Source organism: Eretmochelys imbricata, chromosome 10 (assembly GCF_965152235.1).
Source record: "Eretmochelys imbricata isolate rEreImb1 chromosome 10, rEreImb1.hap1, whole genome shotgun sequence".
Classification (NCBI taxonomy): Eukaryota; Metazoa; Chordata; order Testudines; family Cheloniidae; genus Eretmochelys; species Eretmochelys imbricata.
This window is the reverse complement of record NC_135581.1, coordinates 50959934-51094062: the sequence shown is the minus strand read 5'-3', so window position 1 is coordinate 51094062 and position 134129 is coordinate 50959934. Positions and strand designations below refer to the sequence as shown.

The following is a 134129-nucleotide window of genomic DNA, read 5'->3' as shown; positions in this document are numbered from 1 at the left end:
GTGTGAGAGTAGCTCTGCACCACTAGGTGTCGCCCGACAATCCATTTATCTTCCGCAGGAGGCTAGCAAGAGAGGCTGGCTGGGTTGCTCCAGTCCATCAGGGACAGGACCCCAGTGTGGATTTTTATTGCGGGGAAATGTATTGCTGCCATGCGCTGGGTTCAGCTAAAAGCCAAGGGAAATACAGGAACAAGGTGTAATGAGGAACATGAGGGGCTGCAGGCAACATGCTGAGCGTGCCAGTAAGAACAATAACCCGAGGTAAAAAAAACCCCATGGCCATGTTATTGTAAGTGGAATGGGCTTCCGGACAAACTACAACTAGCTTTTCTGAGACGGCCGTTGAACAATGACGCCCCTGGACGCTCCAGCAGCATGGCATTTTCCTTTCCCCCACCCCCCTCCCACCACACACACACACACACACACACACACACACACACATACACCCACACTCTATCAGAGACCATAATCCAGCCTGCTTCAAATCAATCTTAATAACTGAATGAAGACTGTATAGAGACAATGTGGGTGAGGCATTATTTTGTATTGGACCAACTTCTGATGGAGAGGGTGACAGGCTTTCCAGTTTCTCCCTGAAGAAGCGCTCTGTGTAAGCTGAAAAGCCTGTCTCTCTAACCAACAGAAGTTGATCCAATAAAAAATATTAATCTAATATCCTGGAACCTACACAGCTAGACCACCACTGCATACAATAATTTGCATAGACAGGCAGCAAGGCCTAGTGGTTTGAACAAGGCACCAGGGCTGACCCTAGACCACATGGCGCCCCCTCCATTTGTTAAACTTTTGGATACCTTACTTTTGTTGCATTTATAGCCCATTTCACGACTTTGATGCATGATTTGCATGCATGATTTATCCCTTTCACATAAGACAATAAATTTGCATGCAAATCATGCATCAAAGTCATTAAACAAAAACCCCGAGCCCAATGCCCCTGAAGCCTAGCACCAAAGGCAGTTGCCTGGGTTGCCTGCCCCTAAATCTGGCCCTGCAAGGCACTAAGGGAACCAAGGTATCTGAAGTCAGTCTCCCCCCACTCAGGTACAAATCCCAGTTTATCCCTGGTTCAGGGTGTGACCTGTGGCACATCACCTATGCTCATACAACATTTGGCAGCCAGGAAAGCTATCAGGGCTGCTCTAATCTGCTCTGGAAGGGGAAGGCATTGCCCCGTGTGCTCACCCCCCAATGTTGGGGAAAGCATGTTGCATCCCCTACTGCCTCTGAGCACAGTACCAGCACAGCACAGAGAAAATCAGGGCCTTGGTGGATAGCGAACAGAATTTCTCTGTCTGGTGGCCTTATGTGAAATCCTGGTCAATCCTTAATGGACACCAGTTCATAGAAAAAAGGCATCACAACCACTGGCAGTGACAGCAGAAGCCAAGGACTGAATTCATTATGGAGGCTGAACCCTTCTCTCACCCTTGCAGAATTCCCTCCAGGTCATGGTTGAAATACACTGGTTAGGCAGTGGGGAGCAGGTTGCACACATACTTCCTTTACTACATTTATTTTATTGGTCAATATAAAACCTCAGTCTCCAAGGCTATTAATCCAGCACCTTTACCCAGCACTGCAATTCACTAAACTATATTTAACAGATAGCAGTGAGAGCACATTGCATATCATGACGTCTGACTTCATGGGCCCAATATTAACAATGTTCCTGACCCAGACCCCTCCTAGAGCTCTTCCCCTCCCTGTGGAGACCCATTTACCCATGCCCAACAGCTGGGCTGGGTGCTGGAAATAAGATTTGCCTTGGTATATAGCAACTGGAAATGGGAAACTATCTATAATAGTAGTATTGAAAGTAAATGTATCAAATCTGTAGTAAACAAGCTCTGGGAGCTACTGAACCATATGATGTTCCAAGGCAGACAATTAATTCAGATCATAATGAGTAGGAATACAAGATTAGATTCACTGGAATACAGTATCAGTCTATTACGGTGCTCTAAAGCATATAAGACATTACAGCATTTTTACAAGTTAATGGTTTGAGTTTAGCAGATGGCAATGCATTTGCCAAAACTTATTAATGAGAGAACGAAACAACAGTGGCAGACATCTGAATTTTAATACTGAAAACATAGCAGTCTTATGATCAACAATATATAGTTGGGTTGTTTGAAAATATTAAAGGAAGAAGCTAGAATAACATGACCTGTTCCCTGACCTAATGTAAGTGCTGAGTTAAGTGCTGCTGCTATCTGGCATGTGATAAAGACCCACTAGAAGATCAGAGGGTTGAACCTGCTGCACCTGGTATATAGCCAAACTGACCTTTATTTTTCTGACTGAAAATTATTTTTATTTCTTCAAGGTGCAATGAGATCAAGTCCTCCTTCTGTCCCAAAAAAATCACCAGGATCAACAATAAATGGCAAGAACAAAGATTGTAAAATACATTGTCGGGGAGGCCTAGCTTTAAGCCACATCAGTAAATTGAAGTTGTGGGTGCTCAGCATTTTTTAAAAGCAGGCCCTAAGAGACTCTAGCTGCCTCAAGTTGGGCAACCAAAAATTAAGGCACCTAAATTTGGTGGATACTTCTGAAAATCTGGGTCAGTTTAATCTGAATCTCTGTACCTCAGGTTTCCCCTTCTATAAAATGGGGAAAATGATACTTACCTTATAAATATCTTTGAGAACTATGGATGAAAGCGCTAAGTATCTCCAAGTATACCTGTTAACCTCATATCTAAACATCCTGGTTGAAGTATTAGCAAGAAAAGTGTCTGTTAATTAGATAGTGTTTTATGGAGGCCGGGAAGAATTTGTTAGTAGGTGCCGCTTGCCAAATGATAATGTCTGTTCTCTACCTGGTCTCATTCAGAGGTCTCAGAGTAACAGCCGTGTTAGTCTGTATTCGCAAAAAGAAAAGGAGTACTTGTGGCACCTTAGAGACTAACCAATTTATTTGAGCATAAGCTTTCGTGAGCTACAGCTCACTTCATTGGATGTGTGTATTCAGAGGTCTGTATTATGCTTGTAAACTAGTGGGCATTTCTCACATATGTTTGGAAAAGTTGTAAAACTGGCTCTGGTTGAGAATTATATTTTGAGGATAAATAGCAACCAATATAGCCAACTCTGACCTTCTATAACAGTTTGTGAAAGGAGATCCAGGAGAGGAAGTAACTAGGAGGACAGCCATTTTAGATTTGATTCTGATCAACAGGGAGGAACTGGTAGCAAATCTGAAGGTGGAAGACAATTTGGGTGAACTGATCATAAAATGTTAGATTTCATGATTGTAAGGAAGGGAAGGAGTGAGAGCAGCAGAATAAGGAAAATGGATTTCAAAAAGTCAGACTTCAACAAACTCAGAGAGCTGGCAGTTTCTCAAGGAGATAATATTAAAGGCATAACTGCAAACTATCTTGATGTGAAGGAAAGATAGGACAAATAGTAAGTGACCAATATGGCTCCATCAGAAGCTCTTTTATAACCTGAAAGTCGAAAGGGAATCCAACAAAAAATGGAAACAAGGACAAATTGCCAAGGAAGACTACAAAAGAATAGCACAAGTGGGTAGGAACAAAATCAGAATGGCTACCTCGCAAGGGACATAAAAGGTAGTTAAGAGGAATAAATACGTTAGGAGAAGAGGAAAAAAAAGGAAAGTGTAGGTCCTCTACTTAGCAGGGAAGGAGAGCTAATAACTGATGACATCAAGAAAGCTGAGGTGTTTAATGCCTATTTTGTTTCAGCTTTCACTAATAACATTAACAGTGACTAGATACTCAAGACAATGAATATCAACAACAGGGGGAAGGAATTCAAGCCAAAATAGGGAAAGAACAGGTTAAAGACTATTTAGATAACTTTGATGTATTCAAGTTGGCAGGGCCTGATGGAATTCATCCTAGAGTACTTCCTTAATTAGCTAAAAACAATCTCAGAACCACCAGCAGTTATCTTTGAGAACTTTGGAAGGTGGATGAGGTCTCAGAAGACTGGCGAAGAGCAAACATAATACCTATCTTTCAAAAGGGTAGGAAAGAGGACCCTTTCAATTATCAACCAGTCATCTTAACTTCAATACCTGGAAAGATACTGGAACAAATTATTAATAAATCTGTAGGCATCTGGAATAGAATAGAGCTATGAAGAATAGCCAGTATGGATTTGTCAAGAACAAATCATACCAAACCAACCTAATTTCCTTCCTTTACAGGGTTACTGGCCTAATGAATAGGGAGGAAGCGGTAAATGTTATATATCTTGTTTTTGACAGTCCCACATGGCATTCTTATACACAAATCATGGAAATGTGGTCTAGATGAAATTACTATAAGGTGGGTACACAACTGATTGAAAGACAGTACTTAAAGAGTAGTTATCAATAATTCACTGTCAAACAGGGAGGGTAGATCCTGTGTGGGCCCATCCTGGCTCTAGTACTATTCAATATTTTCATTAATGACTTGGATAATGGAGTAGGCTTATAAAATCTGCAGATGACACCAAGATGGGAGGGCTTTGGAGGACAGGATTAGAATTCAAAACAACATTGAGAAATTGGAGAATTGGTCTGAACTCAACAAGATGAAATTCAATAAAGACAAGTGCAAAGTACTTCACTTAGGAAGGAAAAATCAAATGTACAACTAGAAAATGGGGAATTAATGGCTAGGTAGTAGTACTGCTGAAAATGATCTGGGGATTATAGTGGATCACAAATGCAATACAAGTCAACCATGTGATGCAGCTGCAAAAAAGGCTGATATCATTCTCGGTGTATTAATAGGAGTGTTGATTGTAAATCACAGCAGGTAATTGACTTTTGTTTCATTTTTCCCCAAAAAGGTTAGTAATGATTATATATCTAACATAGTGAATGCCAGTGAAAATGAGGCTAAAATAGGATCTGAGGCTAAAATAGGGAAAGAACAAGTTAACATTTAGACAAGTTCATAGGCGCCAACTCCGTGGGTGCTCTGCGGCTGGAGCACCCATGGGGGAAAAATTGGTGGGTGCTCTGCCTGCATCGGCAGCCAAGCTCCCCACCCCGCCTCAGCTCATCTCACCTCTGCCTCCTCCCCTGAGTGCGCCACATCCCCGCTTCTCCTCCCAGCGCTTGCCACCACAAAACAGCTTGTTTCACGGTGTAACAAGCTGTGAGAGGGAGGGGGGAGGAGTGGGAACACAGCATGCTCAGGGGAGGAGGCAGGGAAGAGGCAGGGCTGGGGTGGGGATTTGGGGAAGGAGTCCAATAGGGTCAGGGGGCGGGGACTTTGGGGAAGGGGCTGGAATGGAGGTGGGAGGGGGCAGGGCAGGGGTGGATTCAGGGCCGGAGCAGCCGGGGGGAGGTCGAGCACCCACCAGCGCCAGCAGATGTCAGCACCTATGGACAAGTTAGATGTCTTTAAGTCAGCAGGGCCTGATGAAATACATCCTAGAATACTCAAGGAGCTGACTGAGGAGATATTATCTTTGAAAACTCATGGAAGATGGGAGAGATTCCAGAGTACTGGAAGAGGGTAAATATAGTGTCAATCTATAAAAAAGGGGAATAAGGACAACCTGGGGAATTGCAGATCAGTCAGCTTAACTTCAGTACCCGGAAAGATAATGGAGCAAATAATCAAGCAATCATTTTGCAAACACTTTTAGAAGATAATAAGGTGAGAAGTAACAGTCAGCATGGATTTGTCAAGAATCAACCATGTCAAACCAACTTAATGGCTTTCTCTGACAGGGTAACAAGCCTTGTGGTTGGGAATGGTATATCTTGACTTTAGTAAGGCTTTTGATACTGTCTCCCATGATCTTCTCATAAAAAAATTAGGGAAATACAGCTTCGATGGAGCGACTATAAAGTGGATGCACAACCGATTGGAAAACTATTTCCAGAGAGTAGTTATCAGTGGTTAATAGTCAAGCTGGAATGGCATATTGAGTGGAGCCCCGCAGGAATCGGTTCTGGTCTAGTTCTGTGCAATATCTTCATCAATGATTTAGATAATGACAGAGTAAACGTATAAAGTTTGCAGATGATACCAAACTGGGAGGGGTTGCAAGTGCTTTGGAGGATAGAATTAAAATTCACCATGATATGGAAAAACTGAAGAAATTGTCTGAAGTAAACAGGAAGAAATTCAATAAGGACAATTGCAAAGTACTCCACTTAGGAAGGAACAATCAGTTGCACACATACAAAATGGGAAATGACTGTCTAGGAAGGAGTATTGCAAAAAGGGATCTGAGAGTTACAGTGGATCACAAGCTAAATGAGAGTCAACAGTGTAACACTGTTGCAAAAAAAGTGAACATAATTCTGGAATGTATTAGCAGGAGTGTTGTAAGCAGGACATAAGAAGTAAGTCTTCCACTTTTCTCAGCTGGAATATTGTGTCCGGTTCTGGGCACCACATTTCAGGAAAGGTGTGGACAAATTGGAGAAAATCCAGGGAAGAGCAACAAAAATGATTAAAGGTCTAAAAACATGACCAATGAGGAAAGGTTAAAAAAACAGTATGTTTAGTTTTGAGAAAAGATGACTGAGGGGGAACTTGATAACAGTCTTCAAATATGTTAAGGGCTGTTATAAAGAGGACAAAGATCAATTGTTCTCCAGGTCCACTGAAAGTAGGACAAGAAGTAATGGGCTTAATCTGCAGCAAGGGAGATTTAGGTTAGATAACAGGAAAAAACTTTTAAACTAGATGGGTAGTTAAACTCTGGAACAGGCTTCCAAGAGAGGCTGTGGAATCTCCACCTTCGGAAGTTTTTAAAAACAGGTTGGACAAACACTTGTCAGGGTTGCTCTAGGTTTACTTGGTACTGTCACATCAGAGGGCTGAACTTGATGTCTTCTTGAGATCCCTTCCAGTCCTATATATCTGATTCTGTGATCAAGGTCTTTTTAGCTGAGAAAAGGAACTGGCCAAAGCTGCCTTGTCTCCTCTGCTATCTATAGTGGTTTAATTATTATTTCTTGATTCTTAAATAGCACGTTTTGTAATTATCATAGTGCCGTGTGGAATGACAGATTAAGTATTGGTACATACATGGATCACTTTATCTACTAAAGAAATGCATCCATCTCTAAGGTGTAACATAGCAGCTTTTATACTATCAGCAACACTGACACAGCAGCCTTAGATACAGAAAGTGAAGAAGACCATTGCATCTAGTTAAAGCAAAGGAATTTGTGCCAGAACACAGGCAGAATGTAACAATCCAGACTGAAATTTGTTCAGGATACTAGGTCTTACATGCTCATGTTACAAGAAGTGCAATAGGATCCTAAATGGCCAAGATTTTGCTTAGATGTACAACTCAAAAGATGGCAGCCATTAGCAGCAAAAGGCCACCTTGGAGGGATTTTTCTTAGGGTTTTCTGTAGCCCCATCACCACTATAATTATGTGCTTTTGGATATTGGTCCAATTTGGGCTCAGCAAGAAGAATGCAACCCATTGAATCAACAACTTCACTTTCTGAAGAACCTTGGTGGGTTCCCATTTATCTACTAAATAGCCTGATCCTTCTTAGTCTGTAAGATCTAACAAGACAGCAACCTGAGACATTATGACTATGCCTAATTAGGGGCTTGCCCCTTAAAATAAAACAATGTCTCCAGGATTAATAATGGAACAAATTGTCACAAATTGGAATGTCCATTATGAAAAATGTATATATTTGTAGACAAGCTGGTTATTTGCTGCAATAATGATATATATATAGTTATTTGCTGAAATATATCCAGCAAATCCTAGCCCTTTTTGAAGAGCAGATTTTTTATTTTTACCAATTTGTTCTCATACAGATCATGTACTGCTTTTGCAGTGCAAGTTTGAAACCTTAATTACGGGAACTTCATGATTTCCTTTTAGGTTACAAAGATATTTTAGGCTATAACTATAGTCTTTGGGTCAATAGGTACAGCAGCCAATGATGGCCATTTAAGGTAGGACTGAGGTCCCAGTCCAGCAGATACTTATGCATATGCTTAACTTAGTATAAATTGTCTTATTGACTGTAGAGGGACTATACTCACATGCTTAAAACTAAAGAATGTTTTAAAGCTATCCTAAATACATGAGATCCTGTACCACTGAAATGGATGGGAGTTTGCTATTGATTTCAGTGACAGCAGTGTAGCTAGCATTGAGATGGCTTGTGTTAGACAGAAATCCTCAAACAAGACACGTATTTCAAGCTGTCTGCCTATGCAGAAGATCAGACGAGATTTAAAGGGACAATTCCATCCCCAGTGCAACTACAAGGAAGTAACTGGAATTACACCAGGGACAGACTGGACCCAGTGTCTTTTAATCTTGTGATTACTTGGGCTGAGAGGATTATTATAGTTAAAATAGTGATGTCCTCACTTGCTCACTTCTTACCTGGATTAATATGCCTGATTCATGTTTTTAAAAGCTTAGGACAATTAGCAGCTATAGTAAGCATTATCATCAGAAGAAGGAAACTACAGGAGATATTTACTGCTCCAATTTCTCCCCAGTATAGGGGCAACGTTAGTACATAGCCAAATGACTGATAAATGATCTGGGAGGCTACTGAGGACTTTGCAGCCAAACACGGAAATAAGATGTGAGATGTTCCATTGTCTGTGCATTTAAGGAGAGAAAGGATCTAATCCTGCTCCCCTTGAAGTCAATGGGAGTGCTTGCCTTTGACTCCAGTGGGATCAACATAAAGTTATAATGGAAGTTTGAGAATCCTAGCAAAAAACTAATGCCATGGATTCTCATTCTCCATTGTGCTGAATAGCGTGTATATAATCCACTGGTCTGTGTGTGTTACCCGTCCCTCTCTGTGCCCGTTGCACCACAGAAGGTGTATCATGTAACACACACTGACCAGTGGTTACCTATGGCATTCAAATACAGTGCACCAGAAGAGGTAGCAAAAGCTCACAGATGGCTTTTTTGCCATAGACAGGTTCCCCTTAGTGGTAGCTCGTTAGCTACAGAAGTCACTGGCTGAATCCCTGGTGTATCAGCCAGAATGGTAACAGGCATGTAAGTGGGGGGCTTGTCCAGTATTTAAACTGCTCTGGACCTCAGGTGCTTGGCACAAGCTTCCTCAGACATGAGTAAGTATGGAGCTCACTAGTCAGTGTGGTTTAGGTATCATATCCCGTTGATTATTCAGAGAGGAGGAAGGGTAACACATACTGACCAGTGGATTACATATACAGATCAGTTTCCTATTCTACATGACAGGTATATTCCTATCTGCTACTGGGCAGCACTTAAGGCTTGTGTACACGACAAGTGATAGAGACTCTTTGGAGCCCTCATGCACTCCCATTCCAATTTCCATAATAAAGTAAAATATTGGCATAGAAGCCAGGATAAAAGGACTCCAAGGGAAGCTAGGCCCCAGGGGAATTCCCTGCAAACCCAAGGAAACTTGATAGAGAACACCTGAATCCTTTGGTTTACAGTACACTGTCACAAAGGGCTTCCAAAGGGATGTCAGGCTCTAAGGAATGGGGTTAACTCTCTGTATTTTTGCAGGAAGTTTAAGGAGACCTTCTTGTGATGGGTTTGCTCACAGAGACCCCCTTGGGACTGACACTTGATGTGCTGAAATTACCTCTGAGCCCATTTTCCCTGCCAGCCTGGGACTTCCAGAACCTTGTCTTGTTGAGCCAGACACTCTAGTCTGCTGCAACACAGACCCAGGGTCTGGTCCACACCCCCAAAGCTGCAGACTTAACTGAAAACAGCTCAGCAGTTTACCTGTCTCCAGCACCCAATTCCCAATGGAATCCAAATCCCAAATAAATTCGTTTTATTGTGTATAAAGCTTACACAGGGTAAACTCATAAATTGTCCACTCTCTATAACACTGATAAAGAGATATGCACAGCTGTTTGCTCCCTCAGGTATTAATCACTTACTCTGGGTTTATTAATAAATAAAAGTGATTTTATTAAGTATAAAAAGTAGGATTTACGTGGTTTCAAGTAATAACAGACAAAAAGTAAGTCACCAAGAAAAATAAAACAAAACACGCCAGTCTAAGCCTAATGCATTAAGAAACTGATTAGAGGTAATATCTCACCGTCAAAGATGTTCCAATAAGCTTTTCTCACAGACTAGACTCCTTCCTAGTCTGGGCCCAATCCTTTCCCCTGGTACAGTCCTTGTAAGTTCCAGCAGACATCTCAGGTGGGAAGCAGGGGTGTTCTCATGACTGGCAGTCCCTTTTGTCCTGCTCCACCCCCATTTATAGCTTTGGCACAAGGCGGGAATCTTGTCTCTCTGGGTCCCCACCCCTCCTTCTAAATGGAAAAGTACCAGATTTAGGATGGATTCCAGGGATATGAACTTGTCTTCTAAGGGTGCAAAGAATGTGGTCCTTGAATCAAGTACAGAACTGGCAAAAGGGGTGCAATTCTATTGACTTCAGTGCAGTTGCCCCACATACAGCAGGCATGAATTTGGTCCTTAGGTGAAGGATGTTCCAATAGTTCTCTGCCTTCAAATGAAATGCTTCCTGGGGTTAATTCATGAAAGTTAGAGAAATTGTATCTCTAGGGCTTCTTTCCCCAGTCTGAAGAGTCTCTTCATGTATGCAATAATAAAATAATAATATGTAGATAATTATTTAAACAAAAGAACACACAAATCACAGAAGTGGTGAGGTCCTATTGTATTAGCCATCTCTTCTCAAGTATCCTATAATACTGCCACCTGTTTCATCACTGCATAGTTATTTTGCTACATTAACTGGGTAGGTTTTACAGACTTTGGCATAAGGCACAAACTTCTTATCACTCCCTCTGTCTGTATGTACCTAAGAGTGCTTTAATTGGTCATTTGGACTATTATGCAACATTTATCTCTATTTGTAATATGAGATACTACATGAAATCAACACACTTTTATGTACATAAGGCTGAGGCTGCATAGTGTTATCAATACATGTCTTTCATCACACACTTTATTTCAGTTTACTATCTTTAAAACATTTGTCAAGTAAATTTAAACTATCTAGCAAGGTAAAGTTTATCAACTACAATCAAACTTGGAAAGTGCCTTCAGCAAACATAACTGAAAAGAATGGGTACATACAATAATCAACTCACTAACATTTATACTGCAGAGTACAGAGCATTAGTCATCTGTTTTAAAAGTTTCACTCATTCATTCAGGGAACAGAAAATATACTACTTGTCTACACACATACCGTGAATAGCAGATAACTAAAGTTAATAGCAAGTAATTCATGTTCTCTGATTGTACGGTGCCTACAATTGAGTCCTGCACCATGATCAGCGCTCCTAGATGATACCACAATACAATTAATAAATAATAGTAAAATAATTTAAGCAAGCAGTTACAAATAACCTAGAATTTGAAAATTATTCATCCAAACTATTCAGTAAATACTAACAAATTCTGATGACAGTTGCAAAAGTTAGGATCTGTTTGTGATTGATTTGCAAATCCATCAAACTCTGGCAAACCTTGATGCTCTTCAGTCTCACTCGTGTTACATTATAGTTGGTCTTTTAACAGCCTGTATAAGACAAAGCCATGCTGGGGTGCACTGGCTTGTGGGTACTGGAGGGAACACACTGAGCAGTGCCTTTTGCTACACCTTTAGAAAAGGTGTAGCCATTTACAATTTGAGTTAATTGCATATATCATGCACCCCTAGCTAGAGCTAAAACTTGAGGTTCTTTTTCATAGTCTAAGGCCTTGTCCTCACTAAAGAAAAAAAAATGTTTTTAAATTGAATTAGCTAATCTGGTAAAATTAGCAAGGACAAGACAGTTTGTAGTTTTCACACAAGTTAGCAGGTCAACCATAGGCTCCCTCATAGTCTTTATAACTTGATCTACTACTAACTTGTCTAAACAAACTGCCTTATCTTCAGTAAGATTTTCCAACCTGTTAGCTAATTCAAGGTAAGATCACATCTTTGTTCCTAGTGAAAATGCACCCCTTCAGCTTTAATTCCTTAATAACCATGTGCATAGTTTAACCTGGTCCCTTCTATTACACTATATTAACATAAAATTGCAGGTTACAACAACAGCTTTTCCATCTTCAATTATGCTGATGTATTCTCAGTTTTCTCACAAGCTTAGTTTTATCATGCAATTTTCCCTGACAAACACATAAAAGAAAAAACCAGGAGAAGGAAAAATAAGGCTTCCTTTTCATGGTAAGAGATACCATGAGATACCATGATTGGACAAAGTCTCTTTCTCTCTCTCTCTCCTGGCAACAGAAATCAGTAGAAGTGTCAGATGAGCAGGCGAAGTCAAACCCAGGTGCATCTAAGCTATGTTGTTAAATGTGAAAACCTCAGAACCTGGGGTACTATAGGATATAGGGCCATTAGACCCACTATTCCATGAATTTCTCTCCCATCCTTCTCTTCCTTGCTGAATTAGCTCTTCCATTTAAGGTTTCACCCTGGTGACAAATTCTGTTAGGTGGCCCCCCGAAAGAATAGTTTTGATTGAGAGAGACATTTTGTATATTTACCCTGTCTCTACTTTACCACAGGAGAAACAGATCACAGACAAGTTTGATATTCTTTGATGAACACATGGCATTGGGGTGATAACATGAAACATTACAGTTCAGCTAGGGATGACTCTCCACTGACGCACTGTCCACTAGCACAATTTACAGGGCAGCTAGAAGACCTGAAATATGTACAGTATATCTGGTAATGATTACGGGATTTAAGAACTAAATTACACTTCTCATACTATGAAGCAGGGGTTCTCAAACTTCATTGCACCGCAACCCCCTTCTGTCAATAAAAATTACTACACAACCCCAAGGGGGTGGGGGGGACTGAAGCCTGAGCCCACCCTAATTCCCTCCGCCCTGTGGGGAGTGGGGCAAAGCCAAAGCCCCACCAGGCCAGGTGGAGGGTCCAAAGCTGAAGCCCAAGGACTTCAGCCCAAGGCAAGGGGCCTGTAACCTGAGCCCCACTACACAGGGCTGAAGCCCTTGGGCTTTGGCCCCAGGCGGTGGAACTCGGGCTTCAGCACCGGGCCGCAGCAAGTCTAAGCCAGCCTTGGCGACCCCATTAAAATGGGATCGTGACCCACTTTGGGTGCCTGACCCACATTTTGAAAACTGCTGCTATAAAGGACGCTACTAGTAAGAATGCATAAACAAAAAAATTCTGGAGAGACAAAGCAAGATCTAGTGGATGCACTGAAGAAAAATAGTGTTCTCTCTTTTTAAAAAGCTGAAAAGGAACAGATGGCATTTTACTATGTATTAATGCACAGTAAGGAGAAAGAATAAAAGGAGACATAGGTGTGAGCTTTGTCTGGTGATTAAAAGAAGACTGGAGTGGAAGAGGGGACACCCAAAACCCTATTCTTCCATTACAGCATCCACTCCAATCTTACTAAAGTCATACTGACTTACTGAAGTCAATGGGAACTACTTGTATCCTGTGGCAGAGGAGAATAGGGTCCTTAGGTTCTATTCCTGTCTGTCTATGTGACATTGGGGAAATTCAGTTAACCTCTTTAGGCCTCAGTTTACCTAGTTGTCACTTCTCTATGCTGCTATTTGCCTAGCAGTAATTTTGGGATAATGTTTATCTCCCACAAACAGCTTTTGTGGGGCTTAATTTATTAAAGTTTATAAAGTGATTAGGAGTGTCTCAGAAGGTGCTACAGAACAGCAAAGCATTATTATTATTTTTGTACAATACATTATACAATGTCAAAGTTTGCTTGCATTCATTAAATTATATCATAAAGTAATTTTAGAAACGGTGTGTGCACAATCAGAAGCATTATTATCAAGGATCTTTCAGTCTTCTAGGATTTAGATACCAAAACAGACTTTTATGACTGCATCACACAGTTGTGGAGCGATTTTCTTGGAGAAAACTGAAAAAAAGGACAGCAAAATTTGTAAGTGAGCAGAAACAGAGGATAAGTGAAACAAGAATCTTCCCAGCAACTACTGGGGGGTTTGCCATTGATCTCAGTGGAGCCAGGACTTCTCCATGAATGATTTATTTGAGCATAAGCTTTCGTGAGCTACAGCTCACTTCATCGGATGCATACTGTGGAAACTGCAGAAGACATTATATACACAGAGACCATGAAACAATACCTCCTCCCACCCCACTCTCCTGCTGGTAACAGCTTATCTAAAGTGATCACTCTCCTTACAGTGTGTATGATAATCAAGTTGGGCCATTTCCAGCACAAATCCAGGTTTTCTCACCCTCCGCCCCCCCCACACAAACTCACTCTTCTGCTGGTAATAGCCCATCCAAACTGACCACTCTCCTTACAATGTGTATGATAATCAAGTTGGGCCATTTCCAGCATAAATCCAGGTTTTCTCATCCTCCGCCCCCCCCACTCACAAACTCACTCTCCTGCTGGTAATAGCCCATCCAAAGTGACCACTCTCCTTACAATGTGTATGAAAATCAAGGTGGGCCATTTCCAGCACAAATCCAGGTTTTCTCACCCTCCCCCCCCAAAAACACACACACACAAACTCACTCTCCTGCTGGTAATAGCTTATCCAAAGTGACCACTCTCCCTACAATGTGCGTGATAATCAACGTGGGCCATTTCCAGCACAAATCCAGGTTCTCTCATACCCCCCCCCCACACACACTCACTCTCCTGCTGGTAATAGCTCATCCAAACTGACCACGCTCCTTACAATGTGCATGATAATCAAGGTGGGCCATTTCCAGCATAAATCCAAGTTTAACCAGAACATCTGGGGGGGAGGGGGAGAGGAAAAAACAAGGGGAAATAGGCTACCTTGCATAATGACTTAGCCACTCCCAGTCTCTATTTAAGCCTAAATTAATAGTATCCAATTTGCAAATGAATTCCAATTCAGTAGTTTCTCACTGGAGTCTGGATTTGAAGTTTTTTTGTTTTAAGATAGCGACCTTCATGTCTGTAATTGCGTGACCAGAGAGACTGAAGTGCTAATAAACAATGGTCACATAAACACCACCCTATACTGGAAACCTACTGACCGCTATTCCTACCTACATGCCTCCAGCTTTCACCCTGACCACACCACACAGTTCATCGTCTACAGCCAAGTTCTGCGATACAACCGCATTTGCTCCAACCCCTCAGCCAGAGACAAATACCTACAAGATCTCTATCAAGCATTCTTACAACTACAATACCCACCTGCGGAAGTGAAGAAACAGATTGATAGAGCCAGAAGAGTTCCCAGAAGTCACCTACTACAGGACAGGCCTAACAAAGAAAATAACAGAACGCCACTAGCCGTCACCTTCAGTCCCCAAATAAAACCCCTCCAATGCATTATTAAGGATCTACAACCTATCCTGAAGGATGACCCAACACTCTCACAAACCTTGGGAGACAGGCCAGTCCTTGCCTACAGACAGCCCCCCAACCTGAAGCAAATACTCACCAACAACCACATACCACACAACAGAACCACTAACCCAGGAACCTATCCTTGCAACAAAGCCCGTTGCCAACTGTGCCCACATATCTATTCAGGGGACACCATCACAGGGCCTAATAACATCAGCCACGCTATCAGAGGCTCATTCACCTGCACATCCACCAATGTGATATATGCCATCATGTGCCAGCAGTGCCCCTCTGCCATGTACATTGGTCAAACTGGACAGTCTCTACGTAAAAGAATAAATGGACACAAATCAGATGTCAAGAATTATAACATTCATAAACCAGTCGGAGAACACTTTAATCTCTCTGGTCACGCAAAAAGAAAAGGAGTACTTGAAGGTTGCTATCTTAAAACAAAAAAACTTCAAATCCAGACTCCAGCGAGAAACTGCTGAATTGGAATTCATTTGCAAATTGGATACTATTAATTAATGCTGGAAATGGCCCACCTTGATTTTCATACACATTGAAAGGAGAGTGGTCACTTTGGATAAGCTATTACCAGCAGGAGAGTGAGTTTGTGTGTGTGTGGGGGGGGGGGGGGGCGCGGAGGGTGAGAAAACCTGGATTTGTGCTGGAAATGGCCCAACTTGATTATCATACACATTGTAAGGAGAGTGATCACTTTAGATAAGCTATTACCAGCAGGAGAGTGGGGTGGGAGGAGGTATTGTTTCATGGTCTCTGTGTATATAATGTCTTCTGCAGTTTCCACAGTATGCATCCGATGAAGTGAGCTGTAGCTCACGAAAGCTTATGCTCAAATAAATTGGTTCGTCTCTAAGGTGCCACAAGTACTCCTTTTCTTTTTGCGAATACAGACTAACACGGCTGTTACTCTGAAACTTCTCCCTGAATGTTTACGGTGAAAATTAAACTCATTGGAGAGGGGAAAAAATACTATCTAAAATGAGATGCAGAGACACACTTATGCTACAAATGGCACACAAAAAGCAGGCTTTAAATACACATGATCCCAGAAAACAAACTCAAAAATATGTAAAAGAAATGCTAAAATATCAAGGAATGCTTCACAGAACTGAATCCTGGTTAAAGGTACAGAAGGAGAATCTGAAAGAAAAAAATCTTGCACTGACATTGTCTTTTGAAAATCCTTGCGATATAGTCCTTATATAGCTATTGTAAATAACGGATGAATGAGACTACGAAAGGTACTACACAAGCAATGCAAAAATCATCACTTCTAAAACAAAGACATAAGATAACTGACTGAATCCACAAAAGAAACTGAAGAAAATAAGCAGCTTCTCACTCTGCCCTACATTGATAAAGGCAACAGCCATACATGCTTCTCGCACACTACCATTACAATGTGCTTCAACATTGATTGGAGAAACCATGTCAAAGAGTGAAAGGCTAATTCGAGCTCCATTCAGATACTTGACCTTTCTGATGAGACTGCTACCAAAGGTTAAAATTGTGATGGCTATGTCTGAAAGTGGAGACCTTTCCACTGGAAATTGTACTGCAACCTTCAAATCCATTTCACATAGGCAGGGTGCTTACCAAACAGGCATCACATGAGAACAACTTTCTGTGACTACTGATCTAGGCTGCATTTAAACCAGTGACCTGCAGGTGAAAGACCCTGTTCCATTACCAATCCCCTGAGCCCTGCTTAAATCAAAAAGAAAGAAGCCAAAATTCAGAAATTTAATCCCAGAAAACTCTCCTGAATTATGTAAGTGTTTTACTATTGTAGTACTTAACATACTTGTATAAGGAGATCCAGGTCTCCCACTCCCAACCAATGATACAAAAGTAATGAAACTTTATTTTGCTGTTTGAAATTTAGAAATTCACTGAAAGCAATCAGCACAAGAATTTTATAGGAATAGCATGATGCCTCTTTACATGTACTAGGGAACAGGGTAAAAAAGGTCCTAATTCACCAAAGTCAGGGTGTGACATTCCTCAGGGTGCAATCTGAACTGCTAGACTGCTGTGTCCCCTGAGCTCTCCAACCTGTGATGCCTTTTACTCTGCTCTGCTGGTTAACAGCAACCGCTCCAGGTTCTGCTCACACCCAGCCACTAGCATCTGAAATCACTCTAGCTGAACACATGAATGCTATGCCCAGCCATCCATAAATTATATACAAGGTGACATGTGTATATTCTCAGTCCCAACCTTGTCCCCCAGAAATGTGCGCCTTGTACTGTCCAGTGCACTACTGAACAATGCAAGCTCATAATAAGTCTGTTATTTCAACAAAGGAAAATTATATGTACCAGCTTTGTTGACCTGAATAAAGATTCCCAAACACTTCAGCCAAAACAATCTTAGATTTTTATTTAGATATTATCTAATATTTGTATTAGATAAAACAATAAAACAAGTTTATTAGTTAGAGAAAGAGACTCTAGTGATTACAAGCGATAAGGCATAAAAGTTAGCATTTGTTACAAAAGAAATAAAAGGATAAACACACAAACTAATTCCCAAACTTAACCATGGCTAAGAGATTTAAATGCAAAAAAGGAGTTTTTTGCCCTAAAAGCTTACAGCAGTCTGTACTGGCTGGGAAACCTTCAGGCAAGGACCACTCCCCAAGTTCAATGATGCTTCTTTTGTCTTTCAAGCGATCTTGCTGCCGTGACTAGAGATGGAGGGGAAGAGGTGAGGATTACCTCCCACCTGAGTGCAAATAGTCTCCCATGTACATGAGGTTTGAAGAATTTCTGGGATGAAATGTAAATTCTTTGTTATACCTTCCCTCCCACCCCCCACTGGTGGATGACCAGTTAAGCAGGTAATGGCTCTTTAACACCTTGCTGGCATGCTAGTTTGTCTTTGTCTCTAAGAAAATAGTTTGTGGGTGTTACCCAGAATTACAGCATATTTCAGTAATAATCATAGCAAAATCTCATAATTTGACATACAGTGATATTACACACATTTCAGCAGGATAATAATATTCAGCAGATAATGAGTTTTCAAATACCACCTCACAATGCATACTTTGTACACAATATATAATAACTATATAAAAATGGTGAACATAGCGTACAGGGTGTCACACAAGAATGTAGCCTATCAAGAAACAGCAGCTAGTGAGGAAAAATCCCAATGTACCAAACTTCTCAGATGTGGCCAGTTCATGGTTCTGTTAGAGGGAGGCTTGCCAATAATTTCAGTCAGACTAGGATCTGACGCATAGTCTGAGTTTAAGTTAGCAGTAACCAGCTACCATAGTGAAAAAGAATATATTACAGATTCAGAACTAAAATCACGGGCCAAATATTTATTCACAATTTTAGAAACCATTATGGATTTTAAGGCCATAAGGGGCCATGATGATCATCTAGTCTGAGCTCCTGCATAACAGAGGCCATAGAATTTCACTCAGTAATTCTTATATTAAATATCTAGAAACATCTTGCTTCTCTCAGTATTCTCTCTCCTGACTGGTTGCTTTGTTTGCTTCTTCCACTCTCTACAAAGGGTTTTATTTTCTAGCTGTCTTCCACATCTGGAACTGTCTCTGACCCAAAGTCTCCCTTTCCTCCTTGCAATCCATCCATAAAATTCACTTCTCTTTTAAAGCTTTCTTATGTTAATCTACTTATTGATGTCTCCTTGTGTTGTTTCCCTGCCTCCTTGTCTTTTACAAGGTTTATAAAGCACTATGTACACTTTAAGGTGCTCTATAAATAATAAATTAATGATTGATGTAAAGCAGGGGTGGGCAAACTTTTTGGCCTGAGGACCACACTGGGGTTCCGAAACTGTAAGATGAGCCAGGTAGGGAAGGCTGTGCTTCCCCAAACAGCCTGGCCCCGCCCCCATCCGCCCCCTCCCACTTCCCGCCCCCCTCAGAACCTTCAACCCATCCAACCCCCTCTGCTCCTTGTCCCCTGACCGGCCATCCTGGGACCCCCGCCCCTAACCGCCCCCCCGAGGCTCCACCCCCATTGTCATGGAGTCCCTGGGCGATGCTCTGGAACTGCTCCCTATGAAGCCGGTCAGGACTCTGGGGAAGTCGCCTTTCTGTGAGCAGCCTGTCTGCAGGACACACAGCTCACCCAGCTTCCACCTTCCTGGGTCTGACCTCGGAGCATTCAGCATCCTCTGCCCCTCCGTGCGCTTCCCACAGCGAGTCCGCCCAGGGGGGCTCCTGGGGAAGCCAGAGGGTCCTGCACCCCAACTTCGCAGTCAGACGTGACTCTCAGCCAGACAGTAAAACAGAGGTTTATTAAATGACAGGAACATGGTCTAAAACAGAGCTTGCAGGTGCAGAGAACGGGACCTCTCGGCTGGGTCCATTTTGTGGGGCAGTGAGTCAGATAACCACATCTGCACTTCACTCCATGTCCCAGCCAGCCCCAAACTGAAACTCCCTCCAGCCCCTCCTCCTCTGTGCTTTGTTCCTTTCCCCGGGCCAGGAGGTCACCTGATTCCTTTGTTCTCCAACCCTTCAGCTCTCACCTTGCAGGGGGGATGGGCCCAGGCCATCAGTTGCCAGGAAACAGGGTGTCGGCCATTCTCTGTGTCCAGACCCCTGCACACATCTGCCCTGTAGGGCTCTGCAATGATCATACACCCTTACCCCATCCCCTAGATACTTAAGAACTGCATAGGGGAAACTGAGGCACCCCCACAATATTCGGAGGAAACATTAAGAACAGTCCCACTTCGTCACACCCATCCAACCACCCCATCCCCCAACTCTCCGACCCCTATGCACACCCCAGCCCCCTGACAGGCACCCAGGACTCCCACACCTATCCAACCCCCCTGTTCCCCATCCCCTGACAGTACCCCCGAACCTCTGCCCCATCCAACCACCCCCTGCTCCCTGTCCCCTAAGTGCCCCCCGGGACTCTCTGCCCCTTATCCAACCCCCACGCTCCCTGCCCCCTTACCACGCTGCTCAGAGCAGCAGGAGCTCGCAGCTCCACCCCCTGGCCGGAGCCAGCCACGCTGCAGTGCTGCCCAGCAGGAGCAGCAGGCTAGAGCACTGGCAGGGCTGCGAGCTGAGGCGGAATGGGAGGGGGATGGGGGGGAGGGGCCGGGGGCTAGTCTCCCCTGCCAGGAGCTCAAGGGCAGGGCAGGACAGTCCCACGGGCCGGATGTGGCCCGTGGACCATAGTTTGCCCACCTCTGATGTAAAGTATGCAAACAAAATAAGCTAGGCAACCTCCCACTAGGAAGATTTCAGACTGAATCTGCTGTGGAAAATGCTTCATTGCTACAGCATGTGCTACATAGTGGGTATAAGATCCCAGGCTTCATCCTGCTTAGTGGCCATATACAGCAACTAACTTTCCAGTCATATGGCACTGTGTACTCTATATATCTAAGGAGAGAACCAAGTCCTTACTGGGTGTCACGTACGAAAAAAAAATCTAATGGTTATGAAAAGGAAGTCTAGCTACATTTGTTATTCTCCTTATACGGATGGAAAATATTTACTACGTAAACTCTACTGCAGTTTCAATGATTTGGAACTTGTATATTGGCCTTATATGCTAAACAGATATCGAGTAAGTAGAATGGTAGATTTTGTGCCAAGCTTTTTGGCTTTCACAGTAATTCTCATCTGACCTAATAAAATTCACTACATTATCCTGGAAGATGTGGGCTGTGACTGCACTTCATTAAGCCTAATTCAACCACAATATTTAATGCAAAATGTAACATTATGTTTTGTCCCTAGGGCCAAACACTGTCTTGTGCAAAATATTCTTTAAAAAATTACAGATAAAGTCAATGGTTGTCCAAAGCAGACTGAATTTGTTAGAATCATAAATTCCCCAGCTAATGATGCCCTGAATGCAATGGTCATTAGAAGACACTATAGCTGTCTCTCCACTGGGATTTTTTTTCCCCAGGGAAACTCCTTCCACTGTTGCACAGCACTGCCATTGGTGTGGCAACACCAATGCCAGCAAGTGTGGGAGTGCAAGGGCATATGAGCTGCTGGAGCTTTTACCACTATGTTGTTTAGCCCTGCTCAGAACAGATATGCTGTTTTACACTAGAACTCCTGCTGTTGATGCCATTGCAAGAGCTCCCCAACAAGAGCTGCCAACATAATAAGGCCTTATGGTCAATTCTGCTCCTAGTAAAATGCATCGTTGTCAAAAAAACAATTGGATGCACACTGAAAATAATAAAATTAACATGTAAAAGCCTGTTTTATTAGCAGGAAACTATTTGGATCCCTACCGCTGCTCTGCATCTGAGAGAGAGTAGCAACTGGCTTTCTTTCCCCATGAAGGCGGGTGAAACCACAACGATATGTTTGAAGACAGAACCTCTTCTGGGAGTGTGAATGAATAGAAAAAACACAAATAGCCCTACTTCTTGCAGGGATCAGCAAATTTAGGACAGAACTTCAAGGCCGATTCCTTAAGCACATGTAGGATGGGGTGGGGGAAAAAAGAATTAAAAATGCTGATAGTCTTCCCTAGAGTGACCAGATGTCCCGGTTTTACAGGGACAGGCCCATTTTTTGGGACTTTTTCTTATATAGGCGCCTATTACGCTCCCACCCCTGTCCCATTTTTTCCACAGTTACTATCTAGTCACCCTAGTCTTGCCAAGCCCAAGCATTTAAAAATCATGAATTGGACCCCAAAAATATGAGATTTTTAAAAAATAATACATTTTAGGTTCTTTTTGTTTGCTTGCTGGTTTTTGAGCATTTAGGATGCATTCTGATAATGTTTTCAGGCTTTTCTCTCAACCTTTGGGGCTAAATACATTAAATGAAGGCTGAGATTCTCACATAGTCACATGGCTCCAGGACTTGGGGCTTTGAGAAAATAACCAAATATCATGAAGTCTTGATAAAATTCCAAGCAGTGTGAACATTATTAGATCAGGGACTATGTTACGCATTGTTTATACACATTGTAAAAATTGGCCCCTGGCCCAAATAGCTTACAGGTGCGAAGGGACCTTGACCTGGCTGTAGAATCAGGGTGGGGGGATGGATCCTGGTCTCACCCTGATCCCCGCACCAGGGCAGGGCCTCTTCACACAGCTGTTCATGTTCCAAGTGGTGGATCCCAGGCTCGGTTCCTTGCCAGGGGTCAATGTGGGGTGGACCAGGAGGCAGGCAGGGGCTCCTAATCGTTACATGTTGTCCATACAGTACCACCCCATTTTTCCTGCTAGCTGGCAGGAAAGCTAACTCCCTACAAGCAGCTGAATTTGCCCAATGCAGTGATTCTTTCAACAACAGCAAGGCAGAAGGTGGAATCCCCCCTCCTGACTCCCCACTGTCTGAAAAAAAACCCCACATCATTAGACTAATTTAACAATTTCCATACAGTCTGTCAAATGGTGATTTAAACAGAGCCTTATCCATGGTTAAACCCTAGCTCAGGGCCTTTCACAGGGACCATGTGCAAGGCTGAGTAGTGCTGCTATCTGATATGCCCAACAACCACCATTCAAACCCCAAGTTAGGCCCCTTAATATTGAGAGTGTCTTAAAAATTATGAAGTTTAAAAAATACATTTGGATTGTTTTTGTGTGCTGTCTGGATTGGGACCCTGTAGGACTTGTGTTTTCAAACTTTTCTCACACCCAGGAAGGCTTGAAACTCACTTTTTTGTTGTTTTAAATGAAAGCGGAGATTTTGTGGTAATGAGCTGACTCCAGGAGACAAAGACCAGCTGTTGTAAGGCTTGCAATAAAGTCACAGCAGATGGCAACGCAGCAAATCCCTGAGCCTGGCCCTGGTCTCTCACAGCCCATAGCAGTCCGGCACCGCCTGGGCCCGCTCCGTGCCCCTGCGGGCTCCGCTCCAAGAGGCAGAGGCTCTCTGACTGTAGCTGCACCTTGCGCGGGGCGGAGGAGGTCGTGGGTGCTACTTGACAAAGCTCCCTGCGCAGAGCCCCCGCGGCGGTTGCTGCGGGCTAGGGCCGCCATTCTCCACGGCCAGGCCGCTGAACGTCTCTTGCCCACCCCGTGCGAACCGGCTGCTGCTGATGCGGGAGAAGACCCTGCGCTCCCACCCCTGGTTACCCCCACGGCCGCCTCACGAGTGCCTCCGGAGCCCTGTCCCCTCAGCCCCCAGCCTCGCTCTGGGCCCCTCGCCCTGCCTAGGCGATGCGGGGTGGGGTGGGACTGATGCCCTGGGTCAGGGGAGAGCAGGCCCAGCAGTCCTGCCCCGAGCCCTTATTTCTTTGTACTGCGGCGGCTGAGGCCAGGGGGCCCGGGTGCGCAGGAATGGCGGGAATACCCAACCTCCCCCGGCTCTGCGAGAGGCGTTGGCCGGAGAGGCCGCAGGCAGCGTCACTAGCCCAACCCGAGCATCATCCATTGTCTGACTGACAGCCTCGCTCTAGGCAGGCGGAGTTGCGCTGGGCGGGTCAAGTGGCGGCTGGTGGGCGTGTCCTCCGGGGCGGGGGCGGTGCTCTTGCGCGTGCCGGTTCTGGCCCCTGGCTGCGGGAGCGAGCGGGAGAGGGGCCGGGTCTGTCAGCGCAGCCGGAGAACGGAGTAGGAGTCGCCATGGCCGCTACCGCATGGATGCCCACGGTAAGCGGGTCCCCTGTGCTTGCCCTTGCCGGGGTCTGGCCCTTCCCCCCCCGTGGGGGCTGGGATCCCGGGGAGGGACCCCCGCCCTATTGCGTCCCGATGCTCCCCTGGCTGCTGCCGGGCGCGGGGGGCCTTGTCCGGGTGTCGGGGGGCGCGGCCCAGTGCCCGCGCTGCGTTGCTCCTCCGCCCGCTGCCCCCAGGTGTCCGCAGTTGGGGGAACCGGGCCCCAGGCCTGCTCGTGCCCTTGACTCCTTGGTGCAGGGAGCTGGGAAGCCGCAGGCCCGGCGGATGGGAGGGGGAAACGGGCCTGGCTGCTCAGTGGGGTGCACGGTTCTGAGGAGTCAAATGCCACTGCCCTTGGTTCAGTCTAGGCAGACCCTGTTTAGTGCCTTTGAATCCCCTCGCCGCTCCTCTGGATGGAGGGAGCTAGGACAGTGGTGACCTTTCCTTCCTGTCCTGTAACGCCTCCCCCTGAGGACAGAGGGAGCCAGGCAACTACCCCGGCTACTTGCTTCCCCACAACTGCAGATCTTAAAATAGCCAACTTATTATTGTAATTTCATAATTATTTTAGCACTGGGAAGAACATTCTTACTTTCCTGTTGAGCTGGACTTGCTTTCCTTTCGCCTCCTGTTTGTATCTTACAGTACTTACATTTGTAAGACATTTGTTCTCAAGTTACTGACATTAGTATTTTCCATTCTTTATCTACTACATGCCAAGGTCCTATTCTGTACTCTTTGTGTCCATTAGCTAATGGTTTTCTGAGAGGCTGCCACACTTGGATTGTGTGGGGTTTCTTGAGCATGGTGGTGTTGTCCATGGACACACACTTGGTTCTTACCAAGGTTAAATGTTTTGAAGGCTCCTGTACTTAGGAAAATTGCACATTCTGATTATTTCTTGTAAATGTGCATCCATTGGTGTTTGCACATAACAGAGCAGTAAAATCCTTATTCTTCAAACTAGCAGCAATGCAAATAGAGTTCACCTTACCCCTGCTGTCCCTCATATTTTAGCAATAAAACAGGAGATAATTAACTTTTCCTGAAGCTCAGTAATGTGCATTTTTGAATGCATTTACTGTTACTTGTGTTTTTGAATAAGCTACTAACAACTTGCTCCCATATACTCCTTTTATTTAATATTTTATAGTTAGACTAAAAATGGATCCTAATGATAGGATCACCTTCACAATGAATTAATGGTATCTCTTTCATTCTGGAGTCTGGAAAAAATAAGCTTCTTAATACTTTGTATTTATATTCTAACTAGCAGTCCTCTGCACTCGTGTCCACCAACACTTTGTTTTTTGAAAATGGTAGTTATTCTGGAAGCTGTTCCACAGACATGGTCAATTGTGTTGGATAAACAAGAATAAAATTCTTCTGCTCTGCTTGAAAGATGCCTAGCTTATACTTAATAGCATCCACTTACTGTCCACGACATAGTGAACAATACTTTTCAGTATTTTCCAGCGAACAATAAACTTTTACTTTCAGACCTGCACTCGACATAGCATATGCCAAATCATTGAAAAATTCAACCTCTTTGAGCCCTCTGTTAAATTTTTACTAATTTGGACAAAAACAGTTTTGATTCATTGAAACCTAATTAAGGCCATAACAGAGCAATCTGATCATCTAGTCAAAGGCCCTACATAACACAGGCTATAGAATTTCAGTGTTTGAATCCTATATCAAGGTCATAACTTCCAGTAAACACAGGTCTGATTCCCAGTCCCCTGTTCCAACCACTATACTACACTAGCGGTCTGTAATACAGTTCCCTGTCTATAATTTTCACTTGTCTCCAGAGTTATCCCTTGGTACCACAGGCAAGAACTATGCCATGAAGACCCCCAGGTGTTTATGTAGCTAAGCCAGTTCACCTTTTCTGTTGTGTCTGCTTCTCTCTCAAGTGTGTAGCTTGTTATGATATGCAGCGCTTGCTGTTATGACATTGTACGTTTCATGTTCAGTTACAGGTCAGAATGAATCTTAGCTGTAATTAACTTTTCTACAGCATTCATTACAATATCCTAGATGAGAACTACATAATTTCTAATCATCTTGCCTACACTCTGTCCTCCTTGTCATACAGTTATGTTAATGCCAACTCCGCATAAGTGTCAAAGACCTATGGTGGGAGGTTACAGTAGTAAGTTTCAGGTGAAATGTGTCTGACTGTCCTTTATCCAGCCCTTCCAACTGGTACTTACTTCAGTATGACATGATGTATCTATAGTTTAGTCTGCCCATGTACAACTTTTTACTGTATATGTTAGAATGGGTTATAATAAACTAGTTGGTTTTCAAACTAAAAGTATCTCTTTAGTATACACCCTTCTTAAGAATTGTCTAAATATCATTGCATCAGGTACTTTACTAGTAATATCACCACATTTAAAACAGACTAGTAGTTAAAATTCCACCATATTCATGAATGCAATCCAGATATGAAAATGCCAAGAGTGGTATTTTAACAGAAGGTAAATCTGCCATGGGCTTCAATGGTAGTAAGACCAATGCTGAGTGCTTTTGAAAATCCTATCCCAGGTATTTAAGTGCCATGAAAGCTGCTACTAATCAAATCTTGCAGCAAAATCCTTGGGGTAAATTTTCAATACTTGTAAAGACAGTGTTTTCATATTTCATGACTTGTTCTGTTTGTCACAAATTTGCTGTAAGTTTCTGTGCAGCTTTATATCAGCTCTCCATGTTCAGCTTCTTGTCTTATTGTGTCCTTGTACTTTCCTGTCTGTATCCATCTGTTGTCTCTTTGGGGCAGGGATCATCTTTTTATTCTGTGTGTGCACAGTACCTAGCACAATGGGGTCTTGGTACTTAACTGGAGCTATTGGGTAATACAGCCATAAACATAAAAAAGTTAGTCAACCATTAGCCATATAACTGGACCCAAAGATGCAATAATTTTAAAGTGTAATATCTGAGTGTGTTCCCTTCATTTCCATGGCTTTCATGGACTGTGCCTCTACAAATTTTTGTTCCTATAATAAAACATTTCTTTCTCACCACTTATTGGACACAAGGACAAATATTTAACGGAGACTCCAAAGTTCTCTTATTTTAGACTTCAAAATCCACATAGTGTTTGTGGTGGAATTTACTCTTTTCCTAACATTCAGTCAATATATTACAAGCTCATTGTCAAAATTCATAAAGAATGGAAGAAATATTTGTTGGTAGCAGAGTGTACATTTAAAACTCTTGAAAGTACAAGACAGAATAATTAAAATGTTTGCAAACTGAAAGTTTTGGTCATCTGAAGAAAATATTTATATACTAAATGTATGACAACTAATGTTAGCAAAGATATTCCTAGTATAAAATGTGACCTGAAATAAGTGTACTATAAAATGCAAACCTGCTGCAGTATTAGAAATTAATATTGTCTTGCTTTCTGTTCACACACTAAAATATCTTTAAAAACAACGAGGAGTCCTTGTGGCATTTAGGGACTAACACATTTATTTGGGCATACGCTTTTGTGGGCTATAACCCACTTCATCAGATGTATGGAGTGGAAAATACAATAAGCAGGGATAAATATACAGCACATGAAAAGATGGAAGTTGCCTTACCAAGTGGGGGGTCAGTGCTAATTAGGGGAATTCAATGAGGGTAGATGTGGCTTATTCCCAACAGTTGACAAGGTGTGAATATCAACAGAGGGAAAATTATTTTTTGTAGTGATCCAGCCACTCCCTGTCTTTATTCAGGCTTAATTTGATGGTGTCAAGTTTGCAAATTAATTCCAGTTCTGCAGTTTTATGTGCTGTATATTTATCCCTGCTTACTGTATTTTCCACTCCATGCATCTGATGAAGTGGGTTATAGCCCACGAAAGCTTATGCCCAGATACATTTGTTAGTCTCTAAGGTACCACAAGGACTCCTCGTTGTTTTTACTGATACAGACTAACATGGCTACCACTCTGAAATAACTTTGTTTTTACAGGTATCTCGGTTGCTGGGAGTTTTCAAAAACCAAAAACAGGTGACCAGATGTTTTAGTAGTGCTGTGAGTATAATAGTATTTTTTTTTCTTTTGAGAAGTTTCTCAATAAAAGTACAGGGCAACTTACTGAATAAGATAGGGTTGCTATATTACCTGTCCACACACTTTTAAAGATAAGCTGCAAGTACAATGGCCATATGCTATTATGCCATGTTGGATTTCTATTGACTAACTTTAGCACCAATATCTTTTGACAATTTCACATTCAAAAGAATCATATATTCTTAGACAAATAATTTGAATAACTGCTTATGAAAAATTATAGCAATTGCATGGAAAAAATCACATAATTGGGTCACATTAATAGGATAGTGATGGCTTAGAAATCAACCCATCTGAAACTGCTACAGAAACTTCAATGGCAACGTTGTTGAGAAGCTTCTAAGCATCTTTTTATTTTGCAAACTTTTCTATAAGCAGTAGACTTACTTGCTGTTTAGCAAATGTCTTGTAGCTTTATTCAAGTCTATACCTATGAAGTCTTTAAAGAATTCTGTAAACACTTTTATACCAGTATTAACACTGACATTTTAAAACTGCTGCTTTTAGAATATCTAGACACCTGTCCTTTTGAAGTCCCTCTGTAATGCTTCATTTTAGCTTACAATATGATTGTGTGATTTTTCTCTTGAGCTTGTTTTTGTAAGTGATTTGTTTATATTTGGGTTTCTTACCCTCTGTGTGTATGTACAAAATGCACACAAGCATGCTCTTGAAGCCTCATTTAAAGAGGGTTTTGAAGAATGCTCTGACTGATGTATGTATCAAGGCTACGCCTACTCTTTTATGGGTGGTGTGCATTTCAGGAGAGAATGGCTTTTAATGCTATCATTATAGCTCTGCACTGTGAGTTATAAAACATTTGGGAAAAAGAGAAACCAAGAAGTTGCCCATGGCTTGTATATTAGTGAAATAATTAAGAATGGGTGTTGCACCTCAGGCTCCAGGTACACTAGAGTTAGCATTTCAAACTTAATGCAGGATCTTACATCCTACTTTTGAGTGTACTATAGCCACACATTGCAATGTAACCAATTATATCAGTGGGGGAGAAAGAAAACACAAGCATAACAGCTGAGCAGTCAGCCTAAGTGTCAGAGGACATGGCAATTCTTGAAGACATTCAAATAATTATGTATTTAACATTTCTGATGAGCCTTATAAATAGCAGTCCCCACATCCCCATTAGTTTGTTTCCTTTCTCTGAATCTCCACTTTCTCTTTTCTTTATAGATAACCTTAATGACTGTTTCATTCAAAAGAAATTCAGATACTCAGCATTTCAATGTATATTTTGTATCTTGTGTGGCCAATTGTGAAACATCTTTTGTGTTTTCACAGTGATCCTAATCAGGGCTTTTTCAGATAACATTGTATCTGGGGCTGCTTTTATTGATATCAAAAGACTCCTATGGATGTTGGTCTGAAAACTAAACGCCTATTTCTAAGATTCAAAATGAATAGTAAAAGTAAACCTGGAGTAGCAGTTCTTAGATCTTTAAACCAAGTTTGATCATGTACTTCCCTAGACACCTGATGAGTCCAAGCTGTGCAGTCAGTTTCCTCTGCTTCAGGGATGACATCAGAAACAAAGTGCTGGGGAAACTCAGCAGAAGTTATGGTGGAAAAATAACTTCATTTTGCTAAAAATAAGTTAGCCAAATAAGTGAAGCTTTTTTAAAATGAATGTTGGACTTCACAAAATTAAGAAAATAACCTTCAAACAAAATCTTCTCTAGGAATAAGTTAGCATGACTGGAGCCTGTTGTAGTGTAGGATAGGTCCTAGTATACATGACATAACTGGATAATGCTGTGTCCTGTACAAAGTGCCAGGAAGAAATAAATACCTGTATTGTACTGGGGAGGAATGTGAATAGCAAGGCTGCTTTTCAATTAGGTTAGCCACTTCTTCTGTATTTCAGAAAGACTGAGGCACCAGGTGGATTCTTTGGAACACTATGCAAGCTGTTTGTCTGGGAAACAGACTTCCTGCTTGCACTCCTCTTTAGTGCAGTGCCTTCTTTAAAGTGACTTTGGGAATTGAGTGATTGTTTTCTGTTCTAGCAACTAGCTTGATTTTCACCAAAACACTTGTAAATGCTCTGATGAATGCAATGTTCCTGAGGTCTACTATCTGACTTCTTGCATAGGTACAGACAGTAACTTTAATCCCAGGAGATGGCATAGGACCGGAGATTTCTGCTGCTGTTATGAAGATTTTTGATGCTGCTAAAGTAAGCAATTCATTTGCCTTGTTAGTCATGTACATTACAACTTGAAGTGAGTGTTTGCATAGGGATTTTACTTGTGACTTCTGTTTAAGTTTGTGGGGGTTCCACTTTGGAATTTTTCACCGAATTGTCAAGTGTCTGGGTTGTATCTCTAGCCAGAAAAAGAAAAAATACTGAAGCTCTGTATATAACATAACGGAGTGGTTAGGGTTGCAGTATCAGGACAGAGCCTGTACTTCTTGGGCAAAGGAATGGGAAGCTCACAGCAAATACTGTGTTTTTAATTCTTAGAAATTTAAGCTACAGTATTTTGTGTGAAATAATTATCTAATTGAGTAAATATGTAGCAACTGATCGAAAGGTGTTTTTTTGTCCACTTTGATTTGTGGATACAAGTAAAAGAAAAACGTACATTAAAAACATTGGCTTGTTCTTAGCAATGTATCTGAAATTAATCCACTATTGCTTTAAACTAGGGCTATCAATTAATTGCAGTTAAGTCATGCGATTAACTCAAAAAAATTAACTGTGATTAAAAAAATTAATCGCGATTAATCACACTGTTAAAACAATAGAATACCAACTGAAATTTATTACATATCTTGGATGTTTTTCTACATTTTCAAATATCTATTTCAATTACAACACAGAATACAAAGTATACAGTGCTCACTTTATATTTATTACAAATATTTGCACTGTAAAAATAAAGAAATAGTATTTTTCAATTCATCTCATACACGTATTGTTGTGCAGTTTCTTTATCATGAAAGTGCAACTTACAAATGTAGGTTTGTTACATAACTGCACTCAAAAACAAAACAATGTAAAACTTCAGGGCTTACAAGTCCACTCAGTCCTACTCCTTGTTCAGCCAATTGCTAAGAGAGATAAGTTTGTTTATATTTACAAGAGATAATGCTGCCCACTTAATTACAATGCCACCTGAAAGTGAGAACAGGCATTTGCATGGCACTGTTGTAGCTGATATTGCAAGATATTTATGTGCCAGATGTGCTAAAGAATCATATGCCTCTTCATGCTTTGGCCATTGTTCCAGAGGGCATGCTTCCATGCTGATGACACTTGTTTTAAAAAAAATAAAATAAAATGCATTAATTAAACTTGTGACTGAACTCCTTGAGAGAGAATTGTATGTCTCCTGCTCTGATTTACCCACATTCTGCCATATATTTCATGTTATAGCAGTCTTGGATGATGACCCAGCACATGTTCGTTTTAAGAACAATTTCACTGCAAATTTGACAAAATGCAAAGAAGACACCAATGTAAAATTTCTAAAGATAGCTACAGCACTCAACCCAAGATTTAAGAATCTGAAGTGCCTTCCAAAATCTGAGAGGGATGAGGTGTGGAGCATGCTTTCTGAAGTCTTAAAAGAGCAACACTCTGATGTGGAAAGTACAGAACCCAAACCACCAAAAAACAAAATAAACGTTCTGCTGGTGGCATCTGACTCATGGTTATGAAAATGAACATGCATTGGTCTACACTCCTTTGAATGGTTATCAAGCAGAACCAGTCATCAACATGGACGCATGTCCCCCGGAAATGGTGGTTGAAGCATGAAGGCACATATGAATCTTTAGTGCATATAGCATGTAAATATCTTGCGACACTAGGTACAATAGTGCCATGTAAACACCTGTTCTCACTTTCAGGTAACATTGTAAACAAGAAGCAGGCAGCATTATCTTCTGCAAATGTAAACACACCTGTTTGAGCAATTGGCTGAACAAGAAGTAGGACTGATTGGACTTGCAGGCGCTAAAGTTTTACAGTGTTTTATTTTTGAATGCAGGGGTTTTTTTGTACATAATTTTACATTTGTAAGTTCAACTTTCATGATAAAGAGACTGCACTACAGTATTTGTATGAGGTGAATTGAAAAATACAATTTGTTTTTTACAGTACAAATATTTGTAATCAAAAATAAAGTGAGCACTGTACACTTTGTATTCTGTGTTGTAATTGAAATAAATATATTTGAAAATGTAGAAAACATCCAAAAATCTTTAAATAAATGGTATTCTATTATTAACAGAGCGATTAATTGCGATTAATTTTTTTTAATTGCTTGACAGCCCTACTTTAAAACTATTTTCCTTTGCAATATGGAAACCTAACATGTCCAAAGATTGATATAGTACATATGCAGAGAACTTACTCAGAATTTAAGAGAAGATGCATACAAAATCAAAATGTACCTCTTCTGAAATAACCTTGGTAAGTTAAAATGGTTTCCCATCATTGGTACCAAAAAGGAGTTTATCCTTAAAATTCTTCTTCCCACTACAAGATAGCTTTTTCCACAGTTGGCTTAGATTAACTACTTTTAATTATAGGGGGTATAACTTTATATTAAAGAGCTCATGCATAGTTCAGTTTTGAGAGGCAGGGAATAGACTTATCACTGTTGTATTTAACACCTGAGAGAGATGGAAAGGGAATGTTTAGTTTGGATTACTCCTGATAGGAAATCAACTCATTCAAGATTAAAAAAAAGCATGTTAACATTTACTGGAAATTCTCTAATTTGTTCAGTTTCAAAGATGGTGGTTATTTAAGGAGCATAGAATACAGTTATACTCTTCTTCTCTTACACTCCTTCCTGAAAAAAATTAACATGTGGCAACCTTTCGTAACAGGGAGATTCCCTAGGTAAATGAAAAATTAAGACACTGGTGATGAGTGGGACTGACTGGAACATTCACAGCATTCTATTTCGGCATGCAGCCCAGTCAAATCTGTTCCTGTCTGTTAAACAGGATCAACAAGAGCTCTTAATTACAAAGTTGAATTTTAAAAGTCTTTTAAAATTCATTTTGTATTTCTTGAAAATAACATGAGATAGATCACCATACGGAAACCACAAGCTTGAAAGTGTAGATAGCATAGTGCAAGTAGTTCTAATTATATAAGTCTGGAAAAATATTATAGTAGGCATCTCATAGTGCCTTAGTAGTTAGTTACATTCTCCTTTAAAGAGTTAGGCATGTGAAAACAGGAGGTTATAAACAGTTCTCTGGGCTGAAATATCCTATGCTTGTCAGCTCTGAGATAAATTACTTTGGGAGGTTTGAGCAAAATCAAATCCAAAGGGATTTTGCTGAAACCTCCCAAAGTAATTATATGCACACACACGCTTACAAAATTCCTAATTCAGAAGATAATGTGGAACAAATGTGTTTAGGCTCCTATTCAGTGGGAAGAGAGAAATGTTACAGCTATCCAGGGACCAGGAGGAAGGTGGATGATTCCTCTAGATGCCAAAGAATCCATGGATAAAAACAAGATGGGACTGAAAGGTACTGCAGAGGTTAATGTTGAGCTATTAAAAGCAACTGTTGCTTGTATTGTGTGTGTGTGTGTGTGTGTGGGGGGGTGTTCTTGGAAGTATGTGTGGCGATGTAAAAGACAAAGTACTCTACACCGTACTAGAATGGCTAATTCTAGGGTACAAACTGCATGACAGCAGTCATATGAAACTTCAAAGCATGACCTTTATTTCAACTTTTAGTGTAGCTTTCTCATTTAATGAGTGGACATTCCTAGCCAGAATCAGCCAGTGTGTAGGTAAGTATCCTTGGAGTTTCCCTGTGTGAGACCTACCCACACCATTTCATAAATGGCATTGCATTTCAGTGAATGAATATAGCAATTGGGGTGTGTTGAAGGGTTGACTCACTGGTGGCATTACCCTTCGTGACTGGGCATAGTGTACCAGGCTTTCTTCCTCTGGTGCCCCCTGCCAACAGCTGCTCCAACTCGAGTGGTCTGCCGCTTCTCATGACTTAGTCCTGTGACCAGGTCACTTATAGTGCACCTTCCAGAGGAACAGTCCAACAAACAAAAGTCCAGTGTCCTTCCATCAGGTCTTTCTCCCCCCAGCTCTGGGCCCTGAGGTCCTTACGCTCATCTCAGGGTTTCAAAAGTCCATATTCCCTTAAGGGGGCTTGACACCACCTTCTCTTGCAGCTGGCAGGGGAACCCAGGTCCTCGTACACAAACTTTGGGTTCCAGCTCAGGGACTGTTTAGTGAGCAGGCAAGGTCTGTCAGTTCTGACCTGCCACCTCCCTGGGTTTCTTTCTACCTCAACCTGTCAACAGCCCCTTCCTGGGCCCCTTGGTACCTGTATTTGTCTCAGGTGCCACACCTTTTCCATCTCCCTAAGCTCCATGACCTTGCAAGGTGCACCTTTTTTTAGGGCCATGGCTCATAGGGGTCCCTCGCTTGGAGTCCCCCAACAAATCTCAACTGAAAAAATAAATGTAAGCCAACTTTTGCCCTCCTCGAGCTTGACCTTTTTATTCAGTTTTCCCTGTACTCCATTCCCCAGTTAAATGCCTCCCAGGGGTCTGTTCTGGGAAATCTAGTCCCTGCCTTTTTATCAGAGTTGCTCCACCCTAGTGGCTGCACCATGTCTCTCCTTGTCCTTTACCAGATGTTCTTAGGAGAGGATCCCAAGACCATCTGTTCCCCCAGGTCTCCTCTTCCCTCTACTGCCCTGAAGTCCTTCCCTGGCCCATCAGACCTCTCTATATCTCCGAGACGGATTTCTAAGTTCTGACCTGTAGCCCTCTTCTGTTCTGGTCTTCCTCTTTATATTAACCATTCAGCTCTTTCCCATCTGGGACTCATCTTCCATTGAACCTGACCCACCCTGCAGGTACATTAATTAAGCCCTCTTTGGTTAATGCTTTTAGTCTCAGTGGAGGTATACCCCCCCCCCCTTACAGGGTGACATTTTGTGAAAGCCCAAACAAAGGCGCATGCCACATGTCAGTCAGAGCTCTGTGGACGCCCGAAAGCTTGTCTCTCTCCCCACCAAAAGTTGGTCCACTAAAAGATGTTACCTTGCCCACCTCTTCAGTCTTTAGTGTCAGACTTTTCATGGGTTCACTAGGAGGACTATTAGAGATGGGAATATTATTATTAATAGAACCCTGAACTGGAGCCCATATCTAAAACAGCACAAACCGGTTCCCCTGCTGCTGGAATACTTCGTAGCCAGAATGTGATTCCTTCTTATTCTCATTGAGTAACACCTTACTCCCCAAGTAGTCCTATTGAATTCAGTGAGAATGCTTGTGGTGTTACTCAACATGAATAGAGGGGTCACAAATTGGCTCTTAAACAGTAGAATAACTTCACTCTTTAATGGTCTACAGGGAGAGTTCTTCACCCTTTCAGCTCTAGTCAACACAAGACCCTAACAAGGGAACCCAGGTCTCCCATGAGACTGTGCCTAGACCTATCTCCGATGGTTGTAGTGAATTTAAACTCTAAATTGGTGCTTTTCTCTCACTCATTCCTGTTGTATATTATAGGACCTTTAAAAACACCCATAGCTGCTGGGCACCCTTCGATGAATCTGCTGTTGCGTAAAACCTTTGATCTTTATGCAAATATTCGTCCCTGTGTCTCGATTGAAGGATACAAAACACCTTACACAGATGTAAATATTGTCACAATTCGAGAGAACACAGAAGGAGAATACAGTGGAATTGAGCATGTGGTATGTTATTGGGAAACAGTTAATTTTCTGGCAGGGTTTTCTTTTCTCTGCAAATTGCAAACTTGTATGTCAAAATTAGGAAATTTGTTTTTTTTTAAATTAACTCTGATTCAGAATTTATTTTTAATGTGAAATGCCTTGTGTACAGTGCTTTTCAGATACTTGCCCATCAGAATTATATGATGCTGTTCCAAATCTCCACACTATCAACTCCTGCTTTATAAATCAGCTTAAGTTTTAACTTGTGATAACTGTCTGTTTTTCAGATTGTTGATGGTGTTGTACAGAGTATCAAACTCATCACAGAAGAAGCAAGCAAACGTATTGCTGAATTTGCTTTCGAGTACGCCAGAAACAATCATAGAAGCTATGTTACTGCAGTGCACAAAGCAAACATTATGTATGTTGACATCATAAAGTAACAAACTCTTACGAATGGATTTAAAAACTATGGATTTTGCGGTTTTCAAGATGCAAAGTAACTTGTGAAATCTCCCTCTGATGTGTAACACTCATTAATGCTAGTGGGGAAAACCATAAGCAACATGGGGAAAATTGACCCAGTGTTGGTGGGGCTGCATTAGTTACATACTCAAATCACTGACAAGTTAGTATACTCCTTCTCTCTGTACTCTTACCTATTTTAATAGTAAACTTAAGAATAAAAAACACTAAAAGTGAAACTTGCACATATAGGCCTGGTCTACACTTAAAAATTAGATCAACCTAGCTATGTTGCTCACGGCTGTGAAAAATTTCACCCTGTGCAACGTAGTTAGGCCAGCCTAACCCCCAGTAGAGGACGTGGTTAAGTTCACAGCAGAATTCTTCCATTGTCATAGCTACCACCTCTTGGAGAGGTGGATTACCTACTGCAATGGAAAAACCCCTTCCATAGGAAGCATCTGGGCTACAGTGGCACAACTACAATGTTGTAGACTGTGACTTTCACCCAAGGATTTCAAAGCACTTCACAATAAGCCTCAGAATTGAGCCACAGTATGTATGGAATTGCATGACACTTCTTTGCCTGTTTTTATATACTCAGGCTTTAATTACAAAAGTGTCACTTTTGTTGGTCTTAGTAGTGCATACCATAGATAGATATTAAAGTGTTCTGGTCAAAAAACACTTGCATAGTACAAAATGTGCTTGTTGGGAGGATGTACTTTTCCAGATCTGATTTCTGGTTTACTTTGTCAGTCTCACTTCTGTCTTTAATGCAATTGACAAGTGCAGTTTAACTCACTGAGGTGTCAGTTCAGATCAGTTTTGTGGGTTCTGACAACCTAGCTCTCATTCTGTAAAGTAAGCATTGAGAAGTTCGATGTATATATTAAAATAAAACAAACCTTTGCTGTCCAAAGATAAGGACAAAGACTTTGCTCTGAACATATGGTAAATTGTAAGAAGGTTTTTAATGCAATGAAATCAGAAAAGTTAATGTATGAAGTAATTTTTTGCTCTATTGCTAAATTGGACTTTTAGGGCCAGATCTTGGCTTCTGGTGAGGCTGGTTTGTCATGACATAAAACAGCCTTATAGCTGCTTTAATCAGGCAGCTGGGAATTCCCCCCCCTTGTGAGGGGAATCCCCAAGTGGTCTAAGGCTGGCAGAGCCAATTCTGCGCCATCCTTTTCATACATGCACGTTGGGGGAGTGTTGGATGCAGGAGTGGGCCATGGTCAAACATACTTCTCTCTGGCAATTTCCTGCCCCTGGGGGGCCATTACAGGCCAGCCCAAATTAGAAATTGCCCTAATTTGCTCCAACAGTTGAATCAGCTCTTGGCTGATCCCACAAACCAGGAGGTGAAAAGCCACCTTTGGGTTCCCCAGTGTATCTCCAGTGAGAATCTGGCCTATATTTTTCTATTTGTTTGTTTCCAGAGGTGCATCCATACTTACCTTGATGCAGTTGCTTTTTAAAACTTGTTTACTCAGCCATGCTCTGTAACATTCTTCTCTTTGTCTAATTGCAGGCGAATGTCCGATGGGCTTTTTCTGAGAAAATGCAGGGAAGCTGCAGAAAACTATAAAGATATTAAATTTAATGAAATGTACCTTGATACTGTGTGTCTGAATGTGAGTACCTAATCTATTATATCCAGCTTTTTATAGTTATAAAACATGACCTTAAAATTAAAACAGTTTTCTTCCTAGATGGTACAGGATCCATCACAGTTTGATGTGCTTGTTATGCCGAACCTGTACGGTGACATCCTGAGGTAAGCAGAAGTGAGCTGGTTATAATTTAACCCTTAAAATACCATCACTTTCAAGATTACCATTCAGATTAAATGTTAGGCAAGTGAGTGTCTGTTTTCAGCATCCAGAAGGTTAAAACATAACCCTTTCAGATTCTCAATCCTAGAAAAAAAAAAAAAGCCGCAATTGAGAACCAAACACAGAATATCTTAGTATCGAGGGAGCTGTATGATGAGGCTGTACTTCATGGCATCAGAAGGGATGGTGTTTGTCCATATACCATGTAAATGTGATTCAGATATAAAAATGGAAGGATGTGTGTGAAATGAACATCTGTAAAATACTTACTAAGGTACCTTCAGTTACTGTTTCTCAGACAACTTTGTTTTTGAGGAATATTGTCAGTAGCACTCTGCCGTCAAAACAATTAATTTGACTTGTGAAGTCAACTGCCAGACCCATTTGCCATAAAACATTTACTTAATTGAATTTGATGCTGTTCTAATCACGTAGCAAAAACTAGTGTCTTTAATCTGGAGTCTTAAATGTGTGTGCATATAACTAAGAATTTGGTCCTTGCTTCTCTTGTATCATCCAGGAAATCCTAAAATGTTGTTTCTTATTTTGATTCAGGCCAAACTTTAAAAGAGTACCTTTCTACGGTTCTGGATGTTAGAATGTATTTTTAATATGTGATCCTAGTACAAACAAATAACTGCAGTCACCCCAAAACCAGGAAGGTGGTGGAGAGGGAGGAAACCCACTCCAGTTACAGCCCGCCGTGCACACTCCCACCCCAGAAGCCTTGGAAAAGAGAGAGGTTTAGTACAGAATAGCTTGCTTCCAGTTGTGGGTGGAATATGTACTCATTTGCATGCACTTTAGAACTACAGATTTTCTATACTACAACTGACATACAGTAAAGTGCAAAACACTGAATGGAGGATTTTAAACTCCTTACCAATCATTAGATAAGATAAATAAATGAAAATTATTTTAAAAACAATGTGTGTATGTAAAATACATGGAGATAAAATCCTAGGATTGCAGGGATTTCTCAGATTGTTGCTATTTGAGTTGCATGTGGCTTCATAGCCTTGTATTGGTTCTCTTCTAAAAGGTTAAGAAAGGAGTCTCATGGGCTCAGATTCACACAGGTGTTTAGGCTCCTAACTTCCATTGAAATCAATGGAAGTCAGAAGCCTATATACCGTTGTGGTTGTGGGCCATGATGTCTTGATTGTTGGGTGGCTGTTGCCTCCGGAAGAACAGAAATACCCACACAGGTGGCAGTAGCCCGATTTCTCGGAATTGGTATCAGGTTTTAAACTAAGGGTCCCTCCATGGATCCTAGTACTGCTCTGACTGTAGTTTTGCTTTAGCTGTGTAGATGAATGAATTCCTTAATTTACAATGTTTGTTACAGGCATTTTTGCATTTTAAATAGGTTTAATTCTTTTTGTGGCTCTTGGCGTCCCCCTGCAATGACGAAGTGGCTTTTGGCTGTTGCAGTTGAGTAAATCTGGTATAAATACCATTGTGAACTAATTCATTGTAGAATCATCTTTCACATTCTGTACAGATAATAGGGAAAAGACCACTTAGCTCAACAAGCAGCTCTCCTTTTGGTACCCAGAAGCACACCATTCTTCCTTTGCTACTGTATTCCCTAATCACCTTCTGGTTGAACAAAATATAGAGCTCAAACTAACTATGTGCTTTAACAGCTGGTAGTGTTTTCTCTGTAGTTGCTGTTGAAAGTTCTGCCTGATAGCTCCGCTTATTTTCCTGATGTTTAGCTGGCATCCTAGTTTGATTCTCCTCCACATTGTTGCTTATGTTCTTTTTACCTAGTATAGATTTCCCCGCCAATTTGAGTTCTAATGACAGTTCCTTAAAACATTTTACATTTGTGCTCAGTTTTGATAAAGGAGAGTTTCTTCATAAAGGTAGGTGGCCCCAACACACTCCCTTCCCTGTAAACTGCCTCTCTGCTCCTATGGCTTTTTGAAAGTGCCTTATGACATACTGCCCAAAATGTTCTACTCTCTGAACAGATATTGGATGACATTCCCTACCTTGAAGTGTGTAATGCCCAAAGTGACAAACAAAGGATGGAGGAGGGGGATACAAAATACAAGCAAAACTATTCCCTTTATTTTAAATTTAAAAAACGGTTATATAGACTGGTTTTAGAATAGCAGCCATGTTAGTCTGTATCCGCAAAAAGAAAAGGAGTACTTGTGGCACCTTAGAGACTAACAAATTTATTTGAGCATAAGCTTTTGTGAGCTACAGCTTGCTTCATCGGATGCATTCCCCACTTCCTGTTTGTTCAGCATTTATTGGGTGGCTGATTTCTTGTAGGCATTGGTATAAAAGTGGGTTTTGAATAGTTTTCTAAATATCAACATTTGATGATGCTTGTTTAATGTCTTCCCCTTTCAGGAAGGTGTTTTATGGGCACTTGTTGGCTTAGTCCTTGCTCATATTGATCTTGGAGGTAATCCCGCTAAAGTCAGATTTTTTGTGTTGCTTTCTTTAATTCTTTCACAGATCATGTAGGCTGTTCGGTAATGAAGTAGCAAAGCAATCTTGTGTCACTTAACACCTGTTTCCTTCAGTTTTGCATAATAGTTGTTAGTAATTCAGATTTCTTGTGAGCAAAGTTCTGGCCTCATTATAGGCAGCTCTTATAGGAAATATCTGTAATTTCTTGGGGAAAATGTTGGATTATACATTGAAGGACCTCCAAATAATTACATAAAACCCCTCAACTGATATTTCTCTGATTTTTTTTTTTTTTTTTTTATTTGTATTGGTATCATGGAGGGGGGTTGGGTACCTTTTTTATTGTGCTGATTGGCTGTCCAAACTTTCTTCTGCTGTATGCAAGTTTATAGTATTTTCCACCTTGCCTTATGATTTTGGTAAGCTCGATCCTGGAATTTGAAGTTCCCCTGTCATTTTTCTCATTAAACTGTTTTTGTTGGTCTAGTAGTCCTGCTCATCTTCAAACACGCTGCTGTAGTATAGCTAACTTATTACATGTTCTTTTTGCCACAGGGTTAAACACATTAACCGCTGGCTGTGTTGGCAGCTAAATTTTGTTTTATTAATATGGAATAAACTATTACAATAATCTCTTTATACCTTTTTGGTAGGAGGTTGTACCTTTGTAACTTATATGAAGAATTTTTTCTTCCAGTGACTTGTGTGCTGGATTGATTGGGGGCCTTGGAGTAACACCAAGCGGAAACATTGGAGCTAATGGAATCGCAATCTTTGAATCTGTAAGATCTGTTTTGCAAGAGGAAATTTTAATAACTAACTTTGCCTAGAAAGCTAAAGCTACAAGATATCCTGTAGCCATTACTGAAATACATTCTCTGCAAAATGTCTGACTGCTTTAATTGTGAAGCTTACTTAAATTCTGCATAAAAGGAAATGTTACTTTTAAAATGATTAGTTATTTCAATTGGCTTTTAACAGTCAAGGAAATAACGCAGTCAGTGCAGTGTTTTAAACGAAGATTTCAAATTTAAGAGTTTCACAGTAATCGTAATATTTATTAACCTATTTTAGAAAGGATCTTGAATAATTTTTAGTTGTCAGGGACATCATCTTTTAGGATATCCATGTCCTCTGGATTTTTAGGGGAAAGACTTTGAAAAGTACAGAGGAGTTAGGTGTCCAATTCCCATTTGCTCGCACTGGGAATTGGAAACCAGAATTAATTCCCCTTTCTTGATCTTTGAAACTCTTTCCCCACCCCCACCTTAAACTATTATGGTTTTGTATACTTATTGGATGAATACGCTTTGTTCAAAAGAATTAATATAGTAAGTTATTTCAAATTTAACTCAGATTAATTTTTCAATTGTCTAAATTACTTTAGATAACAAAACAGACACTAGATGCTTGATATATTGACTTCATAATATAGATAATTTCATTTTTATCTGTAGGTTCATGGAACAGCACCAGACATTGCAGGAAAAGATTTAGCAAATCCAACTGCCCTTCTTCTGAGTGCTGTGATGATGCTGCGTCACATGGGACTGCACGAATATGCCACAAAAATCGAGACTGCATGTTTTGAAACAATTAAAGCTAGAAAGGTATTCTCAGGGTTTACAGACAAAGTATTGACCTTATCACTTTTCATACCTCTACAATAATTAATATAGAACACCAAAGCCTAACCTGCAGATTATGAGGAGGATGCAGAGGCTCACTGTCTCAGCAGGAGTGGGCACACTGCCTTGGGAAATGCTGGGGGACTTGTAGATTCAGCTCTCTGAAAAGAGCACTAGCACCCCCTGAGTGTGTCTCCACCCTCATGTTGGGACAGACTCTGCTTATGAAGTCCTAGAGCTGAGATTGGGCCTGGCTCCTGTATGCACAACGGAGGAGTCTGCTTAGTTGGCCCCCATGGAATCTAAATTTTAAAATACAAAATTCTTTCTGTGTGTATATTTGGTGCTCAAGAAGGTGAAAGAACTGATTTTCCTATCTCTGGTTGAATCTAGTGTCTGTATGTCTTGTAAAGGCTTCATCACATAACTTTCCCAAAACATTTCGTTCCTGACCTATACCACCTTTGTTCCCATTCTGGACTCAGGTCTTTTCTAAACGTCTTCCCTGCAACCTCATTGACTTGGTGGGGTTACATGGGTGTAAACGAGGCCAGAATTGGACACACAAGCTAGATTTTGCTCAGTTGTGTGCATGGTTTCTCTTATGCAGTTAGTATCTAAGATTTGGAGGCCACCAAATAGATTTTCACTTGTAACTTGAGTAAAATTTGAATTCATGTTTCCAGAAGTTGAGCCTTACCAACTCTCTTCACTGCTATCTTGGCTTTCATCTTTTTAAAATGTAGGTGGGTGGATTCTAAAGATTGTGCTTTAAAAAAGGAACATTACTTAGCCACACTGGTGAAATTCTTTGGTCCAGGAGCATGGGAGGGTGCTTTGTAATTCCTCATAAGTGGATTTTTATGCAAATATTGAACAAGATAAAATGAACATCTTTTCATTTTATAACTGACCTATTTGTGGTGGCTGCTACTGTACATAGACACTTAAAAATCCAATTTAAATTACAAGTAAATACGAAGTGCTTCTGAAAAGCTCCAGATATACTGTCTGGAGTGGAAGTCCTTTATCTGTAGATCAGTAACACAGTGGTTGACAGAACAAGTATTAGTTTGCTACTGGCTCACTATGTGATGGATATCTCTGCTCACAATGCAGAGAACTCATCTTTCATTTAAAAATTGTATAGTGAAAATGACAAAAGACAAAACACAAATTATAAATTGTCATCTCTTATGCCTGCATGTCCTTCCATACACACTCTTAAGATCTTGCTGTATGTCTGAGACATTAGTCTCTATCATGCAAATTGCCCCATTATCATGCCTTATCAAAGGGGCCAGATAATGCTATTATCCCATATTTTGCCATCACAAGAGTAGTAAGACTAAAAATTTGAACATATGTCCATTGTACCTATTCAGCAGCTTTTCCCATCATTTAACTTTTTGCATTCTTCCCCTCCCCAATTATAGATCTTGCTCCTTGTAAGTTGGCTTGGCCATCCCTCCGAGTCTGCCTCTGAGGAAGACCACACCTCCATGCAGTCTGGTCTGCTACAGTACTCTCAAAAATAAGGAAAGGGGGAATTAGTGGTACTCAGTAGGCCACAGCCTTCAAGCAGGACAGGGCCACAAGCAGTCTGGGCTCTGGCCTGCAGTCAGACAGAGCTGTAGCACCAAGCACAGTCTATGGGGCTCAGACAGGGGCGAGCCTGAGGAGCGCCAGCCTCCTGGCTTAAGGAGAGGGAGTACTGCCCACCCCAGGGGTAGGGAGACGCGGTTCTGCCCAGCTGCACCGCATCCCAGCCCAGAGTCAGTGGGGAATCCACCCGAAACATGCTCACCGTGCTTCTAGCAGTACCGCTGCCAGACAATAGTCTGGTTCCCCACGGCTGCTTCCTACTCTCACCCTTGGTAGTAGCTCCTCAGCATCGGGTGTGGCAGGGCTCTCTGGAAGCTTGTGCACGTCCTCAGAGTAGCAGCAATTCTCCTTAGCATCCCACTCCAGCAGCAAGGAAGAAGTGTCTGTCTCTCTCAGCAGTTCCTTCTCAACTGAGTTGCTAAACTAGCTTTTTATACTTCCTCTTCCTGTCCCGCCCCTCTGCTTCCGACGTATGGGGTGTGGCCCTCCTGGTTCCACCCACCAGGCGGCTTGCTGCATTCCCTCCACATCCGCGTCTGAGGGAAGCTACGCCTCCTTGCCTCCTCAAGGACTATTAACATGCTAAGTTTCAACTTCTATATTTATGCTGCTGTTGTGTGGTTGTTATTTATAAATAAATAAAATCCTCCAGAAGTTTCATTGTGTAAGAATTACTCATCTTTGCCCTAAACCTAAGCATAAAAAACTTCAGCTCCCAAAAAAACTTCAGAAAGCTAACTCCTGGAAATATGAAGTTATAATAGTTGGGAGCTGTTTTACTGTGCAGCTAGGAAACCAAAGGACTTACAACAGTTTTAGCTAAATATGTTTTGGCAGTAATTCCAGCTAAATTATGAATAAAGATAAAATCACTAATCATAGAACCACAGGGTTAGAAGGAACGGCAAGGGTCATCTAGTCTAACCCCCTGCTAAGGTGCAGGATTTGTTGTGTCTAAACCATCCAAGACAGATGGCTATCCAGCATAATGATGGTGCTAAAGTCTTAACATGTGATAACCTACTACTGTGATGAAAACTTGCTGTTTGAATTTGCCTTCTGTACATGCTGCAATTTGCAAGCTCATTTCTATTAAAATTGTTGCAGTACAGAGAACCTTGGACAGTTAACATTGTTCCCTTGCATACATAATACCACATACTCTGTGTTCAGAATGTAAAATTAATTTAGAAGCTGCAATACTCAGATTACATTTTTTTAATTAAAATGTCTATTTTTTTCTCTCTCAGGTCCTAACAAAAGATTTGGGAGGGAATGCCAAGTGTTCGGACTACACAGCAGAGATCTGTCGCAGAGTACAGGATATTGACTAAAGTTTCCTCATATCACTAATGTTGCAATCACTCCAAATGGACACATTACAAATACATTATATAGTCATCTGCAATTCGTATACATTTGGTTTGCCTAACCCGAGAGAGAGCAAAGTTTTTAGATGGGGCCATTTTGTTAATAAATTTAGCCCAAATGGATACAAATAACGTTTGTGCCTGCTTTCAGTGGACTTTTTCCAAGTGCTTTGTTTTATTTATTACTCGTCTCTGGTGACATTTTTTTGTATAAGTGGATTCCTTTATTGTATCACTTGGAATTGTTTACCATTTTACATTTCAATTAAGTGGTTTTTACTTCTCAAAAGACTTGCTGTAAATATCAAGATGACTGAATTATCATGATTATAAAAGCACCTTTTAAAGAAAGCTTAAAATCTATTTTATTGGTCTTAGAATGGAATAAAATAGGCTTTTCAGCCTTAAAATAGCACAAGAAGACACTTTTGTAAACAAACGGGTATGAAACTTACTAGGAATGTTATATCAAAAGCAATGAAGAGACACTTTCAGGTGCTGTGATGTTCCAAGAAAAACAAAGTTCTCTAAATGCATGAATAAAGACTTAAAACCCTACAGATATTTAATCTCTCTTAAAATATGTTTCTGTATAAAAATCAAGGCATCAAAACAGATGTGAGAAATAATGCTAGTAAAGTAAAATCTTACAAACCTATGTATCCAAATATTCTTGTAAGGTGGCTCTGAGAGGAAGACTCTTATTTTACAATAGAGTTCTCCTAATGAGTAGATGATAAAATTCCTTGAATTCCATTCTATAGTGTCAGGCAGAAATATAAATTTTCTGTAGCTTTGTACTACAGTTTTTCTGTTATACTTTGTTTTTATGTATTGCATTGTCTGTTCTGATGTTTAAATGTACTGATTAGTAACTTCCTCAAATTCTGAATGTAACCGACGAGATAACAAGGGATTGCTACAGAGCTTGAAACTGAGTATCCTCTTGTACAATGATCTATAATTTTGGTTCTGTTGCTTAATATTTCTGGAACTTATAATCTGTCTTCACTATATGGGTGGATATGAGGTTTCTAAGCCTAGCAAAGACCATGAAGTTAAGTCCTCTTCTCATCTCCATATAGTGATATAATGGACACACGTGACAGATACTGACCTAAATGTCTTAGAATACTCCATCCCTACAACCTTTAACATACATATAAATCAAATTTCCTGGTTATGGTTCTGATCTGTACCCCAACTGTATTCAGCTTAATTCTGTCTATAGGTCCTATGCCACTAATTTCACTTATTTCCTTATTCAGTGTGGTGGTTTCAAAACCGAGCAATGCAAAGTCACTTCATTTTCCCCTGCAAAATAAGCATCCCAGCTTTTGTTATACTTCTGCTATCCTATGGCAGGGATAGGGACAAAGATTTTTTTTTCCTTGTGTATTCATAACTGCTTCTAGTGATAAAGGTAATTTTTCTTCTCTTGGATGTACCACAGCAGAGGTTGAGCTTGATTTGAATGTGCATGGTGAGGTTGCTATTCTCTTGATTCATTTGTATTATGCTAAGTAAGCAACTGAGTTACGTTTACGCACAAAGTGAGAAAATAAAGACTTCCCAAAGTCATACCATTTGTTGTGTTTTTTATAAGCCTAGGCTGCTGACTTGTTTAATGCTTTGAGTAGATACATCTTATTGCAAATATCAGTTATGTATAGTGGAGGTACAGTTGAGCATGTTTTCTTACTTGCTGTAACATGATTTTCAGTAAAGGACAAACTTTTTGTAGAACTTCCACTTCATATGGTGCTATCTTCCATTTGATAAGGACCAGATATCAAAATCAGGCTCTTTAAGCAATTTGGTTTGGTGGGGAGGAGGTGGTGTACCACAGGTTTGTAAAGATCTAATATATAAATAAGATTTCAAACTCTTAACAAGCGCGTGTTTAAAGCAAATGTTGTTGTTGGGACATAGTAGCCAAACACACACACCTCAAAATCCTAGCAGTAAGCATTTTGCAAAGTGCTGCAAATAGATGGAAAACTTCAAGATGACTGGTATTACAGTTAGTTTTCCGGCTTGTTATCAGCACAGGATTGATTGATTTAAATCACTGATTTTAATTGTTTTGCGTTAGTACTTCAGTTATAAGAAAGGGTGATTCTTGTTGGTAACCATTAAAACAACCATTCGCAATTAAATAGAACCTTTTACTCTAAACTTCCTTCTTTTTGCTAAGCAGGAGGATACACTAGCTGTACACTTAAGCAATTACATAGTTTAATTTAGTCAGATTTTTAAATTTTTACTTGTAATTTGTGTCAAGATTTATTTAGATGGAAATCCAAATTCAATTAAATGCACAAACAGCATTTACATTTTTTTTATTAAACTACATTATGTGCTGGGTACAAACTTTTTCTCTCGTCAAAACATGTTTTGCATTTAAAATGAACTGATTTATTAAACAAAGGAGGTATCTGTAATTAGTGAATTGAACTGATTGTTTCTAGTCACTATGCCCATGAAGATTTTAGTACTAGTAAAGCTCATCCTCTTACAGCTAGTTGTTAGTCAGATTGGAAGAGGAAAACAAGCTCTTCTTTTTTTCCAACTTCCAACTGGTTTCTTAACTTTGAATGAACTAGTCATTGAACTGAACTAGCTGAATAAACAGAAATGAAGAAAATACTCCCTCTACACCTGCAGAAAAGATTACTGCTGTCAAAAGCTGGTTGAGTATTTTAACAAATTAGTTCCAAGTGCATAGTCAGAAATTCCCACCAATTCAATGCTTTGATTGTCTTTAAAACTCAACAGCAAATGTACTGCTTTATTTTTAATTTAAATGATTAATAGATAAGTTTAGGCTTTTAGAGGCTGTCACTTTAAATTTAATTTTAAATAGTTTTGTTTAAATAAACCTGCATTTAAATATTTTTTTAAAATCATGACTTTTATCCACTCTGAATCAGGGCCCCTGCATTGAGTGAGACATCCTTTGACCTGGTCTAGATTTTGATCTTGAGCTGTTATTTCTGTTCATGCCCACCAACTCATCACTTGACTCTTTGGGAAATGCTAAACTGAAGTGTCTTTCAGCATGAACCAAAGATTGAAAAAATCTTCATTGTCTTTTTTTGGGATGGTCAATCCAGAACTCACTTGACAAGCTACAAGGCTGGAAAGAGGAATTAATTAGGCCACAATATGTAGCATTTCTTTTGGTACAAGATTATTTAGATGCTCTTCACTGAAAACATTATAGAGCTGTTGATGTTTTAATTTCAGTTAGGGCTCAATGGCTATTGATACTATGAGGATGTAACAGTTTCATTAAACAGTGCCACTTGATTAGTTATGTCTACCAAACATTTGAATTATAATCAATTTAGCCTATTACAGAACTATAAAAACTGTAAGGAAATATCCATCAGGGTGTTGCTTAGTCTTCTCTTATTCTTTTACCCCCCCCCCCATAAGAATACGAGCTACATCCTTACAATAAACAGTTAAACCCACATTAGTATGTCATTAAGTTTAACTCATTTAAGACCAAAAGTAAAATATTCACGACGGGCAATATAAATACTTATCTGTAGCAAGAAATTTTATTACTTTGCAGGCTGAATTACAACTAGATCTTTATATGGATGTTTCTCTTCTAATGCCTGTTGCATAGGGTGCAAAACAAATGGTAGGTGTGCTAGCCTAAAAAATTAAATCCTCAAATGCATTTGTTGGGAGCTGTTTCCGGCAACACAGAGTTGGTGAATTTGTTTTGCTTCATGGGAAACTTGCAGACAATACTTGGCACGAAGACTAGCTTTATTCTTTGTAAAATGAATCAATTTCATCTTTGTATTTTTCAAGCACAGCAAGTCGTTTTAATTTCATCGTAGGACCTAAAACAAAAAACATATCACCAAAAAACAAACCAAAGTTGATTACAAGAGGAGAGAGAAATTACAGCAAAGTTTCCTAGCTGGAGGGTCAACAAGCCCTAGTACATCATTCCTGCAAAGGGACTGACTAGTAGATGTTCCTGTTGCTTCAATGGCTGATCTCCCACAGGAACTGTAGAACAGCTGGGGCAGAAACAAAGTAGTTCAGTCCAAATGATTTGTGGACAAAGCAATGTCAGGCTTCATGACCAGAGGTAACAAAATAGCTACTGCCCAGTTTAGTAATACTTTAAGAGAACTAATCAAGCTTTCTCCCTTAATGTCCTTAGTTAAAGAGCCCTCTCTTATGGCAGGTCTACACTATTGCTTAAGTCAATCTAACTTGCGTTCCTCGGGGTGTGAGAAACACACACACACCCCAAGCAATGAAAGTAACAGCAACCTAAGTGTTGTTCACACCAGCGCTATGTTGGCAGGAGACGCTCTCCCACTGACATAGCTTCTGCCTCTCCTGGAGGTGGATAATTATGCCGATAGGTGAGAATTCTCATCGGCATAGAGCACCTTCACCAGACACACTACAGCAATGCAGTTACACCGATATAGCACTTCTGGTGTAGACCTGCCCTTAGCAGGGTTGTGTCTACTTGTTACAAGAGCCCTGGACTTGACATAACCTGCAGCCACCTGTGCACTTAGCCACCATGGGCTGGAAGCGAGGACCCCACATCGCGAGAAAGAATTTGGCCTTGCTTAGGCAGACAAAAGCATCTGCTCAGCTGTAGTATTAAAGGATAGCTGATCTTGGTCTGGGTGCCTGCCTGTACGTTTTTTTGCTAGAGTTGCTTTACTGATAAGAAGAAATTGAGATTTCTTTGCTGTTGCTAGGGAAATGGTCAGCCCATTAGGGGTTATTTTGAGTTATGCTTTGTTTTGAATTACGTATAAAAGAATTTAGTTAGTGTGTGTACTTTGGAGTAGTTCTTCTGAGAGGATTTCTATGAGCTTGCAGTCTGACAGCTATCTCCCCAGCGCGTAGGAGGAAGGCCAGCCACCAGAAACCTGCTGCTGTCACTGGATACTGCCTCAGACTTCGGGTAACTCTATTCCGGGGTGCTCTAAGTTATTTCTATTTTAGATGTGTGCTTTGTACTCAATAAAAACAAGGATTTTTGGGTAGAAGCACTCATGTATACCAATCATTTATCAGAGGGAGGTGCTGTTTCCCCCCCAATTTGTTTCCTGATATCACCTGGAAAACAGAGATTAGTTACCATAGGTTTGGGTTTAAATAACCTAGAGTAACATACTCACAAGGTCCTCCCAAAAATTGCATCTTACTTTCTGTGAGGTTGTGTTTTGCTTACTTTTCTCTCTATCCCCTCTCCCCCAATTTCATGTGATATGCACTAAAGACAAAATCATTATAATACTGAACGGAGCAAGGAATGTAATAACTCAGCATTACTGTAGCCAGGGCTCAAATAGGAGTTGGGAGATATATGCTTACTCCACTCACGGAGACTATAGGGGATAACTGAGTCAGAATGGATGGAGAGAAGACACTAAGTATGCCCTCAGCTACACTAGTCAGCAGGGTGGAAGGAAGCAGATGCAGCCATAGAGGATACTGCTACCAAAAAAGGATCCACTCTCACACACATGGATGCATGCTAAGAGTATAATTGGTGTAGCTAATCATTTGATGGTATCAGTACAGAGCCTTGAAGGAGAAGCTTAATTTCAACCTGAGACAGAATGAGTCAAGAAGCTATTGGAGGGATTTAAGTCAGTGGGATGAGATGTAGTAGACAGGGAAGGTAACTATAGCTATGGTGTGGATGGATTTGAGTGGAAAGAAATAAGTCATCAGGGCTGTAGAAATGCACGCACTGTTTCCCAAACAACTGCAACAACCTCCAGTAGGTCCTAGTAGATGGGCCCCACAATTCATTTATGCCCAAGACACTTTATTTTAAAAAAATCAGCTTCTTGGAAAAAAGTCATATCTATCTACTTGGTAAACATGAACCCCATTCCTATAAAGGACACCCCATTGTTATAACCCTATAAGGTTAGAGGAAGGACGACATGCTGTCTGCATTATTAAAGAAATAGAATGTAATGGATACCACACTGTTATTTTTCAGACATCTCAGTTCAGCCACAAACTAGAATACAGAATTTTTCCGTTCTGAAATAATGTTGTGAATGAAGGAATCAAGGCCTCAAACTTTTCATCCAGTAGCACAGTTCAAATTCACTTGATCGGAAATCATTCTGGTATTGAACAACTGGCATGTGACTTTGGCACTTTTGAAAATTTTACCGCTAGACAGTATTATCCAAGATGCTGCTCAAGGCTAAGATTATAACCTGGAAGAAACTAACACTGACAGAAACAGGCCCCCCACATGTATATTAACCTCCCACCTTTGACATGGTCCCTTTCTTCCTTTACTAGATCTTCTGTGTATTTGGCAACAGTGTAAATCTTTCATACAATATGTGACACATGGCCAGAAAGGGTAAGCATCCTGCAGGATAAATGACCCAAATTCAACCTTTAGAGACATGTTAGAAAAGTATGTAAATGGTAATTAGGGCCATTGTATGTCACATAGGCTAGAACTTTGAAATGTAAACCTGTATTATTAGCAATTAGAGGTGATACTAATTGTATGTGTGTACTTATATCTTGTTTGAGGTTAACATGTAACCAAACGGTTCCTGTCTATGCTGTATTCTGTTAATTCAGAGATCAAAAGGAGACCTTAACATTTAAATGAACTGTAAAAATAATAATATTACTGTATTCATCTCTCTGTGAATGTTGGAAAACAGGCAATTGCTTTATGTTAATCCATGTAGCTAATTACCGGTGATGCTTAGGAAATAGGTCTACTTCAAAGTCTCTCTGATTGCCTATTGTTCGCTTAAGGACTCCATGCTGTAAAGAGAAGGCCTGAAACTGTATAAAGATGTCTTGGGTCCTGATAATTTTTATCTCAGATCTGCTTGATGCTTTATGTGGGGAAGCTTGAGTCATAAGTCATCTCCAGTCCTGCCTGGATCACCCTGAATATGAACATTGGACTAATTCTGAACTACAACGCTCACCATCTCTACTATAAAACTGATCTCAGAATGGTACTCATGTCTGCATGTATACTGATCTTTTAACCAATATGTTCTTTTTTAATAGATTTTAGTTTAGTTAATAAGGATTGGCTGTAAGCGTGTCCTTACACGCTTACTGGAATATTCATTAATCTGGGAAGTAATGTGTCTGATCTTTTGGGATTGGTAGAATTTTCTTATATGATGAATAAGATTTTCAGTAATCCTCATCATATTTGACTTGGATGTCTGGGGGGAGGCTGAGTTACTTTAAGGGAACTGTATCATTGGCTTCTGGGTAATCAGTGAGGTATTATAGAAGCTGTTTTGTGCTGACTTGGTAAATCTAAGTATTGGAATATCCACCAGCTTTGGGGATTGCCTGCCCCATTCTTTGCAGTTTGCCTGAATTGAGTTACCTCAGGGTGGCTCCCCTGGGATCCCGGGCACACAATACATCTTTAAATACCTACAGGGGTCCGCATAAATATTCTGTATTCCATTAGTTAGAAGTTAAAGTTAGTGAAGCAAGAAACTAGAAAATCTTTCACCAACATATATTTATTTATTTAATTATTGCTCATAATTTTCCCTCCCCACAAAAGACAGGCCTTGGCTGCCAAATGACCTTGATTTCCTGGTTAATTTTTAAGCAAGGGTTACAATAAGATTTTGTTTTCTCTGATTAAACTGACTTCATTTTACCTTCTTCTAAAAAGAGAAAAAGCTGTGGACCCAATTAAGAATTATTAAATAGGTTGGCATATAGATTATATAATTTTTTTTTTATTTTTGATTCTTTCTCTGGCACCAAAATTGTAGGACTTCTTGAATTTCTTAATTTAAAAAAAAAAATTGATCAAGGATAACTTACTAGTATGTTATATTAAGGTTTTTATGAAGCTCCCATATTTCACAAACCATGGGTTAAATTTCAAATTGTAATATGAATTGATTTTATCCTGGAGTGGTTGACATCCCTGAGATTGTATCAATATCATTGTTCTGTAATCTGACAGTGTGAATTGCTATCAGAGAATTGTCACTTGTTTCGGAAGAGCTATATAACTCCCATCTGCACCATTCCTGAGAAACAGAAATCCCAATCTTACAGTACTCCACACCCCTCCTGTATTCACTTAGTATCTCAGTATAGATTAGTATGCAGAGGTCTCACCAAATTCTCCACCAGAAATGGAGAAATCCCTTTCCAGGACTGTCCATTTCTGAATATGCTGAACACTGGCAGTGGACTTCATGTTGACTCTGTCGATTCCTTCTTGAATGGCCTGGTAAACAGCCTGATCTCTTGTTGCCACAATCTCTGACACTTTAGTGGCTTTGCTGCCAATTTTCTGGCAGAATTCTCTGGCTTGCTCTGTCAGATTGTCAGTAGGATCGGATGTATCTGGGTCCAGAGCACTCTACAATATCAAGTGACAGAGTTTCAGTATTAATGGCTGGCTCCAATAGGGCACTAAGTGTCCTCAATCCCCACTCAAACCAGTGGGATTTGAGGGCAGCTCAGAGTATCAAAACTTAAGTGAAACAGTCCAAACTGCAGTCCTAAGTCTACAAAATGGGACCATTTGTAGACTCTTGCTAGATGAGAGATAGTTTGTCAATTTGGCCACACAATGCAAACAGGCTGGCTAATATGTGATCGTCATGTATGTGACATGATCACATTTGAAACATGTCAGAATATTTAACATAGAAAAAGCTCTGTATATACTCTGAATAAGTTTAGCACTGTGGGTATGTCTACACTGCATTAAAAGACCTGGCCAGAGTTAGCTGACTCAGGCTTGCGGAGCTCAGGATGCAGCACTATGAAACTTCAGTGTAGACATTTGGGCTTGGGCTGGAGCCCAGCTTTGACACCCTGTAAGGGAGAGGGAATCTCAGAGCCTGGGCTTGAGCCCAAGCCCAAACCTCTACACTGCTATTTTTAACCCTGCAGCCCAAGCCCTGGAGCCCAAGTCAGCTGATCTAGGCTCTCAGACTGGGTGCTGTGGGCTTTTTATCACATTGTAGACATACCCTGTGTTTTTCCAAATCAATTGCATTGTTATTTCAAGAAATGTATTCAAGATGCTGTTTACAAAAATGGCTTACTGAAAATTGTATAGTTCTGTTTGATCTCTCGAGACAGAGCTGCTGTTTAAAATTAGAAAAAAAATATATTTTTTACACTTGGTGGTGGGGAGGAATCAGTGACAGAGATAATAAATATAAAGGGTGACTAACCCTGGGACACCCGAGACAAGAAGTTTTATATAATAATATACTGGGCCCTTTTTTTCATTCTGTTACTACAATATTTGCATTTTAACAAAGGACAATCTTTCAGTTGGGCTTGATCCTGTAGCTCAGCTATTCATAATCTTGTTCCTAAATTCATTCTTTGATTTCTTCCCAAAAGGAACAAATAGGTGGAAAATAGGGTCTGTTAGAAAGTAAACATTCTCTGTCTTAAGCATAAATTGTAATGAGAAAACATGGCCAGAAAAGCCTTTTGTGTAAGTAGCTATGAAACTGTGTAGCCTTTTGTTTTTTATGTATTGAGACTTTAAAATTCTAAGGACTCTGCCTGTGCAGAGTGACAACAGCCGTTATAGAGAAGGCAAATGCTGAACTCTCATGGAGACCTCACTTCTGCTCTTCCAGGTTTTTCTTAATGCAAGTGAATTTGAATTTTAGACTGAAAGTAAGTCTTGTTTTGTTTATGGAAGAATATTAGAAATGAATGTGAAGTATTTTTTCTGCTATACAGCATAAGGGCCAAATCCTGCTTGCTCACAGCAAATCTACCAGTGTGAGTAAAGCCAGCAGACTTTGTAATTTGAACATTTTTCCCAATGTGGAACCACACACACACACACACTTGCTATTTTTCAAACCAGAAAAATATCCAGGAAGTTTCAAGTCTTTTCACCCCTAGACTTCAGGCTTCATTAAACTAACAAGGTATCTAGAAGATTTTAGATCTCAGGAGTTTAGTGGGGTGTGATTTTGTCAAAATCAACAGTAAGAGTAGTTTACCTTTAAGGTCAGCAACATTGATAAGAACTTCTTTTGATCTCCAATCAACATAGCATTGCTAACAATGGGCAGTTCCTTTTTGACCTCATCTTCAATTGGGATCGGAGGCACATTTTCACCTCCAGCTGTAATAATTAACTCTAGGCATAAAAAGAAACATATTAGTTGAATTCAAATAATTTCCTCACAGCTGCCTAAGAGGTGGGCTGAACCATTTATCACATTCCTGCTAATAGAAGATAACAGGAATACCAATAGCTTTCAAAGAGAACAAAACTTGTTTAGCTGTGAAAATTAACCTTCCTGAAAGCCAGATATATCCTTTGCAATATCCCTAGAGGGCACTCTCTCTCCCTCTCTAACAAACACAAACACACACTATTGTGCATACAAAGCAAAACCCTTTATACCAGACTGCAGATAACCTAAACTCTTGGTTAACTGAAGATTAATTATGACTCTCGAGGTGTTACTGATAACCTGGGATTTTCAGCAGTTAGGCTCCCTTCAGTGCTATCTGGCATTCATTCTCTTTGTGCTCTAGTGTTGCTAAACTGCGAAAATCCCTTTCACAGCTGGCACCATAATAAAAAGCAACCTTAAAACCACCCAGAGGGGGCAGGCCAGCACAAGCAAGCACATGGAGATGGATCTTTAGAAGAAGCAGATCGGCACAGAACAGCCAGGGAGTAACTGGGGCAGTCCAGAGTAGGGCTGGATGAATAATAGATTTCTTGGTTTGCTGCCAATAAAATAAATAATAATTAATAATTGTTTGGGGTCAAATGAACCACTGAATTTTTTGAAATTTTCAGCGAATCAAGAAGTCACAATGTCATTCCATTCTGAGCATTTTGTTTCCTTCAAAATCAAAATGTTTTGTTTTGTTTTTTGACCATTTTAAAATGTTTTTGATTAGTTTTATTTAAAAAACAAAGGACATTTTAAAGTGAAGAGTCATTTCAAATTTTAAAAAATGATTTAAAAAAAGTCTGTGACATGGCCAGAAAGGGTTAAGTAGCTTGCAGGCTAAATGACCCAGGGTTAACCTTTTGAGACATGTTAGGTAGGCTGGAACTTTGAAATGCAAATCTGTATTGTTAGAAAATTAGAGGTGATACTAATTGTATGTGTTTATTTATATCTTGTTAGATGTTAGACATGTAAACAGACAGTTCCTGTCTATCACTATAGCTACTGATTCAGAGATCAAAAGGGAATGTTAACATTTAGATGAATCTTGGGTGAAATAATGTCATTGTCTATATGTCTCTTTAAAGTTTGTGGTAAACAGTATATGAACTGTTTAATGGATAAATTACCTTATTTCAGAGTAACAGTCGTGTTAGTCTGTATTCGCAAAAAGAAAAGGAGTACTTGTGGCACCTTAGAGACTAACCAATTTATTTCAGCATAAGCTTTTGTGCGCTACAGCTCACTTCATCGGATGCATACTGTGGAAAGTACAGAAGATCTTTTTATACACACAAAGCATGAAAAAATACCTCCCCCCACCCCACTCTCCTGTTGGTAATAGCTTATCTAAAGTGACCACTCTCCTTACAATGTGTATGATAATCAAGGTGGGCCATTTCCAGCACAAATCCAGGGTTTAATAAGAACGTCTGGGGGGGGGGGGGTTTTAAGGAAAAAACAAGGGGAAATAGGTTACCTTGCATAATGACTTAGCCACTCCTAGTCTCTATTCAAGCCTAAGTTAATTGTATCTAATTTGCAAATGAATTCCAATTCAACAGTCTCTCGCTGGAGTCTGGTTTTGAAGTTTTTTTTGTTGTAATATCGCAACTTTCACGTCTGTAATCGCGTGACCAGAGAGACTGAAGTGTTCTCCGACTGGTTTATGAATGTTATAATTCTTGACATCTGATTTGTGTCCATTTATTCTTTTACGTAGAGACCGTCCAGTTTGACCAATGTACATGGCAGAGGGGCATTGCTGGCACATGAGGGCATATATCACATTGGTGGATGTGCAGGTGAACGAGCCTCTGATAGTGTGGCTGATGTTATTAGGCCCTGTGATGATGTCCCCTGAATAGATATGTGGGCACAGTTGGCAACGGGCTTTGTTGCAAGGATAGGTTCCTGGGTTAGTGGTTCTGTTGTGTAGTATGTGGTTGCTGGTGAGTATTTGCTTCAGGTTGGGGGGCTGTCTGTAGGCAAGGACTGGCCTGTCTCCCAAGATTTGTGAGAGTGTTGGGTCATCCTTCAGGATAGGTTGTAGATCCTTAATAATGCATTGGAGGGGTTTTAGTTGGGGGCTGAAGGTGACGGCTAGTGGCGTTCTGTTATTTTCTTTGTTAGGCCTGTCCTGTAGTAGGTAACTTCTGGGAACTCTTCTGGCTCTATCAATCTGTTTCTTTACTTCCGCAGGTGGGTATTGTAGTTGTAAGAATGCTTGATAGAGATCTTGTAGGTGTTTGTCTCTGTCTGAGGGGTTGGAGCAAATGCGGTTGTATCGCAGAGCTTGGCTGTAGACGATGGATCGTGTGGTGTGGTCAGGGTGAAAGCTGGAGGCATGTAGGTAGGAATAGCAGTCAGTAGGTTTCCGGTATAGGGTGGTGTTTATGTGACCATCGTTTATTAGCACTGTAGTGTCCAGGAAGTGGATCTCTTGTGTGGACTGGACCAGGCTGAGGTTGATGGTGAGATGGAAATTGTTGAAATCATGGTGGAATTCCTCAAGGGCTTCTTTTCCATGGGTCCAGATGATGAAGATATCATCAATATAGCGCAAGTAGAGTAGGGGCGTTAGGGGACGAGAGCTGAGGAAGCGTTTTTCTAAGTCAGCCATAAAAATGTTGGCGTACTTTGGGGCCACCCGCGTGGAGTGGAGGGGGAGAGAAAACTTGGATTTGTGCTGGAAATGGCCCAACTTGATTATCATACACATTGTAAGGAGAGTGATCACTTTAGATAAGCTATTACCAGCAGGAGAGTGGGGTGGGGGGAGGTATTTTTTCATGCTTTGTGTGTATAAAAAGATCTTCTACACTTTCCACAGTATGCATCCGATGAAGTGAGCTGTAGCTCACGAAAGCTTATGCTCAAATAAATTGGTTAGTCTCTAAGGTGCCACAAGTACTCCTTTTCTTTTTGCAAATTACCTTATGTTAATCCATGTAGTTGATTACATGATGTTTGGGAAACAGAAGGTTACATCAAAAGTCTATTGTTCACCAGCAACTACACACCACACCACAGAAACACTAACCCAGGAACCAATCCCTGTAACAAACCCCGTTGCCTTCTCTGTCCCCAGATCTACTCTAGTGACACCATCAGAAGACCCAACCACAGCAGCCACACCATCAGAGGCTCATTCACCTGCACATCTACTAATGGAATATATGCCATCATGTGCCAGCAATGCCCCTCTGCCATGTACATTGGCCAAACCAGACAATCTCTACGTAAAAGGATAAATGGACACAAATCAGACATCAGGAATGGTACATCCAAAACCCAGTAGGAGAGCTCTCAATAACAGATTTAAAAGTAGCCATTGTTCAACAAAAAAAACTTCAAAAACAGACTTCAACTAGAAACTGCTGAGCTACAATTTATTTGCAAACATAACACCATCTATTTGTGCTTGAACAGGGACTGGGAGTGGTTGGCTCACTACAAAAGCAATTTTCCCTCTCTTGGTATTGACACTTCCTCATCAGTTATTGGGAGTTGACCACATCCACCTTGACTAAATTGGCCTTCAGCATTGGTTCTCCATTTGTAAGGTAACTCCCTTCTCTTTATGTGCCAATATATATTTATGCCTGTTTCTGTAATTTTCACTCCATGCATCTGAAGAAGTGGATTTTCTACCCATGAAAGCTAATGCACAAATAAATCTGGTAGTCTTTAAGGTGCCACCGGACTCCTCACTGTTTTTGTGGATACAGACTAACATGGCTACCCCTCTGATACTTGTCTATTAAAGTAAAATTCTTTGACTATTACAATTCTCAATACATTGCACCATCCCATAAGCAAACGAGGGCTCCACTGCATTAACTTGTGTCCTCTGCCTGTGCCTAAAATAAATTGTCCTTTTAAATACATAAAACATTTTAAGAAATAATGTACTCATAGATTCATAGATACTAAGGTCAGAAGGGACCATTATGATCATCTAGTCTGACCTCCTGCACAACGCAGGCCACAGAATCTCACCCACCCACTCCTGCAAAAAACCTCTCACCTATGTCTGAGCTATTGAAGCCCTCAAATCGTGGTTTAAAGACTTCAAGGAGCAGAGAATCCTCCAGCAAATGACCCGTGCCCCATGCTGCAGAGGAAGGCGAAAAACCTCCAGGGCCTCTTCCAATCTGCCCTAGAGGAAAATTCCTTCCCGACCCCAAATATGGCGATCAGCTAAACCCTGAGCATATGGGCAAGATTCACCAGCCAGATACTACAGAAAATTCTTTCCTGGGTAACTCAGATCCCATCCCATCTAACATCCCATCACAGGCCATGAGGCCTATTTACCATGCACTCAGTACAGAAGAGTGCAGACAAATGGACTTCAGTGTACTATTGTAACTGAAAGCCCTACATTAAGGGACCTGATCCTGGAAACACTTTTATGGAAATGCTCAACTTTACTTATGTACTTCCATGGAAGTCAGTAGTACTACTGCTGCACGTGAAGGTAAGCACCTGTAAGTATTTGCTGAATCCATTTCTTAGTTGACAGTAGCATATTCAGTATTAACTAAGAGGCTTCTTGTCTGTATTTTAATTTGGTTCTTTGCCAAAATTTGTGGTATTGAATACAATAAGATGACAGAAACTTGACTAACTGTTTCAATGGAATTATGTTTTTGGAGATTATCAGAATTTGCATATTGAGTAGATATTAAGTCTGGTAAACAGATGAGTCTAAGAAGGAAACAGAGGAAATGAGAAGGAAAGAAAAGGTTATGGAAAACTGACGTGTCTTATTTCTTACAAGAAACATTAGATTGTCTGACTTGTGTGCTGTGTTATGGTAAAACTACCATTTGGCAGTGAGTTGTGAGATAGGGAGAAAGTAGAATAGAGAGGAGAAAGAGGTTACCTCTGATGTTCAGTGTTTACTTTTAAACCAGCTTATTGCTCCTTACACACCCCCTCTGAGATATCCTATACTTCATGGATCAGCATTTGTTTCAAACTCCCTAACTGTGATAATCTGTTGTCTCAGTGATTCAAAAATAGTTATCTTTATCTTTATAGTTATCAGTTTTTTAAAAACGTGAAGGGGGAAAAGCTTAACAAAGGTAGCACATTCAATAGCTTAGTACCTGATCCCATTTGCTACTGAGCTTTATTCAATTCAGGTTTCAGAGTAACAGCCGTGTTAGTCTGTATTCGCAAAAAGAGAAGGAGTACTTGTGGCACCTTAGAGACTAACCAATTTATTTGAGCTTAAGCTTTCGTGAGCTACAGCTCACTTCATCAGATGCATCCGATGAAGTGAGCTGTAGCTCACGAAAGCTTATGCTCAAATAAATTGGCTAGTCTCTAAGGTGCCACAAGTACTCCTTTTCTTTATTCAATTCAGTGGCACTTGAGGGAACTCAGGGGAAATAGTTACTCACAGGTTTGGGTCCTAATTTCACTAGTGTTCAGTAACAGCTTTGGAGGCTATAGGGCAGGGAAAGTATAAAATAGGCCCATGTGTGTTTTATATACAATAGCCAGTCAGCTAAATCCACATAAATTGGCACAGTCAATACTCCACAATTATTTTCCTGGATAATATGATGTGTGTACAGAATTATTTTATGAAGTACAATTTAGATTTCTAGGATGAGAGACTACACTATGCTTTATCATATCTTAAATATATGGTTACCCCTCCACAAATCAGATGTTGGTCTAAACCTTAGAGATTTCTTCCTCCTCAACTTTTCCAAACCCACCAGAGTCCCTGAAATTTTATAACTGCTTCTGCCCCACCCGCAATGAGGTTCCATTAAGGGGGTTCTCTTATCTAGCTATCTCTGACATGTGACTATTCAAATCTTAAGAGCTACTCTGGGTCAGAGATATCACAAAACATCATCATTTGTCCCTCCCATCCTTGATGCATTGAAAGTCCTGCCAGAACTCATGAGAACTGAAGACACCAGCCAGACCTGCTGAGATGGATTTCCGCAAATGGAGGAGACCTGTTCAAGGCTCAAGGATGCGGGGGCGGGGGGGAGGGCAGAGATTTATCTGACCTTCCAATATATTTTAAATGGTTTAGACTTGGATTTGAAGTTTGCCTGGAAATTCAGGCAGTATTTATTTTATCCAGACTGGCTCACTTAGCCTTAATTTATCTTTCATTTACAGTATTTATTCTTTTAAAAAATGGCACTCCCATCACTGAAGGTATAAGTGCAATGCAAACATTAACATAATCAAACTGGGCCACTTTGTTAAAGAATAACATGGGAGGAAAGGAAAAGTAACCAGAAAAGGGAAAGACAGAGAATTAAGGGAGGCCAAAATGATCACATTCAGTGCAGGCTAATTTTACTGTCTAATAAAGCCCACTAGGATTGACTGCACATGGTAATGTTATCCTGTTACAAATTGACCAGCAAGTGCAACTACTTCCCTCATGATTCATCTTGTTTTCAGGGCTTACAGTTACTCATTACACAAGGTAGTTTAGGAAGCATCTGAACTGTGACAAAATATCACCCTTCTGAGTATGTATCTTGGAAGTGAGCTTCCAGGCAAACAAATTACCAAAACCTTCCCTGGATAACATTTCAAGCAAAATACTGTCACCAGACCCAAATATTCCTCTTTGTTTTAACTTATCCTTCTACCTTCAAAAACTAAGACGATATTGTTCAAATGGTCTGGAAACGCGGAGCTTACAGCCATCTCAGATGTCCAGTTCCCACATGGCAGTAAGAGTACAGTGAGTTTTCCTATTTCATTAGGCACCCTCTTCTAGCATGTAGCCCCACGATTCATGACTTAATACAAAACATAGTGATTATCTAACATTATTGTCTGAATATTTTGATCAGTCAGTAAGGCAAAGGACTTAGCAAGATTCAAAGCGGGACTGAACATTTACATGGATAACAAAACATCCAGAATTATTGTTAATGCCAACAAAATGAATATTGGAAGGGAGATAAAACCTCATGTTGCAATGCTTAAGCCAATCTCTAAGGATGAGACCTTCATGGGAGCAGATTCTCTCACATCTACTTATTGTGAGGGCTCCTCTGAAGCACTTGGAGCTGGAGTTGGAGACACTCAACCAGGTGAACCACAAGTCTGATCCAATCAGGTATTCCTATGTGCTTATCTGTTGTATGACTGAACAACACTGAATAGTTACTTTAAAAAGTTGGGAGGAGACTGCTTTTTACCTTTAATTCTTCCAGTAACATAGAGGAAGCCGTCCTTATCTAGTCTTCCTAGGTCTCCAGAATGCAACCACCCATCATCATCAATAGCTTCTTTAGTTTTATCCTCCATATTTAAATAACCCATGAAAACAGTTCTTCCCCAGAAACAAATTTCTCCATTGCCATCTGCATCCTCATTCACCAGTTTCACTTTGCAGCCAGGCACTGCTTTGCCACAGCTACAAGGGAACAAGAAGGAAAAGATTCATAAGGAATGCTAGAAAAGCCAGATAAAATATAGAGCCAACCTTTATAATATCTCATCTCTAAATCCTTGAGAAGGTATAAACAAACACATTCCCATCGTTGTTAAAAAGTTACAGGCCAGAATTTCAGCTGATGTAAAGCAGTAGTGTAAGTGGAGTTCTGCACATTTATACCAGCTGAGGATTTTGCCCTGTGTTGCTACTCAAGTGGACCTTTTGTTTCTTTTGGAGCATTAAAACACTTCTCTGTTTTAAATTTCATATTTGCACATTATTTCCTCTTAAGTAGGCCAGCTCTTTGGTTTAATAGTTGTGCTCTGCACAGTGTGCAAGAGACTGGGTTTGACTGACACGTGGGTCAAAGCGTGGTGGAAGCAAGATTCTCAGCTTCTGGCATGAAGACTGTCTTGAGCTGGAACACAGAGCCTTGAAGATGGGGAAGTTAAAGGAAATAACAAAGAGAACCTACATCTCCCAAGTCTCAATCCAGCACTGTATCCACTAGACAACACCGCCTCTCAAGTTCAAGTCTCAAGGGACATGAATCTAAATTTTACAGCAAAGCAACCTGAAAATACAGTAGCAGCTTTTCATACATTAAAAATAGAGCATTTTACTGAATTAAATATATATATATCAAATATATATATTTGATATTCAATTCATTCTGTCTTTTCCCAATTTTCTGTTTTCAATTTGTTGCAGATTTTTGTAGTAAAAATGCATAAATATGTGGTAGAAATTGACAAGGGTGAAAGTAGAAGTTTTAGCAGCTGGGTCCAGTGCAATAAGGGCTTTTGCCACCTAAGTAGATGTGGGAGGCAACTTGGGACTGTGGGACAGAGCACAGTCAAAGTGAAGACAAAGATAAAGACTTGGCAAATTCACAGAATAATGTGAAATTCTGTATCACGACTTAATTACCCAGAAACTGCCATAAAAACAAGAAGGTGAAAGAGGGAGTGGGAAAGAAAAACAGTGGGAACAGGAGACATCATGGGCATTCTCATGTTGGCAGGATTGTTTGGTTCCTGCATGTAAAAGGTTCTGTAAAATTACCTGTGACGTCTGTAAACATATGGCCCAGACATGCAGTGCGGGCCTGTAGTCTCGCTCATCCCATATGCCTGGTACAAGGGGATGTTCAGACTCAAGAAGAAATCCAGAGTTTCTGTAGTGACAGGAGCAGCACCAGAGAAATGCTTCTGACAGTGGGAAAATCCCAGAGCACTGCGGATTTTTGCATGTACTAAGTAGTCTGCTAATCTTGTTCGAAAGGGCTTTAAATCACTGCTGAGTGGAAAAAACACAGAGAAAGACAGGGGAATTCAGAGGAAATGTAAATAATTTCCAAAACAAACCAACTTTGTGTTTCAATTACACATTCATCATTCAGGTTTGGATGTCTAGGCACATTATTTCCCATTTGTATCATTTACAGAATGTCCTTCCCTGAATAAAGAAAAGGAGTACTTGTGGCACCTTAGAGACTAACCAATTTATTTGAGCATAAGCTTTCGTGAGCTACAGCTCACTTCATCGGATGCATCCGATGAAGTGAGCTGTAGCTCACGAAAGCTTATGCTCAAATAAATTGGTTAGTCTCTAAGGTGCCACAAGTACTCCTTTTCTTTTTGCAAATACAGGCTGTTACTCTGAAATCTTCCCTGAATACTAACTCCAAATACCAGGGATGCCCCAGTTTTGCAGGCTCATGAAGGATTGGTGAAATGCATTGTGGAGATCACTATTTTCACTATTCCTTGATTCTTTATCACTTAAATATGTGCTAGTTCCACCAAAATCTACGATCATTAAGATAACAAGAGCCTCATTGTCTGGGCAATTTGATAAACCTATCTGGGAAACTGAAAAGTCATACAAGGAAATCAGTATAGACATGCAATGTTTTTTGGAATCTCTATGGGTATGTGTACACAGCAAAGAAAAACCCACGGCTGGCCCATGACAGCCAACTCGGCCTTGTGGGGCTCAGGCTGAGAGGCTGTTTCATTGCTGTGTAGACTTCCAGGCTCCGTCTGGAGCCTGAGCTCTGGGACCTTCCCACCCCATAGTGTCTTAGAGCCTAGGCCCTAGCCTGAGCTCCGAAGTCTACACAGCAATGAAACAGTCCCACAGCTGAGCCCCATGAGCCTGAGTTGGCTGGCCTGGGCCAGCTGCGAATTTTTCTTTATTGTGTAGACATACGCTATAGGATCTTCTCCCCTGCTGTACATAAATTCATAGTCAAGTGCTATCATGCCACAGGCCTCTATAAAACTGTTTCTTTTTCGTGAGGGAATGGAGTGATTAATCCTGAGGGCGCTGTAGATAACATAAGAACCTAGGAACAGCCATATTGGGTCAGACTTAAGCCAAAAGATGACTTTGACTCCTTCAGGGAACTGATGGGCAGGATCCCCTGGGAGGCTAATATGAGGGGGAAAGGAGTCTAGGAGAGCTGGCTGTATTTTAAAGAAGCCTTATTGAGAGCGCGAGAACAAACTATCCCGATGTGCAGAAAGAATAGCAAATATAGCAGGCGACCAGCTTGGCTTAACAGAGAAATCTTCGGTGAGCTAAAACACAAAAAGGAAGCTTACAAGAAGTGGAAACTTGAACAGATCACTAGGGAGGAGTATAAAAATATTGCTCGAGCATGCAGGGGTATAATCAGGAAGGCCAAACCACAATTGGAGTTGCAGCTAGCAAGGGATGTGAAGCATAACAAGAAGGGTTTCTACAGGTGAGTTAGCAACAAGAAGAAGGTCAGGGAAAGTGTGGGACCCTTACTGAATGGGGGAAGCAAACTAGTGACAGATGATGTGGAAAAAGCTGAAGTACTCAATGCTTTTTTTGCCTCAGTCTTCACAGACAGACTGCTGAACTGGGCAGCACAGTATGGGGAGGAGGTGAGCAGCCCTCAGTGGTGAAAGAACAGGTTAAGGACTATTTAGAAAAGCTGAACATGCACAAGTCCATGGGGCCAGATCTAATGCATCTGAGGGTGCTGAGGGAGTTGGCTGATGTGATTGCAGAGCCATTGGCCATTATCTTGTCATGCCTCACCAACCTCAGGGGCGGCTTTACCAATTTTGCCGCCCCAAGCAGTTGCCACCAAATTGCCACCGCCCCCAGGAAAGCAGCGGAGCTGCCGCACAAAAGCCACCGCGGGAAACGGACTGCTGCCCCATTCTCATTGCCGCCCCAAGTGCCTGCTTGGAAAGCTGGTGCCTGGAGCTGGCCCTGCCAACCTGATTGCCTTCTATGACGAGATAACTGGCTCTGTGGATATGGGGAAAGTGATGGATGTGATATATCTTGACTTTAGCAAAGCTTTTGATACGGTCTCCCACAATATTCTTGCCAACAAGTTAAAAAAGTACGGATTAGATGAATGGACTATAAGGTGGATAGAAAGCTGGCTAGATCATCGGGCTCAGTGGGTGGTGATCAATGGCTCGATGTCTAGTTGGCAACTGGTATCAAGCGGAGTGCCCCAGTGGTCCCGGGGCCGGTTTTGTTTAACATCTTCATTAATGATCTAGATGATGGGATGGAGTGCACCCTCAGCAAGTTTGTGGATGACTAAGCTGGGGGGGAGAGGTAGATACGCTGGAGGGTAGGCCAAAAGAAATCTGATGAGGTTCAACAAGGACAAGTTCAGAGTCCTGCACTTAGGACGGAAGAATCCTATGCAGTGCTACAGAGTGGAGACCGACTGGCTAAGCGGCAGAAAAGGACCTGGGGATTACAGTAGACAACACTGTGCCGTTGTTGCCAAGAAGGCTAATGGCATATTGGGCTGCATTAGTAGGAGCATTGCCAGCAGATCAAGGGAAGTGATTATTCCCATCTATTCAACACTGGTGAGGCCACATCTGGTATATTGCATCCAGTTTTGGACCTCCCACTACAGAAAGGATATGGACAAATTGGAGAGAGTCCAGCGGAGGGCAACGAAAATGATTAGGGGGCTGGGGCACATGACTTATGAGGAGAGGCTGAGGGAACTGGGCTTAGTTAGTCTGCAGAAGAGAAGAGTGAGGAGGGATTTGATAGCAACCTTCAACTACCTGAAAGGGGTTCCAAGAGGATGGAGCTTGGCTGTTCTCAGTGGTGGCAGATGACAAAACAAGGAACAATGGTCTCAAGTTGCAGTGGGGGAGGTCTAGGTTGGATATTAGGAAAAACTATTTCACTAGGAGGGTGGTGAAGCACTGGAATGGGTTACCTAGGGAGGTGGTGGAATCTCCATCCTTAGAGGTTTTTACGGCTCGGCTTGCCAAAGCCCTGGCTAGAATAATTTAGTTGGGGTTGGTCCTGCTTTGAGCAGGGGCTTGGGCTAGATGACCTCCTGACCTCTCTTCCAACCCTAATCTTCTATGATTCCACCAAGCCCGGTATCCTGTCTTCCAGAGGCAATGAACACAACAGGCAATCATCAAGTGATTCATCACTTGTTATCCACTCCCAGCTTCTGGCAAACAAACGCTAGGGACACCCAGAGCATAGTGTTGCATCCCTGACCATTTTGGCCAATGACCATTGATGGACTTATCCTCCATGAACTTATCTAATTTTTTTTAATTGCATTATAGTTTTGGCCTTCACAACATCACCTGGCAATGAGTTTAATAACCTTGGGAAATCAGATAAAAATGAATTGATACACTTGGAATGGATGCCAAAGCCTGCAACAAAGGTGGAGAAAATCTCCAGTGGAAAACTATAGTAAAGCCCAGGGCAGAACCTTGGATGCAAGACATGGGATAGTTTGTGCCAGACACAAAACCTATCTTTAAAAATCCAGTCAAAACTAGATACACCAGCAGAACCCGAGATCAGTTTTACGAGATGCTGCTGAACATCTTTTCCCCCCACTGATTTCTACCAAAATATAAAACTACAGTGCTGAATGCCAATTACCAGGTAAAATATCTGTGCTAGTGAGAACAGAAAGGCAACCCCCATGAAGTCAGTGGGGCTACTTGGGGATAATTGACGGCAGATAGGGTTCTTTGGGCATAGCTAAAGTAGTATTTGTTACTAAGTGTACCTTCCTGAGCAGCTTAGGTTCCTCTCTAAGCTAATGGACATGGCCCATGATAACACTTTCTTTTTCATAAATCCCGACTGAGCAGACGTGTCCTTTAATTTCTCCATGATTTTCTCCCATACTCGTGGAACTCCCATATGAGATGTTGGCTGTGCTTCTTTCAGTGTATTGACCAAGCTGCCCTGTTAAAATAAGAGAATATATTGCAAAAGTCAGGATTGGTGTTATGGAGGTTTTTTTCTTCCTAATGAACTACATCTTGCAGCACTTATATGTATAATATCATTGAAGTCAGAGCCTATTATTTCAGCTAGATCCCCAGGTGAGCTAGAACAGTGCTTGACACAACTGTGTATGTGCTGGGGGAGAGCACAGGTGGCTTTATCCTCCTTTCTGTCCCCCCTGATCCTGCCTACCTGGAACATTGCTTACACTCCCTCCTGTGCCAGGGGAATCCTCAAGCTGCTGCCTTAAAAAGAGCTTGGGTTCTGGCTATATTATTTTTTCATTTTATAATGTAATGAACTAACTTTGTGTACAGAGAGGGTAAGAGATCCACTATTGCTATCAGTTACAGGAGCTCTTTAGCTAAAGTGATAGAGGCCTGTGGTTTTGGAGCTGACGGAACAGAGTTCTAGGCATGGCTCTGGGTTAGGGTGAAATGGGGCCTTAGGTCACTGGAGTATTGGCTCTACATCTCCCATTCAATTCACTTTTCCAGAATGGTTACACAAAACTTGCAATTATCGCCTGCATCTCCTTAAAACCAAATGCTCTACTTAGTGCTTCTGCTGGTGAAAAAATTACCTTAAATGTATATGTAAAGTACTACAGGTACCTTTAAAGCATCTGGCTCAGCGAAGTAAACTTGCTCTCCCCACTTGATTCCAGTCCAGAGGTCATATATCTGAGCAGCTATGTGGCTGAGCGGGAGGTAACTGACTATAATCTCTTGTTGGATTTCTGCTGGTTGCATATCCCCAGCTCTGCTGGCATGTGCTGCTGTCCAGGTTATCTGTTCACATAAATAACAAGATGTTAAATAGAAAAGGAGTACTTATGGCACCTTAGAGACTAACAAATTTATCTGAGCATAAGCTTTCGTGAGCTACAGCTCACTTCATCGGATGCATTCAGTGGAAAATACCTGAATGCATCTGATGAAGTGAGCTGTAGCTCACGAAAAGTTATGCTCAAATAAATTTGTTCGTCTCTAAGATGCCACAAGTACTCCTTTTCTTTTTGCGAATACAGACTAACACGGCTGCTACTCTGAAACCTGTCAAGATGTTAAATATTATTTTAATACAATTTAAGCAGCCAGTCCTGTTATGTTAGTAAACTATGACTCTGTCTGTATAATACACGTGTTGTTAGAGATATCACTACCTTTAACAACCTATTTAGAGCAAATGAACTGCAAGGAATATAATGAATTGGTGGCAGTCTGTTTTCCCCCTGCTGCACTGTAAGCACTACAATTCCTGCCTTACATACACAACGGGTATTGTTGACACAATTAACCTCACCAGAGGGCCTATGGACTGAACAGACAAAGGAACTGAACTACGCCTTCACAGAATCATAGAAATGTAGGACTGGAAGGGACCTTAATAGATCATCTACTCCAGTCCCCTGCACTGAGACAGGACTAAATATTATCTAGACTATCTCTGACAGGTGTTTGTCTAACCTGTTCTTAAAAACCTCCAATGACAGAGATTTTACAACCTCTGTAGGTAATTTGTTCCTGTGCTTAACTATCCTGATGGTTAGGAAGTTTTTCCCAATATTTAATCTAAATCTCCCTTGCTGCAATTTAAGCCCATTACTTTTTATCCTGTCCTCAGTAGTTAAGGAGAACAATTTATCACCCTTCCCTTTATAACAAGCTTTCATGTACTTGAAGACTGTTATGTCTCCCCTCTGTCTTCTCTTTTCCAGACTAAACAAACCCAATTTTTTCAATCTCTCCTCGTAGGTCAGGTTTTCTAGACCTTTAATCATTTTTGTTATTCTCCTCTGAAGTTTCTTGAGTTTGTCCTCATCTTTCCCACAGTGTGGTGCCCAGAACTGGCCACAATACTCCAGTTGAGGCCTTATCAGTGCTGAGTAGAGCAGAAGAATTACTTTTCGTGTCCTGCTTTCAACATTCTTGCTAGACATCCCAGAGTGGTGTTTGCTTTTTTTGCAACAGTATTATATTGTTGACTCATATTTAGTTTGTGATCCACTATAGCTACCAGATCCTTTTCTGCAATACTTCTTTCTAGACAATCATTTCACATTTTGTACTTGTGCACTTGATTATTCATTCCTAAGTGTACTACTTTGCATTTGTCCTTATTGAATTTCACCTATTTATTTTAGACCATTTCCCCATTTCACTCCTAAAGATGGCCCTTCCCAGTCAGGCTTGAGGAACACTGGGAGACCCATGAGGGGAAGCTTGCACTGTCCCTGCTTGTGCTGCTGCCCCATAGGCACTGACTTTGTGGGTTCTCCAGGGCTGGAGCACCCACAGGGAAAAATGGTGGCTGCTGAGCACCCACCGGCAGCCCCCCATCAGCTCCCCCTTACCGCCTCTCGCCCATTGGCAGGCCCCATGGATCAGCGCCTCCCCCTCGGTCTCTACACCTCCCGCCCACCGCAGTCAGCTGTTTCACAGCATGCAGGAGGGACGGCGTGAGGATGCGGCGCGGTCAGGGAGGGGGCAGAACTAGGCGCGAAGAGGTGGGGGTGGGAAGAAGTGGGGTGGAGCGGGGGCGGGAAGAGGCGGGATGGGGTGGGGCCTTGAAGGAAGGGGTGGAGTAGGGATGGGGCTTGGGGCAGAGCTGAGGGTCCAGCACCCCCCAGCATTTTGAAAAGTTGGTGCCTGTGTGTTGCCCTGCTCTGGGTAAAGAGGACTCCCGTGTCCAGGAAGGTCAGTCTGTCACCTTTCATCAGCACAGCATTTCTAGGATGTCATTTGAAACAAAACAGCAATAAATACTATAGAACACTGAGTTCGCATGACAGAAGGGGTAATTTGCCTACACAAAAGTCATTCAGGATCACCAGTGGTATTTATCATTAGGAATACTAGCCATGGTGTATAGGTTCAGGGAGGCTGCCCTAGATGCAGAAGGCAATATTGGGCAAGCGCTTGTGGAAAAAGAGTACAAAGAGGCTTGACAAGATGTTTTCTAAATATGTAGCTGCATTATCAGCTTAGCATCCAAAAATCCCTCAACACGCAGTTATGTTCACACGTCAGATCAGGGTGGGGATGAAAGGGATGAATGCCTGACCCAGCACAGGTTTAGAATAAGGGCAGAGGAAAACTTCTTTTGACTAAAGAAGGCAGCAGTACAGTTACAGGCAAAGGATGTTTTCCACTGTGTTGATCAGCATAAAAATAGCCTGCTTGTGCACAGTAGCCAGAAATAGTTTGACAGCAAAATAAAAACTGTCCCAGATTCCTTTGAGACAGAAGAACACAGGATTTGCCATGCCAGATCAGACCTTTGGTCCATCATATCCTACTTCCAGATATTGCTCTGCCTACTCCCTACTTTAGGGTGAATTGCTCTCATTATCAGACCCTGTGCTCCATCAAGAGCAGAAGTTGCAATTCCAGCCAGCTCTTTTATGGGCTACACGAGTGTTCACGCAAGTTCCTTAATCCTTTCCCGCACTGCATAGCCATGTAAGAGCCAACCACATTCTAGCCCGTGGTAAGCAGACTTTTGTGTAAAGTCTCTTTTCCGCTTGGCTTTTTGACTCTCTTTGGCACTATAGAGTTGGCTGTTTGCAGCAACATAGACACGGATTTTGTGAATAAGAGGGCTGTAGAATATACAAAACTTTTCCTATTCTTTACTAAATTAGGAGGAACTAAAATGAATGTAACTTGGAAAGGTAATAATGTTACAGATAAAGGGCCAAGTTTAATAAAACCTTGCAAAAACTTCTAATATCAGGCTGCTGTGACATTGGCTGCCTAAGGTGTATGATTCTTTTGAAGATGATCTTGAGAGGTCATTTGAAGATATTTGTGCTAACAGTGTTTTATCAAACAATCAACTGCATGAACCAGAGAAAGTCATTTATAAACTCAGCTATGAGAAGAGCTTGTAGTTTTTCAGAAATATATAGTTTGGATATAGTTTCTTTTGCTATTCCATCCTTAAAACAGAGTGCCACAGTGCTTGGAGACTCCACCATGATCCCATTTCGTTCTAAAGCACAGAAATAAACACCCTCATGCTTTGAAAAGCTTTATCATAAAGCTGTGTCTAGAGTACATACATTGTCATGACTCAGCATGGCTCCTTTTGGCTTCCCAGTTGTTCCAGAAGTGTACACTAGCACACAACATTGATTTGGCTTTTGAGAGCTAATAATGTCATTGAGTGTAGCATTTGGTATCTCGTTTCCCAACTCCATAAATTCTTCCATCTACAAAATGAAATGGGGAAAAAACAATTCAAGGAGTCAGCTAATAGAAAGCATGGAAATTGCAATATTTTAAGAGTCTGGAAAAAGGACAGAAAAATTAAGATGGGCCTGGTTCTTCTGACCTTTCTTAGGCAATACTCCCATTCAGGTAAATTGGAATTTCACCTGTCTGAGGGGTCTAAGCCCAATATAGGACCACAGTTTTGATCTGTGTGTCACACAGTCCCTTCTCCACCAGTTATCCCAAAAGTTTTGCATCAGCACCCCAACATACAACTATTAAAAGTGGAGTGTGCAAAGGCAGTGAAGTTTTATTAATTCTTTAGGTGACTACTTAGGAAATAACATTCCTTTTCACTTTTCTAGTCACATGGGCTGAAAATGTGATTCAGAGCTCACGTTAGAAATGGTTTTGATTCATATTTAAAGTAAATTGTATCACAGCTTATAGTTAAAATACTAAGTAAACTGTCCAATTTTGTTGGATTTCCAATAGATTATTTCTTGTCTAGTCTATATGCAAAGAACTTTGAGATGCTAGAATGAAAGGCTCTATGTAAAAGCCAAGTATTCTTATTATTTAAATGTGTGAACAATGGCCTTAGTTCTCCACTATCTAGGGAAGATGAGCAGATGCAGGAAGCTGGCTGAAGCTCTCTGATTCAGGGCCATTCAGTCCCTGAACAAGGCAGAGCATGAGCGGTTCTAGTCTAATTTATGCTGCAAGCATATGGTCCCTTTGTGCAACACAAAATTGCCTTAGCAGAATGGAGAATCTGGGCCAATATGTTCTATTGATTACTATCAGATATGTGTCGGCACAATGCATTTATATGGGTCTGAATGTAACATGTACACATTAAGATCCCATTATTTCAATGTTAATAGGTGACGGAGTGGGGTAGTCACAGCATGTGGGAAAGAAAACCAAAAAGGGTTATTTTCCCACTGAAAGACTGGATTATTCATATAATGTTTACACAGCTGTACATGAGCAGTGACTGAGGGAAGCACCCCAGTTCTATACCTGGCAAGGAATCTCCCCACTACTGACTTACGGGCAAAACTTGGACACTGCACCAAGCTTGTAATCAGCAACTGGGCTTTAGGGTGGCAGTGGCAAGGGAGGAGTTACATAGTTGAGAAGGATGGATCCTTCCCCTCAGGATGCACTCTGTGATCAGTACCTCAGCATTTAACCTGTAGTATTCTTCATGGCAGGGGAGCTGCCCCTCCATGGGAGAGTCTGTCTTGGGATTCCTTTTTAGTCACTGACACACCACTCATGCCCCATCCCTCCTCCAAACTCCCACCTGTAAAAGCATGCAGGAGCCCACCACAGACAACAGTTTCACGGCATATAGAGGGTGTGGACACCTTCATGGTTTCCTCACATCCTGCTTCTCCCCACATAGTGGATTGCATCAATGCCACAGCAACTGGCAATGGTGTGGGGTCCGGATTTGTTCCTATATGACTTGACTCTTCATGCCTTGTATTCTTGACCTTACTCTCTTTCACACCACAAGGCATTAATCTCTGTGCGCCTGTTGCCTAGGCTTTGTTTACTTGAACAGCACCTGCACTAGGATAGTGTTTCCATTCCACAGAGACTGAAGGGTAAAGTCACACAGATTTATGGAAATACACTGTCCAGAGGACTAGGAGTCTGTCGTAGCTGCAGCAACTGCTCATTACTGTACAATTATCTCAACTATCAATCTGTTACACACAAACCTTCTCCTATCAATAGCCTGTATTTTATGTGACTGGGTTTTTATCAAAACTAATACACAACTATCTCTACCATTGGTGATTCGATCTCTGAGTGTCTCTGTATGGAATACAAATATGGCAACTGCCAATTCTTATCATCACAACTGATGTAACAATTATGCTCTCTCACTGAAAAAAGGTGGCAGATCTGTCACTACATCAGTAGCATTTTCAGTTACATTTTGTCCTCCACTATTAGAAAATATAAACTTCAGGTCATTTATCTCTTTCAAAGTTCTCAGACACTTGGAACTCAGTGTGAGTTCATCTCTACTGTTTACTGTTATTTAATAACAAATGTATATGATTAAATAAGCACTTCTTTACACAGCAAATTAATTTTTCTTATTATTGCTCTGCATTTTGTATAGCACACTCTTGATATCTATGTGCCTTTGTATAGTTAAGTGTTTTATAATATGAAAATCAATACAGAGAGAAGGAACAATGTTGGCACAAAATATGTTAAACATTTTCTCCTCACTTCTGTTACCAGTAAAATACTTTCAGTTTTGATATCTGAAGCCTTAAGAGATTTGTTTACTATTCACTCTCTACTAAATGCTGTGTAGTCTTTTTGCAATTCTTTCAGCATGGGCAATGAAACTAAGCAGGGGATTTACACTGTTAATTCACAGTCAGTTCCAACCAGAATGCTGATTTCAATGTTCACATTAGAAAATTGTCTTCAGTGACATTTAAAAAATAAATAATGAAAATTCTTCTACACATGTTAGGTTTTGTAAAACCCTATTTTTTAAACCTAAATTTTGGGCCTATAGTTGACAATGAGTCTGATCCTTAATCTTGTCCCTAATCTTGCTGTCTAAGCACTGCATGAGCTAAAGAAGACCCTGAATACACTAGAACTAGTGTTTTATTCTTTGCATATGTAATAGTTGCTTGTATTCAACAGTTGCTTATGGATAGAAATATTTGCTACAAATACAAAGATTAGCAGAATAGGAGGTTCCACAGACAACAAAATATTGACAATGGATTGTGAGAGCACAAGCATTTTCTAGTTCCCAGATCCAGCATAATTTACCACAATTCACTAGAGCTGGGCAGACAATGTATTAACAAAACAACAACAACAACAAAAGTTCTGCGAGTATAGTCTCACCAGAAGTCTGGTAAATATTATGTTAATCCAATCTAGTAACTGAAACATAACACATGACCAAGCCAGCCAACCAATGTAGCTCTAATTTTGAATATCAACTATCAAACAAACGGAAGAGTAAATTAAATTAATGAAAAATTACACTGAAGTATTTTGAAGAGCAAACATATTTGAAAACATTGTTATCCTCTGGCAGACATTCCACAGACAGAAAAGAAGGTGAAATACATCAAATGAATGAATTGTTACACCACTCTAAAATTCACATACCGTATATAAATTGGGATGTCTCTCTGATAAAGAGTCATTGTATAGCACAACTGCTTTTAAGTATGGTAGACGACTCCAGATCTGTTGGGGTTTTAAAAAAAAAACCAGCATATAATTTATTATTCACTTGTTTCTGATTTAATTAAAAATGTCTATCAAAAGATTCCAAAAATTGAATTAGATTGATATCCACAAAAACCCTCAAACCCACCATAAATAATACAGTACTCTTCTCTAAAGCTACTCAGACCCAGTTCATCCCAACACCCCTGGGGAAACACACAGGCCTTGCAGCATGCTCTGGAGGAGACTATACCCATGCTATGTTGGACCAAGGTGCTCCAACTAAGGTTCCTCCTGAGTTGAGGACCTTAATTTAAAATGACCTGCCACCAGCCTCTTTGCATTTAAACCAGTGAGAGTAATGCTTTTAGGGTGGGATGTGATAGGATTATAGCTGCTGTGGTTATCACATGAAGACAAAGATGGTCTCTAAAGTAGCCAAGCCTTGGTTAAGTTTTTTATAATGTTCTGCCTCATTTTAAACATTTTATATATAAACATATATAATTTAAAAAAATAAAAGCAATTTGGCAATTTCAAAGAAATAGAAAACATTGAAAGAGTGCTATTGTATCTGAACACTTAGCTGGTGTTTAGCCTGTAAAAATGTTAGGTTAGTTTCACCACTAGATACCAGTGCTGCTGCTTTCACTTCCCCTGTTGTAGTTTTGCCTATCCTTGCCAGAAGCATTTAATTGCATCATGGTGCACTAACAGCCAAAGTCGCACCTACATTATTGACCTGAACCATGGATAGCTGAACTGGTGAAATTGTACCTGTGTAGATAGCAATGGTTAGGCCTCCAAACTAACCATGTATTACTAGCATGATAAACCCACAGGCTTAAAAACAAGACATCTGTATTATGTTTGAGGCAGATTTCTCCTGGAAAAGCACCACAGAAAATGTTCAGCTGGATAAAACAGTGTTGGCCACAGGCTTCCTTTTAACTTTCTAGATAAAAACGTGTATAGACAAAAAGAAACAAGCATCAGGATTCAGATACCTTTCTCACTTGCTTTTGACAGTATAGCATGGTATTCAACTAGTGTAAATGGTATTCAAACTAGAGTGTCTGCCTGGATGTACGCCCTGTTTAGGAGTATCTTATCTCCCGAAATGTACAAAATATACCTAGTAGTTGGTGCAATCTGCTGCGTTCCAAAATAATAATAAAAAAAAAGACTCCTCAGAAGTATGTTTGACAAGCCCCAGGAATATGTTATCTCTGGCCAGAGGGACTTTATTGGAGTATCCAGAGAAGGGGCAAACTCCATCAGAGGCAGAGCAATCAACACACTTTTTCATTTTCAGCAAGGACTTCAGGGACACCTCTCCTCCTCCATCCCCAAGAGCCTTCTCGAGCATACCACTGAAAGAAACACCTGACCTAATGTGTTCACTTGGGCTCAATCCAAAGTCCGCTGAAGTCAGTGGAAAGATCACATTGTCTTCCTGGGGCACTGAATCAGGCCCCATATGGAGAAGCAGCATGGTCCCATTTGTAGCATCCAATAAGTTTTGCCAAAATTGTGACACATTCCTTTTAAATAAAGAGCTTCCCACTCTGTCCATATGTTTATATCATGTTAGTCACCATGATATTGGACTGCAGTTCATACCTGCCTCAATAGTTAACATTAATAGCAGGAAGAGATGATGTTCTGGAGAGGGAAGATTCAGTCTCTAAACATCAATATCTTTAATACTTAGCTGGATGTCTGTTATAAAATGGATGCACTTAAAAGTTTCCTCTGGTATGATAGCCCCTCTTTAACCATTATTTCATTTGCTCATTGGAGACCAACTGGGTATACCACCGAATTCAATGGAAACTGAAGCTGGCTCAGTCTAAATGGAGTAAATTCACTGGGATTGAATGAAAGCCCTGTTCTGTTTCATTGCTCTGCAATGTGCAGGTTGTAATTCCAATTACAGTGAGGTAAACCTCCAATGATAGTTAAGTCGTGCTGGGAAATAGTAACTGCTCTGTAAGAAGTCACCACTGTGATTCCTGAAATCCAGATCCAAATAACATGAAATGCGTCAGCCCATAAAAGGTCACCATGTTAATCAGAACTCAGCATTATTACACTAGTTAATCCTATAGTGAAATCGTTATTGCAATGAATTTTTGCCATCCTAATCACTTGCATTGAAGCAGACTGTGATATCCCACTCAGAATTAAGATATGATGCTCATCATCAGAAAATGGCTTGTCAGACAACACTGTAATAAACTGGCTACTGTGCTATGTACTGGATAGAATGAGAACTGCTCAGTTGTGTGTTACAGGCACTGTATTTTTTTAATAGCTATGGAGATTATCCTTTAGCTCAAATATCTCAAGTGGCAGAGGCCTGTGATTTCAGGACAAAGAAATATTAGTTCTGTCCCTAGTTTTGTGAGACGTTCCAAACTACCATTTCACAGCTAAAATATTTGATATTTGGGCTTTCACAGCATCATGAGCAGTGGAATTACACCTCAGAAGTTATAAAAGCAACCCCCATACCTGCATTATCTTGTCCAATTGTTTTTGATTTTCCACCACAATGATATTGGCTTTGCAGTCATAAGCAATGTAGTGGCAGGCCTCAGGAGAGTTGGTTGTATAGATGCCTGTGACAATTCCTCTGTTAAAAAAAAACGTGAATTTGAGGGCTAAGCAGGAAAACACTGAGTACGATACACTTTTCCCTTGATACTACAGTTCAGACACGCCGACTTCCCCAGTTTCCGGAGGTGCTTGACCCCCGTTTTGCCCCAGGTGTTGCCCCCACTCCACCCTTCCCCAAAAAACTCTCACCCCCGCCCCGCCTCTTCCCGCCCCTACTTCGCCCCTGCTCCTCCCCCCAGCACCTCCTGCACACCATTGAACAGTTGATTGTGGTGGGCGGGAGGTGCTGGAGGGGGACGGGAAAGAGCTGATTGGCGGGGCCACCAGTGGGCAGGAGGCTGGGGGATGCAGGGGGAGGAGCTGCTTAGCGGGACCCACCAGGAGACAGGAGGGCTGGGGGGAGGGAGAGGAGCTGATCGGCTGGGCCCGCCAGCTGGCAGGAGGGCTGGGGGGAGAGGGGAAGTAACTGATATGCCGGGCTGCCGGTGCATGCTGAGCATCCACAATTTTTTTTTCTGTGGGTGCTTCAGCCCTGGAGCACCCCTGGAGTCGGCACCTTTGCTACAGTTGTTCAAAAGGGAAGAAGAATTTGAGATTGGATGAAACCCAGTGGAGTGCATAAGGGATGGGTACACACAGTGTGCAGCATAGATGTGGCTGTCAGGCATGCCCCAGGTATTCTGCACAGCTAACAGTAACAGACACAAGAAAAGAGTCTGAAAAACAGCAACATTATGCGGTAGTGTGACTATCTGAAGCACCCAAGGCCTTGTCTAAGCTAGAGAAATTCATAATTGAAGCAATAATAGTGGAGGCTGTAGTGTAGGACTCAGCACTTTTACCCTACATGTTGCCTAGAGTAGCCTTAGACCATGCAATGGAAAAATGCCTAAGTCCTCTTTACAGAACATCCTCCACTACTTCTGCCACTGATGGAGCTGCACTGATGGTGAATTACCAGTTTGAATTTTGCTGGCGTAAATGCACCCTCAGAGAGACCAAACCGAGAAATTGATTATTGGAATTAGACAGACAGACACTGTGACAGACAGAATTTGGCTGGTTAATACTTTGCTTGTCACTTCATCAATGTCGTATTCTGCACTGGAACCAGGCCAGGGATCAGTTCATGGGCAGGCTCAGACGCACTGACAGGAAATTGGTAGGCTTTGGTCCATATCGCTCAAGGAACAGAGATAAGAGACAGTACAGTATCTTCTGTGTCTACTGCAGTCGGGGCTTTAGCAAAGAGGCTCATTTTGTGAGGTTTTGGATTGCTTTACTTTAGATACAGGGAAAGTAACAGGTCCCCACCATGTGACTGAACATACTTATGAGATGGTAATCTTTTTAAATGAAACAATATTACTGGTCATAGTTTACGGGATCTTTAACTCAACCCTAGAGGCACTGTGAGCCACAATAGCTCCAACATGTTTAGGGGCTATAAGAGAAAAGAGGTGGTTTATTTGGAGTGCACAAGGAGAATGAAATGTGGTTTCTCTTCTCTCCCTTTCTACAGGAGGGGATGGTCAGACTCTACAGAAGCAAATGCTACACTGGAAAACATTCATTCCTAGGCCTAGCACCGATCCAAAACTTACCCAGCAAAAATAGCTCCAACAGCTGACACGAACCATTCTGGAGAGTTAAATCCAAGTATTGCTACGCTGTGGAATCGTTCAAGACCAAGCTTAAAACAAAAGAGCAAACACTGGGATATGTAATGCAGGCATATTAGAGAGAAAGATATAGTCAACACACAAAAAAATAGATTTGGCTTCTTTATTATTTATGCATTTAAAAATGTACCCATCCATAGCTCTAGGCATAAGTGCAAAATGTATTAATAGACCATATATACAATAAAAATGGAATCACTGTCTGCAATTAACACTCCCTAAGTTCATGCAAACATAAGACTCTCCCACCCTTCACACCCAACTTCCCAGTCCAGCCCAGTCCCTCCAAGAAGGTCTGAAAAACAGAAGGGCTTTGCAACATGAACTGAAGTTCAACAAATATTAGACTTATCCCGTACTCAGAATCTTTACTAAATCCTTTTCACCTTGCCAGGTTAGATTTGTTTAATTATACTTACGGCCAGATTGTGGACTTAGTACATAGCCCCGAATGAGGAGTGTTGCAGAGCTGTATGGCCCTGGGGCATCTCTGTGAAGGATTATACTTCAAGTTCCCTGGGGAACAGGGAGAAATATGCATGCTGCCCTTAAGGATGTTCTCCCTGCATGCCCAGCCCACTCTGTGGGCTTGTGCAAGATGGGCCATGAATCAGACCTCTCTATGACCCTCTATGTAATCTGCATCCCCAAGGAGCAAGTCCCCATTCTCAGGAGCACCAGGTCTGAGACTGTGCCCTTTTCCTACCTAGGGCCATACACGAGGAGAAGGCTCTGTGTGCCCTCCCTCCTGTGGCCATAAGGGAACAGAGCACAACCTAGTTGTTCATGTAGCGCTGCTCTGTTACTGTCTATAGTGACAGATGCCACCTGTGCCAACTTTTGTTGGCATTATTTTCTTTTGAACTCTTTCTGAAAAATATGCACTAGTTTCTAGAACATAATGAAAACTAACTAACATACCTGACATTTTAGCATCCAAAGATAATCTAAAGACCATGCCAACACTCTGCATCACAGACTCTAAAAAAATAGTCAGCCAAGACTCCTGTATTGCTCCTTTTCTTTTTACTCTTGTCTCCCTGATTGCAACTGCTTTCACAAGCGGAGTCTCACCTATTGACTTTGCCACTGTTTCTGCCAACACCTTTGCAAGAACAGGCATCAGTGCCATCTGCTACCATTGAAAATATTAGTATCTGTCTGATATACAACTAAAATAGTATAATAAATATAACTATAACAATAATAATATATTAAATAGAAATATTTACTAATTTGCCTCTCATTGGCTTGGTCAATCATAAAAAAGAAAATTGCTAGCCAATTCAGAGATTTAAGAGACATAACTTGTTGGGGCCATCAAATATATGGTCCTTAAAAGGAAGGTAAATCCCAGGGGGCATTCCAGGATGAAACTCATCCTCTACTACGGGTTGAGGGGGTCTCATTAATATTTGAATGGTACAGTTACTAGAGATTTAATTCAATAAAGGCTGTTATGCAGAACACGTGACTGCTACTCTTCATAAGGACTGAAAACCCACAGGAATGTTTTCATGCTATGACCTGTAATAAAAAAACCTGCATAACGAGTATGGGTTTGGATTGTTGTTTTTTTAAACATTTACCTTCAAAAAGCTTTTGGCTGCTTTCCAGGAAAGATTGTAATACTCTGCAAATGTGATCTTTTCCCATTTTCCATTCTTTTTGCTGGCCATAGCATTGAGAGGCCCATATTTATCCACAGTCTCTTTGAACATCTGATGAACTGTTATTGGAGTTTGTGAACATGAGTGATCTATTCTCAGCTTGACCACACTATCAGCAAATGTAGTCCATAAAGGCTCTGAAAGGCAAGTTATTATCGAGATAGTAGATCAGTGAAAAAAATAGTGTGTGATCGTGTAATTAAAGACTACTATTATAATGCATATGCATGAAGGATCAAATTAAGGTTGCATGGGCAACTTTAATTCTGGCATTTCTAAACTTCTGCATGCTTGACTTTGCAACCTTAAAGTTCTTTTAACAGAGGGTATATTTTTTAAAAGTATAATTTCCTAATTTTTTAGAAAACTTAAAAATTGGAAAAAAAAGTCATAATGTAGAACCATATTCACCCTCCACCTGATTCATCAGCAGAGTTGCGATCTTTAGAGCCACAGCACAGTCCATTACGACATATGCTAATGCAGTAACTGGTAGCAGCAGATGGCTGTACGTGAACATGAAACTAGAAGGGGATGGACACACACTTTGGATTTAACTACACAGGGTTCAGTCAAAGCTTTTTGACAAGCGTCAGGTAACTCGCAGAACGTAAGTCACACCTATAGTGCGCACACAGAACATCTGTTCCATTTTCAATTCACATGGTGTGAATACATGGCAGTGGTTTGCTGAGAACCGAGGGCATAAAGTTTTCGATGAGTATCCCATGGTCCTTTATTTTGCAGCTGACCAACATGCATCCTAGAATTGTTTTTGCTGTGATTTGTGGGAAGCCAGGTGATTTCACGTTTTTTTTTAAATCCCATGTTTCCACTGTCTTCCCCCCATACATCCTTTCTGGGCAATTTCATACCATTTTTGAATTGCTGTCTTCTGGCATGGACCCAACAATGCTCCGTACTGCTATGGTGACAAGCACAAATATGCAGAGGCTAGTTGGGCTGTATTACAGCAGCCATAGCCAGATGACTTCAGCAGCAGACTTTGCCCAACACACCACTGAGCAGATGATGTGGGAGCAGGAGACTATTCTGTGGCAGACGCAGCAGCTCCTCCAGCTGCAGAAGAACACCTTGAGGCAATTGCAGCAGGATGAAGAAGAAGAGGACAATGCCAAGTCGTTGGAACTAGAGCACTGGTTCCTGGATCTGCCATGTGGCATTCAGCACTGTTTCAGGGCCTGGGAAACCAGCATGGATTGGTGGGAGAGGATCGTTTTGCAGACCTGGGACAACCAGCTGTAGCGAGAGAACTTCAGAGTGGGAAGGACTACCTTTTCTGTGATCTGTGCAGAACTGACCCAAAGCTGCAGCTACAAGTACTGTAGTACCAATATGCAGTGTGCCATACCCATAGAGAAGCAGGTCACCATTGCCATCTGGAAACTGGCCACCCCAGAATGCTACCGATCTGTAGCCAGCCAACTTTGCATGGGGAGATCAACTGCTGGAGCCACTCTCATGCAGGCCCTATGCCACTGATAAGGTGCTGTCCAGCCAGGTCATAAACTGGGTAGTGCTCCAGAGATTATTGATGGCTTTGCATGGGGCAACTGATAGAACCTATGTGCCTATAATTTGACACACACACCCCAGCATGCCCCCTCCCATCAGGATGCAGAATTTATAAACAAGAAAGGGGTATTTAACCCTGGTGCTTCAAGACCTGGTTGGCCACCGCAGTAGGTTTACAGACATAAGTGCAGGCTGGAAGGGTCCACAGTGCTAGGATCTTTCAGAACGCCGTTCTATTTAAATTAATGGGAAAAGGACTGTTTTTCCCTGAGGACTACTGTGGACATTAATGGTGTAGACGTAGGTCCAGTTATTCTGGGAGACCTGACTTATCCTCTGATGCCCATTATGGTCCTTTGGATGATAATTTAAGTGAACTAGAACATACTGTCATCAATGAAATATAGTCTGTGGATACTCATACCTCGATGCCTCTGTCATGCAGTCTGGAGTGGCTCACAGCTGTGAGTGCCTACCTCAGGGCAGAGTGTCAGAAAACAGGGCAGACACCCCAAATTGGTGGTGTATTCTATAATTAGATTTTACCAAGCCAGTAACAACTGTGAACTTCTGGATCACAGTTCCAATCTTACCATGGAGTCAAAGACACTACCCTTAGATGCCCCAGTCTATCTTTCCACTATTTTTCCATTGAGACAAATGGAACTTAGTGATAAATGGTCACTTACACCAAAGATCACACCACATTTAGGTTTCTCCCAGTTCCAAGAGACCAGTCACTTACCTCAGATCAACTGGTACTCTAGATCTTACAATAAAGACAATATATGTAGCCAATCCCATAAAAAACTATCTAAAGGTTTATTAACTAGGAAAAAGAAATAAGGAAGTTATTTACAGGTTAAGAGTAACAGCCGTGTTAGTCTGTATTCACAAAAAGAAAAGGAGTACTTGTGGCACCTTAGAGACTAACCAATTTATTTGAGCATAAGCTTTCATGAGCTACAGCATCTGATGAAGTGAGCTGTAGCTCACAAAAGCTTATGCTCAAATAAATTGGTTAGTCTCTAAGGTGCCACAAGTACTCCTTTTCTTTTTACAGGTTAAAGCAACCAAACATATACACACAAACAAGTTATCTAAATCCTAAGAGTGCCAGAGTTTTAGTGATCTATCAATTCAGAGTCTCTTTCAGGGTGGACCCAAGAGGCAGCCCCAGGGGATCTCTGTCTTCAGTTTGGTGTCTCTAAACCTGTCAGAGTTCAAACAGCCAAAAAGATGGAAAATGTTCATGTGACTTTGTTTTATTTTTCATTCAGCTTCTAAGACACAGGGCAAGCTTCCTTGCACATAGTATTTCCTGATGCAACAGGGCCATTAACCAATCTTTTTTATTGTGATGTTCCTTGATGGCCCAACTGATTTTGATAGTCCTTTGGGATAGGCAGGGAACAAGTCCTGTGCCTGGATTCACAAGTTCAGAGCAAACATTCTCAAAGACATAAAGCAAAACGTACATGTTTTCTTATAGCATGGAATACCGACATTGCATGTGAGATTAATACATGCAGCAACTTACAATCATTTCATAGAGTCCAAATACTAAATACATTCTTATAAGGTTAATACCTATTTTGAGCAAAATTAACATACAGGCAAACTGATCTGGTTTCCAGCTGTGAGTTTGTTAGGTCTTAGCTAATGGCTGCAGTCTGGCTGGCAGGTAGCCTGCCAGCATCACAGCCTCCTCATCAGAAGCTATTTCATGTCAGTTAGAATTGGAGTCAACTCTGAGAGGAAGTATCTGATATTCATTTTCTTTTTTATATACTATCAAACAAGATTCAGAGAATGGAAGTCAGTCTGATCTCTTCTTAATACTATGTTACGTTTGGCATAGGCCAGTAAACAGTAGGTTGCTGTTTGGTATGAATTATTATAAATGCTTACAGCAATTTTTGTTATAAACACTTCAAAACAAACAAAATAAACAAAATAAGCTCTTTGCACATGCCAGAGCTTTAATGCTTTTTCAGTCTGATTGCTTTACAAGGAAGCAAAGGAGAAAGCAAACTTTAAGCTAGCTTGCATGACTTGCTATGAAACTTTGAGCTTTTTTTACAATATTGCCTCATAACAAAATATTAAGCTTCAGGACTAGAAAAAAAAATGAATTTATTATCTGATCTATCTTGGCATCTGGAAAACTGCTAGATGGTGGAACAGCCCAGCACATGCACAAGTAAGCAGGGCCTTTCAGTTTCCTGACAGCAGGATATATTCCCACTCCCGTGCTCCAACTGCTGTCATTGAATAATCTATTTTTTTATTTTCACATCAAATCTCACTTGGGGTTGCCAAAGAACTGACCTATCCTTTTCATGGGAAAGTCACAGATCTAGCAGTTGATGGGTCAGGGGAAAGGGAGGAAAAAGATTAAGCTGTGACTGTGTTCTTCCATAGCTCTTGCACATATGCCAAAATTGAAGCTGACAAGAAGTCAATTTCACAGTCTGGACATGATGGCTTCCGAAACGACATTTGTGTACCCAGCCAGATATGTCCAAAAATGGGTGGAAAAGCGATCCAGAGCAGCATAAAGACTCCATAAAGCTGGGATAGTTGGTATCCTGAGTATTCCATAGCAAAAGGGGATTCCCCACCTGCGGCAGAGTCAGAGTGGAAGGCATAGTCTGGGGAAAGAGGATGTGGCCAGAGAGCAGCTGCACTCTACTGCTAGGGAAGTCGGGAGCAACTCAGAGCAGTCCTGAGTCCTGGAGCTGCTCTAAATTGTGCCTCCACCAAACCAGCCTTCAAAATGCCTTAAGATAGGGAAAAATGTGGGACAAAGATCCAAAATGAGGAACACATAAAATTATTCTTGCAAAAACTTAAAATGTTGAAGGATTCATCCCTTTAGTGTAAACAGGCTATAACTTCAGTTCCATGATTCTTTAGTTCCGATGTAAATAACTTTCAGCAATAAAAGTGAGGGTACACCAGGTAGGTATGCAGCATAGCTAGCTTGGGAACTAAAATGATCAATGCCTCTTGAAATAAGGTACAACTGAGATATATGGATTGAGGAGTCACAAAGGTAGCATAAAACCGACTTTGCTCCCTTGGTTCCATGCTGAGCCCAGCTTAATCAGACCAGAGGATACAGCCTAGCTGTAGAGAATTATAAAAATTACAGATAAAGGTAAAAGTAGAGAATAAAGACAGACTGCACAGGAAATTAAGTTAATGAGACTTTTCAAGTTCACAAGAAGTGAAGGAGGATGTGGGGCCTCAAAGAGAAGTCAGCAATCACTGACTGAAAAGTGTTAAACATTGCTTAAAAAGTTAGTCATTTGCTACCCTGTCTCACGTATTGGCTCCAAATAAAGAGTAAAGCAGAATGAAAACTGAAATAAGCTGTGGCAGATAGCAGACAAAGGACCACTGCATAACAACACAACACAACAATACAGCATTTCTTGATTAGAAATTTGCTCTCGTTCTAAGAAGAAAAGCTTGTAAGACTATGTGGAACAGTACCAGCTGGTAACCCCTGCCATAATATTTAACTAGCTTATCCCACATTAATCATAAGGCAGCACCACACAACTGTGTCATTTCAATTTACCTAAGAACATAAGAACAGCTATACAGAGTCAGACCAGTGGTCCATCTAACCCAGTATCCTGTCTTCCAACAGTGGACAGTGCAAGGTGCTTCAAAGGGAATAAACAGAATAGGCAACCATCGAGTGATCCATTCCCTGTCATCCACTCCCCGCTTCTGGCAATCAGAGGCTAGGGGCACCTAGAGAATGGGGTTGCATCCCTGACCATCTTGGCTAATAGCTATTGATGGACCTATCCTCCATGACCTTATCTGATTCTTTTTTTAACCCCGTTATACCTTTGGCCTTCACAACATCCCCTGGCAATAAGTTCCACAGGTTGACTGTATATTGCGTGAAGAAGTATTTCCTTTTGTTTGTTTTAAACCTACTGCCTCTTAATTTCATTGGATGACCCCCTGGCTCTTGTATTATGTTAAGGGGTAATAACACTTCCTTATTCACTTTCTCCACATCATTCATGCTTTTGTAGACCTCTATCATATCCCCTCTTAATTGTCTGTTTTCCAAGCTGAAAAGTCCCAGTCTTTTTAATCTCTCCTCATACAGAAGCTGTTCCATACCCTTAATTATTTTTCTGCCCTTCTCTGTACCTTTTTCAATTCTAATATATCTTTTTTGAGATGGAGTGACCAAAAATCATTGGAGATTTTTAAAAGCAGGTTAGACAAACACCTGTCAGGAATGGTCTAGAATGATAGCTTAGTCCTGCCATGAGTGCAGGGGACTGGACTAGATGACCTCTCGAGGTCCCTTCCAGTCCTATGATTCTATGAAAACGACACACAGTATTGAAGGTGTGGGATTACCATGGATTTATATAGTGGCATTATGATATTTTCTGTTTTATCATCTCTCGCTTTCTAACATTCTGTTAGATTTTTTGACTGCTGTACCACACTGAGTGGATGTTTTCAAAGAACTATCCACAATGACTCCAAGATCTCTTTCCTGATTAGTTGTAGCTAAATTAGCCCCCATCATTTTGTATGTAGAGTTGGGATTATGTTTTCCAATGTGCATTACTTTGCATTTATCAGCATTGAATTCCATCTGCCATTTTGTTGCCCAGTCACCCAGTTTTGTGAGATCCCTTTGTAACTCTTTGCAGTCTGCTTTGGATTTAACTATCTTGAGTAATTTTGTAATTTCTGCAAATTTTGCCACTTCTTTGTTTGCCCCTTTTTCCAGATCATTTACGAATATGTTGAATAGCACTGGTCCCAGTACAGGTCCATGTGGGACAACACTATTTACCTCTCTCTATTCTGAAAACTGACCGTTTATTCCTATCCTTTGTTTCCTTTTAACCTGTTACTGATGTATGAGGACCTTCCCTCTTAACCCATAACTGCTTACTTTGCTTAAAAGCCTTTGGCAAGGGACCTTGTTAAAGGCTTTCTGAAACTCCAAGTACACTGTTTCCACTGGATCACCTTTATACATGTTTGTTGACCCCCTTGAAGAATTCTAATAGATTGGTGAGGCATGATTTCCCTTTACAAAAACCGTGTTGACTCTTCCTCAACAAATTGTGTTTATCTGTGTGTCTGATAATTCTGTTCATTACTATAGATTTAACCAATTTGCCTGGTTCTGAAATTAGGTTTACCGGCCTGTATTTGCCAGGATCACCTCTGGAGCCCTTTTTAAAAATTAGCATCACATTAGCTATCCACCAGTTATGTGGCACAGAGTCCAATTTAAATGATAAGTTACATACCACAGCTAGTAGTTCTGCAACTTTATACTTGAGTTCCTTCAGAACTCTTGAGTGAATACCATCTGGTCTTGGTGACTTATTGCTGTTTAATTTATCAATTTATTCCAAAGCCTCCTCTACTGACACCTCAGTCTAGGACAGTTCCTCAGATCTGTCACCTAACAAGAATGGCTCAGGTGTGGGAATCTCCCTCATATCCTCTGAAGTGAAGACCAATGCAAATAATTCATTTAGCTTCTCCTCAATGGCCTAATCTTCCTTTAATGCTCCTTTAGCACCTTGATCATCCAGGCTTTGTTTGGCAGGCTTCCTGTTTCTGATGTACTTAAAAAAATTTGCTATTAGTTTTTGAGTCTTTAGCTAGTTGCTCTTCAAATTCTTTTTTGGCCTGCCTAATTATACTTTTACACTTGACTTGCCAGAGTTTATACACCTTTCTACTGTCCTCTGTAGGATTTAACTTCCAGTTTTTAAAGGATGCCTTTTTGTCTCTAACCACTTCTTTTGCTTTAAGAAAAGGAGTACTTGTGGCACCTTAGAGACTAACCAGTTTATTTGAGCATGAGCTTTCGTGAGCTACAGCTCACTTCATCAGATACATACCGTGGAAACTGCAGCAGACTTTATATATACACAGAGAATATGAAACAATACCTCCTCCCACCCCACTGTCCTGCTGGTAATAGCTTATCTAAAGTAATCGTCAGGTTAGGCCATTTCCAGCACAAATCCAGGTTTTCTCACCCTCCACCCCCCCACACAAATTCACTCTCCTGCTGGTGATAGCCCATCCAAAGTGACAACTCTTGACACAATGTGCATGATAATGAAGTTAGGCCATTTCCTGCACAAATCCAGGTTCTCTCACTCCCTCAGCGGCACTGCTATGGGTACCCGCATGGCCCCACAGTATGCCAACATTTTTATGGCTGATTTAGAACAACGCTTCCTCAGCTCTCGTCCCCTAAAGCCCCTACTCTACTTGCGCTATATTGATGACATCTTCATCATCTGGACCCATGGAAAAGAAGCCCTTGAGGAATTCCACCATGATTTCAACAATTTCCATCCCACCATCAACCTCAGCCTGGTCCAGTCCACACAAGAGATCCACTTCCTGGACACTACAGTGCTAATAAACAATGGTCACATAAACACCACCCTATACCGGAAACCTACTGACCGCTATTCCTACCTGCATGCCTCCAGCTTTCACCCTGACCACACCACACGATCCATCGTCTACAGCCAAGCTCTGCGATACAACCGCATTTGCTCCAACCCCTCAGACAGAGACAAACACCTACAAGATCTCTGTCAAGCTTTCTTACAACTACAATACCCACCTGCGGAAGTAAAGAAACAGATTGATAGAGCCAGAAGAGTTCCCAGAAGTTACCTACTACAGGACAGGCCTAACAAAGAAAATAACAGAACGCCACTAGCCGTCACCTTCAGCCCCCAACTAAAACCCCTCCAACGCATTATTAAGGATCTACAACCTATCCTAAAGGATGACCCAACACTCTCACAAATCTTGGGAGACAGGCCAGTCCTTGCCTACAGACAGCCCCGCAACCTGAAGCAAATACTCACCAACAACCACATACCACACAACAGAACCACTAACCCAGGAACTTATCCTTGCAACAAAGCCCGTTGCCAATTGTGCCCACATATCTATTCAGGGGACACCATCACAGGGCCTAATAACATCAGCCACACTATCAGAGGCTCGTTCACCTGCACATCCACCAATGTGATTTATGCCATCATGTGCCAGCAATGCCCCTCTGCCATGTACATTGGTCAAACTGGACAGTCTCTACGTAAAAGAATAAATGGACACAAATCAGATGTCAAGAATTATAACATTCATAAACCAGTCGGAGAACACTTCAATCTCTCTGGTCACGCAATCACAGACATGAAGGTCGCTATCTTAAAACAAAAAAACTTCAAATCCAGACTCCAGCGAGAAACTGCTGAATTGGAATTCATTTGCAAACTGGATACTATTAATTTAGGCTTAAATAGAGACTGGGAGTGGCTAAGTCATTATGCAAGGTAGCCTATTTCCTCTTGTTTTTTCCTCCCCCCCCCCCCCAGATGTTCTGGTTTAACTTGGATTTAAACTTGGAGAGTGGTCAGTTTGGACGAGCTATTACCAGCAGGAGAGTGAGTCTGTGTGTGTATGGGGGTGGGTTTTTGGGATGGTGGCACTTTTTTGTCCTCTTACTATGTTTTTACCCCAAATTAAATTGAGTCACTACTATGGAGCTTTTAAAAAGTTTCCATGCAGCTTGCAGGTGTTTCATTTTTGGGACTGTACCTTTTAATTTCTGTTTAACAAGCTTCCTCATTTTTGTGTAATTCCACTTTCTGAAGTTAAATTCTACTATGGTGGGCTTCTTTGGTGTCCCTCTTCTCCATAAGGATGTTAAATTTAATTATATTATGGTCGTTATTACCAAGTGGTTCAGCTATATTCACCTCTTGGACCAGATCCTGTGCTCCACTTAGGACTAAATCAAGAATTGCCTCTCCCCTTGTGGGTTCCAGGACTAGCTACTCCAAGAAGCAGTCATTTATGGTGTCAAGAAACTTTATCTCTGCATCCCGTTCTGAGGTGACACGTATCCAGTCAATATGGGGATAGTTGAAATCCTCCTTTATTATTGAGTTTTTATTTTTATAGCCTCTCCAATCTCCCAGAGCATTTCACAATTGCCATCACCATCCTGGTCATGTGGTGGGAGTATATTCCTACTTCTATAGTCTTATTATTCAAGCACGAGAATTTCTATCCAGAGAGATTTAATAGTACTGTTTGATTCATTTAAGATTTTTATTATATTTGACTCTATGCTTTCTTTCACATATAGTGTCACTCCCCCACCAGCATGACCTACTCTGTCATTGCTATAGATTTTTGTATCCTGGTATTACCATGTCCCATTGCTTATCATCATTCCACCAAGTTTCTGTGGTGCCTATTATATTAATATCCTCACTCCTTTTACTGTTTCCTTCTCTCTCTCTCGCTCTCTCTCTCATGTCCTTAGCTAGCTAGTACATGATACTAATCTCTAAGAAAGGGAGCTCGTATGTCTAGTTTTTAGAATAGGGGAAGGACATCTGAGTTCTATTCCCAGCTCTGTCACAGACACACTGTATGACTCTGAGCAAGTTGTTTAACCTTTATGTGCCTTAGTTTCCCCATCTGTAAACTGAGGATAATAATCATTACACCTCAGAGATGTTGAGATTTAATTAATTAAAGCTTGTAATGTGCTTTGAGATCACTGAGTAAAAGGCACCAGAAAAACTGAAATTAGTAATCAAGATGAAGATTGATGTCAAAAATTTCAACTGTAATGAAAAATGGAAAATCAAGGAGAATAATGACCAATACTATCCCCAAGGATACATCTACCACAGGCTATAATAAAATAAAAAATATGATTATATCAAGTCGTTATAGCGTGTCTGGACTCATAGGTTCTCTTTCAGTTCTGCCAACTAACTCACTGTATGACCTTGGGTTTAACCTCTTTGTGGTTTGGTATAGCTGTAGAATGAAGATATTATTTGCCTACCTCAAAAATGCTTTGATATGTTCAAAGCATGGATGCACAACAGAAGTACAAATTATTATTACTAGGTTGTCCCTTACAGCCCAGAAAAGTTCGTCTTCAATTAGTTATTTATATTTTATGCTGTCACTCTTGCGAAGTCTAGTGTTGCCTGAGACATAATTGTGAATCTGTGCTCTGGCAATGTTTATTTTCAGCCTGATGTAGCAAGTTAGTATGCACTGTTTTTTGCACTATCTGCTGTATAAATATCAACAGAATAGGAAGGGTTATTCAAAGACAAGACTGGAAATTCAAATTAACATTACTTTGAATAAACATGACTCCAGTAGATTTGTGCCTCCACACTTCACTTGGGACACTTTCCAGAGATGGCTAGCACGCAGCTCTATGAAGCAATGTTCCCAAGACTAATATAAGAGCAGAAGGAAATAGGCGGAAGTCAGTCATAGCACAACAATTCCAGTGTCCTCTGTCAAACTCTTTTTAAAGCAGCCAGCACTATTAGACATTTTATGGGTATATGTTACAAAACCAAATATTTAAAAATTGTGTGGAGAGTCCTCTATTAGAGCTTGCTGTAGAGGTGCCATAATCTCGAAAGTGTCTCTATTCCTGGAGTCACCGAATCATAAAATGGTGTCAATCATTGCTGATACCTGCTACAGATTAAGCATGATTTGCAGAATGCTTAAACTCTTAGTGACTTCCAACATAATACCCATGCTCTTTGAATGGATTGGATGACACGTAAAACCTAAGAGCATCTTGACATCCTGCAAGGCCAGAACAATCCTGACCCAGGAAGCTTCAGGAAGCAGTTAGCTTGATGAATCATCTGCTCAAGCAGGACATTCTAAATCAATAAAAAGAACAAGAGTACTTGTGGCACCTTAGAGACTAACAAATTTATTTGAGCATAAGCTTTCGTGGGCTACAGCCCACTTCATCAGCTGCATGCAGTGGAAAATACAGGAGGATGATTTTATATACACAGAGAACATAAAACAATGGGTGTTACCATGCACACTATAACGAGAGTGATCACTTAAGGTGAGCTGTTACCAGCAGGAGAGAAGAAAAACCTTTTGTAGTGATAATCAAGATGGGCCATTTCCAGGAGTTGACAAGAACGTGTGAGGAACAGTAGGGGGGAAAAACACACAAAGTAAAACTATTTCCCCGTGTTTAATGACACATCCACTCCCAGTCTTTATTCAAGCCTAATTTAATGGTGTCCAGTTTGCAAATTAATTCCAATTCAGCAGTTTCTCGTTGGAGTCTGTTTCTGAAGTTTTTTTGTTGTAATATTGCGACTTTTAGGTCTATTGTCGTCTGATTTGTGTCCATTTATTCTTTTATGTAGAGACTGTCCAGTTTGGCCACTGTGCCAGCAATGCCCCTCTGCCATGTACATTGGCCAAATCAGACGTCAAGAATTATAACATTCAAAAACCAGTCAGAGAACACTTCAATCTCTCTGGTCAGGCTGAATTGGAATTAATTTGCAAACTGGACACCATTAAATTAGGCTTGAATAAAGACTGGGAGTGGATGTGTCATTAGACAAAGTAAAATTATTTCTCCGTGTTTGTTTTCCCCTCCTACTGTTCCTCACACGTTCTTGTCAACTGCTGGAAATGGCCCATCTTGATTATCACTACAAAAGGTTTTTTTTCTCTCCTGTTGGTAATAGCTCACCTTAAATGATTGCTCTCGTTATAGTGTGCATGGTAACACCTATTGTTTCATGTTCTCGGTGTATATAAAATCGTCCTACTGTATTTTCCACTGCATGCATCCGATTAAATTGGCTGTAGCCCACGAAAGCTTATGCTCAAATGAATTTGTTAGTCTCGAAGGTGCCACAAATACTCCTGTTCTTTTTGTGCGTACAGACTAACACGGCTGCTACTCTGAAATCTAAATCAATAGACGCTCTTGTCCTACATATTTGAACCATCAGGGAGAACACTGAAAGATACAACCTCATGTCTATGTTGACAAGATGCAAGACTCAGGGTTTCTTCTCCACCAGTCATAATATTTATTGTCATTTCTCTTATCTCTTGGAGTTGGTCACTTAGGAAGTTGTTGATTATGCAATTATGGGTCTCCTGCTGCTACATATCACAAGCACATAGGAGGAAGAACAACTGTATTGTGTTCTGGTTTTCAAGCAGGTGAAGAAGAGCTGGACTTCTAGAGCAGATTGACTCCTTGTTGGAAGAAACATTAGGCAATACAGAGCCAGAATATGTTTTTTCTAATCTACTGTATTCACGGAGATAGCAAAAGCACATCTTTAAGGGAAGAGAACATGTTAGCAACACTTCTAGATCCGTGTCTCAAAAGAAAACTCCAAATTTCTACTCACTGCAGATGTGGTATATAGCTCAACAGTTCTCCAGAAACAAGTGTTAAATATCACATTACTCTCTTTATTATCCACACCAACTAAAATGTACTTCAGAATATTCCCGGGACTCATTTTGCTCTTACTTGTACAAGTTTTACACTGGCTTTGGTGGGGTTACTTCTGATTCAGACCAGCATAACTGAGAACAGAATCAGGCTCACTGAGATTAGGCTGAGTCACTGCAGTGCTATGACATATTCTGAGGATCTGGAGACTGGAAACCAGGTCTGCAGAGCCTGGGGTAACTAATATTTCCACAGTACCACCAAGAGGCCATGGTCAGGGAGCACTGTGGAGAATAGGTGCTGCAGGAAATACCACCTATGAGATCCAGAGTGTCTGTATCCTGCTGCCTTCTGATTGGACAAGTGCCTCCACTTAACCCCAGGAGTTGGCCCAGGAAGTTGTTTGGGTAACCACACAGATCTTGGCCTGCTACAATGTCAGACTTTGCCTTGTCTCCTGATCTCTGACTCCAGCCTGACTTCAACCCAGATTCCTGCCTTTTGATTCTAACCTGGTACTACCTCTGATCTCCAGCCATAGGTGACTGGTAACGGCTGGGTGGGTGGTTGGGCACAATGGCAAAACCTCCCTCCCCTTCTCACCAGAGCCATGGTCCGCTTCCTGCTGACTGCCAAGGTACCCTTCAGCAACACCCTCTTGACCATGGCACCCCCCGACCACCGCCTCTTTGGTGGTTGCCCATCCTTAAGACCAGCCCTGCTTATCTCTCTTAGGGAAAATGGCACCCTGGGTGAACTTATATTTTGGTGCCCTGGCCCCTGCTGCCTCCCCCAGTCCCCCATCCATCCCCTGCATTGCCCCTGGCCCTTGCTGCCTCCCCTGTTCCCTTACCCATCCCCCCCAATCATCCCTGGCCCCCCTTTGCCTCTTTGGGCTCCCCACCCACCTCCCTATTGCCCCAGCCCCTGCTGACTCTCCCAGACCACCCACCTATTGATCCTGGCCCCTACTACCTCCCTGGGCTCCCCACCCCAGCCCTAGCTCCCCTGGGCCCTGCTGCCAACCCTCTCCCATTGCCCCAAGTGACACCCTGAGTTTCCTTCTGTTCACCCCAAGCAGGTAACTGCAGCTGCAGACTTCCCCGTGCCCCCTCTGGCACAGAGCTGTGCTGTCAGTCCAGCCTCACTTCTCTGCTCTGGGTGACAACTAGTAGGGCTCAGCAGGAGCACTTACTGCTGGTGCCTTTCCCAGACATGTCCCTTCAGCAGTACTCTGCCCAACTCCCATCCTGGCAGAAATCTGGGGGTGGTGTGAGACCCCATATCCCCCTTCCGCATGTGTTGCCTATGCCAGTCTCTGACCCTGACCTGACTCTAACCCAGACTCTTGTTTATGGAGCTTGGCCTTGCAATTCCTCCAACTATGGCCTGGTGAATCCTGTCCCTGGTGGGTAGGCCTCAGGCCAGCTCTGACCACTAGACATGACTGCCTACATCCCAGTCCCTTACACGTGTATACAGCTATATGAACTTGAATACCCTTTCAGTGTCTAATGTGACTGCTTGTAGAAAAAGAAACTGAAAATAGCTCTGCATCCTGGAAAATAAACCAAAGGATTCTAAAGGTGCTGATTATTCCGTTTCCTAGAGGGCTTTGTAAGAGCAGCAGCAAATGAAAAGAACTTTTCTGCTCCCACATAGCATAGGCACGTGATGACATTGAAAGAGCCTGGGAAGGAACTACTGGCTAAAGGCTGAATAAGATGATTATTCACTTTCAGAAAAGCAAAATAAGTACCATGCATAGTTGAACTACTATGCATAGTTTCAGAGTAACAGCCGTGTTAGTCTGTATTCACAAAAAGAAAAGGAGTACTTGTGGCACCTTAGAGACTAACCAATTTATTTGAGCATAAGCTTTCATGAGCTACAGTGAGTATGCATCTGATGAAGTGGGCTGTAGCTCACAAAAGCTTATGCTCAAATAAATTGGTTAGTCTCTAAGGTGCCACAAGTACTCCTGTTCTTTATGCATAGTTTGAAGATCAAATTGTATTAGAGGTATGGATGGGTGATGAACTCAGAGCACTAACTGAAACCAATGTAGAACTAAAAAATGACCCTTTCATATTGGTTTTTTTTAAATGCACTATGCCGTAGCAAATTGTATATGTAGACACACTGAGTCCATCAGCAAAGTAAATGACCATTTCATCTCAAAGGGGTTAGCACAACTAAGTGCATCCTAAAATTCCTTGGTGTAGTAGATGGCAAGGTTTGTGTCCCCTCTTCTTGTAGCTCTGATTGCTCCTGCCCCCTTTGGCACTTTTGTGTCACTTTATCCCTACTGAAGCATGACACTGATTAAGATTACTTGTCTGGATTCTGGGGACAGCTGGCTGCATCATTCACTGCATATTAGAACTGGTCAGAATTTTTTTTTCCCCCCTGAGGAAGGATTTTTTTCCCCAAAGTATTGAGAACCAAAATATTTTGATTCAGATATGCCTTTTAGGAACTGCAGTTTGGGTGCCTCATGCCCCTCCCCCCGCCCCAATTCTTCTCTGTGTGCCGAGCTCCCTGCTTGGATTAAATTTCCTGGGATGTACTGTGGTCTCTCCCTCTGGTGGGGAGGCAGTGCTTCATGGAAGCCTGGGCCTAGAGGAGAATGGGAGACATAAGGCAAATGAACAGCAGCTCTCAAGGCACCACAGTGGCAGATCCAAATACAAATATTTCAGTTTTCAAGCAGTTGGTTTTTCAACAACAACCACCAATTTCCCATGGAAAGCAGATGCTTTTTATGAAAAAGTTTGTTTAGCTGAAAACCTAGTTCTCCAGGGAAAAACAGTTTCAATAAAACAAATTTGAGTAGTTGTCTAAATTATTTATTTTCTGAACAGCTTAGCTGACTTTGTTTACAAGTCATTCAAGAACTGATCCTGGTTTATACAAACATAGGTATCATTCACAAATTTTGCTAAATAGTTTATATGAATTTATGACAGCCTATGGGCTTTCTGTAAACTGTTTACTGACTATTTGCTATTCACTTTTCATGGTGTATGACTGAGCTCCTATGACACATAGTATTGTTTCCACTGCCCAATTGAATGGCTGAAAATTTTTTAAACAATAACAAATAGAAAATAATGCAATTTCTAGTACAAATTTTCAGCCATCCAATGGCTGAGTGTCTGCATGCTGGTGAATAACTATAAGCCCCCCAAGAAAAATAAGGGAGTGAATCCTCCATGTTTATTCACAAAAATATTTACAAATCACTTTAACTCTGGGATGTAAATGATTCTAGGGTGCAGAATTCTGACATTCAAGTGAGACAGATTCTGGGATGGATATAAGACCCAAAGGTGACTATTGCACATGGTTCAGCAGAAACAATTGGTAGACTGAGAAACTGAGTGTGGGACTGACCGATGGAGGAGCGATCACAACAGTTCCAAGCTCTATTTTGGGATATCCCATTAAATGCACTACCCTGAACAGTTGCTTAGTTAGCCTATGCCTAAAACCAATCCAGATGTACTTTGTAAAACATTAACATTCATGATAAACCTGATGATTCTGCAAAGTGCTAAGGATACTTGACTAATGGGACATGACCGTGCTCAGCACTTTCAGGAGGTGCTCCTCATCAGCCAGGATTCCTCACTGTTCTGAAGTCCTCTCATTTTTGCTAAGAGTACAGTCATGTGAATCTCTAAGACTGCAAGAACTCCAGCTTAACCAATGTTCTTTCCTCCTGACACGTCTCACCGCTGAAAATCAGTCTACTTATTGATTTTATTGCCTACAAATGGAGTTACGTGCTTAAGTTTAAGGAAAGGAGTTTGAAAGTCTGGGACTTTGACTTCTCCCTCAAACTTCCTCTTAGGTAGAATAATGGAGATGATAAATCACGATTATTAGGCCTTTGAGTTCCATGTGAATCTGAATAAATAGCAGATGTCATTGAGCAGCAATAAAGTAAAATATTTTCCTCTGTGTTTACTCTTTCCATAGGCTCCAGAAACAGTAGAAGGATTTTAAAAGGTGTGGGGAAAGACCACACATATGCAAATAAACAGCTGACGCACAAATACTAGATCCCCATGCACATGCTTGTCAATTAGTGAAAAGCCTTTAAGATGAAAAGCACTGCATATATCATAGTACTTTGTACATTTATATAGGTGTGGAAGGATTAGATTTTTATCCATAAATGTTAACAAACATCATTTCACTGTACACACACAAACCAATGACAAAATATTTTCATCAATGATCACTGAAATTTACAGATAGGCAAAGAAAGAAATGCTGCTTGAGAACATATCTGAGTCTGATTTAAGGCTATTTACTTTGTCTGTTTTGAAATGTGATGTTGACAATTTGTATTGTAACGGTTATAAAGCTTTAACTTTTTGAATCGCACCATCCCCCCCTTAGTTCCTGCAACTGTGAAAATAGAAAAAAAAATGCTTAAAAATAAACTGACATTTCTATTGAAATTACACTAGAACATCAGAGTTACGAACTGACTGGTCAACCATACACCTTATTTGGAAGCAGTAGTACACAATCAGCCAGCAGAGACCAAAAAAAGCAAATACAGTACAGTACTGTCTTAAACATAAACTACTAAAACAATAAGGGAAAGCAGCATTTTTCTCCTGGATAGAAAAGTTTCAGAGCTGTATTTAGTCAATGTCCAGTTGTAAGCTTTTGAAAGAACAACCATAACATTTTGTTCAGAGTTATGAACATTTCAGTTACGAACAACCTCCATTCCCAAAGTTCTACTGTATACAAGAATAAAAATCTAATTCTGCCAAACCCATATTTATAGCATCTTTCATCCAAGGATCTCAGAGCATGTTACAAGCTTTAATTAAGTTGGACTTATGACACACCTGTGGAGTAAGAATTATCCCCATTTTATTGTGCGGGAAACCGAGGCCCAAGAGAGCAGTAAGAACAGGATCGGGCTGTTCAAGTCAACACACATTTTAGTATGGACTTGAACAGGAGCAGTATCTGGCCCAGGGGAATTGGGAAGGGATGCAAATAAGTTAAAAACAAATCTTATAATATTATATTAGTCAATTTGGATGGCTTCTTACAACTGAGGTAAATCAGTAGTAACTCCACTAAAGTCAGTTATGTTGCACCAATGTAAAACTGGCATTCATGAGAGGAGAATCAGACCAATTATGTTAGAATTGGACCCCATTCTCATTCTACTTATGTAAGTTTTAAACCAGTAAGCAACTCTCACTGACTTCAGTATTTCTAAACTTCAGTGTCCACCGATTACAACAAAAGAAAAACTCTCTACTAAAAAACAAACAGGATTCCCTCCTACTGTCTAGGACTAGGTTGTATACCTAGAGAGTAACAACTGTGTGTGGTGCTCTCCCTTCTTAAAGGCTTTCTTCTCTGACCATGTGACTGTCATTATAGTTATTTCCTATATAACTTCTGAGAACATTCTTGAGCATTCACCTTCCCTTGTGACTCAGCACTTGTACTTGTGTATGATCTCAAAACACGAAGTTTGTTATCTGTCAAGCAGAAAGTTAACATGGACTCTGGACCCTGCTACAGGTTCATTGACACAAAATGGCAAAACAAAGTTAACAAAAACTTACATAAGGCCCTGATTCAGTAAATTATTTGGACAACTCGTGCTTAAAGTCAGGTGCATGTCAAGTACTTAGCCGAATCAGAGCCTTAGTAACTATCAATACATGTAATGTGTCCCCCAAAAGGTCCTATCAAATATTTCTGAACTCTGAACATTGGACAATTAACGACCACATTTGACTATTCTAATTTGTAATTGGCTTTACAGAATGAATCTGCCAGCTGTCCATGCCTTTGTTAAATAAAAACCCTTTTCTGTGAGCCTAGAATGGCTTTTCTGTAGCTAAAAATCTGCTTACAAGATTCCAGTGGAGCACCTCCATTTCTTCATCTTACAGTCTACTGTTATTGCCTAATACATACAATTCTGTAAGGGTTCCTATTATTTCAAAACTTGTGAACAGGCTGCAGCGGCAAAGCTAACAGGGGACCCTTGTGAGATTCTGCCTACAATTAGATTAATTTTTTCACTTTTATGTAGTAATTCTCCCAAAGCCAGACAAAGGCCACTCTGCAGCCTGGTGAAATTGGTCAGGTCACATGGGTTTACACAAACCTCCCAGCAGTTTTGAGTCACCCTGATTTACCACAGTTAAAGTTTTATTTTCATTCTTCATCACTCCTCACCATCCCATCAGCCATGCATGTGACACCCAGCCATGAACTTTATTCAGTACAATCTGCAAGAATATACAAAGGCCAAATGAACACACTAGTAGGAGATTACTAGAAAAGGATCCCTTAAATATGGAGCAGCTACCACTACCCATAATATGCTATTAATGCAAATTTCTCTCTCAATTCAGGTTTCTTCCCTGTTTAATAAATCATGCAGAATATCATGACTTCTCCAGTCACTACTATCACTGGAACAAATGAAACAAGCGGTAATGTCCCAAGTTTTCAAACAAATGTCCTTTATTTGCTTACCTGGGGGTTCTTTGCCTTTATCTTGGATCTTCTCAGAATAAGTTAGTGATTCTTTTGAGATTTTCTGTTTATCGGTCAGTGTTCTAAGACAAAAGACACAGTTATAAAAAAAAGTTATCTATAGAGTAACTTTAAAAGTCAGCTAGTAAATACTACATACTACAAAAGGGAGATATTATATGGCTCCTGGGAATGGGGAGCCTTTTCACCTCTTGGTCACTGTTTCTAATATGACCACACTAGTGACTGAAAGCATTTCTTATCTGATGGCTGATACTCTCATTTCACATGGTTTAGATTATGAAATCTCAGTCCAAATCTACTGAATAAAGTTAATATCAAATACATCATTACACTGGGCACTAATTGACCTGCTGTTGGCAGTCACAGCAGAACGGACATGAATTGTACAAGTATAAATTGTGAGCATGTTGGTAATACAGTATGTGGAAGATTTCACTGCTGATATCTGTACTATATCTGTTAAAGGGATTAAAAACAAGAGGCAGAGACTCTTAGTTCCAAATACTATTAATCTAGCACCTGGTACAAACAATTGAAAAAAACAAACTTTGTCAAAGCAACAGAATCTTTATCACAAGGATGAAATTCACCCCTCCACAGAAGTTTGTTGCAGGGTTGCAAACAACGTATACTCTATACTCGCCTTTGCACACACATAAAACACAATGGCCACTGGAACAAAAACCAGCTGGCTACTTCAAGTATTAAGGGTTGTTTGAACCTTTAAGTCCCTGCTCCAGGAGGCTGACTCAGGCACAATGAGACGGGTCCTCCATTGCATCACACTTGTGTAGTCCTTGATGTTTGTGCCAGGTGGATGCACAATGCTATAGAATCAGAATTCTCCCATCATTACACCAGTGATAGCATTGTAAATGAGTGGAGGCTTTGAATTTGGGAGCTTTTTATGCCCATGTTGCACAGGTGTAAATGATGGCACAAGCTGCAAGGCACTGGAGAATCAAGCCCATTGCATCACACTTGGAGAAGTTGCAGCATCTGCTCTCCTGTGTGCCTAGCCAGATCTGCTGGCTGGCATAGTTGGTATAGTGCAGTACTTTGTAAAAATTGATGTGATCAACAATGCTCATATTTATACTTTAAAAAAAAAACCCACTGACAATCCAAATTGGGAGCAAAAAGCTTTGGTGTCCAATGATTCATGAATATTACTAAAATGGTTTTAGAAACATTAGAATAATGCCAGTATTACTTTTCTCCTACTGCCAGATATTCCAGGCAGAAGTGCAGGATTCCCATCACTGAGAAAGAGCTTATGTAGTAGCTAAACCTCAGCAGCCTGCAGAGTCTCCATGAGCAGACCTCTTAATGGTCAATGAGTGGAGCCTTTAGAACAGTGTTTCTCAAATTCAGCCACCAGTGGTTTTTCTGCAGTCACAGATTTCTGGGTGGTGATTTGCGGGGGCAAAGCAATGGTTCCTCCTCCAGGGCCACAGGCAGGGGTTGGCCCCTGCCCCCCTCTGGGGCCACAAACACCAGAGGAGCAGGCAGCTGGTGTGAATTCCCCACCTTCCTGGGGACAGTGAACTCGGGCTTCAGCTCTGTGGTGGTAGGCTCCGGGTGTGGAGCCCTGGCCACATGGTGGCAGGAGCCACAGTGCTGGCCCTGGGGTCACCCCTCCCAGCATCACCTCTGGCCCCTGTTGCCTCCTTCAGGCACAGGCCCCATCCACAGCCATGGGATCCCAGGATCCGGTCGTGGAGCTTCAGACTCTGGACCCCAACCACAGGTACCAGCCCTTGGCTCACCACCCCACCCCATCACTCCTAGCCCTCGCTGCCTCCTCTGACCCTTCATTCATCCCCCCATGACCCTGCTGCCTCCCTACTCACCTCCCCATCCAGGGCTTAATTTGTCCCCACCTTGATGGGGCTGAGTAAGTCTGCTTGTGAAAATGGATATTTGTATGTTTGTTAATATCTCTCTTCACAGCAGACTTAGTAGCTAGATGGGAGGCTGTGAAAAGGAACATACAAATATCAATTTTCATAGCAGCAGACTTACCAGCTAGCAAGTTTAAAAAAAGCAACCAAAAAAGCAAAAAAAACAACAAAAGACAAGAATGTGCAATGCACCTTATTTGTGTTTCTATTCTGTTTAGGTTCAGTGAAGACTAAAGATAACTGCATATTTTTATTATTAAGCCTTCAAAAAATACCCTACATAAATAAATAATGATTTGGACACGTATATGTATGCCTATTTATTTGTTTTTCCTAAAGTTAATTAAGAATTTTAGGAAAAATTGTCAGAGCTGCCACCAGCAAGAGTTGGTGGCTGCATTTTGAGGCCACTAAAAAATTTGTTGTGAGAACCCCTGCTTTAGAAGTGACTGACTGCACAGAGAATTTTTTAAATAGCTTTGTGTATTTCCGATTTTATTAATATTTCAAATTCTAAACTGAACTGTGTTACTAAGAATCTCTTAACCCTACTCCATTCTTACCCTCTGGACAGAGCCATGAGGAGAGCATGGAGGGAAACACAGGCTAGTTTTTTTAAAGGAGTAGCAAAAACCCATTCCTCTGTATATGCACACACACACACACGCCCTGAAAGCAGTATGAACTGTACAGGCTTAGCACCTCCCTCCACCACTGCAGGAACACTGGAAGCACTCTCCACCCCACACACCATAATAATTTTGTTTTAAAAGTCAAATGACCCCCAAAAAACCCAACAATGCATGAGTGGCACCTTAGAGACTGACCAATTTATTTGAGCATAAGCTTTCGTGAGCTATAGCTCACTTCATCGGATGCATACTGTGGAAAGTACAGAAGATCTTTTAATACACAGAAACCATGAAAAAAAATGGGTGTTTACCACTACAAAAGGTTCTCTCTTCCCCCACCCCACTCTTCTGCTGGTAATAGCTTATCTAAAGTGATCACTCTCCTTACAATGTGTATGATAATTGAGGTGGGCCATTTCCAGCACAAATCCAGGGTTTAACAAGAATGTCGGGGGGGGGGAGGAGGGGGGAAAGAGGGTAGGAAAAAACAAGGGAAATAGGTTACCTTGCACAATGACTTAGCCACTTCCAGTCTCTATTCAAGCCTAAGTTAATAGTATCCAATTTGCAAATGAATTCCAATTCAACAGTCTCTCGCTGGAGTCTGGTTTTGAAATTTTTCTGTTGTAATATTGCAACTTTCATGTCGGTAATCGCATGACCAGAGAGATTGAAGTGTTCTCCGACTGGTTTATGAATGTTATAATTCTTGACATCTGATTTGTGTCCATTTATTCTTTTATGCAGAGACTGTCCAGTCTGACCAATGTACATGGCAGAGGAGCATTGCTGGCACATGAGGGCATATATCACATTGGTGAACGTGCAGGTGAACGAGCCTCTGATAGTGTGGCTGATGTTATTAGGCCCTGTGATGGTGTCCCCTGAATAGATATGTGGGCAGTTGGCAACAGGCTTTGTTGCAAGGATAGGTTTCTGGGTTAGTGGTTCTGTTGTGTGATATGTGATTGCTGGTGAGTATTTGCTTCAGGTTGGGGGGCTATCTGTAGGCAAGGACTGGCCTGTCTCCCAAGATTTGTGAGATAACTTGATTATCATACACATTGTAAGGAGAGTGTAAGGAGAGTGATCACTTTAGATAAGCTATTACCAGCAGGAGAGTGGGGTGGGGGGAGAGAAAGCCTTTTGTAGTGGTAAACACCCATTTTTTCATGGTTTGGGTGTATAAAAAGATCTTCTGTACTTTCCACAGTATGCATCCGATGAAGTGAGCTGTAACTCACGAAAGCTTATGCTCAGATAAATTGGTTAGTCTCTAAGGTGCCACAAGTACTCCTTTTCTTTTTGCGAATACAGACTAACATGGCTGTTACTCTGAAACTTATCCTTGTACTAGTGTAGGGATTTTTTTGTTTGTTTTGTATTAAATTACATTACCCTGAAGATGGGTTAAGATGGAATGTGCGAACCTCTAGTGTGGGGTGTCTGTCTCCCAGTTAACAAATTTCTTCTATCACTCACGTGTTTCTTCTAGAAGTGATTCCGTTTGCTCCTCCTGGGGCCAGCTGCTTCTCCACTCTGAAAGATTTGCTTGTGTTTTCCCCACATCAGGTTCCACAGTGTGCAGCAGCTCTTTCATTTACTCAGCAGCTCTTGCTGCTAGCTCATTTAAGGTCTCTCTACAATCTGCTTTTCTAAAGGCAGTAAGCTTTTGACTACTGATTGCTATTTATTGTTAACAGTAGGTGTACCTCCTCTGCATTAATCACTCCACTCCCTTATCATACCTGAATTATTGTGCAATGTCTACTTGTTTGTCTTAGGACTGAATCCTGCAAACTTTTACTTATGCAAATAGTTTCTTCATATGTGAATTCCTGTTGCCTTCAGTGGCGCTCCTGGCATAAATGAACGTGTGTATAATTTGCCTAGTAATGAATTAAACTAAATTAGACAATATGCCATTTTTATCCACTACAGAACTTTTTGATCAAACATGGCTTTCCTATCCAACTGCTTACTTCTCTTGAGGACAATTTGAAATACTAAGTCTCTCAAACTGTTCAAAAACCAAAATGATTTAAGAGACCAATACTAAAATACATTAAAAAGATGCTCTCATGAACCCAATTTCCCTGGCCAGTGTGTCCTAACACAGCAAAAGATCAATTGTTAAGAAGATATCATTGAACATCAGTTAAGCTCCTAGTATATACATTCCCCAACATTTATTTTCTAAGTACATTCCACTATTCACAGTCCAATAGATTCAGGTAGAATATCTGGGGCCAAACCTGCAAGGTCTAGTGCCTCCCACTAGATAGGGCTGAGCAAATAATTGATTTTTTGGTTCGGTGGTCGAACAGAAAAATTAAAAAGAAAATTTTTGGTTAGTTTCAAACCAAAACTGGATTTAAAGAAAAACTTTGGAGAAACAAAACCAAAAAATATTTGGGTCAAACAAAACGTTCTGATTGATTTTAAATCGACATTGTCAAAGAAGTCCATTTAGAAAAATGTTGGGGGAGGGGGGGAACCAACCTTTTGACATTTCTGAAATTTTTCTTCCCAGTTTTTTTCAGCCAAAAATATTTGCCAAATTTGACCCAAAATGCGGATAAGATTCAATGCCCCCCAAAATGCATGTAATAAGGCAGGCCTGCCTGAAGTGCCCTGTTGTGGCAGAACAAAGGACTTCCTTAGTTGCCTTTTCTTCAGAGTCCCCAGTAACTCCACAACAGCTCTCTTGTCTCAATACTTTCCCTCTTTGGGACCAGCTTATTACTAAAAGTCCCAGACATAGTCCATTTCTCACACCCAGTTTATGCAATCCTTAAAATCCCACAATCTTTACACTATTGATAAAGCCAGGGCTGACCTCAGAGAAAAATGGCATCCTGGGCGAACTTGCATTTTGGTGCACCAGCCCCCTCTGCCTTCCCAGGTTCCCCACCTACCCCACCTCCCCCCCCCCCCCCCCCATCATCCCTAGCCCCCACTACCTCTCTGAATTCCCCACCCACCCACCCTGCTCCCGTTGTCTCCCTAGGCTCCCCGCCCATCCTCTCCACCCATCCCCCCCCATTGCCTTCAACCCCTGCTGCCTCCTTCAGTCCCCCAGCCATTGCCCCTGGCCCCACACATCATCCCTGCTCCCCACCCATCCCCCCTGGCCCAAGATAACTCCCTGGATCCCAGTGATTAATTTGTAATGCAAGAGGTGCCAGGGCTCAGGAAGTTCCTCTGGCCACTGCGTGATGTGTAACTGACATGGCAAGCCCAGAGGTCCTGGGGCTGACTGCCAAGCCTAGAGGTGCCAGGGCTCAGCCCTGGAACAAATTAAGCTCTGTGGGCTCCCCACCCATCCCCTCCCTAACCTCCACAGCCTCCTTGGGCTCCCCAACCCTCTATTGTCCCCAGGCCCCACTGCTTCCCCTGCCCCATTGCCCTAAGCTCCCTTCCACAGCCTTGCAACCAAGGTCCACTCCAATCTTGCTTCTGGACCACAGCACTACCTGACCATTGTGCCCAGGACAGCCACCCACCCATAAGGCCAGCCCTGGACAAAGCACCTAGCATGCTCCAGCATCTTCCACCACAGGTGGGCACTTCTTTGGTCCTCTCCTATCTTTCAATCAGGACCAGGAGTGCTGAAACCATTTTTTATAGCTGGGGTGCTGAGAGCCATTAAACCAAACTGTAAACCCTGTATATAATGGAACCACTTCAAGCCAGGGGGTGCAGCAGGACAGCCACCTCAGGCCTTCCAGATGCATCACAACCCTGCTGTTCCCAGCAGGAATGACCACAGCCTCTCTGCTGGAGTTCATCCTCACCCTCCTTGGCCTTCAGCTCTCCAGCATGGGATTTATCCACTGATGTCTCCTTCACTGGTCTCTGCCATCAGCCCTCTCTGGCACTCAGCTTTGGCTCTCCAGCTTAGAAGTCAGCAGGCAACTTCCTCTGCTGCTCTCTGGCCTTCAGTCATCTCCAGCCCTAGTTGGCCAGCCCCTGGTTAAGAGGGATCCACCAGCAAACCCCTCTGCTGCTCTTCTACCTTCAGCTTTCCCCCAGGAGCCTCCTGCAGCTTCTTTCTATAGTTTCCTGGCTCTCACTTGCTAATCTCTCACCCCATTGAAGCTCTCATGTGCACTTCTCTAGACTGAACCCTCCACTATCTTTCCCCATTTTTATGGCTCAGATGCCATCCCTTGAAACCCAACTGGGAAGCAGTTGATGAGTCAAAAGGCCAGTGCTACCCTGTGACAATGCATTTTTTGGTGAAATTGCTATTCACCAAAAAAGTTTCACCCAACTTTACTACTAGGTACTAAACATTCTCAACTGCCACTGAGACAGGATTGAGCCCTTAGGTACATTAAATAAATATGCAAACATGCGGATATCTTTAATTTATATTATATTAAGGGCTCAATTGTGCCCTCCTTATGCAGGTGCAAGTAGTGCAAGGTGCAATTCCAGGAAGAAATGTGGCTGAATCATCTTGAATTCTTTTTGGTAATTCCTGTTGTAATGTTAGCCCCTCCTGCAAGGGCTGTGGTTTAAAGACCACAAGTTTGCAGTAAGAATTCTAAACACTAAAGCTAGGGTGACTCCGCTGTCTTGACATCAATGCAAGAGGAGAATATGGCCCTGAAGCTCCTGAGTTGTATAACCCCTGTGTCTCATCACAGGATATACAGAAATATGTGAAGAAGAAAAAAAACCCGCCATCACTAAAATGAGTTTTAGTACCAGATAATGCATCCTCAGGACGTGAAAAGTTTAGAATGCACCCACTTGTGCCCGTGACTGAACTCAAGGGACATAAATAATGTTGTGATGGGTTTGGTCACACAGAGACCCCCTTGGAACTGTCACCTGAAGTGCTTAGATTACCTCTGAGTACATTTCCCCTGCCAGCTTGGGACTCCAAAACCCTGTCATGTTGAGCCAGACATGCTAGCCTGCTGCAACACAGACCCAGGTGTGGTCCATGCCCGCAAAGCTGCAGGCTTTAAGTGAAAACAGATCAGAAGGTCACCTAGCTCCAGCACCCAGACACCCAGTTCCCAATGGGATCCAAACCCCAAATAAATCTGTTTTACTCTGTATAAAGCTTATACAGGGTAAACTCAAATTGTCCACCCTCTATAACACTGGTAGAGATGCACAGCTGTTTGCTCCCCCAGATATTAATCTCTTACTCTGGGTTCATTAACAAACAAAAACGTGATTTTATTAAATATAAAAAGTAGGATTTAAGTGGTTTCAAGTAATGACAGAACAAAGTAAGTCACTAAGCAAAATAAAGCAAAAACATGCAAGTCTAAGCCTAATACATTAAGAAACTGATTACAGATAATATCTCACCCTCAGAGATGTTCCAATAAGCTTCTTTCACAGACTAGACTCCTTCCTAGTCTGGGCCCAATCCTTTCCCCTGGTACAGTCCTTGTTAGTTCCAGCAGACATCTTAGGTGGAAAGCAGGGGTGTTCTCAAGACTCGCAGCCACCTCTGTCCTGCTTCACCCCTTTTTATGGTTTTGTCACAAGGCGGCAATCTTTTGTCTCTCTGGGTCCCCACCCCTCCTAAATGGAAAAGTACCAGATTTAGGATGGATTCCAGTATGAGGTGACATGATCACATGTCCTGTGAGACTCCAGCCTCCATTCTTCCTGGGCTGGCCCCCCATGTACACTGGAAGGTTTGTAAGTAAACAGAGCCGTTTACAACCAATTGTCCTAGTCAATGGGAGCCATCAAGATTTAAACCACCATTAATGGGCCAGCCTTTGCATAATTACAATAGAACCTCAGAGTTGTACTTCATATTTTTAGCTTCAGATCCAAGAATAATACCTATATACAAATAGGAGGAATATATTCAGTAGATTATAACCTTTGTTATGATACCTTACAAGAGACCTTTTGCATAAAGCATATTCCAGTTACATCATATTCACACTCATAAGCATATTTCCATAAAACACAGGGAGTGCAATGTCACAAATGTAACAGAGGAAACCACGTTGGCCACAAGATAAATTATAAGAAATCCAGGCTACCTTTCTATGGAGGAGACAAAATTATGCTAAACAGATTTCTCTCACACTTGCACTAATCCAAATAGCCACACCTACTAATCCTGTCAACAGGATCAGCTTATTTACAAGCTAGTAGTAGTAGCTATTTATCGCTGACTGTGCAAACTTGTTTTTCATAAATACTGAAACAAACTTTCTCAAACTACTAATGTAATGTAAAAAGAAAAGGAGTACTTGTGGCACCTTAGAGACAAACAAATTTGAGCATAAGCTTTCGTCAGCTACAGCTCACTTCATCGGATGCAATGTAAAAGCTACATTAAGCTTAAAGAACAAAATAAAATAAAAAAATTACTGCCTACTAAAGTTCACAAGTAGCTAATAGCTTTTATAAAAGGGAGGCTGCTAATCACAGGCATAGTTTGACTTCTATATTTGGGGGGGGCCAGGAGCCACCCCTCCCCAGCCACCCTGCTCTGAAGGGCAGCAGAAATTCAAAGCTGGGTGGCTGGAAAGTGGTGGCTGCTGGCTGGGATGTTCATGTGTTTGTGGCATGGGAGGATTATATTTTTAATCCCACTCCCAGCCCCCCACCCAATACCCACTCCCACCCATTCCCGGATTGTTTCTTGAATTTTTATCCTGCTCCTGCTATTATGGCAGCAGGTCCTGCAAGACCCATGGGATCCCAGTCCCACTGCAGGGCTCTACCTCACATTAGGAATCAAATCTGAATTGTAAACTACTAAAACAAAAATTGTATATAGTTTGGGGGTGGGGGGGACAACACCTCTACATACCCCCCCCAAATCTATGCTCCTGCTGCCAACAATAGCCTATCCTGAAGTGGAAACAGCTATCTTGATTTGCAAGAAAAGGACCAAAATCTCTTTTTTAGTGACTAAATATAATTAAAAATAAGTTCTTTTCCTTTTAGTTTGGTAAGCAGACAAATTTAGTACACTATTAAAAACTATATGAGAGCATGGAAAAGAAGTAATGCATCAAGCCTTTTAGTCAAAAAAGGCTTTATTCAGACGATAGAGTGTATGACAACTCTAGAATGATCTTGTAATAGACTGGCTTGCTCCCTTCTGACCTATGCAGCAGAAATCCAGCTCTCCAGTGGAGACTTTCCAGTGATGAATTCTATCCAACTCAGCCTCATTGTACTCTCTCTACAAATGGCTATACAGAATACTTTTTCTCTCTTCCCCATCCATTTTCAAGTATCTGCAGCCCAGTTTCCAGACTCAAAAACATGTCACAGAAGGTATTTTTCCCTCCACAAATTCTGCACTTTCATCTTCCTTAATATCAGAGTTCTGGATACCATATAAGCCTAGAATCCTGTGTCCAGCACACACACACAGCTATGCATATAATTTAACTGCCCAAACTCAAGCCTATATATAGGTGGCACTGTTTGATGGGATCAAAGTACTATGCCAGTTTCTTTATAAGTGTCACCACAGAAGCATATGTATCTCACGTATTTGAGACGACTATCTCCAGTCCTTGAAACTCCAGTGTCACCAATATCCTTTTAACAGAAAAGAAAAAAAAAAAACAAAAAACCTAAAAATCAAGCAAAACTCCCCTTTACTAAAAGTAAAGCAAAATTTGAGAGGCTTAAACTGCCCCCCTAAAGTCCAAAAGTCACAGATCAGCATCTTTTTCTCTTGATTCATCATCTCCCTTTAGCATATATCTATTGACCACTGTGAACAAAATTTCTTTGCTTATGTATCAACATCCCGGACATCTGCTGAGTAAAAGTATGCAAAGATTGAACAAGAGTCTTTATGTGTAATTTGCAGAAAGCACAGATTTTATGAGTAACCTATAATATGGATATTTACACAAGTGTCAAACCTCTGATTTTTATTTTTGGACAAAATATAATTTGAGAGAAATTCCTGTTTTAGCTACGTTAAGATTCAAGAAGTCAATTCAATTGAAGAGGTTATCAATATTATTCATCAGCACAAAAGGCTAATGTATACGTTTGCCCTTATGAGAATGTATAATACTTTCTGAATACATATTATCCTTGATACAAGAAGGCACTAGCCTGAAAATGGCCCAAATTAATGAAATTACCTTTGATCGTAAAGCAAGTCTACCTGGACACACAAGTTATCATCTAGAGTTTTACACTTATGTAAAGTGGATGACAGGAAATATAAAATCCAATTTCATTTTTACAGAAAAGGTGAGGCCGTTGTTCTAATAAGATGTACTGCTGGAACTCACATTCATGGTGTTCTCACCACTTTATTTTAAGCCTTTAGCGGTTACAGTAATGGACTTTACAGAAAATACTAAAATTGTAATAATATGAACACTATGTTAAGAAAACGTCTACAGTGTGGTTTGTGCTTATATTACATACCTCCCAACCTTTCCAATCCAAGCAGGATTTGGTCACTGTCAATCCCTGTGGGCCCATCTCCACTGCAGCCCCTGGTCCCAGTGCCTCCTTTATCATGCCCATGCCACAGTCAGCCTCCACCTTCCAGCCCAAGCAGGTGCAATGTCATTTCCCATTCCTGAGCTCCCTACAGCCATTGAACATGCCCAAGGAGGCTGAACATGCCCAGGAGCAGCTGAAACCGCTGCCCTCTCTAGCTCTGCCCCTGCCAATGATGCACACCATATGTACAGCTGTGGGTGCCACTGAATGCAGGAAATGATCTACTTCAACTAGGACATGGGGTTTAGTGGGTCAAAGTGGGACAGTCCCATGGAACCCATAACTGTTGGGAGACATTACTAATAATTACACACATTTCCAAAGAGTCTGGAGAAAGAGAAGGGGTCACTGGGAAGAGCCTCATTACAGTAATAGTAACAGTTGTAATTATTCCCTTCTGCTCTGATCAGACAGGAAAAGAGGTAATGACTAATAATAGTTGGAATAGTCCACCATCTTTAGTGGGACACAACAAACTTCTAGTAAATGTCACTCATTTCACAATCTTCTCTTAATTTAAGTTTCAAATTTCCCCATGAAATCATAGTAACAAGTCATAAAACAGAGACTGGTGAACTAAAATTAATAAACCTGAGGTAAAATTCTTAGGATGCCCTTGTCTCTTTTCTCGTATGCAATTTCCCATCCAAGAGATGGATCAGTCTGTCTGCTCCTGTTCTACTGCAGGCAGTGATCTAGGTGCCAGTCTACTAAAAATCCCATGACTTGTGATCAATTTGCAAGAGTTGGCAATGTGCCTTCCCCTGGCTGCTCGGAGGGGACTTCCTTTACCTGCCTCCACCTCCATGCTATGAAACCTGGCATCCAATCCCTTTTATTTCTCACCTCCCTCATCATTCTCTGCACAACAACTTCTCAGCCTCCTTCCTGCCCCACATACCCCTGCACCATTCTGCTGCAACCCCTAAATCTGCCTCTTGCTCTTCCAGTGACCCCTTCCCCTCATTCACTTTTCAGTGGCTCTGCACCTCCTCACAGTCCATGTCCTGTCTAGCCCCCTAAACTATACCATGACAGCCATTTTACCTGTGAGCATAGCTTCAATCTCACTGAAAACAGCAAGAGGTGACAGACAACTTTATTAAGGGCAGCCTCACTTCCGCAAGCTGATGGCCACCATTTCCCAGCTGGTTATCTTGCTGGCTTCAGCCCCATTGACAGTAATAGGAGGTGGTAGCCATTTTGAATGTGTGAAAATTCATGAGTTAGCAACCTTTCTTCATGTTTTTACATGAAAGGTTAAAAAAAAAATCCCAAAATTGCTAGAGTTGTGACCAAAACAAAAACAAGAGCTGGCAATACTGCATCCTGTTAGTCACACATCATAACACTCAGAAAATCATACAGTTACCCATCCACTCTGTGGATGCTCACAGAGGCCCCAGTTCAGCAAAGCACTTAAACACACACTTACATTTACGTATGTACTTAAGTCCCATTGACTGTAATGTTAAACGTGAACTTAACTGCATTGCTGAATACAAACCAAAATCAGGGCTCATTCATCTAAACAGGCAAGAGGGGAAAGGCCTAGTTCAGGTTATCCACAGTCACAATCTGGATATTTCCAAAAGTCTATATTTACATTTCACATAACTTTCTGATTTGAATAGGTCTACACTCCTAAATATGGACTTCTCACAGCCCAGAGTGGAATAGGAGGGATTCAAAATATTCCCAGCTACTAGTATATAAATCAAAGATACATGAAAATGGTACAGGAGCACAGTTAAGGGTTTCTGGACTGTCTTACCTGTGCATTTCCAGGCACTTGGGAGTTGGGTTTAACCTCATTAAATGGTCAAAAAGTCAGAAGATTTTCAGTGCAAGGTTCTAATAACGATTCTTTTAACAAATTAATTATACAAACTTATTTCCATTTTACTGAAATTTTTGATCTGGGAATTTCACATAGAATTATATACTTTTATCTAGCAGTTAGCCATGAATTTCTGCAGTTGACTGTCTGAATCATAATTCAGTTTTTAGAACTGCTAGACTAAGCTATTGCTTGTGGAGAAGTTTTTTGTTTTGTTTTTTTTACAATGCAATGTACTGAGTTGCTTTCCATTGCCAGAAGTCGGCACTAGATGACAGGATATGGATCACTCAATAATTGACCTGTTCTGTTCATTCTTTCTGAAGCATCTGGCACTGGCCTGTCAGAAGACAGGATACTGGTCTGACCCAGGATGGCTGTTATGTTTTTATGCACTGAGTTATATTTTCTGGATTTTGGGCCATTTGTTTGGTACATTTGTAATAGACCTGCACCTATGGTTTATTTACTGAATCCTAAGTCCTCTGCATCTTGATGGAACATGGGTAAATATTTTGAATGTAATAAAGATAGCCTTTTTGCGAAAAGTCTTTAATGTTTAATATGAAATAAGGTTTTAAACACATTGCACCAATAGCTTGGCTAATAAGGAGCGTATTGAGAATGGTGTGTCTGGATGGTGATTTCATCCACCCTTGAGACTAAGTCCTTCATGTGATACGTCTAATACCAGCTTGGAATATTTAAGTCCACTGATAGGTTCCTAACCTGAATTTCCTTCAAATTATATTTAATCAAGTGCTTGTTTCCATGGCAGATTGGGGTGAAATTCTGTCCCTATTAAGTTAATGCCAAAACTTCCACTGACTTCAACAGAGTCAGGATTCTACCTTACTCACTTATGTACAAATTTAAAAACACAAGTTACATTAAGCTACCCACAGCAGGTACTCTGATATCAACTGTGAAATAGAGAGAACCACTACTTCTGCCTCTAGAAATATTAGCAGTCATGTATTCCAGATGAAAAATAAAGAACTTAAGGGGTGGGAAGAAAAATAAACCTTAAAAGGGAAATACAAATGAATCTTATTGAAACAAGGTTTTAAGGTGCTGATAATGATTTGTCAGTGCTTAGTGTAAGTCTAGAATAAGGTGTCTATCAGGAACCAAGCTCTTTCATGTACTGGAAAAAAAAAAATCGAGATTCTGAAATTAATTGATATTGGCTGTTGCCCACCCTGAGCAGGCTGCCAGTTCTACAGTACTATTTGCCTTGCTTTACATACATGTATGCTGAAGGATAAGAAAAAAAAAAGTCACATTACGCTGAGAGTGACTGCTGCTCTAAGGTTGAAGTAACTTTTAAGCCATTTTTCAACTCCATACTCTCTTTTTTTACAGAACTGTTTTCAATTTTTGTAGAACTACAAATCTTCACATCAGTATTCAGATCACTGTTTCCCCACCCCCCAAAATCACTGCTACACCCATTTCTGGATTTAACGGTTTCTGTCTTATGCAGTGAGCACTATGCCACTGGACACAGGTGTTCAAATAAAAAAAGACTGTGCAAACTGACTATTTTTATAAATAAACGCACAGAATGCTATAAAGGGACAGTCTGTGATCCAGAGATCCAGAACAGAATTGGTAAAATTTTGATAATTATTACACTGTGGATAGGACATAGTCTGAACTGAATAATGCTAGTAGCAATAAAATTCAGACAGTCTATGGATTAGCAAAGGAGATTGTCAATTCAGAATCATTGGCACAGTTTTCTTTGCTTTCTAGTTTCAACAAAGGACTTTTGTCATTCTGCATTAAATAGTAAAGTGAATATGGTTCACATTGACTTTAGCAGGAGCAGAATCAGGTCCTTAGTTTTAGGGTTTGTGAAATAAAGATATTGTTTGTTAGTATAAATTCTCAAAGTTACTTTACCTGGTTTCGTGGCTTTCTGCAATTTCATTTTCATCTTGCAATTTTTTCTTAAGGGTCTCTTCGCTGCCAGCCATTCTGACAAACTCTCCACAACAAATATGCTAAAAATTTGTCTGGATCAGGCATAAATAAGCTCCTGAGACCATTTAAGAAACTAACAGAAACAGGATACTTGTTCAAATAAAGACGTAATGCAAGAGGAGGAGACTAAAGCTCCATTTCTCTCCGATTTTAACATGCTTGAAATGTCACAGAGCCTGCCAGTTGCTTACTGTTAAAAGTTTTTTATTCAGTTTTCTGTAATTATACATGAGAAGAATTTCAATGAGACCATAGTTCTTTAAGATGCAAATTTTCTCTTTTGCTAGGATATCTAACCCCAATCAGTCCACAGCTTACAACAACCGAAGCAATTCTGATTCTCTTATTAATTCTAGTTTCAAAATAGAGCATCCAAGTAAACTATTTTATCCAAAAAAATGTAGATTAATTAAATTAGGTATGACTCCGACAAGTCAATGACACATATGAAACCCATTCCTTTAAATGGCTGAGTGCCAACAGCTCCCTTTTACTTCAATTCACAGGACCAGGACTACCATATATATTGAAAAGGATCTACTCACCACTTAACTAATAGCCTGCCAGAATTTAAGAAAACTGTGTTTTGCCACTTGGGGAATAAATGTATATGAACACTTTCCTAAATTTATATTATCCCCTTTGCTAGAAGTGTATTATTGCTGAAATATATCCCCAGTATATTGACAATGCAGCACAGTATTCAATAAGTATCATTCTATCGAGTGCAATTCGAAATCGGCGGGGAAAAAGAAAACCTTGGAGGTAGGTCCCAAGAGTTCTCATCCTAACCACCCCCAGATATGTTTGAAAATATGTAATAGCACAATATGAAACATTACAAAGGCAAAAAAGTGTATATTTATGAGGTCCAGGATTCAAGAATAAGCATTTTTGTCAAGGGTGATTAAAATCAGAGTCAGAGAAATCTCCCTACTTCTTCCTTCAGTTTGGTGACAATTTCCAAAAGGGTTCCTTCAGGGCTCTAGAAAGCCCACTTAAATTTATTACTGGTTTTACCAATCATTACAAGGAAAATGTGTTAGTTTCAGCTTGGATAACTTTTACTGTAGAACGTAACAAAGCAGCAGGCCATCGCAGACCAAGTGGGCCCTTTTGCTTTTTTTTTTTTTTGTGTTCAGCTTATTAGAAGCCCAAAGTCAAGAGGAATAAATTCCAGACATTTATTCCCCTCTAATCATATTTTTTTTCCCCTCTCTTTCTCTTATCACCTAAAATTTTTTACCTTCTACTGAAAGTGAAGGAGTCCAGCTAGAAGATCACTGGCTTCTGTGGGTGGGTGCTGTCTGTGGTTTTGGGTGGTTCAATGACAGGAGTGGACCTCATGGAGGGAGCATGAGTTCTGATGAGAATGCTCTGAAACCTGTCCTCTGAATGAGTGCTCCATCTTAAATTAAAAAAAAAAAAGCCACTTCAGAGATCTGGTCTTTAAAATATTTTACTTTTCTTCAGGTCAAAGAAATAACAAGGGAAAACTCAATAACCATCCCTAAATTAACCTGAAAGTACTGTACTTGGGAAGCAAGCTAGTGATTGGTAGGCTTAGTGACTGGTAGGGGTGCAAGGAGCCACAGACCCTTTAAATACTTGTTCTTGTCCCAAGCTCAAGCAGTGAGAAGAAGCACAGTGACAAAGGTAGCTAAACCATTACAGTAGAGAGGATTTGTTTGCTTGAGAGGTATTTGGTAGAGAAAACTGGTTTTTCTATGGGAAAGATGATTGGACTGTATAGCTTTATAGTAACCTCTTTGCAAATTTCTTGCAGCCTCCAGCTAGAGAGGGACCTGTGTCAGAACTGCCAGGCAGCCAGCTGAGGCAGGAGCAGATATAAGCTGGAACAGGTTGGCTAGCATGGAAAAAGGAACAGGCTAGAGAGTAAGAACAGGCTGAAGCATGAGCAATGGCGAGCTGGAGCAGTCTGTCAGAACTGCTGGGCAATATGAACGCTCCCAGCCAAGAAGTCACATTTGAGTAGCCTGAAGAGACTGTTTCCCTTGGGATCACCTGCCCTGCTAGGGAACTGGGTGAACCCTGGTTGAATGGGGAGGGGCCTATCACAAGAGCTGCAGGTAATTGCCTCTAATGACACATCACACTCTCTGGCTCAGGGATGACTCTGAGACTTAAGCAGGTTTAAGCTGACAGGTTTAAGAAGGCAGGCTCAAAGATAAGAGGTTTAAGAATCTCATGGCTTGTCTACACTTACAGGGCTGCAGCGGCACAGCTGTAACACTTAGTGAATATGCTACCTATACCGACAGCACAGCTTCTCCTATGAGCGTAGGTACTCCACCTCCCTGAGAGGCGGTAGATAAGTCAACAGGAGAAGACCTCCCTTTGACATAACACTGTTTACACTGGGAGTTAGGTCAGTATAATGGTGTCGCTCAGGGGTGTTAATTTTCCACACCCCGAGCAATATAGTAATACCAATGAAGTTTGTAGTGTAGACCACAGCTCTGGCTCAGAGGTAACTCGTCACATCCTGACAGCCTAATTGCAGTGTCATGAACAATACAAATCTGTACTTAATTTGCCAGTGCAGTTCCTACACCACATTTCTAGCTCCTCTTCCAGTTGTACTAAAAAATACTTCCTTACAAACAAGGGTAACTTGAAGCATTCAAGAAGGAAGGACCTGCACCTTCACGCTTTACACGCAACAGTCTAAGTTATGTGACTAGCTTGGTCATTTTGTTGTATACCTGAATCTGTCGATCTTAGGAATTTCCAAGGCACTTATTTTATCAACATGATCTCTAAACATCAGAGATCAGAATAAAATGAGAGCTACCCTATATGCATCAAGTGGATGATACACTCTTGGACTGCTTCATGTACACCTATGAAAGCTATAAAGAGAAACATTTGGGGAGACTGAAGCTATGTTCCTATCTCCACTGAAACACAAACTGGACTCAAAGAGCTTTTCAGAGGAGCAATGTGATAAAAAAATATGATAGTTTTGCTTAAAAAAATTATAGGATTCTCTCTCCTAAATAGGGATAGTTAACACGTACATTTATGTAATTTGCATGAAACTGCTGATGGCTGCATGCTCTCCGATTCCTGTTCTTGATAGGCCAGTGTTGTCTATGAACTGCAGTAACTTGCAATTACTATGTACAGGCAACAGAGGATACTAACTCAGAATGTTCTTGCTGTTTCACTGTGCTAATACCAGCACTCTGAGCCCCCTGGTCCCTTCTCTATGTTAAAAAGACCAGTTAATATTCTGTGGCATCAGTCTATATTATTTTAGCATGAATGCACAAAGGATTCATGGTGGCTAAATTTTCTGCTGTTTGAAAACAGTAGCAAACAGAGATTTAACAAATAAAAACCATGGATTATATTCATCCTGGCATAACAGTAAAATATTGCTAATTTCACTGGAGTTATGCCAGGACTGAGTCTGGTTCTTATAGATTTTAAAGGATTATCATGATAAATATTATTGTACATAGATGTCATTGTAGACATTTTAATTTAAAATAAAATTAATCTGTACAGCATGAATAATCACTCATTAACCAAATTACATCTTACAAAGATGTTTAAACATGTTGGGCTATATTCCCAACTGGCATGGCCTGGAGCCATGGCTGAGAATTGTCCATTAAATATATGGATTTGTGCAGAATTTTTAAATATATTTTGGGTTTTAGTTTGTTATAAAATAAAAGCATTAACCCTGGGCTCTAGACACTTTTGCCCAAAATTAAAAATACAATCAAGTCAAAAGTAAAAGTCAGTAAATACTCCTCACCTGGAAAACTTTAAAGCTCCCTGTAGCAAGATCTTAGTTGGTCCGCCAAACCGCTGGGGGGCGGTGGAGAGCTACTGCCTCACCAAAAGGCCTTGATCACACCTCTCCGTCAATGAGGAAATTAGCAGAGGGAGGTGTGCAGTCACAGAAGTCCTGTCCAGAGTCAGTGGCACACCCCACAGGCAGGGGAGCACCAGCAAGAGTCCGTGACGCACCCCTCAGGCAGGGGAGCGCCAGCAGAGTCCTTAACTCTTTATCAGGGTTCTGCCACCCTGAGGTGGAGTAGCAGAACACAGGCCCACCTGACTCCACTGCATTCCAGCCTAGGGTCCTGATAGTGGCGGGAGGAGAGTGTCCCACCACTGGGTGAGCAGGGATCCATCCGCAACATGCTGATCAAACACTAACTCACCACACTGTCCAGTTCCACCCCGGGCTACTTCCTACCCAGTCTCTCAAGTGGGTCCCTCTGGTTCCTCCAACTTGTCAGGGTATTCAGCTGCCAGTAGCCCCAGCTCACACTCAGCATTGGGCTCACTCTGGCTTGGGTTGCTGCCTGGCTCCTCCAGCTCCTTTGTGGCCAGCAGTCCTAGTAGCCCAAGTCCTTCCTCTGGGTCAACTTTCCCCTGGTTCAGCAGCAGGGTCTACAGGGAGCAGCCTATGTCTGGCCCCCTCCCTGGTGCTGCCCTGACTGGGCTAAGGGCTCTGCCTTTTGTACTTCCTGTTCCACCCCTCCCCTTCCGGGGAGGGGGTGGATGGAGTAAGCTTGGCCTGGCTCCGCCCAGTCAGGCAGAGAGAGTAGCTCTTTACCCTCTGGTTCAGAGGAAGGCTATCCCAGCTCCCTACACTCCCAAACAAACAATGATATCAAAGTGAGAGAAAAAAACTCCCTTCAAAACCTCAGTCCCATTTGTGTCATTGCCCATTGGTAAACAAATGCACATTGCACATGCGCTGAAAGTGAACAAATCTGGGCTATTTGGGACGCAATATGGAAGGACATAGAATCATAGAATATCAGGGTTGGAAGGGACCTCAGGAGGTCATCTAGTACAACCCCCTGCTCAAAGCAGGACCAATCCCCAATTTTTGCCCCACATCCCTAAATGGCCTTCTCAAGGATTGAACTCACAACCCTGGGGTTAGCAGGCCAATGCTCAACCCACTAAGCTATCCCTCCCTCTGATTAGGTTGCAAAACTCAAGGATACCTCCAAGAGAATGTTGTGCCATCAGCACAACCCCTCACCCACTTCTTTTACACTAAGGGGGCTCCAGCGCAAAAAAGGCAACTCCTCTCCCTAGTTGAATCTCCCACCCCTAGAAAAAAAACAACCCTACCCTCACCCATTTCTATTGCCCTGTCACTGCAGCTGGAACACAGGGATGACCTAGTAGCCATTAGTCAGAAGAAGCATCATTTCCCTCACAAAATTTGCCTTCCCAGGCACAAGCATACCCAGCCACACCTACAAACACTCAAAAGCTCACTTCCTGTAACGTCTCCTCCTAAAACCTGCTTCCCTGCCTCACCAGGCCTCTGAGGCAGAAACTGCAGTGCCCTTTTGAAGAGTGCCTTGTGATTTCTGGGAATTATTTGGGAATAAGTTGCAGAGGAGATGGAACAATTTTTTATAGGGGGGGGCTGAGAGCCATTGAGCCAAACTGTAAACCCTGTATTTAATGGAAACCACTTCAAGCCAGGGGCTGCTGTAGCACCCCCAGCATCTATAATAAGTTGAATTTTAAAAATAAATAAATGACCACAAAACTTCCTTGGAGTTGAGTATTATTTACTGTTGACCCTAATTAATGAAGGTTATATTTCAAATAAAAAAGGTACTATAGAGTTATAATTATTAAATTACATATGGCATCATGAGGAAGAAAAAGGAGATGGGTATGTAAATCGGGGGAAAAAAACAGATAGTTTTTTCTAATCTAGACAACTGGAGAGGGAAAGAACATTCTGTTAGATCAGAGTGGCACCTGACCTGAGGCAAGAAAGGCCTAGAAGACAAAGTTACTTTGTGCTGAAGGGCCTGAGGACTTGTCTACACTTACCGGAGGACCGATGCTGCTGCGATCAATGCATCAGTGGTCGATATTGCTCTCCCATCAACTCCTGTACTCCAGCTGATCGAGAAGAGTAAGGGGAGTCGACGGGAGATCATCTCCTGTCGACGTCACGTAGTATGTAAGTAGATCTAAGCTATGTCGATTTGAGTTATACTATTCATGTAACTCAAATTGCCTAGCTTAGATCAGCTTTTCCCTTTAGTGCAGACAAGGCCTGAGTTAGTTCCAAATAAATAACCTGAAGTGAACCTTTACATTTGTCTTCAGTTATTCATTCATCTAGTTACCCTGTCTACAGCACTAAGCCACTTAGGGTATGTCTCAGCATCTCTTTGGCCAGTAGAACTCACAGTGTGAAAGCAGGCATGTTTTCTCCCAGTTGTTTTATTATTATTAATTATTTATTAAAGATTTTCATGTACTTTAATTAAAACTTTCCTTAGACCAGGACTTCTAAAGATGTTGGTCATACATCCTGTACTGCCTTAAATGTCTTGAATCAAAAAGAATCGTCTGATTGATCTTAAAGTTATAGTTTTGACCTTCCCTCCAATGCTGGTTACTTCTAAACAAACAGCTTCCATAAGAGAGCTGATCAAGATGTCCTTTTCTGGTATTTATCCAGGGGAAATACCCCACTTGCAGTACCACTACAGATACCAAATCTATCTTTTTATAAGATCTTATCTAAGTCACCCTAAATTGAAGCTGAAAAAATGTTCATAGCTGGAAAATAATATTAGAGGTTTTTTCCCCTCAGAACTCTATCAGTTCAGATTTGGACTGCAGAAGCAACCATTCACAGAGCAGGGAGGTTGCTCTAAGTGACTGATTCTAAGAGAAGGTTACTTACCCTGTGCAGTAACTGTGATTCTTGGTTTTAGAGGGGTAGCCATGTTAGTCTGTATCAGTAAAAACAATGAGGAGTCCTTGTGGCACCTTAGAGACTAACAAATTTATGCCCAAATAAATTTGTTAGTCTCAGTGATTCCTGGAGATGTGTGTCCCTATGGGCGGTCCACTCTAGGTGTGCTTGCACCCCCGGTGCTTCAGATCAGAGATTTTAAGTAGCAGTGTCCACTCAGCCCACACATGCACTCTCCCCATCTCATGCCCTGCATCAGGGCTACATAGCACTGCATGGGCAAATCATGCTCAAGTCCTTCTCTGCCACAGTGCTCACTGGAAAGAGCTCCAAAGCAGAGGGAAGGGGGACCGGCAATGGAGCACTGTAGTGGAGCGGCTGCCCCACACAGGTAGATGAAGGGTTAAAGCAGCCCTCAGGGAGGCTGAACAAAACCCAACCAATGGGAAGAGGGCTTGTACAGAGCCAATCAGGAGAAGGTTTGTTGGAGCAGTCAATCAGGGCCAGGGAGGACCATATAAGAAGGGCTGCTCAACAGAGCAGAGTCAGTCTCTCCTTGGAGTGCAAGGGAGAAGGACTGGCTGCCTAAGAGGAGTACCAGAGATAGGGTTAGGGGGCCAATAGGAAGCTCTAGCCTGAGGCCTGCCACACTGAGGCTCCTGATACAAAGGGCTAGGAAGGTGCTAGGGCTACAGGAAAGTGGCCAAGGGAAATAGGTGGTGGGAGTTGGAAGGGCAGCAGCATGTGGCTGCTAGCTATAGGGTCCCTGGGACAGACTGTGGAGTAGTGGGCAGACCTGGGTTTCTTCCCATGGACCCCCCCTTGCCACTGAGGGGAATGGCCAGTGCATGGACTGCAGTTCACCACTGAGGAGAGTGGCCAGATCAGAGATTGCAGTGTGCCATTGAGGGAAGTGGCTAGACTGAGGACTGTCACTTCCCCTGGAAGTGGGGAGAGAACCAAGTGGGGCACAGCCAAAGGGCTGTGTCTAGAAGAGGATGCTGCGGTCTGGGGAGCAACACGGGGTCTTAGGGGTGGAGCAGAAGTGATTGCCATGAGACGCCACTAGAGGAAGGCGCACCGGCAACCAAGAGCTAATTCCTAGCACAGCCAGCAGGAGGCGCCAAGGTGGTGAGTCAGGCCCCTGTCACAAGCACCCATAGGGACATACATCTTGAAGAACCACAGTTACTGCACAGGATGAGTAACCTTCTTTCTCAAGTAGCAATCCACTTTAGGTGACTCTGCAGCAGTACCCCTAACAGAGGGATGGGGCTTTGGTGTTGGGTCTAGAATTGAGAATGAAACAGTGAAGCCAAATATGGCATTGGACACTGAGTTGTGAGTGACAGCATAAAGTTCAGCAAAATGTATGAGCAGATAGATGTCCAAGTAGTGGCTCTACATATTTCTGTGACCAGAATGTTTTTGAGGAAAGCTATGGAAGTGGAGAGGGATCTCGTGGAATGAGATCATACTCTAGAAGGAGGCTGAAGATTGTGAGACCAATAGCAGTAGGTAATCCAGCTTGATAGCCATTTAGAAAGGCTTTGTCTGAAGACTGAGGATCCCTTAGATCTGTCTGCAATGGAGAGAAATAGTCTAAGATTTCCTGAAGGACTTAGTCTTATCTAAATAAAAAACTAGTGCTCTCCTGACATCCAGTGTGTGCAATGTCGCATCTTTGTCTCCATGTGGTTTTGAAAAGAAAACCTGGAGGTGGATAGGTTGACTTATGTGGAAGTCCAAAGATATTTTCAGTAGGAAGTTGGGGTGTGGTCTTAGTGTGACCTTCTCTGTAAAAAAGACTGTAAAGGCAGGGTATGTCATTAGAGCCTCTAGCTCTCCCACTCTTCAAGCAGAAATGCAGTTTTCATAGAGGTGTAAAAGTGAGGAGGTGGCCATGGGTTTGAATGGAGGTCTTATAAGACCCCTGAGGACAAAATCGAGGTTCCATGCCAGTGTGGAGCATCTGATTTCTGGGAAGATGTTACCCAGACCTTTGCGAAGTCTTCTTGTTGTGGGAAAAGTGAAAACAGAACAACCCTCTATCTTATGATGGGAGGTCATGATAGCTGCAAGGTGCACCTTTACGGAGCTTAGAGATAATCCTGACCTTTTTAGCTCTAGGATGTAACCTAGCACAAATGATAGTGCAGAGGATGTAAGAGGAATGTGTCCCAAGTCACACGAGAGTTTGATTCTCTCTTCCACTTTTAGATATGTGTTGTGAGTAGTTTGCTTCCTGCTACGTAACAGCACTGCATTTACATCCTCAAAGCAGGTCATTTCTAACTCCTGAAACCATCAACCAGCCACACCTTGAGCTGGAGGACGTGGAAATTGGGCTGATGGATCTGGTGGCATCTTGAGAGAGGAGATGAGGAACAGGCTGGAGAACAGTTGATTGGCAAACAGCGAGCTCAGTAAGGTAGGGGAAGTATTTGTCTTGGCCATGTGGGAACTATAAGTATAATCCTGTCTTTTTCTTGGTTTATCTTGAGCAGGACCTTGGATATTAGTGGAATTGTTGGAAATGTATACAAGAGACCTCTCTTCCATTGGAGAAGAGAGGCATCTCCGAGAGAGTGTGACACAGACTGACCCTGGAGCAGAACCAGGAGCATTTCTTGTTTTTGAATACGGCAAATAAGTCTATTTTTGGGATGCCCCAGTGTAGAAATATGCTGTGGAGAATGGAGGGTTCTATTTCCCATTTTTGAGCCTGGGAGAAGCATCTGCTGAAAGTGTCTGCCACAGTGTTTTGTATACCCAGAAGGTAAACTGCTGAGATGTTGATGTGGTTATGAACGCACCAATTCCAGAGTTTCATTGCTTTGGCGCAGAGGGAAGACCATCTCGCTCCTCCCTGGTGGTTTATATAAATACATACATGAGCTGTTGTCCATGATATTTATATGCTTGCCCCTAATTGTAGGAGGAAACATGTACAGCCATTTCTGACTGCTCTGAGTTCCAACAAGTTGATATGTAGCATGGACTCAAGTGGAGACCACCTACCTTGAACACCATGGGTTCCCAAGTGGGCTCTCCATCCCAATAGGGATGTGTCCATTGCTAATACCAACATTAGGGGTGGTTCAGAGAAGGGAACCCTTGTGAAAACATTGAGGGTCCTTCTGCCAGGTCAGTGACTTTTTTACTATCAAGGACATAGACAGAAGTTTGTTTAAGATGTGTTTGCTTGGTAAGTAGACAGTTCGGAGCCACCTTTTTGAAGAGGAGTCTCACCTGATTTATTTCAAAGGTGCCCAATGCCATGTGAGTCAGAAGCTGGAGGCCATTTCTGGACAATGTCTGAGAGCTGACCTGGACTGCTGAGATGAAATTGATCAGAGTGTTGAACTTGTGTAAGGAAAGGAATGGTCTGGCTGCTACTGCGTCAAGGTAGGCTCCTATGAGTTCCAGATGTTGTACTGTAATTGTAGTCCCAATCGGAAGAATAGGTTCATGGCCTTTTGTGTGGCCATCAAACCCTCACTCAAGGAGCGTGCTATGAGCAGGCAATCATCTAAGTATGAGAAGATCACAATTTCTTCTTTGTGAAGATATGCCACTACCACAGAAAGGACCTTTGAGAACACTCTGGCCATGGATAATAGACTGGGAGCACCTTGTATTGAGAGTAATCATGACGCAGCATGAATCATAGAAACCTTCTGTGGGGTGGGTGAATTGCAATATGGAAGTAAGTGTCCTGTAGGTTGGGGGCTGAGAACCAGTTCCCTTGGACCAGAGATGGAATTATTGCTGCAAGAGTTACCATTTTGAACCACTGAACCTTTACAAATCTGAGTGTTCTTTTTCAGGACCAGGAAGTACTTGGAATAGAATCCCCTCCTTCCCTGTGTGGGAACTGGTTCTATAGCAACCAGGTTCAGGAAAGAGTTGGTTTCCTATCATAAAAGGTGCTCGTGAGAGGTCCCTGAAGAGGGACAGGAAGAGGAAGGGAAAATGGATAGAATAACTTTCAGAAATGATCTCCGACACCCACTTATCTCTAGGTATGTGTTCCCAGTTTTGATAGAGAGAGGCGGTCACTGAAGCAAGAGACATGGATTGTTGCAGCAGATAAGAGTGGGGGTGGTAACTCAGGTCCTTGACCAACCCATCAAAATTGATGTTTAGATGCAGTGGGTTGTGAAACGGATGCTTGTGAGGTATTTGGTCTCCTTTTCTGCAACAGTTGTCTTTTTTGCACTGTGTTCATAATGCCTCGGGAGGAAGGGAATTGAGTAAGCCAGGGTCTCTCCACCATCTGGGATTTATTGAATCTTCTCTTTTGTGCAGGCATGTAAATTTTCAGTGAACACAAGATGGCTTTAGAATCTCTTAATGTGTGGAGGGATTCATCAGTTTTCTTGGCAAACAACTTTGATCCCTCAAATGGAAGGTCCTTGACTGTAGACTGGAGGCAGTTTGGAAAGCAGAATAACTGAAGCCAGGAAGTCCTCCTCATGACCACCGCGTGGAGACAGAATGAGCAGCTAGGTCAGTGGTGTCTAGAGAAGCCTGCAGAGAAGTTCTTGCAAGGAGTTGGCCTGCAGCAATGATCACCTGAAATTTCTCCCTCTGGTCTGTTGGAAGATGCTCAATAAAGGCATTCAGTTTGGAGAAATTAATATGGTTATACTTTGCCACAAGAGCCTGGAACATAGCAATCCTAAATTGTAGGGTAGCCAATGAGTATGATTTAGATCCAAATAAATCAAGAGGTTGAAAATCTTTGTCATATGGCACTGATTTAGCCTGATGCTGTTGCTATGTTCATTTACAGTATCGACAACATGAGAATTCAGGGATGGGTCTGAAAATAGTCTGGTTCCTTGGAGGGAACCTAGTACTTTTTGTCCACCCTCTTACTGGTGGGAGGTATTGTAGCTGGGGTAAGCAATATTATTTTTGCTGGGTCCAGCAAGTCCTTGTTAATGGGTAATGCAACACGGCAGATGAGGAAGTTTGCAGGATGTCGACTAGCTTGTGCTGTGACTCCTTAACTTCTTCTTGTAAGGAGTCCACTGCCCTTTTAATAAGGTCCTGAAATTGTTTAAAATCATTTGTCAAGGTCGGTGAAGGAGATACAATGGCTTCAACGGGGGAGAATGAAGGAATGGGAGTTGTAGGAATAATCTTGTCTAATCTCACTTCCTGTACTTCAAGACTCTCCTCTTGCAAATCAGGAGCTCTAGAGAGAAGCTGAAGGGAACTGCCTTCTCTTCAAGTGAGAAACGCTAATGGCCCTTGAGAATTAGAAGCGATAAACCACCTAGGGGTCCCAGTAAGGCCACTGAGGTGGTGCAAAACGCATGGGTGGGGCACTCAAGGGTGTCCATACCAACTGGGTGGGCCATGTCTCCCATGACAGTAAACTGGTTCTGCAAAGGTCTCAGAATGGAAAGCTCCCTAGTCGTGGAAAGGAGAGCATTGGACAGAAATGTGAGAGACTGATGAGAAACTGTTGTCATTGTCCTCTTCAAGATTTGGCAGAGGTGGAGCAATTATGGAAGCTATGGTAGACTCTGTCAGTACTATGCACATCTCCAGGGAGTGAGGGGTGATCAATACTGGGAATGAGTCAGTGCTGAACAGGAGAGACTCAGGCCTTTCTGAAACCACCAAGTACAGGGAAAGCGAAATTCCTGCAGTACCGGGATGGAGGGTGGTACCACTGAGGTAAGATGAGCAGAGGTGGCTGAGGTAGATGGTGCTGACAAGTTCCAGAGGTCTCTTGCACCCTGAATGACCAGTAGGAGTTGGTTTGGTTTTATGCAGGGCTGAAGTACTAGGTTCTGAGGCCCTAGGGGACCATCAGTACCGATTTAGAGGAGCTGTGTTTTTTCCCTGCTGCTTCATTCACACAACAGTACCAATCTTCAAGAGCCCAAACTCTTGGAGTCCTTAGACTTGCTGGCAATAATTGTACCTGAGGAGTCTGCAGCCTCATGGGTACCGAGTCAGAGATCAGTGCGTGCTGAGGAGGTCAATCTTGTCAGGGATCGTCTTTGTGGTAGATTCTCTACCCAAGGGATTTGAAGCCTGCTTTCTAGAGGATTTTTGAGAGGAATCCAGGGATCTTTTATTTGAAGCTATGCAGGAGTGTTGCATCAAGGAAGCTGATGGAGTTGGCCTTCTCGGGGCTCATTGTATGTGGAGGGGCCCTGGGCTGGGGTTGGAAGCTAGTCAGTGAACTCTCCATCATAAGCAGATGCAATGTTGGTTCCTTTTTTTTCTGGCCCTTGATTTTAATTTGAGGCAGAAATTATACTTTTGAGGGCTGTGTGACTCCCTGAGACGGCATATATGGTGGGAATGTCTGTCACTGGCTAGGATAGCCTCTCAGCAGGAAAGGCAATGTTTAAACCTGGGGAGCCAGGCATACCCTTTCCAGGTTCCACTTCCCAAGAGGGAAGAAACAAGGAGGGAAAAATCTATGCATGGGTATCAGTTCACTATTCTAAAACTTTTTTTAATTGTTTTAGAAACTCTAACAAAAAAGAGAGAGGGGATACTAGCACTAACTATCTTGAACAAGAGAAAATAAGAGTGAGGTAATTTCAGCTCAGACGCTCCTGAGGCTCTGTTTCAGGCTGATGTGTTTGGGAAGGAACTCAGGCAGTTCGCCAGGTAGCGCTTTATAGCCTTGGTGCAGGGCACAAGACAGGGACAGCATATGCACTGGCTGAACATACAGTGCTACCTAAGATCTCCCCTCTGAGGCGCAGGGGGCACAAGCACACGTAGAGTGGAGCACCCAAAGGGACACTATACACAAGACAAATCTCCCTTACACACATGATGAAATAATCCATAGAGCTACACGTATCCTATTGTAACTGAGTACACATGCAGGCTCTATACCACATAGGCTGTAATTTTTGTCAGATCTCCTCATCTAAGTAAAACCAATCTTGGGAACATTTTTAAGAAAACAGATGGCTGAAGGAAGTTGTATTAGCAATTCAGCAGGTGGCTCTTTTTTCCCCTCTGAGACAGTAGTGAACAAATGGCCCAGCAATTTAGAAGGTATGATTTAGAGGAGATTGAGGCCTATTTCATATAGCAAGGGAGGAAAATAAAAACCCAAACCATTAACAAGTCACACAGGGATTCTAAGAGCATTTAATGTAGCAAGGATTAAAGATAAAGTGGTACTGGTTGTTATATGTGAAAATAATGCTTGTTTCAGAGCCCAGGTGGGGGTGGCGTCCTGTCTCTCCCCAGACAACCATGAGAGATGAATGTTGGAACCAGAAAAGAGTCCAGTGACAGTTTAGCGAGAAACTAGTAGGAGGCAAGAGTGTACAACTAGTTTCTTCCTACTCCCAGTCCTGCCTACTTCCATGGACCAACAGCATTATAACTGTGGAACATCTCCTGTTGTATTTACGTGCACATGTGTAGTTGGTGAATTAGAAGCAGATGGGACAGTTAGTAATAGCACATGAAGCAGGAGGAGAGGGAAGTAAAGGAATAAAGAGATGGTGGCCATTGGTCATTTGATAAGAAGGTGGGCAGCTATTAGTCTGAGATGTTGCAAGGACTTACGAGGGGAAAAGTTCTTGGGGAGAGAAGCACTGATCAGCAGTTAGATGTTGAACGGTATTCAGAAATCAGACAGGCAGGCTCCGGCTACTAATCTGAGAAGCAAAGGAAAATACAACTAGAAGATCTGAGAAAGCTGTGCCTGAATGTTTAATGAAAACAAACTATTAATAGTTATGGAAAATTACAGGTATTAAATTTAGCTACTAGAGGGTTCCTCCTCTGTTCCTTAAACACAGCTGAAACATTAATTACAAATAAAATGGTGCTAAAAGTCAAATATTTTATTTTGGAGGGTCAAAGAATTACCAGGAGTCCTCGGACTTATGAGGCCCAACTTTCATCGGACACCACTTACGACGCTTTTCAATCAGCTGCCTGTTTTGCCCCATGATGCTCATTTTGCCCTTATGACAACACTCAACTTGTATACGGTTTGCTTGAAATCACTTCCTGGTTGCATTATACTGGTATGGAGCTGGAAGGGGTCACTTCTGATTGGCTTTGAGGCAGTAGGGTAGCTTGTTGCCGGGCAGGGATGCTGCTTGGTTTTTTGGCTCCTGGCCCCAGGCTCAGCCAATCAGAAAGCTTGAACAGTGATTGGCTGGGCCTTGCTCAGCCATTGTGCCATTCTCCCTCGCTTTCTGAGCCTGTATTGCCAGCATTCTGAGCAGCACATGTGAGTTTATATGTTTTTTAATGCTGTTTACCAAATACAGTGTACAGTAAATAAATTGTTGCAATACTAGTCATCTATACTTCATTTAGTACAATAATTTGGGTTATTGTGGTGAAAATAGAGTATCAAGGCTTGGTTCAGGAACCAATCTCCCCTTCATACCATTTCAGAGTAACAGCCATGTTAGTCTGTATTCGCAAAAAGAAAAGGAGTACTTGTGGCACCTTAGAGACTAACCAATTTATTTGAGCATAAGCTTTCGTGAGCTACAGCTCACTTCATCGGATGCATACTGTGGAAAGTATAGAAGATCTTTTACACACAAAGCATGGAAAAAATAGGTGTTTACCACTACAAAAGGTTTTCTCTCCCCCCACCCCACTCTCCTGCTGGTAATAGCTTATCTAAAGTGATCACTCTCCTTACAATGTGTATGATAATCAAGGTAGGCCATTTCCAGCACAAATCCAGGGTTTAATAACGTTTGGGGGGAGGGGGTAGGAAAAAACAAGGGGAAATAGGTTACCTTGCATAATGACTTAGCCACTCCCAGTCTCTATTCAAGCCTAAGTTAATTGTATCCAATTTTGCAAATGAATTCCAATTCAACAGTCTCTCGCTGGAGTCTGGTTTTGAAGTTTTTTTGTTGTAATATCGCAACTTTCACGTCTGTAATTGCGTGATCAGAGAGATTGAAGTGTTCTCCGACTGGTTTATGAATGTTATTCTTGACATCTGATTTGTGTCCATTTATTCTTTTACGTAGAGACTGTCCAGTTTGACCAATGTACATGGCAGAGGGGCATTGCTGGCACATGATGGCATATCACATTGGTGGATGTGCAGGTGAACGAGCCTCTGATAGTGTGGCTGATGTTATTAGGCCCTATGATGGTGTCCCCTGAATAGATATGTGGGCACAGTTGGCAACGGGCTTTGTTGCAAGGACAGGTTCCTGGGTTAGTGGTTCTGTTGTGTGGTATGTGGTTGCTGGTGAGTATTTGCTTCAGGTTGGGGGGCTGTCTGTAGGCAAGGACTCGCCTGTCTCCCAAGGTTTGTGAGAGTGTTGGGTCATCCTTCAGGATAGGTTGTAGATCCTTAATAATGCGTTTGGAGGGGTTTTAGTTGGGGGCTGAAGGTGACGGCTAGTGGCGTTCTGTTATTTTCTTTGTTAGGCCTGTCCTGTAGTAAGTGACTTCTGGGAACTCTTCTGGCTCTATCAGTCTGTTTCTTCACTTCCGCAGGTGGGTATTGTAGTTGTAAGAATGCTTGATAGAGATCTTGTAGGTGTTGGTCTCTGTCTGAGGGGTTGGAGCAAATGCGGTTGTATCGCAGAGCTTGGCTGTAGACAATGGATTGTGTGGTGTGATCCGGGTGAAAGCTGGAGGAATGTAGGTAGGAATAGCGGTCAGTAGGTTTCCGGTATAGGGTGGTGTTTATGTGACCATTGTTTATTAGCACTGTAGTGTCCAGGAAGTGGATCTCTTGTGTGGACTGGACCAGGCTGAGGTTGGTGGTGGGATGGAAATTATTGAAATCATGGTGGAATTCCTCAAGGGCTTCTTTTCCATGGGTCCAGATGATGATGTCATCAATATAGCACAAGTAGAGTAGGGGGGTTAAGGGACGAGAGCTGAGGAAGCGTTGTTCCAAGTCAGCCATAAAAATGTTGGCATACTGTGGGGCCATGCAGGTACCCATAGCAGTGCCGCTGATTTGAAGGTATACATTGTCCCCAAATGTAAAATAGTTATGGGTAAGGACAAAGTCACAAAGTTCAGCCACCAGGTTAGCAGTGACATTATCGGGGATAGTGTTCTTGATGGCTTGTAGTCCATCTTTGTGTGGAATGTTGGTGTAGAGGGCTTTTACATCCATAGTGGCCAGGATGGTGTTATCAGGAAGATCACTGATGGATTGTAGTTTCCTCAGGAACTCAGTGGTGTCTCGAAGGTAGCTGGGAGTGTTGGTAGCGTAGGGCCTGAGGAGGGAGTCTACATAGCCAGACAATCCTGCTGTCAGGGTGCCAATGCCTGAGATGATGAGGCACCCAGGATTTCCAGGTTTATGTATCTTGGGTAGTAGAATATCCCAGGTCGGGGTTCCAGGGGTGTGTCTGTGCAGATTTGATCTTGTGCTTTTTCAGGGAGTTTTTTGAGCAAATGCTGTAGTTTCTTTTGGTAACTCTCAGTAGGATCAGAGGGTAATGGCTTGTAGAAAGTGGTGTTGGAGAGCTGCCGAGCAGCCTTTTTCATATTCCGACCTATTCATGAAGACAACAGCACCTCCTTTGTCAGCCTTTTTGATTATGATGTCAGAGTTGTTTCTGAGGCTGTGGATGGCATTGTGTTCTGCACGGCTGAGGTTGTGGGGCAAGTGATGCTGCTTTTCCACAATTTCAGCCCGTGCACATCGGCGGAAGCACTCTATGTAGAAGTCCAGTCTGTTGTTTCGACCTTCAGGAGGAGTCCACCTAGAATCCTTCTTTTTGTAGTGTTGGTAGGGAGCTCTCTGTGGATTAGTATGTTGCCCAGAGGTGTGTTGGGAGACAGGCCAGTCCTTGCCTACAGACAACCCCCCAACCTGAAGCAAATACTCACCAGCAACCACATACCACACAACAGAACCACTAACCCAGGAACGGTTTCAGAGTAACAGCTGTGTTAGTCTGTATTCGCAAAAAGAAAAGGAGTACTTGTGGCACCTTAGAGACTAACCAATTTATTTGAGCATAAGCTTTCGTGAGCTACAGCTCACTTCATTGGATGCATACTGTGGAAACTGCAGAAGACATTATATACACAGAGACCATGAAACAATACCTCCTCCCATCCCACTTTCCTGCTGGTAATAGCTTATCTAAAGTGATTACTCTACTCTCCTTACGTGTATGATAATCAAGGTGGGCCATTTCCAGCACAAATCCAGGTTCTCACCCCCACTTTGGATAAGCTATTACCAGCAGGAGAGTGGGATGGGAGGAGGTATTGTTTCATGGTCTCTGTGTATATAATGTCTTCTGCAGTTTCCACAGTATGCATCTGATGAAGTGAGCTGTAGCTCACGAAAGCTTATGCTCAAATAAATTGGTTAGTCTCTAAGGTGCCACATGTACTCCTTTTCTTTTAACCCAGGAACCTATCCTTCCAACAAAGCCCATTGCCAACTGTGCCCACGTATCTATTCAGGGGACACCATCACAGGGCCTAATAACATCAGCCACACTATCAGAGGCTTGTTCACCTGCACATCCACCAATGTGATATATGCCATCATGTGCCAGCAATACCCCCTGCCACATACATTGGTCAAACTGGACAGTCTCTACGTAAAAGAATAAATGGACACAAATCAGATGTCAAGAATTATAACATTCATAAACCAGTCAGAGAACACTTCAATCTCTCTGGTCACGCGA

The 134129-nt window shown here is 41.6% G+C and overlaps 2 protein-coding genes across 3 annotated transcripts; one reads left to right on the top strand and one right to left on the bottom strand.

Annotated features, from left to right (window-relative positions):
- Positions 1-23857: 23857 nt before the first annotated feature.
- Positions 23858-46667, top strand: IDH3A (isocitrate dehydrogenase (NAD(+)) 3 catalytic subunit alpha). Of its 2 annotated transcripts, none has more exons than XM_077828220.1 (11): positions 23858-23951; positions 27933-27995; positions 30145-30228; positions 33440-33554; positions 35578-35765; positions 36032-36165; positions 37747-37849; positions 37928-37992; positions 41181-41265; positions 41941-42093; positions 44967-46667. In XM_077828220.1, exons 1-11 carry the CDS (start codon positions 23925-23927, stop codon positions 45048-45050), a joined length of 1101 nt encoding a protein of 366 aa, XP_077684346.1. In that variant the 5' UTR covers positions 23858-23924; the 3' UTR covers positions 45051-46667. The 2 variants fall into 2 exon arrangements, with proteins under 2 accessions (XP_077684346.1, XP_077684347.1); XM_077828221.1 differs by having other exon boundaries at positions 23868-23951; positions 27933-27971.
- A 2205-nt stretch (positions 46668-48872) lies between these two features.
- Positions 48873-115729, bottom strand: ACSBG1 (acyl-CoA synthetase bubblegum family member 1). Its single transcript, XM_077829318.1, has 15 exons — positions 115656-115729; positions 110924-110974; positions 100864-100946; positions 81378-81595; positions 79711-79799; positions 78002-78122; positions 75422-75502; positions 72100-72249; positions 68648-68824; positions 67810-67991; positions 63810-64043; positions 62506-62723; positions 55115-55254; positions 53247-53493; positions 48873-48949 (listed from the first exon to the last, which is right to left on the bottom strand). The coding sequence occupies exons 1-15, from the start codon at positions 115727-115729 to the stop codon at positions 48873-48875; spliced, it is 2142 nt and encodes a 713-aa protein (XP_077685444.1).
- Positions 115730-134129: the final 18400 nt, after the last annotated feature.

Bases quoted from the DNA above. Each gene is read 5' to 3' on its own strand.
- IDH3A (XM_077828220.1), top strand. From the start codon at position 23,925: ATGGCCGCTACCGCATGGATGCCCACG. The intron at 36,166-37,746 runs GTATGTTGACAT...GTCTAATTGCAG, and splicing joins GTGCACAAAGCAAACATTAT to GCGAATGTCCGATGGGCTTT. The intron at 42,094-44,966 runs GTATTCTCAGGG...TTTCTCTCTCAG, and splicing joins AAACAATTAAAGCTAGAAAG to GTCCTAACAAAAGATTTGGG.
- ACSBG1 (XM_077829318.1), bottom strand. From the start codon at position 115,729: ATGGCTGGCAGCGAAGAGACCCTTAAGAAAAAATTGCAAGATGAAAAT. The intron at 72,250-75,421 runs GTATGTGAATTT...TTCATTTTGTAG, and splicing joins GACATCCCAATTTATATACG to ATGGAAGAATTTATGGAGTT. The intron at 48,950-53,246 runs GTGAGACCTCTG...TTTTTGTTTTAG, and splicing joins CATTTCTGGTGGAGAATTTG to GTCCTACGATGAAATTAAAA.